The sequence below is a fragment of the Pleurodeles waltl genome, chromosome 2_1 (assembly GCF_031143425.1).
Source record: "Pleurodeles waltl isolate 20211129_DDA chromosome 2_1, aPleWal1.hap1.20221129, whole genome shotgun sequence".
Lineage (NCBI taxonomy): Eukaryota > Metazoa > Chordata > Amphibia > Caudata > Salamandridae > Pleurodeles > Pleurodeles waltl.
In genome coordinates this window covers 81,626,161-81,770,339 of record NC_090438.1, presented here as the reverse complement: position 1 = coordinate 81,770,339, position 144,179 = coordinate 81,626,161, and positions in this window count along the sequence as shown.

Below are 144,179 nucleotides of genomic sequence, written 5' to 3'. Positions count from 1 at the left end.
GCATGTCAACCGCCTCAAACCTCACTTTGAGCGAACTGAACTGTCCATGCTCCTTGCGACAGATGATGGGGTAGAGGAGGAGAGTGAGCCTCTTCCTGACCTCCTGTCTGCAGGAGAGAAAGATGGGTCAGTGGAGGGAGTGATCCTCTCCCACTCCCTGACTGAAGAGCAGCAAGGTGACTGTCGCCACGTGTTGGGACAGTTTTTCTCACTGTTTTCCCTGATCCCAGGAGTCACACACTTGTGCACACATGATGTGGACACTGGGGACAGTACACCTATTAAACAGAAGGTTTACAGGGTCACTGTCAGGGTCAGGGCATGCATTAAGGATGAGGTAACCAAAATGCTTACCGTAGGGGTTATTGAGCTCTCCAGCGGTCCTTGGGCCAGCCCAGTGGTATTGGTCCCAAAGGCTGCTGCACCGGGTGCCACGCCAGAACTCAGGTTCTGTGTGGACTACCGGGGACTCAATGCGGTCAGCAAGACTGACGCACACCCCATCCCCTGAGCTGATGAGCTCATTGACCGGTTGGGAGCTGCTAAGTACCTCAGTACATTTGATTTAACATCTGAGTACTGGCAGATTGCCTTAACTGAGGGGGGCAAGGAAAGGTCAGCATTCTCTACACCAGATGGACACTTTCAATTTAAAGTGATGCCATTTGGGATGAAGAATGCCCCTGCCACCTTTCAGAGGTTGGTCAACCAGGTGTTGGCAGGACTGGATGAGTTCAGTGCCGCCTACCTGGATGATATTACTGTGTTTAGTTGCACATGGGAGGAACACCCGCAACACCTCTGGAGAGTGTTAGAGGCCCTGCAGAAGGCAGGACTTACTATTAAGGCAAGCAAGTGCCAAATAGGGCAGGGTTCTGTGGTGTACTTAGGACACCAGGTGGGGAGTGGCCAGGTAGCACCCCTACAGCCTAAGATTGACACGATTCTGGCTTGGGAGCCTACCAAGACCCAGACTGAAGTGAGAGCCTTTTTAGGTCTCACAGGATATTACAGGAGGTTTGTTAAGGGATATGGTACCATTGTTACCCCCTTAACTGAGTTGACTTCTAAGAAGCAACCCAAGAAAGTGATCTGGACAGAGGCTTGCCAGAACGCTTTTGATGCCCTAAAGGCTGCTATGTGCACAGCACCTGTGCTGAAGGCACCTGACTACTCCAAGGAGTTTGTTGTGCAAACAGACACCTCAGAGCATGGTATTGGAGCAGTACTCTCACAGCTTAATGAAGAGGGCCTAGATCAACCCGTAGCCTTCATTAGCAGGAGGTTACTACCCAGGGAACGTAGGTGGAGTGCCATAGAACGTGAAGCGTTTGCTGTGGTTTGGGCACTGAAGAAGCTAAGACCCTACTTGTTTGGGACTCACTTCCGAGTTCAGACCGACCACAAGCCCCTCAGATGGTTAATGCAGATGAGGGGTGAGAATCCAAAACTGTTGAGATGGTCCATTTCCCTACAGGGGTTGGACTTTACAGTGGAACACCTGCTGGTACAGAGCACGCCAATTCTTATGGTCTGTCCAGGTTCTTCCACCTTAGTGATGTGAACTCCCATGAGGTTGGGTAGTTGCTCCCCACTTTCAGCTGGGGGGGACAAGTGTTAGACTTTTCATCCTTGGCGTGGTCTCCCTTAACTTTTTGCCTCTGTTCCCCAGGTTGTTGATGTGTGCTGGACTCTGATTTTGCTGTTTTTGTTACTCTGGGCACTTTACCACTGCTAACCAGTGCTAAAGTGCAAGTGCTCCTTGACAAAATGTGTATGTGATTGGTTTATCCATGATTGGCATATTTGATTTACTAGTAAGTCCCTAGTAAAGTGCACTAGAGGTGCCAGGGCCTGTAAATCAAATGCTACCAGTGGGCCTGCAGCACTGGTTGTGCCACCCACATAAGTAGCTCTGTAGTCTTGACTCAGACCTGCCATTGCAGTGTCTGTGTGTGCCGTTTTACCTGTAAATTCGACTTGGCAAGTGTACCCACTTGCCAGGCCTAAACCTTCCCTTTTCTTACATGTCAGACACCCCTAAGGTAGGCCCTAGGTAGCCCCAAGGGCAGGGTGCAGTGTATGGTTAAGGTAGGGCATATAGTAATGTGTTTTATATGTCCTGAGAGTGAAATATTGCTAAATTCGTTTTTCACTGTTGCAAGGCCTGTCCCTCTCATAGGTTAACATGGGGGCTACCTTTAAATCTGATTAAGGTGTAGATTCCCTTTGGGAGCGGATGGACATGTGGAGTTTGGGGTCTCTAAGCTCACAATTTAAAAATACATCTTTTAGTAAAGTTGATTTTGAGATTGTGCGTTTGAAAATGTCACTTTTAGAAAGTGAGCATTTTCTTGCTTATACCATTTCTGTGACTCTGCCTGTTTGTGGATTCCCTGTCTGGGTCAGTTTGACAGTTGTGCTGGTTGCACCTCACACTAGACAGTGACACAGAGGGAGCTGGGGTGTAGCCCGCATATCCTGATGAGCCATCTGTGCTAGGAGGGAGGGGAGGAGTGGTCACTCGCACCTGAAAGGGCTATGCCTGCCCTCACACAATGCAGTCTCCAACCCCCTGGTGAGTGTCTGGGGCCTGGCCTGGGCAAGGCAGGATTTCACATTCCAAAGAGACTTTACTTTGAAGTAGGCCTACTTCAAAGCAGAAACTGGGTATAAGAAGGGCACCCAAAACCACAGACTTAAATACTTCTGGAACCAAGAGGAACCTCTGCCTGGAGAAGAGCTGAATAACTGAGGAAGAAGTGCTGCCCTGCCTGTGATTGTGCTTTGTGGAGCTTTCCTGCAGTGCTGCTTCTGCCAGAGTAAGAGGGCAAAGACTGGGCTTTGTGTGCCTTCAATCTTGTGAATAAATCTTCAAGGGCTTGATTTAGAGCTTGCCTCCTGTTGTTTGAAGTCTCAGGGACAGCAAAGACTTCTCTCTGCCAGCACCTGGAGTCTCTGGAGAGACTCCTGCTCTGACAAGTGGTGCCCTATCCAGTCCCTGGGTCCTTGAAAGGAAAGCTGATGGAAATCCAAGGAAATCGACTTCGGACGACTTCGGACCGACGCCGCTGCTGAATCCGGTGACACCGCCTGCATCCGACGGCGTGACATTCGGTGGAACGCGACGCTCTTCGCAGGCCCGACGCCGCTGCAGCATCGCTGAAGTCCGCGCCTCCGTGAAAGTCACTGCACCACGTCGTGACCAACGCCACTCGAAGTGCGCGGATTCAACGTTTCGCACAGACGCCGCGATCCCCGACTTCGCGCATCGGCTTGTTTTCACTCTTCACCAAAGGTACTGTACTTGGGGGTCTACGCGACTCCGTGTCCGGCGCCGCTGGTGTCGGCTTGTTGGGAACGATTCCGTCACGACGCAAAGAATTTTTGTTTCTAAGCGCTATTTTTGAGTTTAATCTTTAAAAATTCATAACTTGACTTGTGTATGTTGGATTTTTGTTGTTTTGGTCTTGTGTTGTTTAGATAAATATTTCCTATTCTTCTAAACTGGTGTTGTGTCATTTTGTAGTGTTTGCATTAAGTTACTGTGTGTGTTGGTACAAATACTTTACACCTCGCACTCTTAAGTTAAACCTACTGCTCTGCCAAGCTACCAACGGGGTAAGCAGGGGTGTCATGACCACACAAACTTGCCAAGTCAAATCAAAGAAGTGCATGAGAAAAGCAAAGAGATATCCTCAGTGGAGACAGCAAAGCCCAAACTGGAAGAAGGTTTGCAGAGTAATCTTGCGCTTATTTCAAAGGAAGAATCAAGAAGAGAAGATCCAAGATGGCCGCTGTAAGTCCTGAAGGTTAGTTACAGTTCTAGTCTTGCAATCGGTTGGTTGCTAGGTTACGAGCTCTCCAGCTGGAAGCCTTGCACTTCAACTGAGGTCTGACAGGAATCAGCTGTGTGGAGAGAGAGCGCGCTTCAGAACAGAAACTCGTGTGAGGTAAAATTACATTTGAAGATTATATTACAGAAAACAGATAAATATTGTCAAGGTTTATTCGAAGAGTTTGATAGTAGACCGTTCCCGTGGAAGTTGGCAAGGCTACAGAGTTAATGTATGAATTAACCTTATGTTTACAAGGTTCTTGTTTAAGATATTAAAGTCAAAGAAAAAACGAACTTTAAAAGAGCAAGTATCTACAAATGTCAAGGTTATAAACAAAGGCCAAGTTTAAAGGAGAAATGAACTGTTAACAAATAAGCATTTACAAATTCAATGGTAATAAACCAAAATAGAGTTTAAAAGAGAAACAAACTTAAATAAACAAGCAATTACAACTACAAGTTATCAACAGATGTCGAAGTAAGGAAGGAGAAACTAACTGTAATAAACAAGCATTTACAAATACAAGTTATCAACAAATGTCGAAGTAAGAAAGGAGAAACAAACTTTAATAAACAAGCATTTACAAATACAAGTATTGACAGAAGTCACAATAAGACAGGAGAAATTAAATAACATCAGCTGATTTGAAGAACGCATTATCACCAACTATATATATATATATAGCAACATAAAACCAATTTCTAACAAAGGTTGAGAAGTTCTTCCAGAATCAGTAATAAGCATTTTTTAAGAAGAGCTATCATTTATAGGGAGAAGCAAGGCTACAGAGATCTCAGGGTGAGTGAAGAAATAATAGAATTAAAGAGAATTAAGTGTTGAGAGTAGAAAGTGAAAAACTGATGTTGTATGTCCCTAGTAATTGCGACTGTGACTCTTGCAGGTGCTGTATCCAATCTTAGATGTGAAGAGGCAGACTGAGTACTGGCGTTCATCATCTCTGTGGCAGTCTCTCTACCATCCCATTCCCCTTTCCCCCTCCGGGGTACTCAGCACGAAGGATTAATATTCGTTGTGAGTAGCTCGGGTCGGGACTGAGGAGTTATCTTCTGCTTCTGAGGAAATCGAATTGAAGTATCCTGACAAGGGGTTAGCTGAGGGTGATTCTCTTTTACCCTGACTAGAGTGAGGGTCCTTGCTTGAACAGGGGGTAACCTGACTGTCAACCAAAGACCCCATTTCTAACAATGTGCAAATAATTCAGGCTGTGTTTTTATAATAGTTGTTTCACCACCTTCCTTCTATCTTTTTGGAATCCTTCAAATTGCAAATGAGTGATTCAATATCACTGTCAATGGAGGAGAGGTCACTGTTTCAGTCAATTCATGTAAAACGCTAGAGGGACAAACATCACCTGAAAATCCAGAATAAGTAGACTTAATTATTTGTAAGGTAATATAGTCCTGAACAGCTTGGACTAATATCAACTATGTGAATTTCTGGCTTATCTTAAATCGGGTACAATGAATCGGCCTAATTGAGTGGAATTATACTAATACTGTTGTATAGTGACTCAATCCTACCAATTATGTAGACCAGTAATTTCTCACAAGATGTTTGGGAGAGGGTAAGAAAATGTCTAAAGACTGAGAATTAGAGAGAGCTTGTACAATGTTAAACAAAGTTTGAGTTTCATAGATGCATCTTGGATCAGAATGTCATAATATGCCACTTAGCTTAGCCAAAGCAGCATTTATACTTATGGAATTATAGATCAGTGGTTCATATAAGTTTGCTGTCCGGTCATTTACACCTGCCTTAGCATTCATTTTTTTAGCTCCAAAAGCAGCGGAATACCATGGTTGAGAAAGGAATTTAGCTCAAGCCCACTAACTGAGGGGACTGTGTCCTCAAAAGAAGACCACAGTTTTCAGGGTCAGCTGAGATAGGCTGTCTTTGAATTTGCAGCTGTTTCAGTAATCTTATGGTAGCCGCAAAAGAAAAAAAATCTAGAGTGAACCTTAGTGGTTTAGAAAGGTCAATCAGCAAAATATTAAATTGCTCAAAAGGAATGGTACTGTTACAGAATAGGGAAATTAAAAATAAGGTAAATGTCAAGACCTGGCCGCTGAATAGCTCGGTTAACAATTTGATTGAACAGTAGATTGGACATAAATCTGAAAAAGCTTGTGAAGAACTGGTTTGAGAATCATGCCACAAGTTATAATCTTCAAAGAAAATCACCTCAAGGATGACAGGAAGAAATGAGCTATCTATTTTCACCAATTTGTCAACAAAAAAAAATAGAATTGACAAGTCAGTGGTCCTCTAAATAGCCAGAAGATAAATTGAGAAGGAGGCTGAAGAACTATTTTGCATCTAATGGCAACTTCCAAAAATGTATTAATTACAAACAAGTTATCAATAAAAATCTTTTTAAAAATCTGTAATAAAAATCAGAGACAGCCTAACTCCATATGAACTTTCCTTTCCCTATGGATAATCCCATAGCCTGCAGGAGTAGCGTTCAGCATATCCAATGCTTACAACTCATTCATCAATAATCTCAAAATTAGTACCATTAAAAAGTAGGTTGAATACTACTTCGTATTTGGAAAGAGACCAAATATTTCACGAAGTAGTATTCATACTGACTTGGCAATACATGATGTGGTCAGAGGGGTCTTTAAGTTCAGACTGACCTAGGACCAGGATAACAGCACCACCAATAACCTCAGTGCAAACCTTATCCTAAACGTGCAACAGAACTGGCGAAGGGCTATCCTGAAAGCCATTAGTTCCCTAACATTGCATTGAATATGGCAACGATTCCCAACAGAACCCCCAGACTCAATGCAGAATTTTTCTACTCATTCTACAAGTGGAGGAGAAGAAGAAGGGTTTTGCGAGTACTGTCTTTCCGGTGAAGAAGACGAGCAAGCATTGCAGACTGTAATACATTTGTAAGACGTCGGTCACTATGTAGTTTACCACTATTTGAAGATGGAGGATATACACTTGCTGAGAAACATTTTTGAGAAAGGGGATGGATTATTAAAGTTATACTTAAAGGATGCTTATGTTGGGGTCCTCTTAGCAGAGGAGAGTTAGCTATCATTCCAGTTTTGTTGGACAGGTCAAGTCTACCTGTTTTAGAGCCTACCTTTCAGCTGGCTGCAATCTCTTGGTGTTTCATCAAGGTATTAAATCCAGTAGTGAGTTTCTTGTGAGTAAGAGGGGTGTGAATGATAATGTATTTGGATGATTTCAGGGTCGGGAGGCATTGGAGACCCAGTTAAGCATGGCAATTAATTGGTTAGAAGATTTGGGAATCATGGCGCACATAGAAAAGTTTATTCTGTTTCATAAAAACTTTCAGAGATTTGGGATTTTCAGGTGGATATAGAGGAGACAGTTCTATGGCTACCAGCTCAGAAGACGATAAAGATCAATTTAGAGCTAAAATATGGGTTGAAGAAAAAGATACTGTACTTAAGGACTTTAGCTTGAATATTTGAACTTCCCTCATCCTCAATTCAAGTGTTTTCTCCAGGTCTTTTCCATTACGGTGTTATGCAACTCATGAAAGTGACAAACTTGTGCAAGGGTTTACAGTATGGCAAAAAAGTAACTCTGACATAGAATGCAGAGGCAGAGCTGTGTTGGTGGTTTCAAAACCTGAATACATGAAATGGGCAATTTGTGGTGTGAACTCAAATTTGTGTTGGAGTCAGAAGCCTCTTCAGTGTGTGGATTAGTGTGCATAATATAGAAACAAGGGTTCAGTGGTCAAGGTGGAGAGAGTGCTATACATATATTGCATGATGGTGAAGCCTGTATATTTCCAGTTCTGTGGAATCAGATGGCATTTTGGAGTTTTCATTATTTAGAAGAATAGAGTAGTTGGAGACTGGAACAGGAGGTGCTTGTGGAACTTTGTAAGTTGTAGGGTTCATTGGAGGTAGACCTGTTTGAGCTATGGATTACCTATCAGTTGAAAAATTATTTATTTCTGCTGCAGGACAGATCTGGGGCTCAGGACGTGGACGTTTTTGCACAATTTAAAAGGTATTTCCTCCATTGGCTATTACATAGAGGATTCTGTTACATACGAGGAGGCAGAAATGTCCAATTATCCTTGCCACAGCCCTTGTGGCAATCCATTGGGGTATCCATTAGTTCTGCAATTGAAAGTAACAGAATTGTGGTTGATTTCAGCTTACCAAAGAATGCAGGTAGGACCAGTGCAAGAGGATCATCAATTGGTGGAGTAGAGTGCCTTGAACCTTCTTGCCTGGAGGATATCAGGATTTCTGGAGAATTCAATGGCCCTTTGGAGGAGTCTTCAGTTAAAGAGTCTTGGCTACCAGGTACTAAGAAGAGGTATTAGGGAGTGTGAAGATTTTGGAAATGTTGGTGCATGGAGAGGGACTTGAATAACTTGGAAGCATCTGCGGTGATGCTGGCAAATTTCTTATACTATATAGGAAAGGCTTGTGTTATAGGGAAAATAATTCAAATAGATCAGCAGTCACAGATGGGTGGAAAGAAGATCAATTGATAAAATTGTTCTAGTTTGCAGAATGACAAAAGGCAATTAGTTATGCAGTCAGTCTGTTGTAAAGAACGGTTTTGTTTGGGATCTCAGATTAGGCCTTGTTTTGTTTGAAAGGTGGCCTCAAAAGGTTTCATTAAGGCTGGGTCAGCTGGGTTTTAAGTTGGTGACTTTGTTATATCTGTTACTTTTTTGGTGGGTTTTTGGATTTCTGTGCTTTATACATAGATTGTGGGTTCTTTTGGATGAGCTAAGTGTATATTTGTTGAGTTTTGCAGTTCATTCAACATGGAGAACTATGCCCAGTAAATAATATCAGGTTGAAAAACAATTAAAAGACATTTTGAGACAGACTGGCAGACTAGTCAAATGCCTATGTGCCTGCAAAGTTCTGCTTAAACCAGTTGAGCATTCAGCATGTGCTATTTTGAAAGGCATCACATATTTACAATGGTAGCCTTTGGTTTTGCCATAACATTAAGATACTCCAAGGAATGTGGGAGAATCCAAGTTCTCCTAACACTCTACTTGGGTAATCTACATTTTCCTGGCAGTTGGTTAATTGAGGTTTTGATGAAAATGTTGATCTGTGGTCAGAGACAGATACCATAGTCTTATGTGACTACAATACTTTGCACTGTTTGTGCAGTGATAGCAGGGTGCCAGTTTACCTGACCTACTCCTCTGTGGAAATCCTGTGTTCTAGAGAGTAATAAATGAATATATATTCCCAGTGTTCAACATCAGTTGGTTTCTAGCAATCCAGTCATGGTCATCAAAGAGTCAGGATGTGAGTGCAGTGAAACTAGAATTTGAATGGGGTTGTCCTATCCACAGGACCTTAATATAATCCCCATAACTGTAATATGAGTGGCTATATAATTTAGTAAGACAGGGAAGAGGTTTAAGGCAAACAGAATAGGAATAACTGTGATGTTCTGAGGTATAATACTAATGGCTGGACAAATACATGAGGTGAAAGGTTGAGTCTTGATAAGCGAGGTGTGGTTTACAAAGAAATAGAAACTCAAATGCAAAGCCCTGTCCTGATTCCATTGTCTTGGTTCCACTGCCTTGAATGAATATGGACCCCCCTACCTCAACCACCTCATCACCTTCTACTCCCCCACCAGACCTCTCCACTCCGCTCAAAAAGCAAAAGCCAGCATACCCGACATATGGAAGACCTCAGCTGTTGTAAGATCTTTCGCCTACCTCGCGGCAAAGAGCTGGAACATCCTGCCCCTGCACCTCAGGCAGTCACCATCTCTACCTCAATTCAGGAAGGACCTTAAAACCTGGCTCTTCAACAGAAGCTCAGAGGACAAAACCCCTCAGCGCCTTGAGACCTTTAGAGGTGAGTAGTTGCACTTTATAAACCTGATTTCATTTGATTTTGGAATACTGTTAATACTGTTAATGCAATGAAGTTGCAGAAAAAGTCAGGAAATTCAGGGTTGGGTGGGGGAAGTTGAAAGTTTAGGAGGTGAGGTTTGCCATTTTGTCCTATTAGACCTGGAGGGACATTTTATATGCTTATGGAATTCATTCATGGGTAATGTGTCCACACTGTAAACAAGCCAGCACTCAGAAACCAACAGTAAATTTTGTGATCAGTGGGAAGACCATGTATATTGTAATGGTTGTCAAACATATACTTTGCAAACAAATCTTTACAGTCCACCTTTTATTAGTTCATTCCAGTTTATATCTGTTACAAATATCTTCAAGAGAACATAATGAAGTTTCAGTCGTCTAAAAAGTGTAGTCCACGGTGGATGGAGTCACACAGAAGTATCCATTTGCATTCCAACATGCAAAGTGTCTGTGGAAAATGTCTACCTCTATAGGTAATTTACTCCAGGTCAATGACTTTCAGACTAATGTCATTCTCAGTATGGTTCAAGGCTTGAACATGAGTCCATAGGAGCTGAGGGAACATAGGCTCTGATTCAACTCCTTTGTTTGCCAATCTGTACCTTTATGTTTTTTAGCAGTTTGTCCTAATTAGTGTCACAGGCATAGTAAATAGCCTGAATCACATTGGTAGAGTTGCTAGTAGTAAAATGGCTGTGTGTGTTTGTCTGTAAACACAAAAGAGGTCCAGGGGAGATTTATAGACCTGCAGGTTTTGAATTATAATCACAATCACACAGAAAAACACCTGGGTCTGAAAGAGATAAACAAAGGATGTAACCTAACTGAGGAGATATTCCTTTTTAACCCCTTGGGTGCATTGTACGAGCTGGTCTCGCCCTCAGCCACGGTCACATTGTGCCGAGGATGAGACCAGCTCTTCCTGCACCTGGCTCATGGGGGGAGCGCTTCTCCTTCCATTCCCGAACCCCTCCACCCCACCAGTGACGTCTGATGACATCAGTGCGCAAATCGCGGGCTGACCTCATCAGAGGTCACCTCTCATCGTGCTGGAAGCATGCTTCCAGCGCGATACGGAAGAGAAATACTAAGCATTTCTCTTCCGACTGGAAGGTGGGTGCAGGCAGAGGCATGAAAGGAAAGGCCTTTCCTTTCCTCTCATATCTCTGTCAGCATTTCTGCAGCCCAATCGTGAAGCAATAAGGCTGCAGAAATGCCCACTAGGCACCAGGGAATTTGTTTTTATGTTTGTTATTGTGTTTTTATACATAAGGGAAGCGGCCCCTTTGACAAGGGCTGCTCTCCAGGGGGGCAATTAATTATTAGGCCTTTTCTGCCCCCCCCGGGGGCAGATCGGCCTATTTGAATTAAGCCAATCTGCCCCCCTGGGGGGGGCAGAAGCCACTAGACACCAGGGATAATTTATTTTCATTTTTTTAGACGTGGGGAGCGACCCCTTAGGCAGGGTTCACTGCCCTGTGGGCAAATTGTATTTAGGCCATTTCTGCCCCCTTTGGGGGCAGATCTGCCTATTTTTCTTAGGCCAATCTGCACCGAAGGGGGCAGAAACCACTAGACACCAGGGATTTCTTATTTGGACGTCAATTTCATGCAAGAGGAGCGACCCTTTAGGCAAGGGTCGCTCCCCCGAGGGGACTAATTTATTTTAGGCCATTTCTGCACCCCTTAGGGGCAGATCAGCCTATTTCTATTAGGCCAATCTGCTCCCAACGGGGGCAGAAATCACTAGACAGCAGGGATTATTTTTTACACCAATATCACGCAATGGGAGCAACCCCTTAGGCATGGGTTACTCCCCATGGAGGGGCAAATGTATTTTAGGCCATTTCTGCCCCCCGGGGGGTAGGGCAGCCTATGTTTTAAGGGCAGAAACTACTTAGGCACCAGGAATTGGTGTGTGTGTGGTTTGTTTGGGGGGCAGCCCCTTGGCAACGGTTGCTCCCAATGGGGGCACATTTCTGCTGGCCATTTCTTCCCCCCTTGGGGGCAGATCGGCCTACTTATGGAGGGCCCATGGGGGCAGAAAGTCCAGCAAAGACCAGGGAAGAATTGTTAGTATTTTTAAAAAGAGGGTCGGGGTATGGCCATACCCCCACCCCAAATAAATGGGGACACAGTTCTTCTGCCCAATGGTAGGCAGATGGGCCAATTACCCCATGCACTCCCTGGGGGGCAGAAAACCTACTAGATGCCAGGGAATTAAAAAAAAAATAATAGTGGGGTGGTGGCTACCAACCAGTATGGGCATGGTTATACCCCCACCACAACTGAAGGGGGTAACAGTCTTTCAGCTCTCCCCCGCACACTAAAACATCTTATCTCACTGCAAGTAGGAGGACATTTGATTTTTTGGGGTTTTGGTGTTACCTTTGGGCCATGAGAACTTGTCTAAGTCTCAAAATCGTCCCACTTGGAATGGTGAGGGCTGCACTTTTTGGACTATGAGACGCTGCCATGTAGAAAAATCTATTAGACCTAGACACATCTGAAAACTAAACATCTGGGTGAGTCCAGTGGGGTGTGTTTCACACGCACCCCACGCTATTTTCTTACCCACAATGCCCTGCAAACCTCCAACTTTGCTGGAAATCACATATTCTACAGGAATCCACAAAATTCCTAACACCCAGCATTGTCGCATTTATACCAATAAAAATTCTATCCCACTTGTCAGCCTAAAAATGTTTTTTTTCAAACTGCCCTTTTGGACTTGTTTTGGTTCCCCCTCATTTTCGACATGCTTTTGGCTCTTTCCTGTCACAGGCACTTGGCCCACCTGCACAAGTGAGGTATCATTTTTACCGGGAGAGTCAGGGAAATGTTGGGTGGTAGGAAATTTGCACCGGTGCGGTGATCCCACACAGAAATGTGGGAAAATTTAATTTTTTAGCTACACTTGAGGTTTGCTGAGGATTCTGGGTAAGAAAACAATGGGGGATCCATGCAAGTCACACCTCCCTGGACTCTCTCGGGTGTCTAGTTTTTAGAAATGTTTAGGTTTGGCAGGTTTCCCTTATGGCTGTGTAATGACATTAAGTATGTTTGACCACTGACTTTGTGTTTCACCACTGTGCATATTAGTTGTTCAGTGTTCACCAGTACCACATTACATTCTGTATTCAGTTTAACTGCCTATTGGCTTTATCGTGGCATTAGACATTGCAGTTTAGACATTGCAGATGAGCTGTGTTTTTCCACATGGTAAACCAAGCTATGTTTTTCTGATTTTGCTCTCACCGAACCCTAGCATAATAAGGAAGCGCATATTTCGTGTTTTTCCCTAGTGCAGCCTTAGGAGAGACAGCCTTGAAGGCCTGGCCAACCTTCGACGCCTGTTTCTTCCAACTCTGACCTACAGTAGTCAGCATGTTTTGACTATAGGGGGAAGGCATAAAAGGTGTCCCTGGGCAGCAGCGAGGGGAATTTTCCGAGACTTCAGTCAGGAGCGGACGTCAGCTGCCTGACCTGTCCCGTATGGGTGGAAAATCTCTTTCTTGCAGTTGAACAGGAGTCATCAACTTGCGGGCATGAGAAAGATGTTGAGCAGTGATAGGCTCTACAGTGATGAATTTGGACTTTTATTCTTTGCTTTGAAGTTATGCTTTAATATAATCACATATATTTGCTGTGTACATTGCAATTGAGAATCACTTTGATATATTTTCCTTTCATTGTTGTGACTATTTTTAAACGTGTGCCTCCAACCTACTAATCTCCTCTCTCAGGAACCTCGTGGTGAAGTAATAATTAATGTCTTCTTTAAACTAAGAAGTGCAATCCAGAGATTGTTTTCAGCTCGGTCATTAGTGAAAGCAAAACATTTTGTCGGCAGTCTGGGAGTGGAATTGGAGATTGGAAGTGCACAATTTAAAAGTGTAATTGTGTTTTTTTTGTTGTTTAGAGAATAAAAGGAAGCACGGCAGACCATATTTGAAAATGCACGTGAAGTTAAACTGCCTTATGGTGCTGTGAGAAACATGTTTTCTTGTTTATCAGGACTTTCTAAGTTTTGGGATGAGTGCTTTGATAAAGCAAAAGTGTTTTCATATTTAGAAAATGTGCTTTTTGAATTAAATGATGTCCCTTATGTTCTTGACAGAACGGTTTGGATACTTTTGTCTGCTTACAGAAAAAATGCATGAGAGATTAGAACATGAAAATAAGAATTTACATGAGCAAATTAGCCAGAACAGATTATTGCAAGATAAAACTGAAATCTACAAAGTTGTTGCAGGTGAATCTGGCTTTCCACATTCCAGTAATGAGGAGGTTAAAAAAGGTGAGGGTCAGTGTGAGCCTCATAAGCAGAGCGTAGATCTCCGTGCGCAGAGCAGCCCACAGTTTGTGGCAGGAGTTGAAGTGCATTCTTCAAAAGATTACACTGAGCAAGAAGTTGACGATGTTACACCACTTTTGCAAAGTACGATGTGTAAAATTAATTCAGACAAGGCAGAGGTACTGTCGCAAAATGTGCAGTTTCTGGGAATTCAGTGGAATCCAGAAAATAGACAGATGTTGTCACAGGTAAAATACAAGATTTTAGAGGTTCTTATTATTTACACTAAGCAAGAGACACCGAGTTTCATGAGATTTTTGATTTTTTGGAAACAGTATAGCCCTCATCTGAGTAAAATCTTAACACTTTGGTACAAAGTAACTAGGAAAAAACATGAGTTTGAATGGAGTGAGAAGCAGCTGCGTGCTTTTGATTTGGCGAATTAAATAATTCAACAGACTTTAGATTTGTGCGCAGTGCAAGAGGGAAACACTGATGTAAGCTTGAGTATGTGGCAGAAACAGGGGAGTACAAGGGTGCCCCTGGGGCTTTGGATTAGAAAACTAACCAGCTTTTGATTTGTATTGGGCTCTAGTGAACACTGAGCAAATGACATTAAATTATAATGTAATTCAGAAATCTGAAATATCAGTCATGCAGTGGGCGATGAGTTCACCTAAATCTCACAGTATGGGACAGGCACAAGAGGCTAGTATCACACTTTGGATCTGGTACATACAAATCAGGGCTCAAGTAGGACCTGCAGGCACTGCAGACCTACATGAACAGGTGTCACAAGCCCCTTTACAGGATGAGGAGAGAGTGCAGGGAGTACTACAGGTAAAAGAGTTGCCGGTGAAATTGAGTGCACCATTTGAATTATTGTCCCCTGAGCATAGAAAGCGTGTTTGTTTGACTAATGATTCATTGAAATACGTTAGTACTAAAAGACAATGGAAAGCAGTGTTACACAATCCAGTTACTGAAAAGTTGTTGTCTACCACAGGAGAAGGAAAAAGTAACCAATAATCAGAGTTGTACAATGTGTGTCAGGCTTTAAAGCAAGAGTTGCCTGGGACTTGTCACATTTACACTGATTCTTGGTCTGCTGCCAATGGGTTAGCCGTTTGGTTTTCCACATGGCTTGTATATGACTGGTTCATTAATTCAAAGGAGATGTGGAGCAAAGAGTTGTGGCAGGAAATTTGGGAAATGTTAAATCAGAGCATAGTCATAGATGCTCATTGTCCCATTGACTCATTAGAACGCTGGTTCAATTCCCTTGCAGATGTTAAAGAGAAAAGTTCAAAGGCAGAAGTGTCAACCCAGACTTCTGTCTTGGTGGGGATGACTAAGTGGGCGCACCAGAAATGTGGACTTCTGGGAGAAAAAGCGATTTACAGGTGGGCAGAGATTAGAGAAATGCACATTCTCTTAGATTTGATAAAAGATGTGATTTTGCAATGTCCTATTTGTCAGCACACACAACAGAGATCTGTCCCACAAACAGTCAAAGATCAGTTGGGGAGAGGAAAGTTACCAGGACAGATATGGCAAATTGATCAGGTTTTAGGGGGAGTGATTGCTGCAGATTACCAAAGTGAAATCAAAGTTATTCTGATAACTAGAAGAGAATCTGATTTATTCATACAGATTGGAGACAGAGTTGCTCAACTTGTCATAAGTGCAGTGAATGGAAGTTCAGTAAGGAAGGAGTCTGCCCCAGCTCTTCTGACAGTGCAAGGAAAGGGAAGCTGTGGTGCAGCAGATAAAATCTCAGTGCTTGAATCCCCAAATGACCCTCCAGAGCCTGCAGAAATCATAACAAAGGGCCCCAATAATGTCCTGCTGATTATAAAACAAGGAAAAGAGAAATGAGGGCACACTTCAGATGACAAATGATATTTGCAAGAAAAGTCATACTTTTTTCTTTTGCAAATCTTACTACGACTCGCCACTGACCATAAGTGTGCTGTGTGGTCTCCCTTCGGGTGTTTGCGTGTGGGGTCGGGGAGGGACCGCACCCCCAACCTGAACCTGATTGATTAAAGTACAAAACCTATGGATCCATTTTGCGCAACTGGTGCCTTCGGTTCAAGTTCTACATGGGATCAATATAAAGTGTGTCAACTTGTTTGATTATATTCTTCCACTGGAACTAACTCATGGCTTATTATTGGATGACTGCTGCCAGTCTCACTAAGCAACATTGCCAGTTAGCTGTCTGTTTTTCGTGTGGAAACCTGACTTTCTCTTACATTCCAGCAAACCTTGCAGGTGGACCCTGTATCTTTACATGAGTAGAACTCATACTACATCAACCTGCTAGTTTAGAGACACTATTCAATCAGTTATTATCCCAATCAGAGTATATAAGCTTCAGTCTTTTCATTGTAGGTGTATCTGATGTGAAAGGTTATGAGATCAATACGTTAATCCACTTCAATTGCTTTACAGTGATTGCTTTTATCATTCAAACCTGATATGCTTATAATGTTTTAGTTTTTTAGTTTTTTCTTTTAAATGAGAGAAAAGTAAACAAAAGTCATTGATCAGAGAATGGAGATGTATTGACATTAAGTATGTTTGACCATTGACTTTGTGTTTCACCACTGTGCATATTAGTTGTTCAATGTTCGCCAGTAGCACATTACATTCTGTATTCAGTTTAGCTGCCTATTGGCTTAATCGTTGCATTAGACATTGCAGTTGAGACATTGCATATAAGCTGTGTTTTTCCACATGGTAAACCAAGCTGTGTTTTTCGTATTTTGCTCTCACCGAACCCTAGCATGATAAGAACGTACATATTTTGTGGTTTTCTCTAGTGCAGCCTTGGGAGAGACAGCCTTGAATGCCTGGCCAACCTGCAACGCTTGTTTCTTCCAACTCTGACCTACAGTAGCCAGCATGTTTTGACTATTAAGGGGAAGGGATAAAAGGTGTCCATGGGCAGCAGCAAGGGAAATTTTCAGAGACTTCAGTCAGGAGCTAACGTCAGCTGCCTGACCTGTCCCAAATGGGTAGAAAATCTCTTTCTTGCAGTTGATCAGGAGTCATCAACTTGTGGGCATGAGAAAGATGATGAGCAGTGATTGGCCCTATGGTGATGAATTTTGACTTTTATTCTTTGCTTTGAAGTTATGCTGTAATATAATCACATATATTTGCTGTGTACATTGCAATTGAGAATCACTTTGACATATTTTCCTTTCATTGCTGTGACTATTTTTAAACGTGTGCCTACAACCTACTAATCTCCTCTCTCAGGAACCTCGTGGTGAAGTAATAATAAATGTCTTCTTTAAACTAAGAAGTGCATTCCAGATATTGTTTTCAGCTCGGTCATTAGTGAAAGCAAAACAGGCTGCTAAGCCCAGGACCAAAAAAGCATGTGCCCCTCCCCCCAAAACAGGTACTTTTGTACTTGATAATAGTATTTTGGGGCATTTCCTTTCACGGGCACTAGGCCTACCCACACAAGTGAGGTACCATTTTTATCAGGAGACTTGGGAGTATGCTGCGTGGAAGGAAATTTGTGGCTCCTCTCAGATTCCAGAACTTTCTGACACCGAAATATGTGGAAAAAGTGTTTTTAGCCAAATTGTGAGGTCTGCAAAGGATTCTGGGTAACATAACCTGGTGAGAGCCCCAAATGTCACCCCATCTTGGATTCACCTAGGTTTCTAGTTTTCAAAAATTCACAGGTTAGGTAGGTTTTCCTAGGTGCCGGCTGAGCTAGAGGCCAAAATCCACAGCTTGGCACTTTGCAAAAATCAGGTCAGTTTTCTTTAAGAAAATGTGATGTGTCCACGTAGTGTATTAGGGCATTTCCTGTTGCGGGCACTAGGTCTACCCACACAAGTGAGGTACCATTTGTATCGGGAGACTTGGGGGAATGCTGGGTGGAAGGAAATATGTGGCTCCTCTTAGATTCCAGAACTTTCTGTCACCGAAATATGAGCATAAAATGTTTTTTTTTCACAGATTTTGAGGTTTGCAACTGATTCTAGGTAAAATAACCTGGTGAGAGCCCCACAAGTCACCCCATCTTGGATTCCCCTAGGTTTCTAGTTTTCAAAAAGGCACAAGTTTGGTAGATTTCTCTAGGTGGCGGCTGAGCTAGATATCAAAATCCACAGCTAGGCACTTTCCAAAAAACACGTCCGGTCTCAATGTAAAAATATGATGTTTCCATGTTGCGTTTCCTGTCGCGGGCATGAGGCCTACCCATGCAAGTGAGGTACCATTTTTATCGGTAGACTGGGGGGAATACAGAATAACAGAACAAGTGTTATTGCTTCTTGTGTTTCTCTACATTTTTTACTTCCAAATGTAAGACAGTGTGTAAAAGAAATGTCTATTTGAGAAATGCTCTGGAATTCACATGCTAGTATGGGCACCCCGGAATTCAGAGATGTGCAAATAACCGCTGCTTCTCAACACCTTATCTGGTGCCCATTTTGGAAATACAGAGGTTTTTTTGATACCTATTTTTCACTCTTTATAATTCACCAAATGAATTGTTGCATACCAGGTATACAATGAAAACCTATTGCAAGGTGCAGCTCCTTTATTGGCTCTGGGTACCTTGAGTCCAACAAACGTAGTGGTATATTACTTTTGAAAATCTGACAGCACAGGAAAACGTTACAGAGTAAAATGTGGAGAAAAATGGCTTTTTACCTAAATTTCAATATTTTTTTTAATTTCAGCTGTTATTTTCTGTAAGAAAACTTTATAGGATCTACAAAAATGACCCCTTGGGGAATTCTGAATTTTGTCTACCTTTCAGAAATGTTGAGCTTTCTGGGATCCAGCATTGGTTTTACATCCATTTCTGTCACTAACTGGAAGGAGGCTAAAAGCTGAAAAAATTGTAAAAATGGGGCTTGTCCCAGTAAAATGCCTACATTGTGTTGAAAAATGTGGTTTTCTGATTCAAGTCAGCCTGTTCCTGAAAGCCGGGAAGATGGTGACTTTAGCACCACCAATGCTTTGTTGATGCCATTTCCAGGGAAAAAGCCGCTAGCCTTCTTCTGCAGCCCTTTTTTCCCATTTCTTTTTTTAAAATGTGCTATATTTTGCCTAATTTCTTGTTCTCCTCCAGAGGAACTCACAAACTCTGGGTACTTCTAGAATCCCTAGGATGTCGGGAAAAAAGGATGTAATATTTGACTTGGGTAGCTTCTGTGGACAAAAAGTTATGAGGGCCTAAGCGCGAACTGCCCCAATAGCCAAAACAAGGGCTGGCACCTGAGGGGGGAAAAGGCCTGGCAGCAAAGGGGTTAAGGATGAATTCCCCCGCCCATCAGAAGTGGCATGCTTAATCATTGGGAATCTCATTACACCATGACAGCTGGTCACAGTGTGGGCTGCAACTCTCTCACTGAGAAGGAGGAGCTCTTCGGAGGTTTTCAGAGATTAATAGAAACTCTTTGGTTAGCTGGAGGGTGGTGAGTTATGTAGAGCATTAAAATGTGAATGGTGGTTAAAAGGGTCTCTGGGACACGTGAACAACTTTATCCATGCATGCCTGGGACAGGGTTGAAAAAAAAAAGGCACTGAAGAGGTTGATTAATCCTGCTTAAGTGTGTCACTAGAGTTTCTGACTTTTTAACCCTCAGAATAGGAGTATTGACATTCATCAGGACCTGTAAGAAATGGTGCCAACAGTATGCAAATTAGAGGTGAGTATTGAACAACTAGGGGCCTGATTTATACTTTTTTAGTGCCGCATTTATGTAATTTTATGACACAAAAGTGGCGCAAACGTACAAAATATAATTGAATTGTGTACGTTTGCGCCACTTTTGCGTAAAAAAAAATGACACAAATGCAGCACTAAAAAAGTATAAATCAGGCCCCTAGTGTGCAAATTCAAGAAATGTTGCATTTAAACAAAATTCACCCAGGGTGTTCAATACCATGATACAATTTTTGCATAATGAGTCAGACATGACATTCATACATGATAACTAGCTTACCTGCAATTGTCGGGTGCTGTGCTTAAGCTTGAGGGACCCTGGCATGGGGCTCAGGGTGTACTCTGTCCTATATGAAAAATGTAGGAGAGAGTGAAAGGCATTGCTCTTCGGTACTGAAATACTCAAAGGGTTTTGTCGGAAGAGACATGGGCGGTCATTACAACATTGGCGGTAAAAGCGCTTACCGCCGCGCAGAAGACCGCCAACACACTGCAGCGGAATTCCGCCACAGCTATTATGACCCACATTTCGGAATCCACCAAAATTCAGACACCCACACAAGTCCGCCACACCAAAGGTCAGTGATAAACTGGTGAAAACAAAACCGACACCGCCACGCCAACAGAAATATGCCCACACTATCACGCACACGAATCCACGCGGCGGTCTTTCAACCGCGGTATTCCATTGGCGGTACACATCGCCGCGCTCAAAATACACACACATTTCCAAAAAACAGCCACATTGGACAATTCCAAATACACACACCTGATACACATACACACACCACTCCCACACACCCATTACAATATAAAACACACACCTACATCACCCACAAACCCCCACAACCAGAATCACCAAGAAAAGGCCAGAGAGAGACACCACCATCAACAAACTAGCATCCACAGGCACACAACACCATCACCCACACAACTTCCACGCACCTCACACAACACACCACTACATATCACCACACACTCCACCCCACACATCACCTACACTACCCCATGGCACAGCAAAGACACCCCAGGTTCTCGGAGGAGGAGCTCAGGTTCATGGTGGAGGAAATCATCCGGGTAGAGCCACAACTATTCGGAGCACAGGTGCAGCACACCTCAATTGCAAGGAAGATGGAGCTATGGCGAAGAATAGTGGACAGGGTCAACGCAGTGGGACAGCACCCAAGAAATCGGGAGGACATCAGGAAGAGGTGGAATGACCTATGGGGGAAGGTGCGTTCCGTGGTCTCAAGACACCACCTGGCGGTTCAGCGGACTGGCGGCGGACCCCCACCTCCTACCCCACAACTAACAACATGGGAGGAGCACGTCTTGCCGATTCTGCATCCTGAGGGACCCGCAGGAGTAGGTGGAGGAATGGACTCTGGTAAGTCAAAGCTTTACTATTACATCCCCACCCTACCTGCATGCTATCACATACCCCCACCCTCACCCCCAGCACCCCAACTCCTCACATATGTCCCAACATCACAAACCACCCATCCCAAAACCAAGCCCTGCATGCAACAACAAAGCATGGACTCCCATCACCAAAGCATGCCCACTGCACATACCCATACAGCCCCCTAAACCATCATCACACAAGGTCCCACACAGGAATGCTAGCACTGGGGTACATGGTCACCCACCCATTGCACACCATTACACACACAGATTTAATAAACATCCTTTTATACCCCTGCAGGACCCCTACCCAACGTCACCGGACAGGAGGGTCCACACATGTCCACACCACCAACAGAAGAGACCCACAGTGATGACAGCATCTCTGTCCAGCTGGATCTAGATGACCAGCCCGGACCATCGGGGACCTCGAGACAGTCGGTTCCCCTCACGCAGGCACAGGCCATCACAGACCTTCCCACCTCTGGAAACACCAGCGCAGCACCCACCCAGCGGGCCCATACCTCCGTCCCCAGGACACGTCAATCAGCAGTGTGTCCACCAGTACAGGGAACCCAGGATAACCCACCACCTCAACAACAGGGACCTGGGGGCAGTGGTAGTCGGCACACGGTCCAGGGGACAGAGGCCCAGGAACACAGGGGAACTGGGAGGGCTGCTGTGCGACAGGGGGAGGACAGGCCAAGGGAACCCACTCTCCTCGAGGCCCTCTCCTCCATCATGGGAGCCTACCACCACTCCCAGAAGACGATGGCAATGGTACTGGCCAAGTTTCAGGAGACCCAGCGCATGCAGGAGGAACAGTAAATGGGCTTCAGGGAGGAACTCAGAACCATCAGCTCCATCCTGGGCACCATCGTAGGGGTGCTGAAGGAAGTACTCAACACCAGGAGGGACACTGTGGCACTACAAGGGGCCCCTGACAATAGCATGGACGATGAACTGCCCACCACCTCCGCCGGCGCTAGTGGACAGGACGCCCCGCCACAGGACCACCACACCAGCACCCCACCCCATGCAGAGACAGAACACAATGCCAAGACCCCTGCCAAGAAATGAGACCACCCTGATTGTCATCCTACTGTCCCACTTTGTCACCCTGTCCATACTTAAACTGCCCCAGCTCCACTTCCTATGCCCATATGGGCAATGCACCTGTGAGACTAGTAGACTGGACTCTGCCATGGACACTCCTCCACCATCACCCCTCACCATTTCACTACCCCCTCCAATATTGAGCACTTAAATAAACACACCTAAAGCACAAAACGATCTGGAGTCTGTCAGTGATTTCGAAATAGTGTATCAGCAATTACAGAGACAAAATGCTTTTTAAATAGTAATGTCAACATACCTATGTCACACAGCTCTAGTCCATGAGGAATCTAAGCAGATGTCACACAGTGGGACCGACCCACATCTGTGAAATCGTAAGGGAAAGTGACAGCTCAGTGACCATACACTGGGTGAAAATGACAGTCAGTAGAGAGGTAGTAGTGTTAAAGTACATGTAGTAGGCAGGTTTGTATTCTTACCTGCGTCTCACTGGAAATATTGCAGGATCACTGAGTCCCTGTTGTGCATGTCTTCTTCCTCTGCTTCCTCCTCTTCACTGTCCACAGGCTCCACAGCTGCCACAACACCGCCATCTGGACCATCCTCCTGCAGAAAAGGCACCTGTCATCACAAAGCCAAGTTGTGAAGCATACAGCAGGCCACGCTGATCTGGCCCACCTTCTTTGGTGAGTAGAATAGGGATCCACCTGTCATATGGAGGCACCTGAACCTGGCCTTCAGGATCCCGAAGGTCCGCTCGATCACCCTCCTAGTTCGCCCATGGGCCTCATTGTAGCGTTCCTCTGCCCTTGTCCTGGGATTCCTCACTGGGGTCAGTAGCCAAGACAGGTTGGGGTAACCAGAGTCACCTGCAAATGGCGAGGGACAACTGTTTGACACACACTAACCTGTAGGGATAACCCCAGACCCATACAACTATTCCCAATGACTTGCTTCCAGCTGCTCACCTAATAGCCACATACGGTGCCTCTGGAGTTGACCCATCACATAAGGGATGCTGCTATTCTGCAGGATGTAGGCGTCATGCACTGAGCCAGGGAACATGGCATTCACATGGGAGATGTACTGGTCTGCCAAACATACCATCTGTACATTCATCGAATGATAACTCTTCCGGTTTCTGTACACCTGTTCACTCCTGTGGGGAGGAACAAAGCCACATGTGTCCCATCCACGGCACCTATGATGTTGGGGATATGTCCCAGGGCATAGAAGTCACCCTTCACTGTAGGCAAATCCTCCACCGGAGGGAAAACAATGTAGCTCTGCATGTGTTTCAGAAGGGCAGACAACACTCTGGACAATACGTTGGAAAACATGGGCTGGGACATCCCTGATACCATGGCCACAGTTGTTTGAAATGAGCCACTTGCAAGGAAATGGAGCACTGACAGCACCTGCACTTGAGGGGGGATTCCTGTGGGATGGCAGATTGCTGACATCAGGTCTGGCTCCAACTGGGTACACAGTTCCTGGATTGTGGCACGGTCAAGCCTGTAGGTGATAATCAAATGTCGCTCCTCCATTGTCGACAGGTCCACCAACGGTCGATACACCGGAGGATGCCGCCATTTCCTCACATGTCCCAGCGGACGGTGCCTATGAAGGACAACAGCGAGCACAGAGTCAACCAACTCAGAGGTACGTACCCACAGTTTACACAGAACACCATTCATACACAAAAGGTGGCCTGTATGTGTGTTGAGTCTAGGCCTAGGTCTCTGTGACGCAGTTGAAAATGAAGCCATGTGGGCCCCAGAAATGGCGGCTGCCTGACCTCTAATGTCGGACAATGGGATGTGAGCTAACTGCGCTGGCGTTGTACACTGTCGCGGTAGGTGGTCGAAGACCGCGGCGCAATGCTGCATTGGTTAACATTGGACCCTATGGGTCCCAGGAGCCAATGACGATGTACGCCGGCGGTGACGGTACGCACCGCCGCAGACGTGACCGCCATTTTCTATCTGTTCAATCACTCAATACCTGATCTTCGACAGGAGAGGACCTACACTGCAAGTGCTGCTGTGTCCTTGATCTGGAAGAGACAATGGCTCGAGTGTCTGGGGAAAGGGCCCCTGCCTTCACATCGGAGGAGTTGGAGAAACTCGTTGATGGGGTCCTCCCCCCGTACAAGCTACTCTACGGACCTCCAGACAAACAGGTAAGTACACAGGGAGCATGTTGTATGGGCTATGCCTGTGTGGAGAGGGCTGGATGTAAGAAGGAAGGGGGCAGAGTGCTGCGTGCATGAAAGACGGTGAATGCATGTGCCACATGGCAAGGGTAGGGATTGGGGCCAATCACTTTGACGGTGCAGTTGGTAATGACTGCTCTTTTTCCCCTGTACATTTCATGTAGGTCAGCGCCCACCAGAAGAAAGATATTTGGCGTGCCATCGCCAAGGACATCCGGACCCTGGGGCTTTACCACAGACGGAGCACCCACTGCTGTAAAAGATGGGAGGACATTCGCCGCTGGAGCAAAAAGACAGCGGAGGCTCAGCTGGTGATGGCCTCCCAACGTGGGAGGGGTGCCCGTCACACCATGACCCCCCTGATGTTCAGGATCCTGGCGGTGGCCTACCCGGAGATGGATGGGCGCTTGAGGGCATCACAGCAGACACAAGGGGGTGAGTACACTCTCATTCAGCTGACTTTGCGTGCATTACGAGGTGTCTGGGTGGGGAATGTGGGCTGTGGGTTTCCCTAGGCCAGGGCGAGTTCCGTAAGCAAGGCCCCTCCATAAGGCAGGCCATGTGGCACCCCACCCCACCTCTGTAGAGTGCCATGTACAGCTATTCATGCCCCTGTGTCATCTACGTGTGCAGATGTTGTCCATAGCCTTGTAGGCCATTTCCCAGGAATTGAACAGTGGAGCCCAAGAGCGCGGCATAGTGCAGGGGGCTTCTGTGTCTGTTGTGTCCGCCAATGGTAGCGGTAATGCATGCACTCAACATGTCTTTCTTCTGTCCCCCCCCCTTTTTGTGGTCTCCCTTTTCTTGTGTGCATTAGCATAATCAGGCGGATGAGCAGTGGCACCGGAGCACGAGGGAGCTGTATTGCACATGGCCCTGGAGGGCGACATTACGGAGTCTGAATTCACCAGTGGGACGGAGGGCGAGGGGAGCTCCACGGCGGGGACAGGAGCTGACACCAGCGACACGGACTCGTCCTTTGATGGGAGCTCCCTTGTGGTGGCGGCAACATCTGTGCCCCCGCATCTACAGGTACAGCCACCACCCCCCCACCAGCACCGCCCTCCCAGCAGCCCCTCAGCCTTTTCCCCGTGCCCGCTCACCGAGGAGGGTGGGCATCACCTTTGCCCCAGGCACCTCAGGCCCTGCCCCAGTCAACCCTGCTGCCCTCAGTGAGGAGGCCACTGACCTCCTCAGGTCCCTCAATGTTGGGCAGTCTACCATTTGGAATGCCATCCAGGGTGTAGAGAGGCAGTTGCAACAACCCAATGCATTCCTGGAGGGCATTCATTCTGGTCAGGCGGCCCTTCACCAAGCTTTTCAGACTCTGGCCTCAGCACTGATGGCAGCCATTGTCCCCGTCTCTAGCCTCCCCCTCCAACTTCCTCCACCCCGACCCAATCCCCTGTACCTCTGCCTATCCCAAGCACACCATCAGACCAGCCTGCACACACGTCAACACACAAGGGAAGCTCAGGCAAACATAAGCACCACACATCCCACAGGCACTCACGCAAGCAACACACACATGCAGACACACCAACATCCACTGCCTCCACTGTGTCCCCCTCCTCCTCGTCTCCCTCCTCCCTCCCAGTCTCGTCTACACTCACACCTGCATGCACTACCTCTACAGCCACTACGTCCCTCTCCAGCACACCCACCACCACACCCCCCTCACGTGTAGCCACCACCCCCACTACCATTCACACGTCCCCTGTGTCCTCTCCCAGTGTGTCTGTGACGCCCCCTCCCAAGATACACAAACGTAGGCACACACCCACCCAACAGCCATCCACCTCACGACCGCCGCCAGCGCATGCACCTTCACCCAAAGTCACCAAACGTACACCTCCTACAGCCACCACCTCTTTCTCCACTCCCAAACCCCCTCCAGCTACCCGTCACAGTGTGTCCAAAAAACTTTTCCTGTCCACCCTTGACCTCTTTCCCACACCTCCCCCACCCCGTCCATCTCATAGGTCCCGAAGTAGCACCTCAGCCACAACATCTCCGGGACCAGTGGTGCCTGTAGTCACCGGAATGTGGAGTGCACCGGCCACCAGGACAGATAGTGTGGCACGGAGCCACAGCACAAACAGTCCCCCACCTGTGAAGCATCAGAAGTTGGTCAGTGCCCGGTGGGAGAGGGGGAAGACTCCAGCCACCAAAGCCGCTCCCAGGGGTTCCGGTGGGAGTGTGGAGTCAGCTGTGACACCTTCCAAGGTGGGGAAGGGCCACAAGAAAGTAGGCAAGTCTGGGAATAGCAGCACGGCAGAGAAGACCACCATCATCCCCGCTGCCCAGGAGGCCACCGCCAGCCCCAGCCCAGCTGCCCAGGAGGCCACCGCCAGCCCAGCTGCCCAGGAAGCCACCGCCAGCCCCAGCCCAGCTGCCCAGGAGGCCACCGCCTGCCCCAGCCCTGCTGCCCAGGAGGCCACCGCCAGCCCCAGCTGCCCAGGAGGCTACCGCCAGCACCAGCCCATCTGGACCATGAAGGACCACCAGCAAAAGGCCCGTTGGGCCAAGAAGGACCGCCAGCAGCTGAGACCCTGCAATGTAGACCGCCATCTGAAGCACCGCTGAACAGGGCACCGCCACCTGAAGCACTGCTGAACAGGGCACCGCCATCTCAAGCACCGCTGCACAAGGCACAGCCATCTGAAGCACCGCTAGCCCATGAGCGGCAGGGGCACTGACGCAACTGGGTCCGTCACGGGGTGAATGATGCACTCTGGGCACCAGTCCCCCTCCAGAACCAGTGGAGAGATCCATCCACTACCTCTGTCCTTAACAGGATGAAGCACTCTGGGCACCAGTCCCCCTCCAGAACCAGTGGAGAGATCCATCCACTGCCTCTGTCCTTAACAGGATGAACCACTCTGGGCACCAGTCCCCCTCCAGAACCAGTGGAGACTGTCATCCACTTGAGAGACTGTGGCTTTGCACTCCCCAGGATTGAACAGTGGGCAACCCACCCACTGTAGAGACTTGAGACTGTGGCTTTGTACTCCCCAGGATTGAACAGTGGGCAACCCACCCACTGTATAGACTTGAGAGACTGTGGCTTTGCTCTCCCCTGGATTGAACAGTGGGCAACCCACCCACTGTTGAGACTTGTGAGACTGTGGCTTTGCACTACCCAGGATGGAACAGTGGGCAACCCACCCACTGTATAGACTTGAGAGACTGTGGCTTTGCACTCCCCAGGATTGAACAGTGGGCAACCCACCCACTGTAGAGACTTGATAGACTGTGGCTTTGCACTCCCCAGGATTGAACAGTGGGCAACCCACCCACTGTAGAGACTTGAGAGACTGTGGCTTTGCACTCTCCAGGATTGAACAGTGGGCAACCCACCCACTGTAGGGACTTGAGAGACTGTGGCTTTGCACTCCCCAGGATTGAACAGTGGGCATGTGGCCCCCTCGTGGATTTGGTGTCATGCACTCAACCGGCTGAGGTGCCCCCCTTTTCCCTCCCAATGAGGTGCCTGTTTTCTTGCTCTCTGATGCCCCTGCTGTGTTCTCTCCGTCATGGTTGGGGATCTTGTGTGGGCCTCGCCCATACCGTGTGGTCCCAGTGTTCCACAGACTTTCTTTGTGCAGTACCTGGACTACTATGCCTGATATTTGTTTTGTACCTTGTGTATATATATATTTCTGCCTAATTGTTTTTAACATATTCCGATGGTTAGACTCATTTTCTTTGGTCTTTGCATTCTTCCGGGGGGGGGGGGGTTGGGGGGTGTAACTGTGATGTATTGATGTGCATTAGTGTGTGTGTTGTGGTGGGTGAGGGTGGGGGTGTTGCGTGTGTGTGTCCCTGTTTTTTGGCTCCCCCCTCCCCTGTGTTGTAGGTGTTGTACTCACCCTGGTCTTCGCCGCCGGCCTTCGTGCTCCTGGTAGAGGAGCAGAAAGACTATCGCAGGGAGAATTTGGAGTTCCGGTTCCATGGTGTCCTCGTTCCTCGTGGAGTGTGTAGAGGTGAGTGTTTTCCCTATAAAATTCCTGTTTCCGCCGTGTTTTTATCCGCGGTGAATCTGCCCCGGAAAAGATGGCGGATTGGTAGGTTGTGATACAGTGGGGCGGTACATTGTCTCCCGCCTGTCTGTTGACGGTGACCGCTGCGCTGTTTGTTTGTACCACCGTGTCGGTCTGAGTGTTAAAGTGGCTGTCTTTGTTGCCGGTTTCCGCCACTGTCGTAATTGCAATTTTTTATTTACCGCCGGCCTGTTGGCGGTCTTACCGCCACTTTAACACCGTCCGCCAGGGTTGTAATGACCACCATGGTTCGCAAATAGTGAAGTTGAAAAGTATCTGTCAATGACAGGCGTGGTTTTATGATCATGGCACATGTACTTGCCAAAGGTGTCCAAAGTTAGTGGCCTGTGAGTACATCCTCAAAGGAGCAATCTGTTGCACCCTTCAGAGTCAGAAGCCTGCTACTAATGAGAAGTTCAAGAACCTGTCTAAGACTCTAGAGTCTGCTGTAATTCGCGTATATGTTCAGGAAACAGAGCTTCAAAAGGACTATTTAAACAAATTTACACAGGACCATAGATTCTAAGAAGTGGTGAAAAGTATAAGGAAGTGTAGGGGTTAAGGGCCCAAGAGAATATGACCAGTGCTTTAAATGGGCAGGTACTGTCTGGTACTGAATACCTGCACTTCTTTAATATGACAGAGACAGTACCTGCACTTCTCAGCACTAGTTCAATACATTTAATAGGAGAGTACTGGCACTTCTTGGAAGCAAGCAGGTTCTATGGAGAGTGAGTACCTGCACTTCTGAATTTCCATTCAAAGCACTGAATAAAACCACACCTGCCACCTCACAGGTCTATATGGACATGTTTGTACAATAAAACAATTCAAAACCAAAGCAAACATTTATGGATTCAAAATTAGGTGGACAGCTCGCTAGTCAATATGCACGCTGATTCAAACAGGATCACCTCATTACCATTTAGGGGAGCTCATCGTTATCTTAGCATTGCATGCTTGTGGACGTGGGACCAAATGTACCACTGAGCCTTGCATGTTGTCAGCTCAATGAGCGCTGTGTATGAATATTACTCAACACCATAGATCCATAACCACAGGACCGCCAAAAGTGGTAAATTAATCATTAAGTGGACTCAAAATGGAATTAAAACATAGTAAAGAAAAAAAAATCATGGGAAATGTGCAGCTATCAGCCATCCATAATTGGTGCATCGAATGCTTTCTCGTAATGGGGACTGCTGCACTGGAGATGTACTGAGTTCAAGCTAAAGCCATACGACTTGTACACTGATTCGGGACACAGTCATGAGGTGCAATGAGTTCAAACTAAAATTCAGCAGCGGCTGCTGCAAATCTAAAGGGGAATGGCGGGAGGGGTGAAATAGAAACAATAATAATAATTTTTTTTTAAAGTATATTTCCAAAGCCAGCTGACTCGCTCCTGTTCCTTCTTGATGATGTTGGTGTTCCAGCAGACCCTGGGACACCATCACAGGCTTCCCATGCAATCCTGGCACTGCTCTCATGCTAAACTTAGCATGAGAGCAGTGCCATGATTGGTCCGATTGACTTGGTCTGCCGCTCAGACAGTGCATGGGAGTCTGTGCAGTTTCTCCAAACTATCTGTGTCACACAGATGGGTTGGAGAAACCTAAGTGCACATGTGTGTTTGGCCGGCCTAAGACAGCCTGCCAAACTCACATGTGCACTAAAGTGCATTCCATCTCACCTCACTTCTCCCTGCTCCCATGGCTCAGCCCACTGTTAGTAAACTATTGTTATATTTTTCAGCTGCTGCCTTAGCCAGGGGGGCGATGCTCCTTTGCCATTGCGAAGGAGCCGCCCTTGCCAAAACAGTGGTAATTGTACATGGGTGCTGAAAATGACTGGCAAAATGCTGCTCCATGGTGGAGGCCCCTATAAATTGTCTGATTGTTCTTACCACAAGTGAAGAGATTGGTTTTGTGTATGAATTGTATATTGTAGCAAGCATTAGCAAAGCCAATGCTTCGTATGGAATGCCATATGGTAAGGTATAAGCATTTATATAGTGTTTACAATCGCTAGAGTGCTAATGGTATAGAGTGGAGAATGCCCTGGTCAAGATGTTACTATATCCAGATACAGAAGCATTTTAAGACCACACAGAGGCTGTTAAAATGTGCCTTATAAATGCGCTGTATGTAACCTAAGTTGTAGGTAGACAGAAAAGTCCAATAGGTTACAGCTTTTATTGCAGTGATGCTTCAGGTTATGTGTTACTTTGGGTGCAATGGTTACAAAATAATCAAAACACCACTCCTGACTGCTTGTTTAGTAGTAAAATAAAATCTGTGTTTAGTGGGTTTCCTAGAGCTTCTGGTCCCTGTGCCACTGCACCTGCTGCACCATTGAAATTGTGCCTTCTGGTGTCGGCAAGGAAACTGCACTTGTGACTCCTTGTTTAGAAGTAACATGTAGCAAAAATCTGTGCTCGGTGGGTTTCCAAGAGCTTTTGGCCCCTGTGCTACTGCACCTGCTGAACGATTAAAATGGTGGGTTCTTGTGCCTGCAAGGTATCTGCGCTTGTGACCACTTGCCTAGTAGTAACATCTTACAATAATCATCTGTTTGCTGGGATTCCTAGAGCTTTTGGTCCGTGTTCTACTGGACCTGCTGCACCATCCAAATCATGGTCATAGTGCCTGCAAGGTAACATAAGGAAATTGTTTATATCTAGTAATGTATGTGTTCTGAAAAAGGCACCTGTTAGACCTGACAGCCTTAGGGTAGTCACCCCTAACTTTTTGCATGCCTCCCTCCAATTTTTGGACACTGTTTTTGCTGGCTTCTAGACTCTGCACACTTTACCACTGCTAACCAGTGCTAAAGTGCATATGCTCTCTCCCTTAAAACATGGTAACCTTGAATCCTACCTGATTGGACTATTAATCTACTTATAAGTCCCTAGTAATGTGCACTCTATGTGCATAGGGCCGGTAGATTAAATGCTACTAGTGGGCCTGCAGCACTGGTTGTGCCACCCACTTAAGTAGCCCCTTTTCCTTGTCTCAGGCCTGCCATTGCAAGGCCTGTGTGTGCAGTTTCACTGTCACCTCGACTTGGCATTTAAAAGTACTTGCCAAGCCTAAACCTCCCCTTTCTCCACATATACGTCACCTCTAAGGTTGCCCTAGGTAACCCCTAGAGCAGGGTGCTGTGTGGGTGAAAGGCAGGACATGTACCTGTGTAGTTTACATGTCCTGGTAGTGTAAAACTCCTAAATTCGTTTTTGCACTACTGTGAGGCCTGCTCCCTTCATAGGCTAACATTGGGGCTGCCCTCATACAGTATTGAAGTGGTAGCTGCTGATCTGAAAGGAGTAGGGTGGTCATATTTAGTATGGCCAGAATGGTAATATAAAATCCTGCTGACTGGTGAAGTTGGATTTAATATTACTATTCTAGAAATGCCACTTTTAGAAAGTGAGCATTTCTTTGCACTTAAATCTTTCTGTGCCTTACAATCCACGTCTGGCTGGGCTTAGTTGACAGCTCCTTGTGCATTCACTCAGACACACCCCAAACACAGGGTACTCAGCCTCACTTGCATACATCTGCATTTTGAATGGGTCTTCCTGGGCTGGGAGGGTGGAGGGCCTGCTCTCACACAAAGGACTGCCACACACCCTACTGGGACTCTGGCAGACAGGATTGAACTGAAAGGGGACCTGGTGCACTTCTGAGCCACTCTTTGAAGTCTCTCCCCACTTCAAAGGCACATTTGGGTATAAAACAGGGCCTCTGCCCTACCTCATCAGACACTTGCTGGAGAAGAAACCTGAACCAGAAACTACATCCTGCCAAGAAAAACTGCCTGGCTGCTCAAAGGACTCACCTGTCTGCTTTCTACAAAGGACTGCTGCCTTGCTGTTGGCCTGCTGCCTTGCTGAACTCTTGTCTGGCTGTGAAAGTGCTCTCCAAGGGCTTGGATAGAGCTTGCCTCCTGTTCCCTGAAGTCTCAGGACCAAAAAGACTTCTCTTTTTCACTTGGACGCTCCGTGCGCCGAAAATTTCGACGCACAGCTTGTTCCGCAGCGAGAAAAACGCCACACACCGACGCTGATCGACGCGACGCCTTCCGGACGACCGGAACTTCGACGCACGGCTTTGCAAGGACAACGCCGTCCGACCTCTAGAGGAGAAATCGACGCGACGCCTGCCGTGAGATCGTAATTTCGACGCACAGCCCCCCAGAACGACGCGCAGCCGGAAAACAAGCAGGAAAATCCACGCACAGACCCGGGACATCTGGTAATCCCCGCGATCCACAGAAAGAGACTGTCCGCGTGCCGGAAAACGACGCACGACTTCCCCGCGTGAAAAATAACGACGCAAGTCCGTGTGTGCTGGGGAGAAATCGACGCACACACCCTTTTTCCACGCCTCTCTTCTTCTGTGGCCCTCTGAGGAGATTTTCCGCTCCAAACCAGGTACTTTGTTTGCTTTTTAAAGACTTAAGACATTCTTATATCACTTTCCAGTGATATCTCTACAAATTCACATTGCAACTTTATTCTTTTTGACCTACAATTATCCTGATAAATATTATATTTTTTTCTAAACACTGTGTGGTGTATTTCTGTGGTGCTATATGGTGGTATTGTATGATTTATTGCACAATTACTTTACACATTGCCTTCTAAGTTAAGCCTGACTGCTCGTGCCAAGCTACCAGAGGGTGGGCACAGGATAATCTTGGATTGTGTGTGACTTACCCTAACTAGAGTGAGGGCTTTTGCTTGGACAGGGGGTAACCTGACTGCCAACCAAAAACCCTATTTCTAACAGCACCTTTGTAGACAAAATACATAATTATTTTGTAGGTAAACAAACAGAAAACCTTTCATAGAAAGTGCCTTTAAACTTATCCAACTCTCCAAAGCGAGTTGCCAAAGATATCATAAGTATATGCCTTACACATCTAAGTGAAAACCAAGTATTGTTAAATTGTGTTACAATATGGCTATCTCTTTTCTGTGAAAAGATCTTATCCTCTGACAGTGAATGTGCCATAAACAGTGTAAATTGCCCAAGATCACCATACGTTAAGCTGATGCTGAGACTTAAATGCTGTTTTGTACTTTGTTCCTAAGCAGGCAAGCGGATTCCAATAAAAAGAATTTTGCAAAAAATGTGCAAATGTTTTGTGTAGATGTAGAAAAATATATCTTTTGGAACGGCTATGTCTAAAATATTATTAAACAAGCATTTGCAATGCAATAGGTCTCACATTTGCTTTAGTTAGAGCTACTGGTTTTGTAAATTAATACCTAGACATTTCTTGCCACATAAATTGGTCAACCCTGCCTCATAATTTGGCCTTTTCCTGCCACATAATTCCAGTGGACCTGTATATAATTAAAGCAATTCCATTTACCTTCTTCATCTATCTGCAGCAAAAAATGGAAATGTTGCCATTTTGCATCCTAATATAAATCTGCCATGCTTATTCAAATAGAATACCACTTTCACCATCCCACTATCAGAGTTGCTAGGCTGGCTAACACAACCCACCCCAAAAAAAAGACACAAAACACCCACTGAGGAGTAACAAGAAAATAAACCAAAAGGATTGCCCAGACATATCAAGAATGTTCAAACAGTCAGAGTGTAACAAGGATGTTAAGTTGGCCTGACTCATGGTCATAATTGCAATAAGGAGAGATGGATAAAACGTATACAATTATCATATAAACCCAATAAAAACCTTTGGCACCTTTGGCATTAGACTGCAATTATAAATTAAGCACTGCAAGATAAAGGGGTTAAAAGTGATTGCACATTAATAATACCTGAGATGGCTTTAGAATAATGGTGCCTCGGTATTCACATTGAACTGCAACAGCTGCGTGTTGGAAAAGAAAGCTTTAGGCACCTGCACATGATTATTTACAAATTAAGCTCTGAGTGAGCTAAAGGCATTAAAAGTGGCTTATATACTTATAGTATAAAGTACTTATATAAAAATGTCAGATATGGCTTTAGAATAATGGTGCTTTATTATCCACATTGAACTGCAACAGACTTGCATTATAAAGAAAAGCTTTAGCCACCGGCATGTGATTATTTACAAATTAAGCACTGCAAGAGTAAGCTAAAGGGGTTAAAAGTGGCTGTACATATGTTAAAAATGCCTGAGATAGCTTTAGAATTATAGTGGCTCAGTATTCAAATTGAACAACAACAGCCACGCATTGGAAAGGAAAGCTTTAGGCACCGCCACTTGATTATTTACAAATTAAGAACTGCTTTAAAGAGGTTACAAGTGGTTGTACATATATTAAAAATGCATGACATGGCTTTAGAATAACTCTAAATTGTATTTAGGCCCAAGGGGGGGTAGATGAGCCTATTTTTGTTAGGCCAATCTGTCTCTAAGGGGTGCAGAAATCACTAGACACCAGGGATTGGTGTGTGTGTATGTTTTTTGTTTGGGGGGGCTGCCCCTTGGGCAAGGATCGCTCCCCATGGGGGCACATTACTGTTGGCCATATCTGCCTCCCTTGGGGGTAAATCGGCCTATTTTTGGAAGGCCCATTTGCCCCCAAGGGGGACAGAAAGACCACCAAAGACCAGAGAAGATGTTTTTTCAAAATAAGAGGGTAGGGGTATGGCCATACCCCCATCCCAAATAAATGGCGCTAAAGTTGTCCTGCCAACCAGTGGGCAGATGGGGCAATTACCCCCGATCCACACCCGAGGGCAGAAAGTCTACTAGATGGCAAGGAATTTAAAAAAAAAAAAAATAGTGGGGTGGTGGCTACCAATCAGTATGGGCCTGGTTATGCCCCCACCCCAACTGAAGGGTGTAACAGTCTTTCAGCTCTCCCCCGCACTCTAAACCATCTTATCCCATGGCAAGTAAGAAGACATTTGATTATTTTGGTTTTACATTTGGCCCATGAGAGCTTCGTAACTCAAAATTGTTCCACTTGGAATGGTGAGGGCTGCACTTATTTGACTTTGGGACGCTGCCATGTAGAAAAATCCACAAGACCCAGACACATCTAAAAACTAAACATCTGGTTGCTTCAAGGGTGGTGTGCTTCACATGCACCCTGTACACTTTTCTTACCCACAATGCTCTGCAAACCTCCAACTTTGCTGGAAATCACACATTTTCCCATATTTTTGTGATAGAATCTTCTGGAATCTGCAGGAACCCACAAAAATCCTACCACCCAACATTGTCCCATCTACACAGATAAAAATTCTCCTGCACTTGTCAGCCTAAAAATGTTTTTTTTCAAACTGCCCTTTTGGACCTGCTTTGGTTCCCCCTCAATTTCAACATGTTTTTGGCTCATCCCTGTCACAGGCACTTGGCCCACCTACACAAGTGAGGTATCATTTTTACTGGGAGACTGAGGGGAACGTTAGGTGGTAGGAATTTTGCCCCGGTGCAGTGATCCCACACAGAAATACGGGAAAAAAGTGATTTTTTAGCCAAATTTGAGGTTTGCTGAGGATTCTGGGTAAGAAATCATTGGGGGATCCACACAAGTCACACCTCCCTGGACTCCCTCAGGTTTCTAGTTTTCAGAAATGTCTGGGTTTGGTAGGTTTCCCTAGATGGCTGCTGATCCCAGGACCAAAAACGCAGGTTTGCCCCCCTCCCCAAAAACAGGTAGTTTTGTATTAGATAATTTTTATGTGTCAAGATAGTGTTTTGGGGCATTTCCTGTCACGGGCACTAGGCCTACCCACACAAGTGAGGTATCATTTTTATCAGGAGACTTGGGGGAACGCTGGGTGGAAGGAAATGTGTGGCTCCTCTCAGATTCCAGAACTTTCTGTCACCAAAATGTGGGGACAAAGTGGATCATTACAACCCTGGCGGACGGTGTTAAAGAGGCGGTAAGACCGCCAACAGGCTGGCGGTCTTTGTTTTAGTATTATGACCATGGCGGTTACCGCCATGGTCATCCGCCGCTTCCCCGTTCCGCCCGCCAGGGCGGAGACGACCGCTGGGCTAGAGACCTGGGTCGGTATTGTGACCCGGCTTACCGCCGTGGATTTCCAGCGGTAGGAACCGCCATGAAATCCATGACAGTAAGCACTATCAGTGCCAGAGAATTCCTGGCACTGATAGGGGTCTCCCCCACCCCAACTCCCTCCCCTACACCCCCCAACACCCCTGCCACCCCCCAAAGGTGGCAAGGCGCCCCTCCCCACCCCAACCCCTGACATTACCTTACATATACACACCCGACACACCCGACACGCACGCAGGCACCACCAACACACATACAAGCACACACACCGACATACATGCCAACATCCACACACACAGTCAGACACGCACACCCACATTCAAACATACATGCACACATCCATACAGACATACATACAGACAGACATGCACACATTTCCAAAACACGCAACACCCCCGCAAGCATACACGCACTCACACCCCCCCTAAATACACAGACGCACACTCCCATGCACCCACACAACACACAACACCCCCCCACCCTCCCAGACCCCTCCCCTAACGGACGATCGACTTACCTGTTCTGTCGATCCTCCGGGAGGGGACGGGAGCCTTGGGGGCAGCTCCGCCAACACCACACCGCCAACAGAACACGCCGCGCAGAATCACAGGACGTGATTAGCTCGGCGGTGTTCTGTTGACGTGGCGGTGGAGGTGGAGCAACCTCCACTTCCCCGCCGCCCGCAAGTATGGCTGTTGGCGGCTCTCCATCGGAAAAACGACGGAGGGCAGCCAACGGTTATAATATGCCGAGCGGCAAACCGCCACTACTGGCGGTCTTCCGCACGGCGGTCCCTCAGCGGTCTTCTTAAAAGACCGCCGAGGTTGTAATGACCACCAAAGTGTTTTTTAGCTATATTTTGAGGTTTGCAAAGGATTCTAGGTGATAGAACCTGGTGAGAGCCCCACAAGTCACCCCATCTTGGATTCCCCTAGGTGTCTAGTTTTCTAAAATGGCACAGGTTTGGTAGGTTTCCCTAGGTGCCGGCTGAGCTAGAGGCCAAAATCAACAGGTAGGCACTTTGCAAAAAACACCTCTGTTTTCTTTGAGAAAATGTGATGTGTCTATGTTGTGTTTTGGGGCATTTCCTGTTGCGGGCACTAGGCCTACCCACACAAGCGAGGTATCATTTTTATCAGGAGACTTGGGGAAACGCTGGGTGGAAGGAAATTTGTGGCTCCTCTCAGATTCCAGAACTTTCTGTCACCGAAATAAGAGGAAAAAGTCTTTTTTTGGCCAACTTTTGAGGTTTTCAAAGGATTCTGGGTAACAGAACCTGGTCTTCCCGTTTGCGAGTGGGTTACCATCCACTTCAAGTGGATGGTAACTGCGACTCCATTTGCGACCGCATACGGAGTTGCATACCACTGCGACTCGCAAATAGGAAGGGAACACCCCTTTCTATTTGCGACTCTGAAATGCATTTTGCGAGTCGGTTCCGACTCGCAAAATGCATTTCTGCATAGCAAACACACGTTTGCGACTCGCAAACTGTTTGCTACATCTGGCCCCTTATCTTTTGCCAACTGTATTGGAAATACAAAGGTTTTCTTGATACCTATTGTTCACTCTTTATATTTCAGCAAATGCAAGGTGCAGCTCATTTATTGGCTCTGGGTACCTAGGGTTCTTGATGAACCTACAAGCCTTATACATCCCGCAACCAGAAGAGTCCAGCAGACGTAACAGTATATTGCTTTCAAAAATCTGACATCGCAGGAAAAAGTTACAGAGTAAAACATTGAGAAAAATTGTTGGTTTTTTACCTCAATTTCAATATTTTTTTATTCAGCTGTTATTTTTTTGTAGGAAACCCTTGTAGGATCTACACAAATGACCCCTTGCTGAATTCAGAATTTTAGTCTACTTTTCAGAAATGTTTAGCCTTCTGGGATCCAGCATTGGTTTCATACCTATTTCTGTCACTAAGTGGAAGGAGGCTGCAAGCACAAAAAATAGTAAAAATGAGGTATGTCCCAGTAAAATGCCAAAATTGTGTTGAAAAATGGGGTTTTCTTATTCAAGTCTGCCTGTTCCTGAAAGCAGGGAAGATGGTGATTGTAGCACCGCAAACCCTTTGTTGATGCCATTTATAGGGAAAAAAACACGAGCCTTCTTCTACAGCCCTTTTTCCCTATTTTTAAAAAAAAACTAATTTTCGCTGTATTTTGGCTAATTTCTTGGTCTCCTTCAGGGGAACCCACAAAGTCTGGGTACCTCTAGAATCCCTAGGAAGTTGGAAAAAAAGGACGCAAATTTAGTGTGGGTAGCTTATGTGGACAAAAAGTTATGCGGGCCTAAGCTTGAACTGCCCCAAATAGCCAAAAAAAGGCTTGGCACCTGAGGGGGAAAAGGTCTGGCAGCGAAGGGTTTAAAGGGCTTATAAGTGGCTGTACATATATTAAAAATGCCCAAAATGACTTTAAAATAATGGTGCCTCAGTATTCACACTAAACTGCAAAAGCCACGCATTGTAGAGGAAAGGAAAACTTTAGGGTCCGGCACGTGATTATTTACATATTAAGCACTCCACTAAAGGGCTTAAAAGTGGCTGTACATTTACTAAAAATGTCTGAGATGCCTTTAAAATAATGGTGCCTTAGTATTCACATTGAACTGCAACAGCCGCACCATGCAAAGTAAAGCTTTAGGCACCTTCACGTGATTATTTACAAATTAAGCACTGCGTTAAAGGGGTTGAAAGTGACTGTACAGTGACTGTACATATTTTAAAAATGCAGAGATGGTTTTAGAATAACATTGCATCAGTATTCACATTGAACTGTAGCAACCATGAGTTGCAAAGGAAAGCTTTAGGCACCAGCATTTGTTTGTTTACAAACTATGCACTGAGAGCTAAAGGGGTTAAAAGTGGCTGTACATATATTAAAAATGCCCATATTGGCTTTAGAATAAAGGTGCCTCAGTATTCAGATTGAACTGCAGCAGCCACGCTTTGCAAAGGAAAGCTTTAGGCACTGGTACATGATTGTTTACAAATTAAGCACTCCGCTAAAGGGCTTAACCCCTTAGCTGCTGGGCCTTTTCCCCCCCAGTGCTGAGCCCTTTTTTGGCTATTTGGGGTAGTTCGCGCTTAGGGCTTCATAACTTTTTGTCCACATAAGCTAACCACGCCAAATTTGCGTCCTTTTTTTCCAACATCCTAGGGATTCTAATGGTACCCAGAGTTTGTGGTTTACCCTGGAGGAGACCAAGAAAATAGCCAAAATACAGTGAAAATTTAGTTTTTTCCAAAAAAATGGGAAAAAAGGGCCGCCGAAGAAGGCTTGTGGTTTTTTCCCTGAAAATGCCATCAACAAAGGGTTTCTGGTGCTGACATCACTATCTTCCCACCTTTCAGGAACGGGCAGACTTGAATCAGAAAACCACATTTTCCAACACAAATTTGGCATTTTACTGGGACATACCCCATTTTTACTATTTTTGGTGCTTTCAACCTCCTTCCAGTTAGTGACAGGAATGGGTGTGAAACCAATGCTGGATCCCGGAAAGCTAAACATTTCTGAAAACTAGACAAAATTCTGAATTCAGCAAGGGGTCATTTGTGTAGATCCTACAAGGTTTTCCTACAGAAAATAACAGCTGAAATAAAAAAATATTGAAATTGAGCTGAAAACCACAGCCATTTTTCTTTATGTTTTACTCTGTAACTTTTTCCTGCGATGTCAGATTTCTGAAAGCAATATACCGTTTTGTCTGCTGGACTCTTCTGGTTGCGGGAATATAAAGGGCTTATAGGTTCATCAAGAACCCTAGGTACCCAGAGCCAATAAATGAGGTGCACCCTGCAGTTGGTTTTCATTCTATACTGGGTATACAGCAATTCATTTGCTGAAATATGAGGAGTGAAAAAGAGGTATCAAGAAAACCTTTGCATTTCCAAAATGGGATCAAGATAAGGTTTTGAGGAGCAGTGGTTATTTGCACATCTTTGAATTCCGAGGTGCCCATACTAGCATGTGAATTGCAGGGCATTTCTCAAATAGACGTCTTTTTTACACACTCTCTTATATTTGGAAGGAAAAAATGTAGAGAAAGATAAGGGGCAATAGCACTTGTTTTGCTATTCTATGTTCCCCCAAGTCTCCCGATAAAAATGATACCTCACTTGTGTGGGTAGGCCTAGCGCCCGCGACAGGAAATGCCCCAAAACACAACGTGGACACATCCCATTTTTTCACAAAATACAGAGCTGTTTTTTTGCAAAGTGCCTACCTGTAGATTATGGCCTCTAGCTCAGCCGGCACATAGGGAAACCTACCAAACCTGTACATTTTTGAAAACTAGAGACCTAGGGGAATCCAAGATGGGGTGACTCGCGGGGCTCTGACCAGGTTCTGTTACCCAGAATCTTTTGCAAACCTCAAAAAGTGGCTAAAAAAACAAGTTTTCCTCACATTTCGGTGACAGAAAGTTCTGGAATCTGAGAGGAGCCTCAAATTTCCTTCCACCCAGCGTCCCCCCAAGTCTCCCGATAAAAATGATACCTCACTTGTGTGGGTAGGCCTAGCGCCCGCGACAGGAAATGCCCCAAAACACAACGTGGACACATCACAGAAAACAGAGCTGTTTTTTGCAAAGTGCCTACCTGTAGATTTTGGCCTCTAGTTCAGCCGGCACCTAGGGAAACCTACCAAACCTGTACATTTTTGAAAACTAGAGACCTAGGGGAATCCAAGATGGGGTGACTCGCGGGGCTCTGACCAGGTTCTGTTACCCAGAATCCTTTGCAAACCTCAAAAAGTGGCTAAAAAAACAAGTTTTCCTCACATTTCGGTGACAGAAAGTTCTGGAATCTGAGAGGAGCCTCAAATTTCCTTCCACCCAGCGTCCCCCCAAGTCTCCCGATAAAAATGATACCTCACTTGTGTGGGTAGGCCTAGCGCCCGCGACAGGAAATGCCCCAAAACACAACGTGGACACATCACAGAAAACAGAGCTGTTTTTTGCAAAGTGCCTACCTGTAGATTTTGGCCTCTAGCTCAGCCGGCACCTAGGGAAACCTACCAAACCTGTACATTTTTGAAAACTAGAGACCTAGGGGAATCCAAGATGGGGTGACTCGCGGGGCTCTGACCAGGTTCTGTTACCCAGAATCCTTTGCAAACCTCAAAAAGTGGCTAAAAAAACAAGTTTTCCTCACATTTCGGTGACAGAAAGTTCTGGAATCGGAGAGGAGCCTCAAATTTCCTTCCACCCAGCGTCCCCCCAAGTCTCCCGATAAAAATGATACCTCACTTGTGTGGGTAGGCCTAGCGCCCGCGACAGGAAATGCCCCAAAACACAACGTGGACACATCACAGAAAACAGAGCTGTTTTTTGCAAAGTGCCTACCTGTAGATTTTGGCCTCTAGCTCAGCCGGCACCTAGGGAAACCTACCAAACCTGTACATTTTTGAAAACTAGAGACCTAGGGGAATCCAAGGTGGGGTGACTCGCGGGGCTCTGACCAGGTTCTGTTACCCAGAATCCTTTGCAAACCTCAAAAAGTGGCTAAAAAAACAAGTTTTCCTCACATTTCGGTGACAGAAAGTTCTGGAATCTGAGAGGAGCCTCAAATTTCCTTCCACCCAGCGTCCCCCCAAGTCTCCCGATAAAAATGATACCTCACTTGTGTGGGTAGGCCTAGCGCCCGCGACAGGAAATGCCCCAAAACACAACGTGGACACATCACAGAAAACAGAGCTGTTTTTTGCAAAGTGCCTACCTGTAGATTTTGGCCTCTAGCTCAGCCGGCACCTAGGGAAACCTACCAAACCTGTACATTTTTGAAAACTAGAGACCTAGGGGAATCCAAGATGGGGTGACTCGCGGGGCTCTGACCAGGTTCTGTTACCCAGAATCCTTTGCAAACCTCAAAAAGTGGCTAAAAAAACAAGTTTTCCTCACATTTCGGTGACAGAAAGTTCTGGAATCTGAGAGGAGCCTCAAATTTCCTTCCACCCAGCGTCCCCCCAAGTCTCCCGATAAAAATGATACCTCACTTGTGTGGGTAGGCCTAGCGCCCGCGACAGGAAATGCCCCAAAACACAACGTGGACACATCACAGAAAACAGAGCTGTTTTTTGCAAAGTGCCTACCTGTAGATTTTGGCCTCTAGCTCAGCCGGCACCTAGGGAAACCTACCAAACCTGTACATTTATGAAAACTAGAGACCTAGGGGAATCCAAGATGGGGTGACTCGCGGGGCTCGGACCAGGTTCTGTTACCCAGAATCCTTTGCAAACCTCAAAAAGTGGCTAAAAAAACAAGTTTTCCTCACATTTCGGTGACAGAAAGTTCTGGAATCTGAGAGGAGCCTCAAATTTCCTTCCACCCAGCGTCCCCCCAAGTCTCCCGATAAAAATGATACCTCACTTGTGTGGGTAGGCCTAGCGCCCGCGACAGGAAATGCCCCAAAACACAACGTGGACACATCACAGAAAACAGAGCTGTTTTTTGCAAAGTGCCTACCTGTAGATTTTGGCCTCTAGCTCAGCCGGCACCTAGGGAAACCTACCAAACCTGTGCATTTCTGAAAACTAGAGACCTAGGGGAATCCAAGGAGGGGTGACTTGTGGGGCTCGGACCAGGTTCTGTTACCCAGAATCCTTTGCAAACCTCAAAAAGTGGCTAAAAAAACAAGTTTTCCTCACATTTCGGTGACAGAAAGTTCTGGAATCGTGGAGGAGCCACAAATTTCCTTCCACCCAGCGTTCCCCCACGCCTCCCGATAAAAATGATACCTCACTTGTGTGGTTAGGCCTGGTGCCTGCGACAGGAATAGATCACACAACGGTCAATGTTGGTCCTTACGTGAGACAGCTGTTGACCATGGGGTGATCCATTCCTGACACAGACACTAGGTGTAGGCACTCAAGTGGGGTAGTGTTTTTATCAGGACAGGTGAGGAGTCACTGGGTGGTAGGAATATTGTGGATCCCAGCATATTCCTGTAGTTTGTGTGACAGAAATGCGAGAAAAATTTAGTTTTTTTTCAACATTTCAGCTTTGCAGGGTATTCTGGGTAAGAAAACTTTGGGGAAGCCACACAAGTCACACCTCTGTGGACTCCCCCGAATGTCTAGTTTCCAGAAATGTTTGGGTTTAGTGTGTTTCTCTATATGGCCGCCGAATCCAGGACCAAAAACACAGGTGCCTGCCTTACAAAACCAGTTTGTTTTGCCATGGATAATTTTGATGTCTCCACAATATGATTTGGGTGGTGGAATTTGGGGCTGAACTAAATTGGGGAGCTCCCAAGAGAGCACTATCTCTCTGCTTGCCGCCGCATTCACCTGCTCTCTGGGTTGGCCTAACCCACTATTACCCAGTTGCACAAACAGCTTGCGAAGGGACAGCAGGACTGTCCTCATCACCTCCCTCATAATGTCATGGAAGCGGAGTTATCGAATGGGACTCCTTTGACTGAAAAATCACTCCCAGAGTCTGCGCCATTGTCCTATCCCTCAGATGCTGTCTCAGTATCTGATGTCTCAGTCTCTGATCCTATGTCAGAGCGGTCCTCTATAACCCGAGTGTAGGCAGCAGTCATCCATCAAGATGCCATCTCTGCTATTGGCTAAACTGTTGCTCTAAAACACTAGCCTACGTAGACAGTCACAAAATCGATGGTGTGTGAGATACGTGCAACAGTAGAGGCCACCTTACCTGCGCTTCTTCCCTCAATCAGCACGTACTTTCAAGACACTCAAAAAACACCTTGTCACATACCATTCGTCACAGTCTTTAGCACCTCCTGCGCCCAGTCCAACAATCATTATTGGTGCTCCCACTCCCTCCTCCTCGGATTCCCTCATTACCACCCAGCAAAAGTGCCCTTCATCTCTCCATAGACTTTGCTAATGTACTCAGCTATTTACATAAAATACAGATTTGCTCTTTGCAGTAGGCATATAAACCTTCTGCGCTTCTTTATGGCACTAAAACTGCCACTAGACAAGTCGGACCCTTTTCCCCCCAGGGAAACCACACACATATTGACAAAAGTGATATATATATGACAGCCAATCACCTGAAACTCAACTCAAGCAAAACCGAAATAATCCTCTTTGGCCCACACAAAAACACCTGGGACCCCTCATGGTGGCCCACCACGCTAGGCCCTGCACCCACCCCCGCCAACCACGCACGCAACCTCAGCATCATCCTAGACTCCTCCCTCTCGATGACCCAACAAATCAACGCTCTCACCTCCTCATGCTTCAACACACTCCGTATACTGAAAAACATTCAAATGGATCCCCACAGAGACCAGAAAAACTGTCACTCACGCACACATCAGCAGCAGGCTTGATTACGGAAACGCCCTCTACGCCGGCACCACTCTAAAACTCAAGCGCAAACTACACGCATCTAGAACTCAGCAGCACGACTCATCCTCGACCTCCGCCGACACGAACACATCTCTCCACACCTCAAATCCCTCCACTGGCTCCCCATTGACAAAAGGATCACCTTCAAGATCCTCATCCTCGCACACAAATCACTCCACAACACAGGCCCTGCCTACCTCAACGAGAGTCACCTTCCACACCCCCACACGAAACGTCCGCTCAGCTGACCTCTCTCTCGCCTCTGTCCCCCGCATCAAACACACCACCACCGGGGGCAGATCCTTCTCCTACCTTGCACCCAAAACCTGGAACGCCCTCACAACCCACCTTCGCAAGACCCAAAACCTACTTCTTTTCAGGAAGGGCCTCAAAACCTGGCTTTTCGAACAGTGAACCTCCCAGTCCCTTTCCCTCCCCCCGCCCCCCCCAAGCGCCTTGAGACCCTCACAGGTGAGTAGCACACTTTATAAATCTCTTTGGTATATATAGATCTACCTCTATATATATATATATATATATCTATGTACATAGATATATCTATAGATATATCCATGTACATAGATATATCTATCTACATAGATATATAAATATAGATCTATATATAGATCTATTTTTTTTAGTTGTTGTATGGTTTCCTTGGGGGCCAAAATGGCCCCCAGGGAAACCCTACAACATCTAAAAAAAAAATTGCCCCCACAGGGGGTCACCCTGCCCACGGGCGACCCCCTGTCATTTTTTTTTTTTAATTATTTAAAAAAAAAAAAAAAAAAATACCCTGGGGGGGGGGGGGGGGGGGGGCGCGATCGCGCCCCCCCCCCCCCCAGGGGGCACCTACCTTTTTTTTTTTTATTAATTATGCCCCCGGGGGGGGGCGGCCCGTTTTCCGAGGGGGCCGCCCCCCCAAAGTGAAATCCCTGGCGTCTAGTGGTGTTTCCTGGCCCCCGATCGCAGCTGTGCTGCGATCGGGGGCCAGGAAACACTTTGAGACGGCCTCGTAAGAAAGGGGAGAGTCTCCCCTTTCTTACGAGGCCTTTTCAAAGTGTTTCCTGGCCCCAAGGGGAGACACTCCCCTTTCTTACGAGGCCTTCCCGAACGTGAGAAAGGCCGTTTTCCCCATCAAAGCAGGAAGCGGCTGCAAGGCTGCTTCCTGCTTTGATGGGGAAAACACCTTTGCAACGTCCGGCGCGCTGACGTCACAAAGGGGCGGGTGGGGGGGGGCGGGGGGAGACACGGAAGCTTCCGTGTCTCCCGGGGGGGGTTTAAAAAAAATAATAAATCCTCGGGTGCGACGCACCCGAGGATTTATTGATACCCTTCCTGGTGTCGGCCACTGGTCGTGACCCGCACCAGGGAGGGTGTGTGGGCGTCGGCCAGTGGCCGACGCCCGCACCTAAGCGGTTAAAAGTGGCCTGAGATGGCTTTAGAATAATGGTGCCTAAGTATTCACATTGAACTGCAGCAGCCACATGTTGCAAAGGAAAGCTTTAGGCACCGGCACATGATTGTTTACGAATTAAGCACTGTGAGCTAAAGGGGTTAAAAGTGGTTGTACATATATATTAAAAATGGCCAAGATGGCTTTAGAATAAGTGTGCCTCAGTATTCACATTGAAAAGCAAAAGCTGCACCTAGTAAAGGAAAGGAAAGCTTTAGGCACTGGCACATGATTATTTACAAACTGAGCACTCCGTTGAAGAGGTTAAAAATGGCTGTACATATATATTTAAAATGCCTGAGATGGCTTTAGAATAATGGTGCCTCAGTATTCACATTGCACTGCAACAGCTGCGTGTTGCAAAAGAAAGCTTTATGCACCTTCATGTGATTATTTTCAAATTAAGCAGTGTTCTAAAGGGGTTAAAAGTGTCCCGAGACGGCTTTAGAATAATGGTGCCTAAGTATTAACATTTAACTGCAACAGCCTCATGTTGCAAAGGAAAGCATTAGGCACCGACATGTGATTGTTTACGAATTAAGCACTCCGGGCTAAAGGGGTTAAAAGTGGTTCTACATGCATTAAAAATGCCCAATACGGCTTTAGAATAATGGTGCCTCAGTATTCACATTGAACTGCAAAAGCTGCACATTGTAAAGGAAAGGAAAGCTTTAGGCACCTGCACATGATTATTTACAAATGAGGCACTCCGCTAAAGAGGTTAAAAGTGGCTGTACATATATATTTAAAATGTCCGAGATGGCTTTAGAATAATGGTTCCTCAGTATTCACATTGAACTGCAACAGCAGCGCAGTACAAAGGAAAGCTTTAGGCACCGGCATGTGGTTATTTACAAATTAAGCTCTACTGTCACATATTATGGACACTGAGCTCAGTATTCACACTAAACTGCAAAAGCCACGCATTGTAGAGGAAAGGAAAACTTATGTACTTATGAACTTAGCACAGCTGCGATCGGGGGCCAGAAACAGTTTGAGAAGGCCTCGTAAGAAAGGGGAGAGTCTCCCCTTTCATACGAGGCCTTTTCAAAGTGTTTCCTGGCCCCCCGATCGCAGCTGTGCTGCGATCGGGGGGCCAGGAAACCTGAAAGTGTTTCCTGGCCCCCGATCGCAGCACAGCTGCGACCGGGGGGGCCAGGAAACACTTTCAGGAAGGCCTCGTAAGAAAGGGGAGACACTCCCCTTTCTTACGAGGCCTTCCCGAACGTGAGAAAGGCCGTTTTCCCCATCAAAGCAGGAAGCGGCCGCAAGGCTGCTTCCTGCTTTGATGGGGAAAACACCTTTGCAACGTCAGCGCGCCGCGAGGCGCGCTGACGTCACAAAGGGGCGGGTGGGGGGGCGGGGGGAGACACGGAAGCTTCCGTGTCTCCCGGGGGGGGTTTAAAAAAAATAATAAATCCTCGGGTGCGATGCACCCGAGGATTTATTGTTACCCTTCCTGGTGTCGGCCACTGGTCGTGACCCGCACCAGGGAGGGTGTGTGGGCGTCGGCCAGTGGCCGACGCCCGCACCTAAGCGGTTAAAAGTGGCCTGAGATGGCTTTAGAATAATGGTGCCTAAGTATTCACATTGAACTGCAGCAGCCACATGTTGCAAAGGAAAGCTTTAGGCACCGGCACATGATTGTTTACGAATTAAGCACTGTGAGCTAAAGGGGTTAAAAGTGGTTGTACATATATATTAAAAATGGCCAAGATGGCTTTAGAATAAGGGTGCCTCAGTATTCACATTGAAAAGCAAAAGCTGCACCTAGTAAAGGAAAGGAAAGCTTTAGGCACTGGCACATGATTATTTACAAACTGAGCACTCCGTTGAAGAGGTTAAAAATGGCTGTACATATATATTTAAAATGCCTGAGATGGCTTTAGAATAATGGTGCCTCAGTATTCACATTGCACTGCAACAGCTGCGTGTTGCAAAAGAAAGCTTTATGCACCTTCATGTGATTATTTTCAAATTAAGCAGTGTTCTAAAGGGGTTAAAAGTGTCCCGAGACGGCTTTAGAATAATGGTGCCTAAGTATTAACATTTAACTGCAACAGCCTCATGTTGCAAAGGAAAGCATTAGGCACCGACATGTGATTGTTTACGAATTAAGCACTCCGGGCTAAAGGGGTTAAAAGTGGTTCTACATGCATTAAAAATGCCCAATACGGCTTTAGAATAATGGTGCCTCAGTATTCACATTGAACTGCAAAAGCTGCACATTGTAAAGGAAAGGAAAGCTTTAGGCACCTGCACATGATTATTTACAAATGAGGCACTCCGCTAAAGAGGTTAAAAGTGGCTGTACATATATATTTAAAATGTCCGAGATGGCTTTAGAATAATGGTTCCTCAGTATTCACATTGAACTGCAACAGCAGCGCAGTACAAAGGAAAGCTTTAGGCACCGGCATGTGGTTATTTACAAATTAAGCTCTACTGTCACATATTATGGACACTGAGTAAGATTAAAAAAATAGCAAATCCTACGAGTAATAGTAATAATTTGAATTATAATAAAAATATAATCAATTAACCCAGGTGAACTCCTTTAAACTAGAACTGAATTAATTAGACTTATTTTACATAAATGTGTTAATTCAAAGATCACTATTAAAACAAGCTATACCATATCAATATCATAAGATTAGTCACCAACTGGAAGACTAATCATGCTGCCACAAAATGCCAGCCCAACAGGTCATAAAGTGTTATAATGTAGCAGCACTTTCTTGCGCATACAAAACCAATCTCAAAAGAAAACACTGCTACATTATAGTGATTTATTACAGTTCCTACAATATAGCATTATATATGTTGTTTGATGCCATGTTCCATGCAAATGTATTTTTAAAAGCAATCTTTTAAGTGTTTATCTGCCTATTTTGTCACCACGCAGCTCCAATTACCGTATAAACACACAAAAGTTTGTTGTTTAAAATGTATTTAATTACCACAGCGACATGTAGCGCTTTATTACTCGTGCTACCACCTGGACAAAACCAGTGTTTATATTCAGCAACGTGAGTGCAAAACATGGACAATCTAAAAAAATGCTACATTATAGCACTTTATTACAGTTGCTATATGTTATATTATGATTTTATAGTGTTCAACTGTGATAAAGCGCTATGATTTAGAAGCATTTTCTTTTGATATTGTCTTTGGAAAATGTACTAGTCTACTGTGTGCACTTATGTTGTTGGAGGAACAGTGGTTTTATTCCAGGTGGTAGCACAAGTGAAAAGCTCATAAAGCACTATAATGTAGCAGAGCTTTCTTTTGTGTACAAAGAAAATCACAAAAGAAAGTGCTGCTACACTATAGCGCTTTATTACAGTTGCTACATTATAACATTATATTTAGTTTGATGTCTAGTTCCGCATAGCATGTCTTTTTAAAAGCAACCTTTTGTGTTTGTCACTACACGACTCCGTTTACCATACAAACACACAAAAAGTTGGTTTTTAAAATACATTTACACACAACTGTGACATAAACAAACAACTGTGACAAACAAAAAAAACAAACACTACCTAAAAAAAATTAAAAACAACAACAAACACGATCGAAGACTACGAGCAATCATCTGCTTTTAGAAATGCATTTTTATTCATCGGTGACAGGAACAACAAAAAACAGGAATAAACAATGGAAGTACAGCGGTCTGCTTGCAAATAGCTCCAATGCTGCTGAGCGTGATCATGCTGTGTAGGGTATAATAAGAAAAAGTAATCCAGAAACCATGTTGAAAACATGGAGCTGCGTATGTTTTCAGTAGTTGCCCGGTGCTCGTGAGGACGGCAAAACACCGGAAAAGGCATGACGTTTGCATGCCTTTTGCAAATTAAATCAAGAAGATTTTAAAAAGCAAGCCCCCAAACGAATGGAATTGATGGGTGTGGTTAAAAGCCCACATAGATACCAATACGTTGGAAAAGCAGCGCTTGCTCGCTCTAATGCTCAACCTAAAAAGGGGCACAACCTGTCTCCGTGGAAAAATGCTGCATTCCTCTTTCCTATAAAGGCTGTCATATTGAAGTCAGCAGAAAGCATGACACAATAACCAGGCTCCCTGGAAAACACAGCTTGACATTTGAACTCAGTCTTTGAATGCCCAGCAAACATGACAGATAAGAACAAGATTAAAGACCTGATTCTAGAAATAACGCAGCACTCCCAAAAGGTCCATAGTGACAAAGTCAGGCAACTGAGATTGGTTGTAGCATGATCTGTTTATTGTTCGTGTGGACATCAACGTGGCAAGATGAACATGTTTCACAATCACAGCCAGCATGTGTTTCATCATGTTTGTGACTTTTTCAAGGCTAGCCAAGTAAGAGACGTAAATATTACCACAACAGCATCGGGCTAATAAGTAAAGGTTAATGTGAAACCAGGTCACTGCTTCATGTAGCAAGAGTAAGTGGTAGTTCATAGAAAAATAGCAACCATGATAAGTCCGAGCCTCAAGTTTGTCATAAGGTGATTACGCGTTGGGCAGTAAAGCATACAATATTGTACAGCACCGCAGATCCTCTTATTTGGACTGTTCCTGATTGAAACTACAAATGTTAAGCACTTTGGATTGACTCTGGGAAGTGCATCCCTTAAACCACTACTGCCCACTTTCTTTTGTGAAGGTTAAAGACCTGTTGACAGAAAAAGATTTAGTGGAATTGTTCGGTGAACACAGCTTTCTCATTGGGCGGGGGGAACTGAACCCAGAGAGCCTAAAACAAATACAGCCAGCAAATTGGATGGAAGAAAACATGCATTACAAATTACAAAGTCAATAGCAAGCAATGGGCAGAATGCATTCCTTGGTCAACTTTCGGAAAATCCCCAAGATGTCTTTAGTAAACCAGAGAGCTCCTCTTTCTGGTAGGTTGCGATGTAAAAAGTGTTAATTTCAGATGGCCCCTATTTAAATGAAGAGCCTAGCAGCTGCTGGAGCAGGATTTATTGAGCTTAAAAATGCTGGGGCCTTGTCTGGTTTCCCCATTTGAAAGCCGATGTATGAGGTTGAGATGCCATGTCACCAGTACTTAGAATGTTTTGATTGTTTTCATCATTTTGTTGGGTGCTGGGGAAAAGGTTATTCTACCAGTCATTTCACTTTTGGGGTGGGTAATGCTGTGCATTGATATTACAAGTGTTTCACAGATATCTTAAGAAGGCATCTAGAGTATCCTCTCTTTTCTTATTTTTAACGAAGTATACCTGGCTCCTTAAGGGATGTGTCTCTACTTAGAGAGGGTAACTGTGTCACTAAGTATATATCAATATTCCTGATATCACTATAGGAGGCGGTCCTTGACTGCTATCAATGACTTACAACTTACAAGACTTGGTTCAGGAAATGTTTACCATGGCATTGTATCAAAATGTACATAGTGCTTAAATGAACAGCAAGGTAAAATTTAAGAGGCTTTGGGTTACCACACGATGGAGAAGGTATTCTAGAAGTGAGCTACATTGACTCATGAGAGTACCCATGTGTATTAGGGAAATCGTTGTGGGAGATGTTCAGGATGGCAAGACTTGATGTGTGAAATTGATGTTTAGACTGATTTCTATCTCTTCAAATGTTTCCCTGTACTCATTATAATTGTCCCTTTTGTTTACCATAAATGGGCCACTTCTTTTCCTACCTAATATATTTGAACTTATATGGAATGGCCAGGCATAGGACACTTTTGGTAGCATCTTGGGCAGGAGTATCACACAGTTTATCATGTTAAAAACTCAAAAGCATATCTCTGGATGTTTAAGTACAGAGTCTGTACAATGCAGTTATCATTTATAATCCAGTAAAGAAATACTAAACTGGAAGAGTATGTTTAAACAAACTAAAGCTGGGAATAATTCAATCTGAATTTTCTGTTACTACAATGGAAACTATTTGTAACATTTTCATCTTGTCTGCCTCTCACCTGCTTGAATATTGTGATATTGTGAGCTTCTCCAACTCTCTGTTTGTCTGTCTCATTTCTTTCTGAAAACAGAGCAGAGTGTTAATGTTTCTCCTTGTTTCTTCCACAGGGCCAAGGACAGATTTCTAACTAGAAAAGTTAATAAATCTGTACTATTTAAAGTGACTGTTGGTTGTGCTGATTTGTTTGGGAGCAGAATTCCTCAAGGAAGTAAGGGTAGATATAGTCCTAGCTGTCCTTCTGTATATCTTTCAGCACCTTTTTGTTAGTTTTGATCCTATTGAAACAGACTTTTCTTATTTTTCTAGGGCAGATTGTGCATCAGTCGAAATGTTACATTAGTCATTTCTTGTAATTCTTTGTATTGTGTTCCAAGGCTTTATCTATGTGTAGGAGCATCAAGTAACTTCAAAAGGTCATTGATTTGTAGCTGAAACACTTTCTTAATTTTGGGCTGTTTATAAGAACCATCTGAACATTTTGTTACTGTATGCCTATTGATATTATTCCTTTTTATGGTTTTCCACCGTCATTTTTGCATGCAAACCAATCTGGATTTGCTTCTCCTTGCATTTTCAGGCTTTTTAAGAGCAATTGAGATTTATATTTATTTGAGCCGAATGCGTTTGTTCAAGAAGTAATGTGCCAGTAAATATTTTAGTAATGTACTCCTCAGAGTATATAAATGCTTTTTTGTTGCACCTACTAGTAAATGAGAAAATTATTCAATTACCAGTCTTTATTTAGTATAGGTTGCAACTATCGTCAATAGGCAAACTGGATATCAACAGCATTATATAACATGAGCAGCCCAAAATGGACCTACTAAAAAAGCTCTAGGCAAACATCATGCCAACAGCAAAGGCTCTTGGAGGTGTTGTTTTTTATGAGAGAAGTAAAACATTTATGAATAATCCCATCATGAAGCAAGAAAGCTACTTCATAATTGAAAAGTGGGTCACTGCACCACTATGTATAGATCTGTAGGTCCCAAATATACACACCCTGCACTTGTTTTTATCAGTCATTGTGTGATCAATTGAGGACTGTTAGACCTGGGAGCTCTTGGCGTGGCTTCCCTGTAAGTTTTGCTTTTCACCTCCTGTTTTTGGACCCTGTGCGGTAATTAATTTTTGCTGGTTTTGATACTCTGGGCACTTTACCACGGCTAACCAGTGTTAAAGTGCAAGTGCTCTCTATTTAAAAGATATTGGTAATTGGTTTTTCATGATTGGCACATTTGATTTACTGGTAAGTCCCTAGTAAAGTGCATTATGGGTGGCCAGGGTCTGTAAATCAAATGCTATGAGTGGGCCTGCAGCAGTGATTGTGCCACTCACATTAGTAGCCCTGCAAACATGTCTCAGACCTGCCACTACAGCATCTGTATGTGAAGTTTTGCACTGCCAATTCAACTTGCCGGCCCCAGTCCTTCCCTTTTACTACATGCAAGTCACATCTAAGGTAGGCCCAAAGCAGTCCTATGGGCAGGGTGCAGTGTATTTAAAAGGTAGGTCATGTACTGTTGTGAATTACATGTTCTGATAGTGAAATACAGCCAAATTCATTTTTTACTAAAGCAAGGCCTATCTATCCCATAGGTTATCATGGGGATTGCCTTTAAATATCTTTTAAGTGCAGTTTCCCATTGGGAGCAGATGGAGATATGGGGGGTCATTACAACCTCGGCGGTCTTTTTACAAGACCGCCGAGGGACCGCCGTGCTGAAGACCGCCAGTGGTGGCGGTTTTCCGCTCGGCGTATTATGACTGTTGGCAGCTCTACTTTGTTTTTCCGACGGAGAGCCGCCAACAGCCATAGTGACGGGCGGCGGGGAAGTGGAGGTTGCTCCACCTCCACCGCCACGCCAACAGAACACCGCCCAGCGAATCACGTCCTGTGATTCTGCGCGGCGGTGTTCTGTTGGCGGTGTGGTGTCGGCGGAGCTGCCCCCATGGCTCCCGTCCCCTCCTGGAGGATCGACGGAACAGGTAAGTCGATCGGCCGTTAGGGGAGGGGGGAGGGGGAGTGTTGTGTGTTGTGTGCGTGCATGGGGGTGTGCGTGGGTGTATGTAGAGGGGGTGTGTGATTGGGTGTATGTTTGCGGGGGTGTTGCGTGTTTTGGGAATGAGTGCGTGTATGTCTGTAGGTATGTCTGTATGGATGTGCGCGTTTATGTTTGAATGTGGGTGTGCGTGTCTGACTCTGTGTGTGAATGTTGGCATGTGTGTCGGTGTGTGTGCGTGTATATGTGTTGGTGATGCCTGCGTGTGTGTCAGGTGTGTATGTGTAAGGTAATGTCGGGGGTAGGGGTGGGGAGGGGGTCCTGCCACCCTTGGGGGGTGGCAGGAGTGGTGGGGGTGTAGGAGAGGGAGTCGGGGTGGGGGTGAGGGGTGGGGGACACCCCTATCAGTGCCAGGGAAGGAATTCCCTGGCACTGATAGTGCTTACCGCCATGGATTTCATGGTGGTTCCTACCGCTGGAAATCCATGGCGGTAAGCCGGGTCACAATACCAGTGGCGGTATTGTCACGGCCGCCGTGCTGGAGACCCAGGTCTCCAGCCCAGCAGTCGTCTCCGCCCCGGCGAGCGGAATGGAGAAGCGGCGGATGACCATGGCGGTAACCCCCATGGTCATAATTAAAAAAAAAAGACCGCCAGCCTGTTGGCGGTCTTACCGCTGCTTTAACACCGTCCGCCAGGGTTGTAATGACCCCCATGGAGTTTTGGGTCGTTGAACTCACAATTTAAAAATGCATCTTTTGGTAAAGTTGGTTTTTTGATTGTCTGTTTGAAAATGCCACTTTTAAAAAGTAGACATTTCTTGCTTAACCATTCTGTGCCTCTGTCTGCCTGTGGAATCCGTCTGGTCTGACTGACAGCTGGGCTGTTTGTGAATTCCCTCTAGACAGTGACACAAAGGGAGCTGAGGGTTGTCCTGCATATCCTGATGAGTCCCCCTGAGATAGAGTGGGAGTAAGGAGTTGTCACCTGCACCTGAAGGGGAGCTGCCTGTCCTCACACAATGCAGTCTCTAACCCCCTGGTGTGTGTCTGGGGCCAGGCCTGGGCAAGGCAGGATCTTGAGAAAAGAGTATAAGTAGTAGACTCTAAACCCCAGACTTTCAGATTACTTCTGGATCAACAGGAACCTCTGTCAAGAAGAAGAGCTTGATGCTTGAGGAGAACCGGCTGCTCTGCCTGTTGCTTTGCAGTGCTGACCTGCTGCTGCTGCTTCTGCCTTACGAGGGAAAGGACTGGACTTTGCTTTCTGAAATCCTGCTTCTGAAGTTTCTCCAAGGACTTGGACTGAGCGTGCCTCCCATTAAGAAGTCTCAGGGACAGCAAAGACTTCATCTACCAGCCTCTAGGTTTATTTGTTGTGGACCCTAACACGCCAGGTTGTGCCTATTCCAGTTTCTGGGCCCTTGGGAGTAAAAGCTAGCCTAAAAACAAGATGAACCAGGTGCACCAACTCTGGACGACTCTAGGACTGACCCCGCCTCCTGACTCCCAAAGCTGTGGTCCCCGCTGACATCCCATGACTTTGTGAGTCCCGAGTGCAGTGTTACTGACGTTCGTGACACCCAACTCCACTGCAGTGCCTGCAGCTCCATGGCGTGACAGTGACCCAAAAAGGTAATTTCAACGTGTCTGTGGTTGAGGGAGGCTGGTCCAGCATTGTGTAGGGCCTTGTAGGCATGGGTCAGGAGCTTGAAGATGATTCTCTTGTCAATAGGCAGCCAGTGTAGGTCTCTTAGAAGGGTGGAGGTGTGGCTGTGTCATGGGGCGTTCTTGATGAGATGTGTGTAAGCGTCTGGATGCATTGTAGTCTTTTCTGGGTCTCGTCGGTGGTTCTGGCATAGAGTGATTGCCGTAGTCGAGGCGGCTGCTGATAAGGTCCTGGGTGACTGTCCTTCTAGCTTCGGTAGGGATGCATTTGTAGATTTTTCGAAGCATGCGCAGGGTGAGGAAGCCTCCCAGTGAGACGGCACTCACCTGTCAGTCCATTGAGAGCGATAAGTCTAAGATGACGCCGAGGTTGTGGGCGTGGTCGGTGGGGGCGTTCCCGAGCAGTGTGGGCCACTAGGAATCGTTCCAGGCAGAGGGTGTGGAGCTGAGGATGAGGACTACTGTTTTGTCAGTTTGAGGCAACTGTCTTTCATCCAGGCAGCAACTGCTTTCATTCCTTCGTGGAAATTGTTCTTGGAGGTGGTCAGGTTGTTGGTGAGGGAGACTATCAGTTGGGAGTAGTCGGCATAGGAGACGATGTGATGTTGAGTGCATGGCTTATGACGATGGTGGCCAGTGGGGTCATGTAGAGGTTGAAGAGGGTGGGACTCAGCGAAGATCCTTGGGGGATGCCGCAGCTGATCTTGGTGGCTTCTGAGAGAACGGGGAGGAGTCGGACCTTCTGTGTTCTGCTGGTGAGGAATGAGGAGAGCCATTGCAGTGCTGAGTCTCGGATGCTGGTGTTGTGGAGACGGGTGCCTAGCGTGTCGTGTGAGATTGTGTCGAAGGTGGCAGGAAGGTGCAGGAGGATGAGGGCATCGGTCTTGTCTCGGTCGAGTAGGGTGCGGATGTCGTCTGTGGCGGCGAGGAGGGCTGTCTCGGGCTGTGGTTGCTTCTGAATCCTGACTGAGAGGGGTCCAGGATGTTGTTGGATTCCTGGAAGGCGGTGAGTTGTTTGTTGACTGCCTTCTCAATGACTTTGGCCAGAAAGGGGAGCAGGGAGATGGCTTGGTATTTCTTGAGGTCTGTCAGGTCAGCGGTGGGTTTCTTCAGTAGAGGGTTGATCTCAGTGTGTTTCCAACTCTCTGGGAAGGTGGCAGTTTCGAAGGAGCAGTTGATGGTATGCCATAGTTTGGGTGCAATGATGTCGCTGGTTTTGTTGAAGATGTGGTGAGGGCAAGGGTCGGTGGGTGCTCCTAAGTGGATGGTTGCCATGATGTTGTGGGTCTCATTGTCAGTGATGTTGTTCCAGCGGAGGAGGGCGGGGTCATGATGACGCTTCGGTCAGCGGGTTGGTGGTGAGCGGAGTGGGTGGGCCCCGGGTGGTGAAGCTGTCATAAATGTCTGCGATCTTGCGGTGGAAGTAGTTGGCAAGGTTTTCTCTGAGTTCTTGCGACAGGGGAAATGTTGGTGGAGTTGGGGTTGGTGAACTCTTTGATGATGGTGAAAAGTTCCTTGCTGTTGTGGGCATGTTTTTTTGATGTGTTGTTGCAGGGTGAGTTTTTTGGAGGTCCTAATGAGCTGGTGGTGGTGTTTGATGGTGTTTTAGAAGGTTTTGTGATTTGCAGGGGACTTGTCGGGGCACTATTTCCTCTCTAGATGTCTGCAGACCTGCTTTGATTCTTTGTGTGCTGGGGTGAACCAGTTTGCTTTCTTGGCTGTGCCTCTGTAGTGGGGTATTTTGAGAGGGGCGAGGGTGTTGGCTCAGTAGGTGATCCATTTGTGGAGGTTGTATGCGGCAGTGTTGATGTCATTGTCGGCTTGTGGGGGTGTTGCGTTGAGGCTGGCGGTGAGCTGGGCTTCCGTGACCTTGTTCCAATTTCTGCGGGGACATTGGGGAGTGTGGTGGCGACCTATGGGTTCGTTGAAGTGGAAGTGAATGCAGCGTGGTCGGTCCATTGCAGTTCGGTGGTGTGGCTGACGGAGACGTGGTTGCTGGTGGAGAAGATGGAGTCCAGTGTGTGACTGGCCGAGTGAGTGGGTGCGGTGACGAGTTGCTTGAGTCCGAGGTTGGAGAGGTTTTCGATCAGGGTGGTGGAGTTGTTGTTGTTTGGGTTTTCCAAGTGGAAGTTGAGGTCCCTCAGTAGGATGTAGCCCTTGGATGTGAGAGCGTGGGTGGTGGCTAGGTCAGCGAGTGGGGAGCGGGGCCCGGAGGCCTGTACATGAGGGTGCCCCGTGGAGTAGTATTAATGTTGGTTCCAATATGGAAGTGGAGGAGTTCCATGTTGGTTGTGGACTCTTCTGTGCTGGTGGAGAGGCGTAGGGGCTCTTTGTGGACAATGGCGATGCCTTCCCTGGGGCGGTCTGTGCAGTCTTTGCGGATGATCCTGTTGCCATCTAGCATGGTGATGGCGATGTCTGGAGCCGAGAAGGGGTTAAGCCATGTTTCTGTGAGGAAGGTGACGTCCGGGGATGTGGTGTCGATGAGGTTCCAGAGTTCAATGTCGTGCCGGTGGATGGAGTGCGTGTTGATCAGGATAAATCTGAGGCTGTGATCTGCTTTGTGGGTACTCGTGGGTGGGCATGAGTGATGGAGGCTGGTGAATTTGCAGTGGTGACAGGTGAAGGGTCCATTGGTGTGACTTGGAAATGCCTGCTTACAGTTGCTGTCTTGTCCTGGGTTGAGTGCGATGAGTGCTGCCGATGTGTAGTGGTCGTGGGTGAGAGGTCCAGGGGTCCTGACGCTGGTTGTGGTTGGGATGGGCGCAGACAGGCTTGCCTTAGGTGCGACTTTGGTGCACCAGTGGCACAGCCACAAAGCAGCCGCCATTAAATAGGGAAGGGGGAGGAGAGGACAGCTGGGAGGTGGGAGAGGGAAACTATGTGAAAAAAGGGGGCGGGCAATGGGGGCAGCAGCGGCGAGGAGAATGAGAGAGAGGAGGGGGTGGCCGCAGGGCAGCAGCGGCGGGGAGAGTGAGAGAGAGGAGAGAGAGAGATGTGAGAATGAGAGGAGTGAGTAGGAAAGTACAGAAAGTGAAAGGCACAGAAACAGCACACTAAATGAAAAAGGAGGCGAAAAGGGAAAGAGGCAAAGAAAGAGGGAAGCACAGAAAGCAAAAGGCAAAAAACAGCACACTAAGAGAAAAGGGAGGAGAAAACGGAAAGAGGCAAAGAAAGAGGAAAGCGCAGAAACTGAGAGGCACAAAAACAGCACACTGAAAGAAAAAGGAGGGGAAAAGAGGCAGAGGGCAGCCCAGCAGAAGAGCAGAGCTCTCCCACTAGGCACCAGGGATCAGGCACAGGCAGAAACCTGTGGGTGTAGGAGTGCCTCGAACTTCTGACTGAGGTCAGAGTTCAAGGCAGGACGGGCTTCCGCTTACTGGTGGAGCTATGTGGAGGCAGAGCAGTTCACTGACCTGGTCCTTAGAAGATCCTAATTCCCTCCCAGGCCCAGCCCTGTAAAAATTGGAAACCACTCTATCTTCCTGATGTGGTAACATGTTTGTCCCTAATGGGAGCAGAGGTGAATGACTGTGAGCCTTCCACCATGAAAAGGCCTTTTCCACAATGGAGCCTCCCTAGCATCTTAATGTAAAATATGTTCCTGATTACTCCACTCCCAAATGACACATCCCAGATACGTTCTCAATGATGTTGTCCCTTTTCTGTCTTCCTGCCATTTAATGCAGGGCTATTGTTTCCTGCAAAATGACCTTTTTACACGTTCATTATGTTAATTAACAACAGTGATGAAAAGGGAAACCAGTTTATTTCTGCTAGACTTCCAGGCAGCACAGCAGATGATTTTTAAGATTATCCTTCCAACATAGATACCAAATATCTAGGTATCCAATTTGAGTTTTAATAAAATAAAAAATACTTTCATACAGATTTTCAGTATTTTCGTTGCCAAAATTATGAAAATAATTTCATATGAAATGGCATTTGATCAAACAGCAAAAGGTGCTTTTTGGTAGCAGTTTACTACAGGAACATAATTTTCTTTGCTATCTAACATGTACCACTTTTATACATTAAGCATCCAACCCTGTGAGGTACAGTGTATGCTTAGACATGGCTTATCTAAGGAATATATGGCTGAATGGCAGATCAGTTTTCTTCTACACGTGGAACTTAAAGGTTTGTAACTACCGCCAGCCTGGCTACAATGGTGAACCTGAAACCGCACATTTCGGTCATACAGTGAATTTTGTGAATGTACACTGCAGCCTGTCATGGGACATTTACCTTCCACACCACACTTCCTGAACCTACCAACTGTGGGCCCAATTCACAGAGGTAAAGTTAGACAAAAATTCTAAGTTGGATGAAAGGTCTAAATTTACTGCTTTGCAGGATTTACAAAGGTAAAGTTAGACCAAAAGTCTACCTTTATCAGTAGTAACTTAATCGGTATTCACAAGGGTAAAGTTAGATCAAAAGTCTAACCTTACTTCTTTTTGGTATTCCCAAAGGTAAAGTTAGACAAAAAGTCTACCTTTGCTAGTAGTAACAACTTTGTGAATGGCGAAAAGTAGTAAAGGTAAACTTTCGGTCTAACTTTACCTTTGTGTATACAGAAAGATAGTAATGTTAGAATTCTGGTCTAAGTTAAACTTTTTGTCTAACTTTAACTCTGTGAATACAGAAAAGTAGTAAAGTTAGACTTTTGGTCCAACTTTACCTGTGTGAATCGAGCCCCCTGTTCTTACTAGGCCTCAGCAGAGTTTGCAGAGTTCTGTGTACTCCGTGAAGTGAACAAAAAACTCGACTACGCTAGGCGGTTGATTTCCAGTGCTGGGTGTTCGTCTTGCACTGTAAAACACGCAGCACAAGAGGGCGCTGCTTCTTTTCTGCGGCTCGAGTAGATTTTCTACTCAAGCGCAGCTTCCTCAACATGAACAGAAAGTTTCTCAACATGTCCAGTAGAGACCATTTACGTTAAGAAATCTTGCCAAGAGGTGGTCTGGAGAAAGATCTTCCTCGCTTGCACTCACAATGTTGGCAAGCGGTAGCAAGGAAAAAAACTCTGCTCCGCTCTGTGGAGTTTTTCGAAACTCCGCGCTCTAAGCAGAGCACAGAATGGGAAAAACTCTGAAAACTCTGCAAAAGGAATGGAGTTTACCACTCATCTTCTTACTGCAAAGTTAAATATGCCAGTTGGGTGCAATACATGTTTCCCTTTTCAAGGGACCAGCTGCATCCAGATCAAGAAAATGTGATAAATATATGGGGAGCTGCAGCGAAAGGCGAAATTGTTCCAACCCCTTGAAGCAGTTATCTTTCTTCAGGAGCATTCAGGCATTCTTCGGGCGCAGTAATCTACATCCCAGTCAGTGGTCCCTAGTCATATTGATGACAGAAATGCACTACAGGTTAGAGTCCTCTTGTACCATCAGCAGCCACTGAAAACATCATTTTATTCAGCAGTTCTCCTTATTATTGCAGCCGGAGGATTTCTCAAATTGAGTATTAGTGAAGTGGCCTACCTCCAGCTGCATGCTAATTGCCCTTTCAGGCAATTCTGGGATGCCAGGCAGAGTCTCTCACCCGCTCCCTGCACCCTGGCACACGTTGCAATATAAGTGTAGAGGAAGGAGGATATCCAGATTTCCTGGAGATGGTAGGCACTGAAAAAAGGTGTAAAATGTGGGGCAGATGAAAGAGGCTTGTTGCTGTTTTTGTGAGTGGAAATAGACGCGGGTGCTGAGAAGCAGTTTCTGAAATCCACGTGAGTTATTAATAGATAGGTGTAAGTATTCCAGTGCCGTTGTGAGTCACTGCATGCCACTACCGATAGGAACATCATGACTTTGCATCGATGTTCAGCCTTTGTAGGTGTGTTACATTTCTGTAGCGCGCAAGTGTTAATGTCTACAAGCATTTAAATATTGATAGGTCCATTGAAAATATGTGACATGCAACTGTTTTTTCAAGTACAGTCACAGTTATATGTTCCCATACTTGCACCCTAAAGAGCAAGGTTTCTGTGATACAGGCCCAGTCAGGATCCTGCAGTGTTTGTTGGTATTCACAGAAGAGCCGGCATGCTTGAGAAGATCCTGATGCGAGAGGAGCGAACAGTTTGTTTTCTAAAACCGCTCCAAAGCTCCCTGGTGCTAGATCTGTGATATAGCACGACATAAAACAAAAGTATAAAATAAAAATATAGAGTCCAATTCTGAAAGCGTTTTAGTGAGTACGTCTGGCTTAATCCTCGAAATATGAATAACTCACAGATGCATAACTTACTATCACTTCTCAGAACTAATTTTGTTAAGTTATGCGTGAGTAAATTCAACCAATCAATCAATCAATCATAGTATTTATAAAGCGCGCTATGTACCCGTCAGGGTTTCGAGGCGCTGGGGGGGGGGGGGGGGGGGAGCGCTGCTGATTTAGCGGTCGAAGAGCCAGGTCTTGAGGAGCCTTCTGAATGCGAGGAGGTCCTGGGTCTGGCGAAGAGATGTGGGGAGAGAGTTCCAGGTCTTGGCGGCGAGGAAGGAGAAGGATCTGCCGCCGGATGTCTTGCGCTGGATTCGGGGTACGATGGCGAGGGCGAGGTTGGCGGATCGGAGTTGACGTGTTGGAGTGTAGAAGTTAAGTCTGGTGTTGAGGTAGGAGGGTCCGGTGTTGTGAAGTGCCTTGTGAGCGTGGGTCAGGAGTTTAAAGGTGATCCTCTTGTCTACCGGGAGCCAGTGGAGTTCCTTTAGGTGAGGGGAGATGTGACTTTGGCGGGGTATGTCGAGGATCAGTCGGGCGGAGGCATTTTGGATACGTTGGAGTCGTTTGATGTCTTTGGTTGGGATGCCTGTGTAGAGTGCGTTGCCGTAGTCAAGTCTGCTGCTGACGAGGGCCTGGGTCACCGTCTTTCTGGTTTCTGTTGGAATCCACTTGAAGATTCTGCGGAGCATTCGAAGGGTGTTGAAACAGGAGGAGGAGACGGCGCTGACCTGTTTGGACATGGTGAGGGCGGAGTCCAGGATGAAGCCGAGGTTTCTTGCGTGGCTGGCAGGGGTGGGCGGGGGTCCGAGGACGGAGGGCCACCATGAGTCGTTCCAGGCCGAGGGAGTGCGCCCGAGGATGAGGACTTCCGTCTTGTCGGAGTTGAGTTTCAGGCGACTGTTGTTCATCCAATCGGCGATGGATTTTAGTCCCTCGTGGAGGTTTGTTTTGGCGGTGAGCGGGTCTTTGGTCAGGGAGAGGACGAGCTGGGTGTCGTCGGCGTAGGAGATGATGCTGAGATGATGTTGGCGGGCCAGTTTTGTTAAGTTATGCGTGAGTAAATTCAACAACACCGAAGTGCGCAATACACAAAGACCAGATGTGGCCTGGATCACAGGTGGGGAACGTGTGCATTACGTAAATCTTGGCAACTCACAAAAGGAAAAATTGGGAATATGGTAACACAACTATTGGAAATATACATTTTTGATGAGAGTTATAGTGCAGAATGTAATCAATGAGCAAATGTAGAGGAAAACACGAATTTCCAATATGTGTAATTTCTACACACAGTGTAATTCAGGTTTAAGGATGCCCCACACCAAGACCCAGAACCACTTGGTCCCAGGTAGTGGAAATGACAAAGCAGCACAGGCATGAAAGATACAACAGACTGCATGAGAACGTGGTGATAGAAGTGCCAAAAAGCCTAGGAGGAGACTGATGATTGAGAAGGGACGCACATCAAGAATTGTAATACAATCAATGCAACAGAGATGGAAGGTTTAAGAGCAGCATGAACCACTGTGGAAAAAGTGTCAGGAATGAGACTCAGGGCAGCTCTCCAGATTAGATGGAGAACGGCAATGAGAGGCATTGTATAAAGCGAAGGATCATTTTGAATTGCAATTCTAAACCAAGTCTTATGAGATTCTAGGCGCTATACGAGCCATGTATGTGCTAATTACCACGACGTAGCACATTTTATCTACATTTTCAGATGGCCAGTCAGTTGCTTTGCACTTCTCACCCCTAATAAGTTACCTTCTGAGATTGGCATGACAGTCCTTGGTCAGTCATATGGTAGATGCAGGATATCTTATGCTCTCCGATGACGTCATGTCATTGGGCTACAAATAGCTTTCATGACGAAAGCCACTGACATAAATGCAACTGGTATTATCTGTAAAACGTTTCTCTTTATTGAAATATGACCACACATGGCCACAATTGATTCAAATATTGATAGCACCAGTTCATAATACCCATTGGATCATTTAGACCCAAGAAGGGGCAACACTAGTCCAGCAGAGTGGAATCTGTGATGAATATGTGACAAAGTTATCTAACACAGCAGGAGACATGTACATGTAAAAGAAATTATTGGAGTCATTGTAGGTACAAAACAATAGAAATTAATGGTCCTAGTCGACCAGGCCTCATGTCAAGCTTTTGGTTTAAATAAATGTTCACAAATGGATTTAGCTTAATAAGAGAATTCATGTTTGTTCATTGTGTGCACAGAGTTGACCAAAGCATAATTGTAGCACTGCAATATGGAAATGTTGACTTTGCGATGCTACAAATGTATCTTTAACGCATGAGAAGGAAGTTTTCCCAGGACAAGAAAAATACCTCACTGATGAGTTGTATGTGTAACAGAAACTTTACCGGAGGGAGCTGGTGAGGGCAGCGGGAGAAGAGGAGCCAATCACTGACGTGTGAAAAACTGCTCAACTATATCATAGATTTGTACTTTAACATTTGTTGGGTCTTATGTGATCGTACAATTTTTTGACCAATGAGGGTTTGTGAAGTTTTTCGTATGGTTTTAATTTATTCCATCTGCATTGCCCTAGAGGAGAAAGATCGTTCCAGCCCTATTTCAGAATTCTTCTATCCAATCCATTAACCTTATTTTTATTATCTTCTGACTTTCATTAAATATTAAAGTTATTGATTCTAATTCCCTAGTTGATGCCCATGTTTTGGCTTAGTTAGCTTAAAGCCCAACCGTGGCTAAGCCATCCCCTTCCAAATAGTCCATGACAAATGAAGACTGAGACGGATGTCCTGTTCGCCAAAGACTTCACTGAGTGCTGATCCATTAAGAAGAGGTGTAACAACCTGCTAATGTCATTGTTGCAGATTTTGATTTGTCTTTAGGTACCAACCGCTAATTTTTGTTGAGAAACCTAGATAGATGTTTTTCCAAATGATCTTTGCATATTTTCTTTTGCATGAAGCCCAAACATGCTACTCAAATTAGAGCGTTAGTTAGAAGTGTCAACTAACAGATGTTATTAACAAAGGATTGATTTGGTTCTACTGCATAACCTAAATGTATACTGTTTCAATAATTCAGCTGTTCTTGTTATTAAGTTGCACCCTGATTCTTGAATTCCTTATGATTAATGCTTTAATTAGATTTCGATTCGTTCGATGCTTTGGTCAACCTGTGGTGTTTGTATATGTTTATCACTTGGTTTTGAGATTGATATACATAATTTTAGTACTGTTTATATAGGGAAATAGACGTTTGAACTTATTAAACTGCTGTGGTTATTCATGGCCACATGGGTCATGGTGAGTAAAGTTACTGACTCCGAAGGTGTTAATTGATATTGTGTGGAAATTGTGTTGTTCTGTTTTGAGCGCAGGTTCTCATCGTGGCAAATCATCCTTGACAAAGTCCAAAGGTCCATGGAACCTCTAACGCTCCCTTATAAGTAATGATGAAAGTAACAAATGAGGTGAGTCGCGGTCACAGTTTTCCATCAGAAGTCCACAAATAAGTGAGAAATGGCTCACGACTGGTGCAGCTTGTTTTATAATAGAAGAAAACAGAATTAAACGAGTTGAAGAACATAAAATGTTTCCGTTTACGGTACGTGGAGCATGAATCCGCTGAGCATGAATCCGCTGGCCCTAGCTCTTCCCCCAAGACTTTCAGTGAATATTTTCTAGTTGATGATCGTAAATGCCAGGGAAGTTGTCCACAATGTCCACAGCATTGAAATGAGCGGTTACAGTTCTATACTTCTCTACTTTTTGGAGCTTTAGGATATATTTGAATGAAAAATGTAAACTTTTTTATAAGCTACAGCAAATGTATTTATTATTATTACTAAATGTATATTATGTGTGGGACAGTTAACATTGATGGTGCTGGATTCCGCCGACTACACCTTAGCAAAGCACATTGCCGCCAGCCATGGAAGTTCCATTATAACATCTCCCCTAACACATTTTAGTTTCCAAAGAAATATTTAAAAGAGTATTGTTTCACATTTCAACTAATGTTTGAGCTGTAGTGCTGCTTGCTTCATAGCACTGTATTGCCTGTAAAATGACATTCGAAGCAAAAGCAGATGAAGAGCTGTCACTATTGGGTCATTCATTTATTCTACAATTATTCAGAGAAATACACCTCACCAATCTCTTTCATAAAAATTGCAAGGAATTGCAGGTGAAATGATTGACAGCATTTCGTCTGGGGTTTCATGAGAAACCCAATTAAATCTTGTTCATCCAAAGCCATGGGTTCAGCTGGGGTGAATCCAATTGAGCAGCACGTGACAGCAGTCACATTAGATTAACATGCCTATCATCATTTCCCTCTCCAGGAAATCCTTTTGCTAACAGCAAAGGATGACAGCAGCCTCGCTCGAGGGCTTCCAGCATCCTGTGTCTGCTTCACGTGGCCCCTGAACAAGAAGGTGCTGTACTCGCATCTTGGTGCAGACATAGGGGGTCATACCGACCCCGGCGGGCGGTGGGCGCTGCCCGCCGGGCGGAAACCTCCAAAAGACCGCACCGCGGTCAAATGACCGCGGGGGTCATTACAACTTTCCCGCTGGGCCGGCGGGCGATCTCCAAAAGATCGCCCGCCGGCCCAGCGGGAAAGCCCCTGCAAAGAGGAAGCCGGCTCCAAATGGAGCCGGCGGATTTGCAGGGGTGCAGCAGGTGCAGTGGCACCCGTCGCGATTTTCAGTGTCTGCAAAGCAGACACTGAAAATCTTTGTGGGGCCCTGTTAGGGGGCCCCTGCACTGCCCATGCCAGTGGCATGGGCAGTGCAGGGGCCCCCAGGGGCCCCACGACACCCGTTCCCGCCAGCCTCTTCCGCCAGGAACAGGCTGGCAGGAAGGGGGTCGGAATCCCCATGGCGGCGCTGCAAGCAGCGCTGCCATGGAGGATTCCCTGGGCCAGGGGAAAACCGGCTTTACTGCCGCTGTCAGAATGGCCCGGGAAGCACCGCCAGCCTGTTGGCGGTGCTTCCTCTGCCCTCCACCCTGGCGGTTTGAAACCGCTAGGGTCGGAATGAGGGCCATAATTCCTTGATGAAGATCTGAGTTGTAATGATCACATATTCTCCTCATAGCTGTTTGTAAATGATCAGAGCTTTTTTTTTAAACGTGGGAAATGTAACCATTTATCCAGATTTTTTGGGACCAACAGAATGGCAGATTTCACAGAATAGTTTTTGCACAGTTAACGTATTTCAACAGATTATACTTGTTTCATCGGTAAATAGCAGTTATACAGTGGCCAAGGCATCCTTTGAACACTGCTAAAAACTCTTATGGCACTTTGATACAGGTCAGAACCTTGCTGATTGCCTTGTCACGTGGAAAAATAGGTCTTCTAAACTGGATTTGAAATAGTTTCTCCCTGACACTTCATGCCACTACCTGAATCTCAAATACCAAGCAAGTTCGTATAAAGCAAACTTGAGATGTTTGACTTCCTTGCTTAATATTTCGACCATCATGATGCTCAAATTAAAATGCCATGCAAAGATGGACTCTGCCTTCAGTCACATGCACCGTAGATGACGTAACCCTGATGCACGCTAACCTGGCTGTGATGCTATCAGAGGGGTGCTGTGTCTACATCTGACGCTCACACTGAAAGCAGCATTAGTGCAGGGATAAAGAGGGTTCCGTGACAACTTCAGGAGGGCATGCACATGGTCTGATGTCTGTTCGGAGCAGCAACGTGCAGGGGGCGAAGGCACTTTTATATTTTTAGTTCGCCAAAGCAGCTGGACCCAAAACAAAGGACAAATTTAAGAGGACATCATCCGTCCTTTTTCTCAAATATCGTTCTGGTTGGGAGCTATCAGAAGCCTGACACCCATCGCCAATGCATGGGGGGGAGCACAACACAAGTACTTAAGAGCAATATTGGAAGCAGGTTTTTGACTTTGTTCAACTCCTGTATATAAGCGATATGCATGCACTGTAAGAATGTCAGATGTGTCGCTTTGTCGGAGTGGTTACCAAAATGGCAATTTAACTTGTACGTATTGTTTTTTTTTCTTAAAAAACCTATAACACATTTACACTTCCTAACTGGCACTTATTATTTTTTTTTTTAACTCTTTAATACCGCTCCACTTCCCAAAGAAGAGTGTCAGTGCACTTGAGATCACTTTCACAGACAATACATTGACCATGAATCAAACATGTGAAAATCAGTGTACAGCATGTCTTATATAAGGCAATTATGGTTACCAGGGGTAGGAGTCACATATTGTCTTTACTGGTAGGCAGTACACTTTAAGAGTGCATGTTTGGGAGAAACACAAAGTCAGGATTTAAAACATAATGCAGTGCTTGGGGTTGTCTGTCGCAATAAGACTTTGGCCCTCATTATGACTTCGGTGGTCTTTTCGTAAGACCGCCGATGTCGCGGGTACCGAAACATCACCCTATTATGACTGATTTTGGAATTCTGACCAAAATCGGGCAGAATTCTGACATAAGTCGTGCAGAGGCAGTTCTACCGCCGGCAGCGCCATGCTAAAAACAGACTGAACACCTTATTACAACCCGTAAAGTCCTGATGGTGGGGTGCTGCCAGCGATGGAAGCGTTGGGACCCGTCCCCTCCCGGACAACCTCCTTGACAGATGAGGTAAGTGGATCATCAGACAGGGGTGGGCGTGTTTGTGTGCGTGTGTGAATGTGTGTGGGAGTGCGATTGAGCGGATGGAAGGAGTGAGAGAGTGTATGCGTGTGCATGTGTATGTAAGTGGACGAGGAGGGAGGTGAATATTTGTGTTAGTGAAAGTGGAGAGCAAGTGAGTGCGTGTATGTGGTGCAGGGGGGAGGGGTGTGTGAATGTATGTATGCGCTGGGGAGAGGGGAGGGGTGTGTTAATGTATTTATGCCCTGGGGGGGAGAGGGGAGGGGTGTGTGAATGTATGTATGCACTGGGGGGAATGAATCAGTGTGTGAGTGCGGTATTTGTATGTATGTTAGTGTGAATGGGGATGTATGACACGAGTGCGTGGGTGAGTGGGGGTGTTTGTGTGTGTGAGTATGTGGGTGCATGTGTGCGGGTTTGTGAACATGTGTGCTGGAGTATCCCAGTGGCAGGAGCGCAGATTTCTGTTGCCGGGATACAAGACTGCCAGCTTTTTCTGGCAGTGTGACCGCAGAAAAATGCTGGCGGTCTTCTGCGTCGTAATACTGCTAGCGGTATTACGGCATCCGCAGGGACAGAGGTGCTCACCTCCAGCCCAGCAGACCGCAGAAAAGCGTCAGGACAGGCGGAATATCTGTGGATTGGCTTAGGCCAAACTGCCGAACTTGTAATTTGGCGGTCTTCACCGCTGGCCCGTCTGCGGTGAGACTGCCACTGCAGGTCTGGCAGTCTTAAGACCGCCAGACTCATAATGAGGTCCTTTATTACACCAAAAGGACCATTTTTTAGTAGTCTTATAACAACAACAAAGTGAGAAAAATTACAGTTGTAAACTCATGCTTGCAGTTTGCAGACTGCTACTTGTGCTATATGCGAAGGTTTGCAATTTATGAATTGGAAGCAACAAAAGTATCTCTGTGTCAAAAGCACTGACCCATTTACCAAACTTCATAAGATAAAACTCTGTGATCTGTATATTATACAATGTGCTTCACAGGAGACACATAAACACTCTTTGCTACTATATGAGTCAAAACTGTGATTTTACAAAACACACATCTCTCCTGCAACTGCATTAGCAACCAGAGTTATCTTACCATCATTATTATCCCCTGTCATTTGCTGGGCACACAAAGATCTCTGCAGCAGTTGCCTTAACCCCATAAGATATTTTAAAATGCAGCCTTTGTGACCAATTGTGCAAGAACGGGCTTACTCTCACATATACTCTTGTTGCTAATTTCACTGTGGGAAAGTTTAATTTAAAAAAATGAAGACGTTGAGTGTCAGACTCCTCTTTTCATGACTCCACCCGATATATATATCTTCACTCTGGGCATACAGGCATTGGCCCATTGTTATTACCTTATTGGGGTTCTAAACTAAACATGTTTTTTACACATGTACCCTAAGCTGAGAAATGGACCATGTTTCCTGGTCACAGAACTGTTCCACAGTACTTGCTTGTACCTTTGTAGAATCTTATTTTCCTTTCCTACAGGCAGTACAAGACATATTCTGTGTCTTGTAATTATGTGGCCTGGTTTGGAGGGGTGTCTGTGTGTAGTGTGTAGTGTGTGTGTGATCCAAAGGCTCTCCGTACACTCATCAACCAGGCCCTTGCAGGCCAAAATGTTTTAGGTTATTTATTGTACCCCAATACGTTAAATATGTGTTTGTAATTTTGAATACATTTGTGAAGACTCAGGAGCATCACCTAGTGGCAGTCACCAGTAGGTAGTTATAGTTAGGACCATGTTTCCATAGTAAAAGCGTTTTTTGACTTGCCTTTGGGGCAGGGAAAAAGGAGGGGGGCATAAACATGCGTTTCCCATGTTAATTCACATAGGAATTTGGAGCACGGATACAGCCCAAACTGCTGGACAAAATTACACTAAATTTGACAGAAAGCTAGATATTGTTCTGCAGATTGCGCTTTTGGTTATTAGGTGTAAATCCATTTTTGAGATATTGAAGGGATCCTCCCAGATGAATGCACAAATGAGAAGAGCTCATGCACAGAGCTACAGAGTTCCAATTGGCACCCAACACTTCAGACCAGGAAGTGTTGGCAGCTACCTTGGGACTCGGCTTCAGACAAGTCCCAGAAAAAAAGTGAGAAAAGAAGAAAGGACAACTTGCCCCATAGGCTTTGGTGCTGGGGTCCCGGAGGGTCGCAGCCAGGACAAAATAGCACTTTTGTTTTTAATTTTTTTTAGTTGATTTGTGATGACGAAAAAAAAAACAAGCACAGGCTCCTGCACTTGTTTTTATGTAGCCCCAGGGTGTGCCAGATCCCAGGGCATGTTCAAATAAAGGAGGGGGGAAAAAGGGGCCCCCTCCTGGGGCCTTTTAATGCCCCAGGGACCGCCACCTCCTTGAGGCTTTGATCAAATACAATGTGGGTGGCCTCTGTAGCCCCATGGAAGTTGCTGGTTTACATGGGGGGGGGGCGTTCGGGCTCTCTCGATGAGCCATGGGTGGTCCTGAGGAACACCACCCTCCAGGGCCAGCTCCTGCTATGTCCCAGGGTACCCACCCCAAGGGCATAGCAGTGTGCTCTCATTTGGTAGAAGCTTTGACAACGCCATCATGTCAAACCAAACACTTCACTTTCTGCAAGTGAGAAGTGTCAAATAGCTCTCCCTTACAGAAATTGAAGTTTTCATCTATTTCCCTGCATGCAAATATGCATGCAGGGGAAATAAATAAAAACATTGCTCCCACAAGCAGGGAGTTGCTATTTATAGCAACTCCCTGCTTGTGGCAGCATTGCCGGCTCCCGTAGGACATGGAGAGCCAGCTACGACAGCGGGCCGTGAGGCTGCCTCCAACCCCCACTGTCCTGTCACTCTCTCTCTCTCTTCCATCCGATAATGGGATGAGAGAGAAAGAGAAAGAGAAAGAGAAAGAGAGATAGAGAGACAGGTTGAATATTATAGCTAAGCCTGGAGAGTGCAACATAAGAAGTCACCTCTGGCCTAGTGGGTAATGTCTTAGACATGCACACTAAAGATGAAGGCTTCTAGTCTAGATGAGTCTGTGATAATTTCCTGGTTATGTTTCTTTTCAACTATAAATATTTACGTTACATATTGAAAGGTGATCTCACTATTTTTAAGTGACAAAGAATGTTTCTTTTCAATTTGCCCGGAAATGTCTCATTCTGAATATATAATTCATCAAAGCCTAACTCTCTCTCTCTCTCTCAATCTCTCTCTAACTTTCCCTCTCTCTCTCTCTGTCTCTCAGTGTTGGTTGTTTAGGGGGGTTGGCTGCAGAGTTTGGCCACAGGCAACTGCCGCCCCACACGGCTGAAGGCCATGTGCGTGGTGGTTGGATTAACATGTAATAATGAAAATTATGGTACGTAAAACAAAAACCTAGAAATTCTCTGAAAAAAACAAAATTGGTATTTAAAAGTGACTGTACCCTAGAAGAATTTAGCACCACATGTTTTTTTAAAAAAAGAGCTGTCAGTCTGCTTAGCTTGTCAAAATTTACATTTGAAGTACCAATATGAGGCCAGATGTCTGCTACATTTATCTCTTGCATGGGGGTAAAAACACGTTCCCAACACAAGTCACAATTTAGAAGACCGAAGGCAATTACGGCTTGCATCCCACAGTAGCATTTTTCATTCTGCATCACATAAATCCCATTTGAGAGCACCTGGAACGCAGGAGAAATAAAAGGGACAGGAGCACCCTTCAGATAACAGGATAAATTTGCAGCTGAAACATTACATGCTCTGTGCAGGGACAGCGGTTTGAAAATCATTGAATGGCTTACACAAGTCTCACATTTGCTTCTATTAAGAAAGACCTCTTTCATGCCACTGAAACATTTGTTTATAAAGGGTAGCTTCCACACTTCATGGATGTAACTATCTCCTAGCTTCTCAGATCTGCTAACAGGAATGTGCTTCAAGCATGAGGTGAATTGAAGCGTTAAAATGGGCAGAATAATAACCGTGTGTATCAACCAAACTGCAGATGGTATTTCCACCAACTTTTTGATATTCAGCATAATATCAGTTGCTTCTTTCTTAGCCACTATCTGTTGTTTTCATGTCAAGTAAAATGCGGGAAATAGGTCCCTTGAGCTGACATGTTGCCAGGGCATGCAACAGAAACAACCAGAAACACCGCCAGAAACAGGATGGCGGGAACGGGTGTCGTTGGGCCCCTGGTGGCCCCTGCAGTGCCCATGGCACTGGCATGGGCACTGCGGGGGCCCCCTAACAGGGCCCCATTGAGATTTTCAGTGTCTGCTTGGCAGACACTGAAAATCACGACGGGTGCAACTGCACCCGTCGCACACCAGCAACTCCGCCGGCTCCATTCGGAGCCGGCTTCCTCGTTGCTGGTGCTTTCCCGCAGGGCGGGCGGGTGGCCTTTTGGCGGTCGCCCGCCAGCCCAGCTGGAAAGTCAGAATGACCGCCGCGGTCTTTTGACCGCGGTACGGTCTTCTGGCGGTTCCCGCCAGGCCGGCGGCTTCCGCCGCCGGCGGGGGTCAGAATGACCCCCTAAGTGTTCATTCCATTATCTACAATGGCTAAAGTTTTCTGGAAGTTTCCCTTATCTGTCTGCCTCAACCTGGTAGTGTCTTCCATGTGGGAAAGTTTCAGCATTTCATTATATATTGCATAAAAGAAGCGCTTTGTGTGCGATTTTCTGGGGCCTACCAGAAAGTCTTGTAAGTCTGTGTTTTCAACGGGAGACTAAAGTGTTCTTTAATGATTGTTGTTGTGGAAGATTTCAAACATTGTTGACATAGTTTGCCCACGCTATATGTGGTGAGGATGTCAGAGTGTTGTTCTGAGATGTAACGAGGATCAGGTCACCTCACTCTAAAACCCCTGCGGAGTTTACAAAACATGCATGACAACCATTTGTATCCACTGGCCACAACAACCACCTTTTGGGACCTGAAAATTAAATGTTCCATTTTGGACCCACCAGTTGAGCTGTTCTTCAGAGACATTTAAAATCTTTTCAATTTCTCAAATTTAGCTGGTGATGGAATACTGGGTGCACTGACTACCTTAATCTTTGTCAAGCAGAAACAACTTTTTGCTGAATAGTTTCATTTAAAAATCTAATTTTCAACGGAATAAGGCATGCTCAAAACTAAAATTCCCCTCCCTATATTTGCAAATCTTTAGTTCCCCACACACTTTTTAAGTCAATGGACTTTAACCAATGGTCATAGCCTTCTATAGCCAACTGGGAAACAAAGGAATCAGAATACATTAATTTGGTATCTGTTAACAGAATGTTCTGCAATTTCATTGGTGCCAATTTAAAATGATAGGCATCTGGAATTTTGACATCATGCCCAGTAAAATATGCAAACTTCTCAACATCCACACTGGCAGAGTTGGGCAATGTTCTCATTGTTTATAATGATAAACAGTTCTTGAGGTGCTGGCTTTATGTATAAAATTATGTTGGTAATGATGGTAACAGAACATTTACCCATAATTTGTGGTTGTTTGGTAAATATCTTCAAAACAGTATAATATTTAAGCTCAGAAAGCATAGAATATACTGTTTTTACATCCCAATCAGCAGAAACAACCCTAGGTGTTATTATACAATTAATAGAAACTTTGAATACATATGGAATCTCAATCATTTCCGTCAGTACGAATATATCAAATGATACTTCATCTCATACAATCCCATTAGGAATTGGAATAGCTGAAATGTTCACTTGCGGTGAGACTCTTAGGACCTCATGTAAGAATAGATAAGGCTTCAAAACCTCATCCACCAATTTAACAGCAGAACGTTTATGAAGATAATGGACATCTATCAGCAAAAAGAAAACAATGACAAAACCAATCCTAAGAAGGAAGGCAAACAAAGTTAACAGAATCCACAGATAATTCAGTGGATGAATTAGATAGCTAGTTTTGAGCCAAGTGAACAGCTTACGTGCTCTTGATACATGTGCTGCAGAAGACGCTGAAGAGTTTTAAAATGAGTTGTGGATGTTGGCAAAATATCCAGAAGCAATTTGTGCAGACACTAGAGCCGATGTCGGAAAAGGAGAACTGGCAGATGTATCCCTTTGTGGTTCATAGTAAACAATTCCATCTGTTTGTGTAGAATTTGAATAAAATAGCTCAGACCTTTGGGCATGTCTAGTCGTAGATGTAGTGGCAGGTACTAATGAAAGTTCATTTTCCACCCTCCCCAAGCTCAGGGAAGGTTAATAACTGTTGCTTGAAATTTGTAAAGTTACATCCCGATTGGCAGGGAGAGGGGTTCAGGAACTACCCAGGAGTCCTTGTTGTCTACTGTGCAGGAATTGCTGACATTCCTGCAAGTCAGTGACACTTTCATTCATGTCAAAAAGTGTGTCTACCGCCACTTTACCAGAGTCATCAAGATCGAGGGCAATCATAGTTATGCCGAACAATACCTCATATGTAGTACACCCTCCCAATGACCAACTGGGTGGATTATTAGGTGCTCCCTGGACTCCATACAGGTGGTAAAGCAACTGCGGCCCATACCTAGTACTCTTGCTGTTGAGGACTGCTTTAAGGCTCTGCTCCACAAATGTGTTTCCCTTGGGATGGTAGGCGTTGAGATATGGAGTTGGACACCTATTGTCATCATTGTGTCCCTGAATGCCCTGGAGGCAAAGGCAGGGCCGTGGTCTAAATGGAATGACGTAACTGCATATGTTCCGATGAAGACTTGCAGATTTTTAGTAACAGTTCGAGTATCAGCTGATCATTGTTGCCATACCCATAGAAATCTGGAGCAATAATCAACAGCTGGAAGCACAGTGGCAATTCATGGAAAACAGCTGTAGCACACTACATACAACACTAAATAAAGGATGGGGCAGGAGTTGTCTCCTGGAAACCAGGAGCCAACCCCAGTACACTTGTACACAGGTGAAGACTGATAGTACACTTACCAGACACAGTAACCGAAGAGGAAACAGAGGAACAAACAGAGGCAAGCAGGAAAAGGCCTGGAGAACAGGGAACAGTCTCAGACTGAAGCAAAGCAGGGACAGGTCTGGAAAACAAGGAGAAGACACGGGCTGAAGCAAGCAGAACAGGACCGGGAAACAGATCAGGCTCTGACTGAAGCAAACAGGAATAGGACTGGGAAACAGAGAGCAGGCTCTGACTGGAACAAGCAAGAACAGGACTGGAACACAGGGAGCTGGAACAAGCAGGAACGGGACTAGGAAACAAAAAGCAGGTTCACGCTGAAGCAAAGCATGAAAATCCAACAAGAGGTCTGGACACAAAGGAAACAAACTCCAATGCATGACGAAGATCTTCAGGAAGTGGCAACTTATAAGCAGTTCCAGGCAGCAGCCAGCCCAGGGAGGAGTCACATGGCTGGGCTACACAAGAGTGATTACAGGTGTGTGCAGTTCCAGTCTCTCACAAGTCCTGGAGAAGAGAATCCAGTACAAAGGAACAACCAGGCTTTTCCCATAGGAAACAATGGATAGCAGAATCCAGGTTTTCCTGACTACCACGCAGTGCATTATGGGATCTGAAGTCCGTGGAAGCAAATGTAGTTTCTACAATAGCATACCATATTAACACAGAAGCAAACATGTCCGAAAAGGACTCTGGATGAGTATTTATGGTGAATCCCAGGCTGCAGATAGTCTGTTTACAGTGCCCCTTAGATATGGGACATCAGAGTCGTAACACTTTTAGCACCAGTAATGCAGATATTTATTAAAGGGCTGGGCAAAATAGTACAAATCACATGCAATAAGTGTTAGAAGTTCAAGATCCATATGCTCCAGTTCCAATATTAGAGCCTTAAGCTCTGCAAGTTGTGCAGTGCAATCCCCTAGGGTCTGCATTTATGTGTTCTGAGTGGAGGAATTTACCATCTTTCATGAAACTGCTCGCAGCTGGGCAAGCAGTGAAGTATTGTTGTTTAGTACCTACTGCTGGTTGCGCTGAACCATCAGTGTAGGTGATCATTTGGTATTAATCAAGAGGCAAAATGTTTGTAGGTGATGGGTAGTCTAGTTCATATTGAAAGAAATTTTGGGGTCTATAGTTTTGGATCAAAAACATAATCAACATCAGTGGCGATGCCTTTTGGATTCAATGTGGATGTAATGCTTTTGAGTCCTGGATTTTGTAACAACCTTTAAGGCTGGTATTGAGGTCATGACGATAATGTGTTCTCCCTGAGCCAGAGGTCTCTCTTTTATGACAGCCATCTGAACAGCAGTCTGAATTTTTTCAGTGGAAGCGAAGCATTGTTCAGCTGTGACACACAAATGTGATTTGCATGCTATTGGAAGAGTATAATCTTCATTGAATGTTACATAGGAGAACCCGATGGCACCGGCAATTACTCTGATGACCAAGGTGGTCATTACAACCCTGGCGGACGGTGTAAAAGGTGCGGTAATACCGCAAACAGGCCGACGGACAAAAAAAGGGAATTATGACCCTGGCGGAAACCGCCAACAAAGACAGCCACTTTAACACACCGCCTGCCACGGCGGTACAGACAAGCAGCGCAGCGGTTACCGCCAACAGACAGGCGGAAGACAATGTACCGCCCACACTATTACAACCCGCCAATCCACCACCTTTTCCGGGGCGGATTCCCCGTGGATAAAAACACGGCGGAAACAGTTTCTGCAATGGGAAAACGCTCACCTGAACACATCCCACGAGGAACGAGGACTCCATGGACCCGGAACTCCAAATACTCCCTGCCCTTGTCTTTCTGATCCTTTACGACCAACAGCTACGTAGGCGCAGAAGATACCAGTGAGTACTGCATCTACGACACAGGGGAGGGGGGAGGCAAAAGTTAGGGGGACACCCACCAAACACCCCCACCCTCGCATATTACAACATACACACCAATGCAGTCACAAAAATCACATTAACAACCCACAATCCCCCCGGAAGAATGTAAAGACAATGCAAATTTCGGCCAAATATTGTAATGTGCCAATATACATGTCATACAAAAATATACAGATATATATCTCTAAATCACTCTTATTTACACATACAATCCGAGAAGTAGTGCAGGTATGTACACAACAATGTCCGTGCACCAACAGTCCAAAAAAGCATGGGCGAGGCCCACAATAGATACCTGACCAAAATCCGAGAGAACACTGCCGAGCCATCAGATAGAAACACTACAGGCACCTCAGGGGTAAGGGAAGGAGGGGCACCCCAGCCACATGAATGCGGAGCCAGATCCACAACGGGGCTCCATGCCCATTGATGTATCCTGGGGAGTGCAAAGCCACAGTCTCACAAGTGTTTACAGTGGGTGGTTTGCCCACTGTGCCATCCTGGGGAGTGCAAAGCCACAGTCTCACAAGTCTTTACAGTGGGTGGTTTGCCCACTGTTCAATCCTGGGGAGTGCAAAGCCACAGTCTCTCAAGTCTTTACAGTGGGGGGCTTTCCCACTGTTCAATCCTGGGGAGTGCAAAGCCACAGTCTCTCAAGTCTTTACAGTGGGTGGCTTGCCCACTGTTCAATCCTGGGGAGTGCAAAGCCACAGTCTCTCAAGTCTTTACAGTGGGTGGCTTGCCCACTGTTCAATCCTGGGGAGCGCAAAGCCACAGTCTCTCAAGTCCTTACAGTGGATGGCTTGCCCACTGTGCCATCCTGGGGAGTGCAAAGCCACAGTCGCTCAAGTAGATGCAGGTCTCCACTGGTTCTGGAGGGGGACTGGTGCCCAGACTGGATGAGTCTCCCTGTGTAAGTTCCTGTCCTATCACTGTCCCAGCTGCACATGGGATAAGGATGCCTGATGTGGTGGTCCATTCATTCCCACACGGTGCATGCCCTGTTCAGCGGTGCTTTGCCACGGCGGTTCAGGACTGTTCAGCGGTGCTTTGCCATGGCGGTTCAGGACTGTTAAACAGTGCTTTGCCATGGCGGTCTTTGCCCTGTTCAGCGGTGCTTTGCCATGGCGGTCTTTGCCCTGTTCAGCGGTGCTTTGCCATGGCGGTTCTGGACTGTTCAACGGTGCTTTGCCATGGCGGTCTTTGCCCTGTTCAGCGGTGCTTTGACATGGCGGTCTTTGCCCTGTTCAGCGGTGCTTTGACATGGCGGTTCTGATACTGACATTGATGTGTGGCATGACGATCTCCACACTGGACCTTGGTGTGTGGCATGACGATCTCCATACTGGACATTGGTGTGTGGCATGACGATCTCCACATTGGACATTGGTGTGTGGCATGACAATCTCCATACTGGACATTGGTGTGTGGCATGACGATCTCCACACTGGACATTGGTGTGTGGCATGACGATCTCCACACTGGACATTGGTGTGTGGCATGACGATCTCCACACTGGACATTGGTGTGTGGCATGACGTTCCATCATTGGCCAGCGGGGCTGTGGCATCCTGTCCCCTCCTGGGCTGTGTCTCCGGCGGTGGTTTCTGGACCAGTAATGATACTTGTGCCCTCCTGGGCTGTGACTCCGGCGGTGGTCTCCTGACCAGTAACGATACTTCTGCCCTCCTGGGCTGTGACTCCGGCGGTGGTCTCCTGACCAGTAACAATACTTGTGCCCTCCTGGGCTGTGACTCCGGCGGTGGTTTCTGGACCAGTAGCGATACTTGTGCCCTCCTGGGCTGTGACTCCGGCTGTGGTTTCTGGACCAGTAACGATACTTGAGCCCTCCTGGGCTGTGACTCCGGCGGTGGTTTCTGGACCAGTAACAATACTTGTGCCCTCCTGGGCTGTGACTCCGGCGGTGGTTTCTGGACCAGTAACGATACTTGTGCCCTCCTGGGCTGTGACTCCAGAGGTGGTTTCTGGACCAGTAACAATACTTGTGCCCTCCTGGGCTGTGACTCCGGCGGTGGTCTCCTGACCAGTAACGATACTTGTGCCCTCCTGGGTTGTGACTCCGGCAGTGGTCTCCTGACCAGTAACGATACTTGGGCCCTCCTGGGCTGTGACTCTGGCGGTGGTCTCCTGACCAGTAACGATACTTGGGCCCTCCTGGGCTGTGACTCCGGCAGTGGTCCCTGGACCAGTGACGACGGTGCGGGCGGTTGTGTCTGGACCGCCGGAAATGATGGCGCACTTCTCTGCCGTGACACTCACAACAGGCTGGGGAGACTTCCTCTGGACCTTCCCCACCTTTTTTGGAGTTACAGCTGACTCACCAATCGCCTTTGATCCCATTTAACTTGTTGTCCCACCAGGAATCTTGACACGGTCCCGTCGTCCACTCTCCAATTTCAGAGCCTTTACAGGGGGTGGGATGCCAGTGCCTTGGCTCCGGGTCCTACTGCCTGCCCTGGTGGACGGTGCACTCTAAAAACCTGGAACACGCACCACTGGTACTGGAGGCTTTTTGGCTGAGGCGCTGCGACGGAACTGATGAATTGGAGGGTGGGGGCAAAAAGGTCAATTTGACATAGGGACAGTTTCTGACGGACACTGGGATGGGTAGCTGGAGGGGGTCTGGGAGTGGAGGAAGACGAAGAGGAGGTGGTTGTAGGAGGTGTCACTTTAGGAGTTTTGGCTGCAGGTGCAGGTACTGGAGGCTGTCGTGAGGTGGATGGATGTTGGGTGAGTGATTGCCGGCGTTTGGGTACTTTGGGAGGGGGCGTCACAGACACACTGGGAGAGGACACAGGGGACGTGTAAATGGCAGTGGAGGTGGTGAGTGCAGGCTTGTGGTGCTGGGTGTCCTGGTGCGAGTCCTAGTGCCTGTAGATGTGGTGTATGCAGGTGTGTGTGTAGATGAGACTGGGAGGGAGGAGGGAGAAGAGGAGGAGGGGGACACAGTGGAGACAGTGGATGTTGCTGTGTCTGTATGGGTTTGATGCTTGTGTGAGTGCCTGTGGTGTGTGTGGTGCCTATGTTTGCTTGAGCTACTTGTGTGTGTTGACTTGTGTGCATGCTAGTCTGTAGGTGTGCTTGGGATGGGCTGGGGTACAGGGGATTGGGTCTGGGTGGAGGAAGTTGGAGGGGGGAGGCTAGACACAGGCACAATGGCTGCCATCAGTGCTGAGGCCAGAGATTGCAGGGTTCGCTGAAGGGCAGCCTGACCAGAATAAATGCCCTCCAGGAATGCATTACCATGTTGCAACTGTCGTTCTACACCCTGGATGGCATTCACAATGGTAGACTACCCAACAGTGAGTGACCTGAGGAGGTCAATGGCCTCCTCACTGAGGGCAGCAGGGGTGACTGGGGCAGGGCCTGAGGTACCTGGGGCGAAGGTGATGCCCACCCTCCTGGGTGAGCGGGCACGGGGCGTATGCTGAGGGGCTGCTGGGAGGGCGGTGCTGGTAGGGGAGGTGGCGGCTGTACCTGTAGAAGTGGGGCGCACAGATGGTGCAGCCAAAACAGGGGAGCTCCCATCGGTGGACGAGTCCGTGTCGCTGGTTGGTGAGCGGGTGGCCGACGTGAAGCTCCCCTCGCCCTCCGTCCCACTGGTGCATTCAGAGTCATGGCCATGTGGGATGCAACTCCCTCGTGCTCCGGTGCCACTGTACCTCCGCCTGATGATGCTGATGTACAAAAGGACAGGGAGAGCAGGAAAAAGGGGGGGGGAGAAAGAAGAAAGAGAGTTTTAGTGCATGGCATAACGCTACCGTTGGCGGACAAGACAGACGCAGCAGCCCCATGCATCATGCTGTGCTCCTGGCCTCTGCACATGCAATTTCTGGGATATGGCCTACATGGCAATGGTGGACATCTGCGCACATGGATGCCACAGGGGCAACTATACCTCAACTTGGCACTCTGCTGAGGTGGGGTAGAGTGCCACATGGCCTACATTACGGAGGGGCCTTGCCTACCGAAATCGCCCTGGCCCAGGGACACCCACAGCCCACCTCCCCCACCCAGACCCCTCCAGTGCATGCAAAGTCCACAGAATGAGGTTGTACTCACCCCCTTGTGTCTGCTGTGATGTCCTTAAGTGCCCATCCAACTCCGGGTAGGCCACCGCCAGGATCCGGAACATCAGGGGGGTCATGGTGCGACGGGCACCCCTCCCACGTTGGGAGGCCATCCCCAGCTGAGTCTCCGCCGTCTTCTTGCTGCAGCGGCGAATGTCCTCCCATCTCTTCCGGCAGTGGATGCCCCGTCTCTGGTGGGCCCCCAGGGTCCGGACCTCCTTGGCGATGGCACGCCAAATGTCCCTCTTCTGGTGGGCGCTGACCTACATGACATGCACAAGGGAAGAGGAACAGTCATTACCAACTGCACCGTCAATGTGAGTGGCCCCCTCCCTACTCTGACCATGTGGCCTATTTATTCCCATGCTTTACTGTAGTATGAACTCTGGCCCCTTCCCTCTTCCACCCAGCCCTCTCCACCCAGGCCTAGTCCATACAACGTGCTCCCTCTGTACAAACCTGTTGGTCTGGAGGACCGTAGAGCAGCATGTACTGGGGGAGGACCCCATCCACAAGTTTCTCCAACTCCTGTGCAGTGAAGGCAGGGGCCCTTTCCCCAGACGCAGCAGCCATCGTCGCTTCCAGACCGAGGTCACAGCAGCACTAGCAGTGTAGGTCCTCTCCTGTCGAAGGTCAGGTATCTAGTGATTCAACAGATAGAAAATGGCGGTGACGTCCGCGGCGGGGTGCATCATCACTGCTGGTGCACCTGTTCATTGGCTCCTGGGATCCATAGGGTCCAATGTTAATCAATGCAGCATTGCGCCGCGGTCTACGACCGCCTACCGCGATGGTGTGAAACGCCAGCGCAGTTACCCCACAATGCCATTGTCCCAGTTTAGAGGTCAGGCAGCTGCCATTTCAGGGGCCCACATGGCTTCATTTACTACTGCGTCACACATAGCTAGGCCTATACTCAACACACATACAGGAAGGGTTTATTGTCTGGTGTAGTCTTGTGTGTAACTGTGGGTACATACCTGGAGGAATAGTGACTGTTTCTTCGCTGTTGTCCTTCTTAGGCACCGTCAGCTGGGACATATGAGAAGATGGCGGAATCCTCCGGTGTACCGACCGCTGGTGGACCTGTTGACAATGGAAAAGAGACATTTAATCGTCACCTACAGGTTTGACTGTGCCACAATCCAGGAACTATGTACCCAGTTGGGCCAGACCTGATGTCACCAATCCGCCATCCGACTGAAATCCCCCCTGACGTGCAGGTGCTGTCAGTCCTCCATTTCCTTGCAAGTGGGTCTTTTCAGACAACTGTGGCCATGGCATCAGGGTTGTCCCAGCCTATGTTTTTCAACGTCTTGTCCAGAGTGTTGTTTGCCCTGCTGAAACACATAAGGAGATACATCATTTTCCCTCTAGTGGAGGATTTGCCTACAGTCAAAGGTGACTTCTATGCCCTTGGACATATCCCCAACGTCATAGGTGCCATTGATGGGACCCATGTAGCTCTGGTCCCCCCCGCAGGAGTGAAAAGGTGTACAGGAACAGGAAGAGTTATCATGCGATGAATGTCCAGATGGTCTGTTTGGCAGACCAGTACATCTCGCAGGTAAATGCAATGTTCCCTGGCTCTGTGCATGACGCCTACATCCTGCGCAGTAGCAGCATCCCTGATATGATGGGTCAACTCCAGAGGCACCGTGTATGGCGATTGGGTGACTCTGGTCACCCCAACCTTTCCTGGCTATTGACCCCAGTGAGGAATCCCAGGACCAGGACAGAGGAACGCTACAATGACTAGGCGGACTAGGCGGACTAGGAGGGTAATCGAGCGGACCTTCGGCCTTCTTAAGGCAAGGTTCAGGTGCCTCCATATGACAGGTGGATCCCTATTCTACTCACCGAAGAAGGTGTGCAACATCATCATCGCCTGCTCCATAATTTGGCATTGCGACGCCAGGTGCCCTTTCTGCAGGAGGATGATCCAGATGACGGTGTTGTAGCAGCTGTGGAGCCTGTGGAGCCTGTGGACAGTGATGAGGATGAAGCTGAGGAAGAAGAAAACGTCAACAGGGAGTCAGTCATACAGCAATATTTCCAGTGAAACACAGGTGAGTACATTTTCAGGTTTAACATTACATTAACTTTCACACGTCTACCTCTATCCTGTACCGACATTTCACTCACTATTTGGTAACTGAGTTGTCCCCTTCCATTTCAGTTTTACAAATGTGGTAAACTACGTGTCAACTGCTTGCATCCTTGAAGGGCTTGTGATGTGTGACATTGGTATGTTAGCCTTCCAATGGGTAACCCATTATGACACTGTAATTGATAATACAAAGTTCCAAATCATAAACTGACTCCAGTTTTTTTTAGTGTTTCAAGGGTGTTTATTTAAGTGCTAAAAAATGATGGGGGGTTGTAAAATGGGGATGGGTGATGGTGGAGGAATGTCCATGGCAGAGTCCAGTCTATTAGTTTCACAGGTACATTGCACATCTGGCCATTGGAAGTGGAGCTGGGGCAGTTCTGATTTGGACCGGGTAACAAAGTGGGAGAGTGGGGGGACAATCTGGGTGGTCTTATTTCCTGGCGGGGATCTTGCCATCTTGCTCTGTCCTGTTCCTGGGTCTCAGGGACCGCTTGCGTGGTTGTTGTCCGTCTGCAGGGGATGGGGTGCTGGTGTGGTGGTCCTGTGGCGGGGCGTCCTGTCCACTAGCGCCGGCAGAGGTGGTGGGCAGTTCTTCATCATGGCTAGTGTCAGGGGCCCCTTGGAGTGCCACGGTGTCCCTCAAGGTCTTTTGAATGTCCGTCAGCACCCCTACGATGGTGCCCAGGGCGGAGGCGATGGTCCTGAGCTCCTCCCTGAACCCCAAATACTGCTCCTCCTGCAGATGCAGGGTCTCCTGCAACTTGTCCAGGACCGTTGCCATCGTATCCTGGGAGTGGTGGTATGCTCCCATGAAGGAGGAATGGGCCTCGTGGAGAGTAGGTTCCCCTGGCCTGTCCTCCCTCTGTCGCACAGCAGCCCTCCCAGTTCCTGTGCCTCCGTCCCCTGGACCGTGTGCCCACTACCACTGCCCCCAGGTCCCTGTTGTTGTTGGGGTGGTGGGTTACCGTGGGTGCCCTGTAGTGGTGGACACACCGCTGATTGACCTGTCCTGGGTAGGGAGGTTTGTGCCCGTTGGGTGGGAGTTGTGCTGGTGTTACCAGAGGGTGGAAGTTTGGTGTTGGGCTGTGGCTGGACGAGGGGAACCGACTGTCCTGAGGCCCACGATGGTCCGGGCTGGTCATCAAGATCCAGTAGGGCAGAGCTGCTCTCGTCACTGTGGGCCTCTTCTGGGGGTGGAGTGGTGTTGTCTGGACCCTCTGGTGTGGTGACGTTCCTTTGGGTTCCTGCGGGGGTATAAGTACATGATTATTGCATGTGTGTGTTTCATGGTGTGCAATGGCTGGGTGTGCGTGAACCCCAGTGCAGGCATTCCTGTGTGGGGGCTTGTGTGCTGATGGTTGGGTATGTGCAGTGGGCATGCTTTAGTGATGGATGTCCATGCTTAGTTGTGTCATGCAGGTCTTGGGGTTGGGATGGGTGGTTGGTGTCATGGGTAGATTAGTGAGGAGTTCGGGTGATATGGGAGGGTGTGAGGGTGGGGGTGTGTGATAGCATGCAGGTAGGGTGGGGGATGTGATAGTTAAGATTTGACTTACCAGTGTCCGTTCATCCAACGACTCCTCCGAGGCCCTCAGGATGAAAGATGGTCAAGACTTGCTCCTCCCATGTTGTTATTTGTGGGGGAGGAGGTGGGGGCCGCCGCCAGTCAGCTGCACCGCGATGCGATGTGGTGCCTGGAGACCGTGGAACGCACCTTCCCCCGTAGGTCGTTCCACCTCTTCCTGATGTCCTCCCTATTTCTTGGGTGCTGTCCCACTGCGTTCACCCTGTCCACTATTCTTTGCCATAGCTCCATCTTCCTGGCTATTGATGTGTGCTGTACCTGTGAGACAAATAGCTGTGGCTCTACCCGGAGGATTTCCTCCACCATGACCCTGAGCTCCTCCTCGGAGAAGCGGGGGTGTCTTTGGCGTGCCATGGGGTGGTGTGGGTGATGTGTGGGGTGGTGTATGTGGTGATGAGTGTGGTGAGTGTAGTGGTATGTGGTGTTTTGTGCTTGGATGTTGTGTGGGTGATGGTGTTGTGTGCCTCTGTGTGATGGGGTTGTCTATTCTGTGCTCTCTCTCTCGCCTTCTCTCAGAATTTCAGGTTATAGGGGTTTGTGGGTGATGTGGGTGTGTGTTTTATATTGTATTGGATGTGTGGGAGTTGTGTGTGTATGTGTCTCAGGTGTGTGTATTTGTAATTGTCCAATGTGGCGGTGTATTGTAAATGTGTGTGTATTTTGAGTGCGGCGGTGTGTACCGCCAATAGAATACTGCGGTTGTAAGACCGCCGCGTGGATTCATGGGTCGTAATGGCATGGGCGTGTTTCTGTTGGCATGGAGGTGGAGGATTTGTTTCCGCTAGTTTATCGCTGACCTTTGGTGTGGCGGTATTGTGTGGGTGTCTGAATTTCGGCAGATTCCGTGATGTGTGTCATAATAGCTGTGGCGGTCTACCGTGGCCGCGGCGGTGAATTGGCGGTCTTCTGCACGGCGGTAAGCGCCTTTTACCGCCAATGTTGTAATGAGGGCCCACGTTTGTTTCGTTAACACGTGTGTGTAATATTTGGCTTCAAGGATGGTCTGCTGTAGTGCTCTAAGAATACCTGTATGTTCAACTGTTCAATATTTACTTGAAAAATCTGGATGCATTAAATTATAAAGTGGTTTTAAGCATTGTGCATAATCTGGAATGTATGTTCTGCCAAAATTGAAAAAGCCCAACAATGATTATAGCTTTTTGATAGTATTTTGTGGTTGTAACTGTGTGCACTTTTCTGGAAAGTGCAGTGGCAGGCTCTTCCTTTCATCTAACTCGTAGAAACTGGAAACTGAGCAATTTTTGTTTTCTTGAAATTTGTAGCCTATTTCGCAAATCCCAGAACAATGACTCACTTGTCTTAGGTGTGTGAGCAGGTCGTCATCTGTTAGGTAGATATCATCTAATTAGGAGAGTGTCTTGGATTCAATATTGTGTGATATTGATGTTACACTTGCTGAGAACAGTCCAGGACTGTTCTTATACCCTTGTGGGAGACGACAAATTTTTATTTGTGAGCCGAGGGCGCTGAAGATGCTTGGATTCCCTCTTTTAAGGAGCCAGATTTTGGCAGAAAAAAACATTGGAAATATCTAAGGTAACTGTTAATCACTGCTATGCTGTGCACACTTTTTAAAGCAAATGTGCATTTGTGACTGTTTAGATGTCTGTTCTAAGACTATCCTATATGAAGGTACCAGCATAGCTACAGGGAACAAAGGCTGTTCATTGGTGATACACAGGGTTCTAAAACACCCTAGTACTCAAGATGTGTGAGTATTTCTCTCACTGGTGTTTTAACCTCATGTTTAATGGGATGTTGTGGTTGGGACTGTGGTGTGGGTCTAATTGGTATTATATGGTAGGGGAGTCTTTATTCCATCCTATATGTTCGCAATACAGCACCGGGGCTTGTGCCAATGCCCAATTTATGGCATAAGCCTTTCTGAATTATTCAGGAACAAGGACCGAGAAAGATGGCAAACTCAACAAAACAACATGTTCTCCTAGTGGGAGATTATGGAAAAATGTTGGTGGCCAATAATTTTCTGTCAAGAGGACATCATAACTCAATGTTAATCTTTCCCAAAATATTAAATTAATTGTGCGCTCTCCGTCTCTCTTTATTTATATTTTCACTTTGTCAACTCTGTCTGGGGGGAAGACGCACATGTCTGCAGTTTTGACTTCTAAACTAAAAAGTCATCAGTTGCTGTCACATCCAGAAGCTTTTGAAGATTCCGGCAAACTATTGTGACCTCTGCCATGCTGTCTAGTGGTGTCACTGCTCACTTCCTGTTCTTCAATAAAGTTCTCATTATGTGTGCCATTTTTATCTGAAATGGCTGCCACTTTATTTTTGCTTTTCTTCTTGCTTTTTTGTTGGGGAACTTTCTCTTCCTTTTTATGGAAACTTCAGATGAGCATTGTGAATCTTTTCTCGGTTTCACTTACTCATTTCATTGTTCTGAATGCCCTTCTCTCTCACTGCATTTGCCCCGTGAGTCCTGAAAGGAAAACAATTTGCGTGAATCAGTATATTAATATCTATCAGGAGTTTTTAAAGTGTTCCTATTTCTAATATTATATTGTTTCTCAGAGGTCTCCAAATGCAGATATCCTCCTCTTTGTTTAACACTGTCTTTATTATGTTGTTTTTGTCTGTCCCATCAGTTTTTAGACTCCTTTGTTGATTGCTTTGCAGAATCTTTATTGGATTTACTTTGTAGTTGCGGTTTACTTGGTCCGGCTCCCAGACTATCCTGACCTATACTAAAATAGGTTTCTGCGATAACCTTAAGCAGCTCTCGTTCTTGATCCTGTGCAGAACATCCCAGAGCGTCTGGTGTACTGCCAATGGTACTGTTTCCCCTTCAAGATCACTCAATATTATGAGGATACTGTAGCGAAATTGCCCATTAATTGCATTCCCAAGTCAAGGGCCGGGGCAGCACCATATTCATCTTGTATGTGCTTTAACAATTCCAGAATATTTGGAAGTGTTGGTGTACCATGTGCTGTAGTGTAGATTATAGCAGGCACTGCACCCCAAATGACAAGCACATTGTGAGAATTCTATGTTTATCTTGGGGTCCCATATAGGGAAGCACTGCCTCCAAAGCGTTTATTTTTTGTGCTAGTTAAAACAGAATTTCTTCACATTTGGTGGGTACCTCACCCAAAACTGAAGGCACAGTAGCAGGGTTTATGGTCACTATGGCCACAAGTGGTTGCTCTGGGGCAGCCATTCCTGGGGCAGTGTTTAAAATGTGTATTACAAATTGGATTATTGTATTAGGGTGTACTGTATAGGTACCCAATTTTGGCCATGTAAGACCATCAATACTTAGAAGACCTAATCTAACATTCTGTGGAACATGTGGTAGGATGCCATCAAGCCAAATCTGGTGTTCTTGATAAGATAGTGGTATTTTTAAATACGTGTATGGACTATATTGTGCGGGCGATTTTGCTAGAGTGTAGTGGTGAAATGTGTTTGTATTCCTGTCTGCTGCTAGAAAAGTGATCCAAGAATAAATAAATTCTGTTTTGTATGCTGCGTGAGCCACACCAATGAATGTAACTTCTCCTCCCTCATCTGTGAGGCCATTATTTGTGAAATGTGTTGTGAGGGGGAGTCTTTTGTTTGCTACAATTATGACACATTGAGGGTCTGTCATATTTAAGTTAGAAACACCAGTTGGAGAAATCCTTTTTTAAGGGTTCAAGCTTGAACAACCTACAGTGTCTAATAGGTGCAACCTATCTAGCTGAGAAGGATATTCTCTAATACCACAGACATCCCTATAGAAGGCAATTAGGGTGCCTTTAGCACATAATGAGATGGAGATACTTGGGAGATCCATAAAGCTAACGCCTAACCAACGCTGGTGGCACCATGTCGTAGGACTCTTGTTGTAGGAATGAGACTGCTGGATTTTGGGGGGCAGCATCATTGTGCGTGGGGGACGGAGTCTGATCACACACCAGATGATAGCTGTTGGCCTAACCATTTTGGCTAGCTAGCAGCACCTCACCAGAACCCAAAAGTAAAGGTGATGTGTTGCAGCCTATTGTATGATACTATAACACTCGTGAGAGAAGTAGTGGTGGGGCAGATCTGACCCATCTCTCTCAGTTAAACACGTCTCATACATGTAATGACAAATAGAAGCAGGATTAGGTTCAATTCATTTTATTGAAGCAACTGCATTCTATGTAGAAAGGCATGAATTGAGATAATTAGGATAATGAAACACAAAACTAATATAGTCCCACCATACTTTCACAATAGTGAATCTAAAATCGCTACCAGCACTACTAAGATATTACCTGAGAGAAATTTCAGTGTTAGCCCTAATCTACCCAACTAGGCCATGAAAGGAAACTCAATCCCTATACCTGTGCTTTAGATAGAGAAGAGGTCTGTTGGTCTGCTGGTAGTCCTCCCACATGGATGAAGAGAAGGCGCAGAGTTTCAGTAGAAACTGCAACGACAACGTGCAGCATAAGATAGCAGGCCTGGCTGGAATATCCCCTCTAAGGTGATAGGGGCAGTGTGGTGTTTTATAAGAAAACATCTGATGTTCTAAGAACTACCCTGACGTGACAACATGTATATTCCTGTGTAAGGTAGACATTGTACTCTTTGTACCAGCAATACTCGGTACATTATTGTGTGCATCATTGCAGGGTGAAAATGTCATGCAAAGAAATGAATAACAAAAGTTGCATGGAAGGGCACCTCGTAGAAATAATAAAACATCTTCACTAAAATAAAGCTCTGCTAAAATAATAAGAGGAACAACAATGAAATGTAACTAGGTGAAGGGGCACAGAGAGCAGGCCCAGAGCTAAAATATTGTGCCTAAATAAGTGCTAAAATAACCTCACAACACTGCATGGTTGATTTTTTGCTTCTGACACCCCTTCCCCCTGCCCTCCATGGTCCATTGTACCCCCAAAGCTCCTCCCGCCTGCCCAGCATGGTTAACTTGCTGCTTCTGCACCCTCCTCCCTGCCTTCAACTATCCAAGTCTGTGACCCTCACAGCTGCCTCTCCACAGTTTTCTAATGAACAACTAGATTGCTAACATTCTATATTTATTCCAAAAATGTGGCATTCCCGACGTCATTTTAATGTATTCAAACTGTAATACCTAAAGCATTTATTTTAGAAATTATAAGGATGAGACTGTCTTATCCCCAAAGAAATTATGGTTAGTGCTCTAAAAACTAAAATGAGAGGCCCACAAACACTCCCTCACTTGGCTCTCGCAGAAGAAGATGATATCCATCAAAGGAAAACTGCAGTCCATCTACACGAATAGAGCAGAAATTGCAATGCTACGACTCAAGAAAACCTACTATGAAAAGGGGAACAAAATAAGTACGTTGTTTGCATACAGATATGCCTCAAACAAGCTAGGGAATATATAGCCCAAATACGAGATAAGGCAGAGGAACACTACTCAGAAGAAGAAAAGGCACGGGCCTTTACAGACTTTTACACCAGACTGTATAAGTCGGACCGACCAGAAATCCTAACACAAGGCACATACTTCCAACAATTGCACTTTCTGCAGGTACCACAAGAAACCAATGACACCTTGATAGATCTCCTTACTACAGACGAATTGTAGGTGGCCATTGACTCTCTTCCTCTACACAAAGCACCCGGTCTGGATGGGTTTAATGCCCATTTTTACAAAACCTTTGGCGCTGAGTTAACACCGCACCTCACTGAATTGTTAAACCAAGTTAGAACAAAACATGCATTGTCCACCATGATGGGAGAAGCCCTAATAACACTTATCCCCAAATCTGGAAAAGACCCTCAGTCCTGTGCATCTTATAGACCTATTGCCCTACTAAATCTAGACGCAAAGCTATATTCTAAATTCCTGGCCAAAAGGCTTGAAAATGTGATGCCAGACCTGATACATCCCGATCAACTGGGATTCATTAAAGGTCGCCAAACGCGTGATAACTTAAGACGAGTAATCTATCTGATGGAAAAGGCGACAAAGAAAAAGATCACTGCTGTGTTGCTGGTGCTGGACGCCAAAAAGGTCTTTGACCGAGTGGAACGGTCTTTCTTGGTGGCTACTTTAAGGCAATTCGGGTTCAGTGATCAGTTCATAGCAATTGTGATAAGCAACTATTCCTGCCCCCACTCATGAATCTTGGTAAAGGGGGTGGCATCCACCTTCTTTGATCTGACAAGGGGAACAAGTCAGGGTTCCCTTCTCTCCGCACTGCTGTTTGCGCTCAGTGTTGAACCCCTAGTGGCTAGAATGTGGGCACAACCGAGAATAAGGGACTCCAGTTTGGTCTTGACCAGCACAAAATCTCATTGTTTGTGGATGACATTTTACTCTTTGTCACTGAACCCTGAACGACCCTACCGGAAATCCAGGAGGAACTTGCTCTATATGAGCAAGTTGCAGGATTTAAAATGAATAAGGGGAAATAATATCTGCTCAATCTGACAATCCCCACATCCGACCTTCCGAAACACTATTTGTAGGGGCTAAAAAGGAGATCACTTAGTGGAGCATTAAACTTATCCCCAAAGTTACCGACCTGTTTAAAGCCAATTTCCCACCCCTCCGCAAAAGCATGCGAACAGACTTTAAGAGATGGTCGCCTCTTTGTCTTACTTGGCTGGGACGTATCAATACCATCAAGATGACAGTACTCCCCCATATTTTATATTTGTTATAAACCCTGCCTATCAACATCCCCAAAGACTTCTTTACAGAGGCCCATACAATGACTGCCCAATTCATACGGCAGGGAAACAAGGCTAGATATTCTAATGAACTGCTCACAAGGTCAAAGGAGAAAGAAGGCTTGGCACTCCCAGATCTTCTACTTTACTACAAAGCGGCCCAACTCTGCATCATTGACGAATGGTCACTCTGCGAATCGGAAAAACTGTGGCTGCACATGGACATGGCAGTGGTGGGGCGGACTATATGGGACAAACTGTGGAAATCTAGAGCGGAGCGACCAAAGAACGCTTACCGCAGTGCCCCTACAGCCGCCACACTTAAAGTATGGGACACAGTAACAAGGGCCTACGAGGTGACGACTTTTCCCTCACCGTACACCCCCATCCACCTTAATGTAGCCTTCACCCCAGGATTGACACAAGGGACTTTTGCTAGATGGAAGGCAGAGGGGGGTGCCTGCGTATCGTGGACTTGTACCATGGTGGAAACATACTCACGTTTGAGAACTGCTGCAGGGATTTTCAGCTACCCCCATCTGAACACTTCCACTACACTCAATTGAAACATTGAGTTACACAGCCTCACATGCGACTGGTGGCTACCAGGGACCTCCTCCCGATTTAAAAATGTGTACAACAATGAGGGGTAGTAAGGGGAAGTATTTCTATGCTGTACAAGCTACTGACATCGGACCATCGCACTTACGCTCCTCACTATAATACATTTTGGGAGCCGGTATTGGTTTTAACAATAGAGGACGTACAATGAAGCGTACTTTTCCGCAATATCACCAAATACAATCGCTATATGGGGGCAAGAGAAGCACACTATAAACTGCTTTATAATTGGAACCTCTACCCACAAAAACGTAAAAAACATATATCTCCACGCGTCCAATAACTGCTCAAAAGGCTATTGGCATGTGGGGAGACTTCAGACATATCTGGTGGGACTGCCCAACTATTCCTCCCTACTGGGAGGAGATCCTGTCACAAATCAAGAAAATTCTGGGTTACCCCATCCCAACATCACCGGCACACATTTTGGCTGGTATATGAACCCCAGCCATGAAATACCAAACAGTGGGAGACCGCTCCATTATATGGTTAGCACTAGGAACTGCTAAAACAGCTTTAGTGTCATATTGGAAGAAATCAGAACCACCCCCTATAGCACTGTGGCACACTAGAATATGGCACAGCCTCTCCATGGAATGCCTAACAGACAAATTGGCAAATTCAAGAAGAAGCTTTGACTATATATGGGACCCCCTGGTGCAGTTCCTCTTCAGAGGCCTGGCACTTGCAGTCTGTAGTCCAGGTCTCTGGGCATTATGGGGGTTATTCTAACTTTGGAGGAGTGTTAATCCGTCCCAAAAGTGTAGGTAAAGTGACGGATATACCACCAGCCGTATTACGAGTTCCATAGGATATAATGGACTCGTAATACGGCTGGTGGTAAATCCGTCACTTTTCCGTCACTTTTGGGACGGATTAACACCTCCTCCAAAGTTAGAATAACCCCCTATATCTCTTCCACTTGTAGGGGGGAGCGACCTTGGGGAAGATAGGTATGGTGGTGCAGGATACTCCTAAGGGGAGGCAGATCAACTAACTGCTCTGACTGTGCTTCCCCGGGTACATTGGCTGCGCTGAGTTAGATAGGACACAGTATTGTTGTTATGTTTTTCTTTTCTTGTTTACACTAGTTATTTGGTACTTATGTCAACATGCTACAATATGGTTTGATTAAGAGGGGTACCCCTATCACTTTTTGATATGATGCCACTGTAAGCCAATTTCTGTTGCAGAAGTAATCACACGGCAGGATATGTCAATCCATATGCTATTTTGAAATGTGTTCTGAAATGTACCATAAAAACACCAATAAAGACGGTTAAACAAAAAAAACTAAAATGAGGACATTTTCTGAGTTTTCACATAGCAACAAAGCACTTTTAAATTATTTGCTTTCTTTATGTTTTTTTCCACTTGATCGCTTGATTATGTTTTAAACTTAGAGGAGAAGATATGGAGTTACGGCCAGAGTTGCAGACTCTGTAACTGGGGAACCAGGTTTGAGTTTCGGCGTCAGCTCAACATCATGGGCAAATCACTTAGGGGGTTATTACAACTTTGGAGGAGGTGTTAATCCGTCCCAAATGTGACTGAGATACCACCAGCCATATTACGAGTTCCATAGGATATAATGGACTCGTAATACGGCTGGTGGTATATCCGTCACTTTACCGACACTTTTGGGACGGATTAACACCTCCTCCAAAGTTGTAATAACCCCCTTAATCTCCCCATGCCTAAAACCAAAGTGAATGTGTCTTTGTGTAATGTAATCGATGCTCATGGAAACCACTCCAGCACATTCGGGTCAAGTCTGCCCTATAAAAGAGCAAAACAACAATAAAGAGTGTTTTGCACAGTTCTTTCATCGGCCTATACTTGGGCTATATTTGTTTGATATTTGTGCTATATTTGATCTCTTTTTCTCTGGTGGCCATCTTGAGAGACCTATTTGTTATGAAGCTCCCTAGTTTTGTCATTTACTGCAGTATGCTCATTACAAAATGCTTTCAGTTCTCCACTTTAATTCCATCAGATGACGTTCAGATACGCCACACTTTTGGCATAATTTCAGAATGTTTGCACTCTGGTTGCTTATTAGGACATTGTAGTAGAGCTACTGATTACCAGGGTGAGAACTGGCAGTCTGCTGCTGGTGTTGAAAGTGCACATTTCAGTCTGAATAACCATAATTTCTATGTCAAAACGAACCCCTTCATTTTGTTCCTTCCTAAATAAAATGTTTTAAGCTTTAGCACTTAATGTTAATCAAGATGTCTTCAGGTGTGCCACACTTTTGTCATAAGTAAGACTGTTAGTGCTCTAGTTGTTCCTTAGAACACTTTGGGAGGATGCTGTAGAACACAGGGGAATTAGCTAGCGTGAAGGAAAGTTTCAATTCTATTAAGGACACGAAGGTGAGGATTATGCAGTCCTTTCTTGACTTTTATTAATTACAGCAAGTTCAAATACAAAAACATCACAAAACCTCAAATCCCATGATGCTGTGAGCGTAGTCATGGAAACCACACACCAATCATCACAGTATCCGAATGTCTATATAAATGTCTGACGGGATCAGTGCTTTCTCTTCTTCATTGTAGGAAGTTAAGTTCAAGCAGCTTCAATCCATTTTGGAATCACCCACTAAAATGTAAGGAATATGTCAGTGTTCTTATCTCCCAGTGAATGAAGCCTTTAACAAAAAACACAATAGTTTGTTCAACCTTGTTATATAACCATGCTTACTATTAAAACAAAGTTCAAGAAAATTAAATGCAACATCATCATGTCTGTAATGACGTAATTAAATAATTAATGGTAAAAATATGAATACTTCACATTATACCTGTAACACATTGAGGTCTCATACACCGATATACACTGCACCTCGCCTCCCCCTGGAATATAGGGAGGAAATACTGTCCAAGGAGAGGAAGGGATAAACCTCCCCCCTCTGTGTCCTTAATAGAATTGAAACTTTCCTTCATGCTAGCTTCTTATTCTGTGTCAGGACCAGAGGCGAGTATTATGCAGGTTCAAAGATTACTTACCACCAAAGACCTGGCCTCATGTATAGGTTTAAAATATAAAAAAATTTAAGTGGACTCTAAAGATCAATCTGCTGCATTCATGATATTCTCCAATCTACTACCTACTTGTATGGCTTTAGAAGCCATCGTCCCTCTGGTAGAATAAACTCCAAAGAGATTGGTATCTATAGATTTGTCATAAGCCATCGTACCCACCTGGCAAAAGTCGGAGAAGAGACTGCCCTAAGCTGTTTCTTAATAGTGATTGTTAGACTTCGCATCATTGGCATGGTCTCCCCTAACTTTTTGCCTCTACTTCCCAGGTTGTTTCTGTGTGCTGGACTCTATTTTGCTGTTTTGTTTGCTCTGGACAATTTACCAGTGCTGACCAGTGCTAAAGTGTAAGTGTTCCCTGTATACATTTTAGTTGTATATTGGCTTATCCATGATTGGCATATTTGATTTACTATCAACTACGTCTCTAGTGAAGTGCACTAGAGGTGCCCAGGGTCTGTAGATTAAATGCTACTAGTAGGCCTGCAGCACTGGTTGTGCCACCCACATTAGTAGCCCTGTAAACATGGCTCAGATCCGCCAGTGTAGTGTAGGTGAGTCCAGTTTTAAATTGCTACTTTGACTTGGCAAGTGTACCCACTTAAGTCATAAACACATACAAAGTACACTGTTCCTGAGGAACACAAAGGTCTAGGGAACCTGGATGTTCAGGAGCAAAGCCCTCATGCATCACATTGGATGACAGGCATCATCATCGGGAGTTGCTCCACGTCAGAGGTACCACACTTTTTGGGATCCTCCATGTCTATTTTGAAAGCCGTTGGGTATTACACTCAATTTCTGCTTTCCTTTTGTATTTTTAATCTTGGTCGTCACTTCTCCTTTCTGATTAAAATTATGATGGAGTTTGGAAGTGATTAACCAATTCTAACTTATTTCCTTTTTTTTGCTCTCCTGTTCTTGGTCTGGTGGTTAGCTCCTTTCCACTAGCCTCTAAACTAACTATCACGGCTGACAGCTCCCTTCTTGGGAGCATGTCAGGCATTGCAGTGCCGGCCTGACGTGGAGCAACTCCCGATGATGATGCCTGTCATCCAATGTGATGCATGAGGGCTTTGCTCCTGAACATCCAGGTTTCCTAGACCTTTGTGTTCCTCAGCAACAGTGTACTTTGTATCTGTTTATGACTTAGATGGGAGAACGTACACTGGACCTTTAAACTCCCGGTCCCTCCCCCTCCTGTTGATTTTGTGAAGTGTACCCACTTGCCAGGCTTAAACCTTCCCTTTTTATATATGTATGGCACCCCTAAGCCCTAGGTAGCCCCATGGGCAGGGTGCAGTGTATGTTAAAGGTGGGACATGCACGTATGTGTTTTACATGTCCTGACCGTGAAAGACTGCTAAATTCATTTTTCACTATTGCAAGGCCTATCTCTCTCATAGGTTAACATAGGGGCTGCCTTTAAAAAGGACAGATTCCAATTGGGAGCAGATAGACATGTGGAGTTTGGGGTCTCTGAAGGCACAATTTAAAAATACATCTTTTAGTGAAATTGTTTTTTATATTGTGTTATTGAAAAGGCCACTTTTAGAAAGTAGGCATTTTCTTGCTGACACTATTCTGTGACTCTGCTTGCTTGTGGATTCCCTGTCTGGGTCAGTTTGACAGTTGGGCTGTTTGCACCTCTACCCTAGACAGTGACACAAAGGGAGCTTGGGTAGCCTGCATATCCTGATGTGCCATCTGGGCTGAGGGGAGGAGTGATCTCTTACACCTGAAAGGGCTGTGCCTGCTTCACACAGTGCAGTCTCCAACCCACTGGTGTGTGTCTGGGGCCTGGCCTCGGCAAGGCAGGATCTTGAAAACAAAAGAGACTACTCTTTGAAGTAGGCCTACTTCAAATGCAGAAAGGGATATAAGAAGAGCACCCAAAACTCCTGAAAATCAGATTACTTTTGGAACCAAGAGGAACCTCCTCCGAGGAGAAGAGCTGGAGAAGTTGGAGGAGGAGTACTGCTCCTTTGCCTGTGAGTGTGCTTTGCTGGGTTGGCTTGCAGTATCTGATTCTGCCTAAGAGAAGATAAAGACTGGCTTTTGTGTGATTTCCCAGTAGTGAAGAATCTCCAAGGGCTTGAACTGAGCTTGCCTCCTGTTGTTGAAGTCTCAGGGACATCAAAAACTTCTCTCTGCCAGCACTTGGGCTTTCCGCTGAGAGTTCTGCCACCAAATGGTGTCCTAACCTGTTTTTGGGCCCTTGAAAGGTGCGGCTGGTGGAAAAGGACAAAAATCCATGCAAAGACCGCCGTGCAAGGACACTTTTGATGCACCACCTGCCTCGCGGCTGATAAAAGGCAAACTGCCAGGCTCGCGACTAAAATTGATGTTCCACCTGCATCGCAGCTGGGAGATCGACACAACGTGGATGGAGAGATGATGTTTAACACTCACAGTGGCTGCTGTTAGTGACGCAAGCTCCCACGCAGCGTGGTTTCTTGACACTGTGCGACTGGATTTCAATGCAACATCTCTTGGGTCGGAAAATCAACGCGGGATAGAAGAATGACGCACGCCAACCCGATTGGAGGAATGAACGACACATGTTATCGCTTGCAGCTGAGAAAACAACACATTGCTGGCCTTTTCTGATGCACGCTTGCCCATGCGGCTTTAGCTTTGATGCTATCCAGGTACTTTTGTACACTAACAACGTTCTCACTGTTTTATAAAGGATTTAAGACTCTTTTGCTTTTTAGATTCATAACTTGACTCGTGTGTGTTGGATGTTTGTAGTTTTGGTCTTGTTTTGTTCAAATAAATATTACCTATTTTTCTAAAGCTTTGTTGTGTCATTTTGTAGTCTTTTCAGTGAGTTACTGTGTGATTTGGTACAAATACTTCACACATTACTTCTGAAGTTAAGCCTGCCTGCTCGTGCCAAGCTACCAAGGGGGTGAGCGGGGGTTAACTGAGGGTTATTCTGCTTTACCCTGACTAGAGTGACTTGCTTGCACAGGGGGTAACCTGCCTGCCAACCAAAGACCCCATTTCTAACAGTAATCGTCAATTGTCTCTCTCCCGGAGGTGTCAATTCCTCCATCATTTCCTCATACGCTTTAAGACATCTTACAACACACAATTTAGGGTGAGAATCAAAGCTAGGATACGATACTGACCTAGTATGCGTCTTGGTCTGCCTAGACACTGTAAAAGTAACCCCATCCAAGGTGAAGACTGTTGCTGAAACGTCAAAGGCTTGAACATCCAAGACCCTTTTGCATTATATAAGACACAGCAACATGGCCAGTTTTGCTGAGATCTCCCTCCTAGATAGGAATTGGTTGTCTTGCCAAGTTGAAATAAAGTTAAGTAACTTATTGACATCCCCTAATCCCAAATACCTGGGTTCTGGAGTTCTAGATAATCTGACTCCTTTCAACAATTTATTCATCCAGGGATGCTCCCCTATCGGGAAGTTGTAAATGGGTAGATGTCCTGCCGAACTGGCCGATCTGAAGGAATTGATTGTGGTCTGTGCAGTTCTGCCAGGAAGCTGGCTATGAGAGTGATGTGCACCCCCACGGGATCCACTTTTCTCTCCTAACACCAACGGGACCAATGTTCCAAGCTGATTTATATCTCTTAGCCATGCCCGGAGCCCAAGATTGTCTGATGAGGAAGTTAGCCTCTTCTGGAAGCTTGACGTCTTGCCAGCGTCCCCAGAAATCCTCCACGTCATAAGGCTGAGATGTCCCTGCGTCACCAATGGATATGAGTTTCCAGCTGGATCCCGCAAGATTTATATGGAAGTTGTCAACTGTAAATGTGCTATCCAGGAAACCTCCAGATGAGTAGAGAACTATGTTTGTGATTTCCAAATTGGGGTTATCAGTACCAGCAAGGCTTTATGTCTCCAGGCCTGAGCAGCCACCCTGGGAATAAGGAGGAAAGGAGGGAAAATGTATTTCTGATCCATCGTCCAGTCCGGTAGAAAAGCATCCACTGCTTCTGCTCCCGGGTCTGAGATCTGCAAGCAGATGTGGCAAAAATCCTTGGCCATCTCTGCTAACTCTGGATTGGGTACCCCGAAGTCCGTTGATATATTGGACCGCCGAAGTGTTGTCCATTCTCAACAGGATGCAACAGGATACTTTGTCCCTTGCTGGGGATCGAATCGCAAATGAGCCTGCAAGGAGCTCTAAGCAATTGATGTGAAGATTTAACTCCTCCTGTGTCCATTGACCCCCCCATGGAGATCTGCCCACAACAGGCTCCTTGGCCAAGTCTGCTGGCATCAGACTCTATCACCATGTCTGGAAGGTAACCAGAGATCGCTCTCCCTTTCCATGCTTCCATATGGTCCATCCACCATTGTATCTCCGATCTGGCCCCCAGTGATTGTTCCACCAGTTCCGAGTAGGTGAGGCCCTTCCTGAGATGTGATGCCTTCAGTCCATGTAGCGCTCTGTAATGCAGCGGGCCCGGGAATATAGCCTGTATCAAACAGACAACAGACCTACAATTCTTGCTACCTACCTGAGGGAGATCCTTTCCCTCCTGATGACCTTTGAAAGTTCCTTTTGATCTTGGAGATCTTGTAAACCAGGTGTTTTAGAGTAGCTGTTACGGTATTCATGAAGAAGCCCAGAAAGACTGTGGCTTGGGAAGGAGTCAACATTGACTTGTTCCTGTTGATTACAAACCTGAGATCGTGAAGTAAAGCAATAGTCGTGTTCAAATGTTTCAGCGATTGCGTGCATGATTGGTCTATCAGGAGAATATAATTTATGTAAATTATCAACCTGATGCCCTGAGTCCTTAGGAACTCCACTACTGGTTTCAGCAACTTCATGAAATACCATGGTGCTGACGACAGGCCAAATAGTAGACACTGGAATTCGTACACCTGATCGTGCCACTGGAAATGCAGGAAACGCCAGTGTGGCGGAAAGATCGAGACTGTCAGATATGCGTCCTTAAGATCCAGATGAACCAACCAGTCGCCTTGGAGCAAGAGGTCTCTGATGAGACAGATACTCTCCATCTTGAAGTGACGATAGACTAGGCACTCATTGAACTCTCTGAGATTTACAACCAGATGGAAGCCCTTGTCCTTCTTTTCTACAAGGAACAGGTTGCTTAAGAAACCCCTTGGGTACAAATTGGTCCAGATAATGGCCCCCTTTGATAGGAGCTGCCAGATCTCTGTCCCAATCATTTGAGAACTTTGTAGGTTTAATCGTATTGGGTGTGGTTTTACCTGCTGAATCTGAGTACCATAGAATTCTATGTGAATTCCCCATCACCCATGGATAATCTGTCCCCAATTTTTGGCAAACAGTTTCAATCTCCCTCCCTGATTACGAGGGGAAAAAGGGATAATACTTACCAATGGGTCCTCCCGGGGCATTTGTGACCCCTCTAGCGGTCCCAAAGGATCTGCCTCTGGTGCCACCTCAGTATGGAAAGAAGGCTCCTTGCCTTCTGCGGCAGGCTTGAGCTTTGGAGGGGCCGGCTGGGAAGGACAGGCCAGAGGAACAAACCCTGCCTCTTCTGGCCCCATAGAAAACCTTCCCCTGGAAAACATTTTTCATGGAAGACTGTGTTTTATCGATCACTGAAAAGTTTGCTACAAACTTCCCGAGTTCCTTTATGAAAGGGTCACTGAAAAGATTGCCTTGTGCAATTTTGCCCGCTTCTGAACTGAATAGTTCCCCAAGATTGGGGTTGATTTTTATGAGGAGGGAACAAAGTCTCTCTGCTGAGATGGCACAGTTAGTGTTCCCAAGAAGGTAAACTGCCCGTTGTACTCAGCCCGTGACTACATCTGTTGGTAAGGGCGAGCCAGACTGTCTGGACGCTTCCGCCAGTTAGATGATTTTTGTCAAAGGGCCCAGGACGTCCAGGAGTTTGTCCTTGCAAGCTCTCCAGGAGCGATCGATCCCCTTCTTGGGATCACGCATGTATTGAGAGAAAAATGCACAGAGTTTAGGGTCAGTGGACGGGGTGGCGGCCACCTAATCCTCCGGAGCAGGTCTAGGACACTCTGTGTGAAAGTGGGCTCTCACCTCCTTGTCCAAGGGGTTTCTGATAGTCTTGGCCGCATATGCTACCACCTTGGGGTCTAGGACCGACTTCGAAGACTTTGGGTGATAGATGTTGTTGGACCCGGCTTTTTGACAGGGTCATCCCCAAACTTTTTGCCTCCTTCCTCCTATTTTGTCTGACCTGTTGTTGTTGGCTTTGGAACTCTGGGCACTTTACCACTGCTAACCAGTGCTAAAGTGCATATGCTCTCTGTGTAAATTGTACTGTTGATTGGTTTATCCATAATAGGCTATTTGATTTACTTGTAAGACCCTAGTAGAGGGCACTATGGGGGTTATTCTAACTTTGGAGGAGTGTTAATCCGTCCCAAAAGTGACGGTAAAGTGACGGATATACCACCAGCCGTATTACGAGTTCCATAGGATATAATGGACTCGTAATACGGCTGGTGGTAAATCCGTCACTTTTCCGTCACTTTTGGGACGGATTAACACCTCCTCCAAAGTTAGAATAACCCCCTATATGTGCCTAGGGCCTGTAGATTAAATGCTACTAGTGGGCCTGCAGCACTGGTTGTGCCACCCACTTAGGTAGCCCCTTCACCTTGTCTCAGGCCTGCCATTGCAAGGCCTGTGTGTGCAGTTTCACTGCCACTTCGACTTGTCATTTAAAAGTACTTGCCAAACCTAAAACTCCCCTTTTTCTACATATAACGCACCCCTAATGTGTGCCCTAGGTAACCCCTAGAGCAGGGTGCTGTGTGGGTAAAAGGCAGGACATGTACCTGTGTAGTTTATATGTCCTGGTAGTGTAAAACTCCAAGATTTGTTTTTACACTACTGTGAGGCCTGCTCCCTTCATAGGCTAACATTGGGGCTGCCCTCATACATTGTTGAAGTGGCAGCTGCTGATCTGAAAGGAGCAGGAAGGTCATATTTAGTATGGCCAGAATGGTAATACAAAATCCTGCTGACTGGTGAAGTCAGATTTAATATTACTATTCTAGAAATGCCACTTTTAGAAAGTGAGCATTTCTTTGCACTTAAATCTTTCTGTGCCTTACAATCCACGTCTGGCTAGGTTTAGTTGACAGCTCCTTGTGCATTCACTCAGACACACCCCAAACACAGGGTACTCAGCCCCACTTGCATACATCTGCCTTTCGAATGGGTCTTCCTGGGCTGGGAGGGTGGAGGACCTGCCCTCACACAAAGGACAGCCACACCCCCTACTGGGACCCTGGCAGACAGGATTGAACTGAAAGGGGACCTGGTGCACTTCTTAGCCACTCTTTGAAGTCACCCCCACTTCAAAGGCACAATTTAGTATAAAACAGGGCCTCTGCCCTACCACCTGAGACACTTGCTGGAGAAGAAACCTGAACCAGAACCTGCATCCTGCCAAGAAGAACTGCCTAGCTGCTCAAATGACTCACCTGTCTGCTTTCTACAAAGGACTGCTGCTTTGCTGTTGTCCTGCTGCCTTGCTGAACTCTTGTCTGGCTGCAAAAGTGCTCTCCAAGGGCTTGGATAGAGCTTGCCTCCTGTTCCCTGAAGTCTCAGGACCAAAAAGACTTCTCTTTTTCATTTGGACTCCTCGTGCGCCGAAAACTTCGGCGCACAGCTTATTCCTCTGTGAAAAATTCACTGCACGCCGATCCAGAAAGACGCCACTCGGCACGAGGCCTGCGGTGCGACCGGAACTTCGACGCACGGCCTCGCATGGACAATGTCACCCGACTTCCAGAGGGTAAATTGACGCGACGCCTGCCGTGAGAAAGAAAATTACACGCACAGCCTCCCGGGAAGACGCGCAGCCGGATAACAAGCCGAGGAATCCACGCACAGACCCTGGGACATCTGGTAATCCCGCGATCCATAAAAGGAGACGGTCCGCGTGCCGGAAAATGACGCACGTCTTCCCCGTGTGAAAAATAACGACGCAAGTCCGCGTGTGAAGGGGCGTAACTGATGCACACACCATTTTTCCACGCATCTCCTCTTCTGCGGCCCTCTGCGGAGATTTTCCACTTTAAACCAGGTACTTTGTGCTTGAAAGAGACTTTGTTTACTTTTTAAAGACTTAAGACACTTTATAACACTTCTCAGTGCTATGTTTACAAATTCATATTGCATCTTTGATCTTTTTTGACCTGCAAATACCCAGATAAATATTATATATTTTTCTAAACACCGTGTGGTGTATTTTTGTGGTGCTATATTGTGTTATTGTATGATTTATTGCACAAACGCTTTGCACATTGCCTTCTAAGTTAAGCCTGACTGCTCGTGCCAAGCTACCAGAGGGTGGGCACAGGATCATTTGGATTGTGTGTGACTTACCCTGACTAGAGTGAGGGTTCTTGCTTGGACAGAGGGTAACCTGACTGCCAACCAAAAACCCCATTTCTAACAGATGTCATTGGGATCAAACATCTCTGTTTCTTCTGACTCCCCCTCCTCGTAGCCTGAGGTGGTCACACTTGACCGCCAAGGTCTGCCCGAATCGCGCCCCCCATCTGATGAGCCCTCTTCATTGGAGTCACCCCACCCCATATAGGCAATCCCAGGTCAGGATCAACATCCAGGGCAGAGGGAGTGCCACCCTCCCTGGGTGTTACATCCTGCCGGCAGGGTGCGTTTTTAAGTGTTTGCGTACTCTTGCGGCAGACTTCGCACAATTTGTCCAGGCCTTCCAGGTACCCTGCGTCATGCTTGAGTGGCTTGGAGGAAGAAGAGCTAGTCGAGGCACTGGTCCCAGGCCCCAAATTCCCCAAAGTGTTTGTGGTGTTTGGCACCTGATCCATCATTCTGTCCATCTTATCCTGCAGGGGCGCCAGCGCCTTAGCAATTTCCTGCGATAGGTGCTTATCTAACCCTGCAGGTAAGTGGCATTGGGGAGGCCATTCCTCCTCCATTGCCAGACTGGGGCTGTAAGCGTGGTCCTCGAAGGACTACATATAGGTCTCAATGCAAAAATGAAACACCTAGCCATATAATTGATGTGAGGTGAAAGTCTTGATTTCACTTATAACTATTGGTGAATGTATAGATTTCACTCTAAATTATTCCAACATTTGGGGTGGAAGCACCTAATCTACGCCCTGCTAAAATTACAGTGGGCAGCTCCCTTGGTGGTGCTCCATGGCTCCTTGCCTCGAGTCTACGTGCTCAAATTGGTCCCCAATAGGGCGTGTATGACTGTCAGTCAGCCAGTGGAACTGGCCGTGGCCCTCAGACGTGTGTAATGCAGGCCTCGCCTGTGCAAACTGCCACAGCAGTGTCAGCAAGAGTTGGGGTGGGGAGTAACACACAATCCAAACCCCAGAGGGCATGGGTTGACTTGCTCCCTCATGCGCCCTGATGTTTGTCAGATGTGCTAGTAAGGCACAGAGGAACACAACACCGAGTGTCTGACAGGGCGTGAGTGCTTTGTAAACGAGCACCACCTAGCAGACCCGTAAGTTAACCAATGGTGCCCTCGGGCCACATCCTGCTGTGTGCCGCTGTAAAGGGAAAAGAAGTTAAACACACTGATAAGCCACAGCGCTAAGCACAATATACACAATGCAATCCCCCGGCAACTCAATACGCAAATAAATACGTTAAGGAGATGCAGGACTTAACTGACTAGTCGGCAGTGAAGAAAGAGGAAGGACTGATCGCATCAGACATTTACATAGATATTCAGATGGTGTGGTGATTGGTGTATGGTTTCCATGACTACCCTCACAGCATCATGGGATTTGAAGTTTTGTGATGTTTTTTTATTTGAAATTTGAACTTGCTGTAATTAATAAAAGTGAAGAAAGGACTGCATAATCCTGACATAGAATCAACTGACAGGCTGCTCCTATTGGAAGTTCATTTTTTACTGAGAATGTCAGATTCATTCTCTTATGGCTGAGAGAGACAGTGTGAATTTACAGAAAATATGCTCTCATTTTAGCTATGGGAAAATCACAAGAAAACAGTTTTCTCTCAAACATGATTCATGAAATCCCAGGGGAAGGCTTTTTCACAGGGTGAAATCACCTTAGAACATACCACAATTCCTAAAATTAGTATGGTACCCATCAAAAATGATTTGTATTGTGACTAAAATAGGTTTATCGCCCTTTATATGTTCTTCTTTTTGTGACCCTTGAAACCTGTCATTCGCTACAATTCATTTCAATGGAGCCAATGCCTTAAAGTCCCATAAGTGCAGCCACAGATGTTGGCCATGTTGTAGCCAGACAAAAAAGAGGGGGGGTGCAGTTACCCATATGTCGTTTGGTGTCTGGGTGTGCTCATCCAGTCCACTTATCAATTTTTTTAATTCATTTTCAGGACACAGGGACCAAGTGCCTGAGTCTTGTAATGCCTGTGAAAACATATTATTCAGGATGTCATAAACCAATCAGGATTGGCTAGTCTCCTTTAAATTGGCCACTGAGAGCATATCTGAAAACCAGCTGCCAGATATGTATATTTCTTTTTCCTATAATATCTCAAAAACTGCTGAACTGATTTACAGCAAATAACAAAAAGCACTATATGTACACCAGGATCTAACTCCTGCCACACTTGGTGTAATTCCATTCAGTGACTGGGCTGTAGTCATACCTAAGGACCCAATGGGAAAATGCATGGCAAAAATGTGTTTTAGGACCCCCTTTTTCTTGGCCCCTGCTTGAAGGATCACCCCAAAACATTCAAGACATCACCTGAAGTGAGTGAAAAACTGGTTTTCAACATTTCATGAACATTTATCAAATGGCGCCAAAGTTATTGGCAAAATAAAAAAATGCTTTTCCTACTATGGAAACTAGGCCCTAACTATAACTGCTTACTGGCTATATATATATATATATATATATATATATATATACACATTTTTTTCACTTAGGAAACTGAAGGTTTCAGGGACGTTATAGTTAGGCTCACATTTTAAACATAAAAAACTATAAATATTCACCTGTTATAGTTAGAGATATCTCAAGTAATTATAACTCATGCCCTAATGTAACAATAACTTGGCCCTTACCGTTCTTTTTACCAAACACCTTCCTAGGCTGACTACTTGAACTCATTATATAGAGAGACCAATGCAATAACAATCTCTCTCTCTCTCTTCCATCCTTCTATGGGATGGAAGAGAGAGTGACAGGACTGCGGGGGAGCCTCACGTGGTCTTAGCCGGCTCCCCGAGTCCTGCAGGAGCAGGCTTTGCTCCCACAAGTTTAAATTGAGGGGGAACCAAAGCGGGTCCAAAAGGTCAGTATGAAAAAATTTTAGGCTGATAGGTGGAGCAGAATTTTTATCGGTATAGATGAGACAATGCTGGGTGGTAGGAATTATGTGGATTCCTGCAGATTCTGGAAGGTTCCATCACAAAACTGTGGAAAAATGTGTGATTTCCAGCAAAGTTGGAGGTTTGCAGGGCATTGTGGGTAAGAAAATGGTGCGGGTGCATGTGAAGCACACCACCCTGGACGCACTCAGATGCTTCGTTTTCAGATATGTCTAGGTCTTGTGGATTTTTCTACATGGCAGCGTCCCAAAGTCCAAAAAGTGCAGCCCTCACCATTCCAAGTGGGACGAATTTGAGAGTTAGCCAAGCTCTCATGGCCCAAATTTAAAACCAAAACCCAAAATAATCAAATGTCCTCTTGCTTGTCATGGGATAAGATGTTTTAGTGTGCGGGGAGAGCTGAAAGACTGTTACCCCCTTCAGTTGGAGTGGGGGCATAACCAGGCTCATACTGGTTGGTAGCCCCACCACACTATTTTTTTTTATTCCCTGATATCTAGTAGACACGTGGGCAGAACAACTTTGGCCCCATCTATTTGGGGTGGAGGTATGGCCATACCCCCACCCTCTTATTTGGAAAAAAACCTTTTCCTGGTCTCTGGTGGGCTTTCTGCCCCAAGCCTTCCAAAAATAGGCTGATGTATGCCACCAAGGGGAGCAGATATGGCCAACAGTAATGTGCCCCGATGGGAAAGACCCTTGCCCAAGGGGCTGTCCCCCCAAACAAAACACACAGATAAACACACACCAATCCCTGGTGCCTAAGTGGGTTCTGGCACTGCCGGGGGCAGATCGTCCCAATAGAAATAGGCCAATCTGCCCCAAGGGGAACATTAATGGCCTAAAAAAAATGTAGTATGTATTTGAGTCTGCTTTCTTGTTGATCCATTTGCTGTTGTTTGCAGTATCTGACTTTGTATTCAGTGCTGTTGTCCCCCAAGAGAAGTTTATATATTGAGTGTATGGCTATGTGGGTGTAAATGCAATGTTAGTGTCATAGTAAGTAATTCATCTTGTGTTGTCCAATGTGAGCATGTATGGTGTTAGACTTGCCCCCCTTATATGGTTTATGTATTCATCTGATGTGTGTCAGCTTGAGTTTTGTTTGTGCAGACATTGAGTGTGTTCAGTTGTGCTACCCCTGTTTGCAATGGACTGTGCTTGTGTCCATTTAGGTGTGTGTATCGTGCAGCTACTTTATGTAGATGTATGTCCCATACAGTTGTAGTTGTATATGCTTTGTTGACTTGCACTTCCACACTGTGCAGATGGACATCTCATTTGGGTCTCGTACCGTTTGTGGCTGTGACACATGTAGGGCCATTTCCTTTGCACATGTTGTTTGAGGGACCTGTGCAAAGTGATATGTATCCCCGTGCAGCCTCCTTCCTTGATTGTTCCTGATTGCCCTATCCTTATTGTTCAGGTATTGTTAGCATTTTGCTCTTTGTCTATTTGTCTCTCTGTCTATTGTGCATGCATTGTCCTTCCATTGTGCTGTGATGTGTGTTTCTATTGCAGGGCTTTTTGTTAGTAGTGTTGTTCATGTTCCATGCAACATCAATACATATGTGTGTTGCATGTGACAACAGTCGCTGGCCAGAGTGGAATGTGAGTGTGTGAGTTGTATTGGTATATGTGATGTTTGTGTGTTGTTGGTGATGTGTGAGTCAATCATGTGTATACTTCACTGTCCTTGTGTCTCAGATGTGTGGGTGGGTGTTTTGTGCAGTGTTGCAGTGCAGTGGGAATGGGTTGCCCAAAGAGGGTGTATTGTGACTATGGATGTATCTGTCTTAATGTATGTTTCGGACTGTGTACAGGATGTAATGCATACTTAATGCCCATGGAGTGCCCCCCCATTATGATGTAGACGACGACGCTACAGTGTGTGTTTAAGGTTGTAGGTGTGTGTATTTACAGTCAATGGCACCCACGGCAGCGTTGATTTGGTTAACTTTCGACTATCATCAGCAGCGGCAGGACTTGTGTGATGGGCTCTATGGAGGCTCTGGATGGGTAAGGCAGCCTGCAGGTGATTGTCTCCCTGTATACTGTGCCTTTCCACCTTCTGAGATGTGGTGGTTGGCCTGCCACAATCACATTGGGGGTGTGCAACTTCATAATGTGTCTGACGAAAACACTGTTTCCACCAGTCTGTTTGTGCTGTCTCGTGACTGTGGCGGTCTGTGCTGCCTGGCGGTGCCCACGGGACAGCAGCTGCCTTTGGTCCACAGGCCCACATGACTCATAATACAGCAGTGCTTGGACTGCCAAACTTGTAATGAGACCCTTAATTTAGAAGTACATTTTTACTCATTCTAATATTTTGAATAACATTAAAATATTTTTTGGGAAGTTCAAATAAAAATAAAAAATCTAATTCCCACCTAAAATAAAAATGTTTTTTTATTATGCTTTAATAATTATTGTATATAAAATGAATAAAAGCGGTTTAATCATATTTTATTAAAAATCATTTTACATTATTTATACATTAAATTACAATTACTAAAATATTTTAGAATAAATAATAAATACGATCTATTTTTGGATTTTTTAACACGGAACTATGTTTATGTTTTTAACTATTTTAAACAATTTAATTTAATTAAAAAATATTTCTTGTAGGTTTTTTTAAAGTACTTATCTCTATTATTTTTTATGGTGGGGTGTTGCAGTACTAGTATTTTGCGAGACGTGGTGCTCGATATGCTACTGTTTCTTCTAGGCAGTAGTAACTTAAACTTGTATTTTTGGCTCAACTCCTCTGTTTTAGCTGGCTGGCTCTATTTCAGATGGCTGGCACTCTTCCTTGATTTATTTTCTCTGATTTTTTGGTCTGCTCTCCAATAATCCTTGGTTTGGTGATAAATGAGGAACATTCTTGGATGTGGTTCCACAGTGGCATAGCAAAAGCCCCTGCAGTGCCGGGGGCCCTCAATCACCAAGGGGCCCTCAGCACGGTACCCTGACCTGAGAGCTACTGAGTCCAGAAGGGGGGCCCCTGCATGTACTTCGCAGGGAGGAGGGCTGAAGTTTCGTTACACCACTGTGTCACCAGTGGAAATCTTGGGGAAAAACATCTTCCCAGCATGTGCATTCTCTGCCTTTTCTGGCATGGATACCTCTTCAAACATTCTCCAACCAACTGACTTTTACATTGATTTTTTTGTATTACATTTCTAGTTGTTTACTAAAACTCTGTAGCCAAGCCGCACATTTCCAGGCCAGGCTACAATGAAACCTGTGTTTCCTTCACTCACAGTGACCAGTTGGGGTGGCAAAACTGCCTGGTGGCAGTCAGCATTTGATGACGCGCAACTGTCCTCATCCTAGGTCAGCCAGAAATCCACTAGGCCCTACCCAGATGAACTACTTGATCATGTTACAATTTTGGACAGTCTTCTGTGAATGTTCTCGACAGAGAATGGTGGGATGTTCTTAGTGATGCATCTGCATGCTCCACAGAAGTAGGTGAAGCGACTAGTTTCTCTCCGTGCTCTTTCAGCGACCAGGAGTAGGATTGGAGATGGACATATGACTGCTGATGCCTCGCTGGAACATCCACTGCCGGGTGTTGGTGGGAATGTGCCAGTAAGCTGCCATGATCAGCAGGAGAGATTAGCCTTATTTAAGAAAGCAAATCGGGGATTTCCATCCATGCACATATAAAAAGGGGCAACTAAGGAGAGGTGCTGACAGGGAGAGGATGGATTTAATTAAACCTAAACATGACAGCTCAGTTTAATATATTGATAAAGCTGAGCAGAAGGGGGTACAGGAGAAGTCTGTGCTGCAGGATATGCTGAGTTTGACATTCTATGTCATCTCTGCCTCATGGAGGACATCACTTCTTCTATGTTTCTACCTGAGAGACAGAACTGGGATAGGGTCTCCTTCATGGCTGGCATCTCCTCACCAACCATCAAATGGTTCAGACCGCTAAACACTCCGGCCAGTCTGTCAGTGGGAGCAAGATGTGGTTACATACATCGGGGTGTGTTTGACTTCAGAACCATGTCACCACCGTCATTGTAGACACTGAGGTTACAGTTACCTTGGCAACTGGATCTGCAATCCCAATTTATCGTCCAGCAGAGGGAAACACGTTGTGAAATCAGACACGCATGCAGGAAAAGATAATAATTCCAATGTAATATGAGCCAATTCCCAAGCTACTGAAAGGTCGAATAGTACGAATTTTAAAACAAAGTCTTAGGCCCAGATTTAAGAGGGCCTAGTGCCATTTCAACACCACATTATCATATTTTTTTTATACTAATGTGGAAATGCAGCACAATATTTACAAAGTGGCACAATGCCTGCATTGCACCACTTTGTAACCCCTTGTGCCACATTATGCCTGCGCCAGGCATAATGTATGTAGGGGGGGCGTTCTGGTGTTAGGGGTGCCAAAACAATGGCGCAAAAAAACTTACAGATTTCTTTGCTTCATTTTTATCAGCATTTTTAACGCCTGCTAAGAGCAGACATTTAAGGGAGGCTCCTGTTGTTTTCAATGGGACTCTGGGTGCTTTGCGCAGGATTAGCGTAAAAAATTATGATGCTAGTACCCCTGACTACCGCCATGGTGCGCCGTATTTTAAATATTTTAAATACGTCACACACATGGTGGCATTAGGGGGATGCTGAGGGGCTTGAGAAAAGCAACACTTTTCATAAATCTGCCCCATAATTTGGTAAAGACGGCCAAATAGTAGAGACGGCCTACCACGAGACCTGAGGTTAAAGATGTATTAACCACAGTATTTGATTGTATCTTCATACAATCTTTTTTTCCTTTCCTACAGGCAACATGAAACATATTCGGGGTTTTGTAATCACCGGCTCTGTGTGTGCAAGCATAAGGCCGGTAATGCTGTAATATAAATACAGGCAGGAAAGTTCAGCCTGTTCAACATTAGTACACTCTAGTCAACAATCCCAAGTCCTTAATATTAGTTTATTTTAAATTAAAATCATCAATTGCTATCAAGCCACATCTTCCATGAAAAATCAAACAGTTTGATTGTGGTTGACTTTTAAGCACTCCTAATGTAATCTGCGGCAGATTAAATGTATCAGGGTAATGACACTGACACTGTTCTCAAAAGAGCACTTTAAACCCCTTAAAAAATTTCCGCCTATTCGAGCTGGAAAGATCATTATTTCTACTACAGTATTTAAAGGTCTCAGGCGTGCAGCAGCTAAGATCTCAGTTACATCTCTTGTTAAATGTTAATTGACAGCTAAACCTGACTTCAATGAATTTTTTCTTCGGTCACAATGTAGCTCCCCTTATTTGTAGGATGAAAGGTTGGATGATCAATCCATGCCCATTTTCTTTCTTGCTTATTCCTTCCCATGTTATTATCTCCCTATTAAATAATCTAAGACGTCCAATGAACAGAAGATTAGACTTCCCTTTGGAAGTGTTATTTTTTTATAATAATTTGATTTGTTGAAGTCTTTTCTTTCTTTAATTAAAATATATCAAACACTTCTCGCTCATGTGTTATCTTTCATCGGCATACTCTGGCACAGTGATGCCTTGCATATGGTGAGTCTAAGAGAATGTTCCCTTGTTATTTGCTGGCCAAACAGATGTCTGTACTTTCCGGTCCAATTATTTGTTTTCCACCCATCCTAGTATGTCGAAGAAATCTTTCCCTGAAGACCACAATGAGAAAACAACAATTTTGTCACAAAAAACTTTAAAAAATGTTTTAGGGGTGGGATAGCCTGTGTCTGCTGTGTGATCCTATCGTCTAAATTTGCTGTGTTTTATTTGCATGAGTACTGAATCCATTAGTTACTCATAATGGCATTACTCCTAGATCTATTCCCTTGCTTCCTTCTTAACCAACGAGGCCACTTTTCCTCTCCTAGACCCCTTCCTTCCCACATATAAAACACCCCCACCCTTTCCCCCTCCTGTACGTAAATAAGCCAACCAGAAACTCAGTTGTGCTGAACTGGAAGGGCAGGAGGGAGCTATAAGAAAGAGAGGGAGTAGGACTAGGAGTAATGCCATTATCGGTTAAAATAGACACATTACTTCCCGTCCCTCCCTATGCTTCCTTATTAACCAATGTAACATAGCAAGTAAAAACAGAAACAGACAACTGAGTTGCAACATCCGCAACTCTAAGCAAGCATCCAGAGCAGACACAGAAACACCTTATACCCATATAGAGGACAAATCCTTGTGACCCACAAAGTTACCCAAATGTTCCAACAAACACAAGTGATGGGAGTATACAAGGTCGTTGCCCTACAATCCCCACAACAGAAGCCCCAAGCAATGCAGCTACCAGAGCCGCTATACCATGCCATGACCACCCCGGGAACTCCTGAGGAGGAACCCAACTCATGTCATATGCCAACAAGACCAGAGACCGGATCCAGATACACAAATTAGAAAATGAAAGCTGCCCCCTTCCTTAGCAGGACCAAAATTCACAAAGAGTCCACTGTCCGGAAACAACCCAATAACCTCCAATAACCACATCAATGCCTGCCACCCAGTCTGCCGTGCCATCACTGCCAATAGGGCAGAACGTTCAGATCCCACATGAACCGCCAAAACCATCATAGCAAAGTCGGTCACCAAAGGTCGGGCAGAATAGGCAGAGAAAGACTAGCCCCAATGCCAAAAAGAATCCACCTTCTGATCTGAGGTAACAGCAGGGGGACAGTCCACCAGAGTGACAGTAGCCAGGAACAAACCCAGCCAAACAGAATGAGGAAGGGCATCCACCCCTTCCAACAAAAAAAGGATGTGGAGAAACTGGTGCTGTAAATGGTCAGGCATAGCCTGGCTGATGAAGGGTGATACCCTGAAACCGGTCCCAGGATGCTTGTTTCTGGTCGAGGGAGGACCTGGCTTGGCAGTTCGGGCTGGACTGTTCCCATGTGCAACAGGGTCAAGACTCATTTACATATGGCTGGGTCCAAACAGGGGTGGCATGGTGAGCAAAAGAATGATATATTAAACCCAGATCTGTGACTAGGAGTGAGTGTTTGCATTGTTCAGCACTCCGTCCATCATCCTTTTGTGTTGCTAAAGTTGCCTTAAGTGGGAAGGGTATGCCCAGACGTGGGTCCCTTGCTCACTGTGCCACTGGATTCAAGCTAGCCTGGCTGATGAAGGGTAATACCCTGAAACCGGTCTCAGGATGCTTGTTTCAGGTCCAGGGAGGACCTGGCTTGGCAGTTCGGGCTGGACTGTTCCCATGAGGAACAGGGTCAAGAATGATTTGCATATGGCTGGGTCGAAACTGTGGCAGCATGGTGAGCAAAAGAACAATGGATTAAACCCAGATCTGTGACTGGGGGTGAGTGTTTGCATTGTTCAGCACTGCATCCATCATCTTTTTGTGTTGCTAAAGTTACCCTAAGTGGGAAGGGTATGCCCAGACGTGGGTCCCTTGCTCACTGTGCCACTGGATTCAAGCTAGCCTGGCTGATGAAGGGTGATACTCTAAAACCAGTCCCAGGATGCTTGTTTCTGGTCCAGGAAGGACCTGGTTTGGCAGATCGGGCTGGGCTGTTCCCATGTGCAACAGGGTCAAGCCTGATTTGCATATGGCTGGGTCCAAACTGGGGTGGCATGGTGAGCAAAAGAACGATGGATTAAACCCAGATCTGTGAATGGGGGTGAGTGTTTGCGTTGTTCAGCACTCCGTCCATCATCTTTTTGTGCTGTTAAAGTTGCCCTAAGCGGTAAGGCTATGCCCAGACGAGGGTCCCTTGCTCACTGTGCCACTGGATTCAAGCTAGCCTGTCTGATGAAGGGTGATACCCTGAAACCAGTCCCAGGATGCTTGTTTCTGGTCCAGGGAGGATCTGACTTAGCAGTTTGGACTGGACTGTTCCCATGAAGAACAGGGTCAAGACTGATTTGCAAATAGCTGGGTCAAAACTGGGGTGGCATAGTGAGCAAAAGAAAGATGAATTCAACCCATATCTGTGACTGAGGGTGAGTGTTTGCATTGTTCAGCACTCCGTCTATCATCTTTTTGTGTTGCTAAAGTTATCCTAAGAGGGAAGGGTATGCCCAGACGTGGATCCCTTGCTCACTGTGCCACTGGATTCAAGCTAGCCTGGCTGATGAAGGGTGATACCCTGAAACTGGTCCCAGGATGCTTGTTTCAGGTCCAGAAAGGACCTGGCTTGGCAGTTCAGGCTGGACTGTTTCCATGAGGAACAGGGTCAAGACTGATATCTTATGGCTGGGTACAAACTGGGATGGCATGGTGAGCAAAAGAATGATGGATTAAACCCAGATCTGTGACTGGGGGTGAGTGTTTGCATTGTTCAGCACTCTGTCCATCATCCTTTTGTGTTGCCGTAAGTGGGAAGGCTATGCTCTGACGTGGGTCGCTTACTCACTGTGCTACTGGATTCAAGCTAGCCTGGCTGATGAAGCGTGATACCCTGAAACCGGTCCCAGGATGCTTGTTTCCAGTCCAGGAAGGACCTGGCTTGGCAGTTTGGGCTGGACTGTTCCCATGAGGAACAGGGTCAAGACTGATTTGCTTATGGCTGGGTCCAAACTGGGGTGGCATGTTGAGCAGAAGAATGATGGATTAAATCCAGATCTGTGACTGGGGGTGAGTGTTTGCTTTGTTCAGCACTCCGTCCATCATCCTTTTGTGTTGCTAATGGCAGGTAATGGCTAGCACTGAGTTCTGCACTGCTCCAATTGAAAAGGAGAGCACCCGCACATCACAGCACGACTGCAGCACAGTGAAAGGGAGAGTACAGGCATTACCAAGGAGCAAACAGGTACTTTGAGTTATTGAGCACCAGCACTACAGCAATTCTACCCAAAGCACTGTGAGAAATCATGGGACCAAGCCTGAACGACCGCCAAACCATACCCGGAAGACCATGTCTGCAACCGGATCATTGAAGAGCATGGCAAAACGATATGGAAACAAGGTAGAGTCCAGCCACAAGGACTAAAAAAAAGGAAAGCACCCAGGTGCTCCCACACAGGATTCACCAAAAAATGGGGACAAGGAAGTTAGCTGGTCCAGTGTACGCCCTCCCTATTCATAACACAATAATCAAAAAAGTACACTGTTCCAAAAACAAATATGTAGATTCCAAAGGTGTCTAACATGGTATTACATCGGAAGCAAGGGCGCTCAGGTCTCATCATCAGGCTTGCTCCACACTAGACTGGTACTGCAATGTCTGATGGGACCCTCAATGGGGTCACTAAGCCAAACTTCTGTACAGAACAGGCAAAACAGTGGAGAGAAAGAAAAGTGAAAATAAAAGTTGAGCAACATTTGATAGCCATCTTCAGTGGTTGGGAAGCACTGAAAACCTCTAGAACACATTTAATTGCCATCTTGTTAAGCTAGGATTCGCTTGTTACAAAACAAGCCCGACTTGTCTTAAAAAGCATGCTTCTTTTCATGGATGGTGGCCATCTTTATTATATGGGAAATGTCACATACAAGTCATTACAAACAAAGCATGGTGGCAAAGTTCGACATGCAGTCTAGCTTAGTGGTTTTACAACACAAAGGCCCTCATTATGAACTTGTCCTACCACCTTGCTGAAGGTGAACAAAAGACTGCCAGTGGCGGTGAACTGCACACCACCGAAAAATGATGCCAACAAGATAAACCTCTGAAAATTCTGCAACCTCCACCCACCACCAGGGTCATACAGACAAATCCTCTACCCACCAAATAATGATGCACAAATCAGCTTGGCAGACAGTGAATGCCGAGCGGCCATTGGTGGTATGGACTGCCACGGCCCGCCATGGGACCCAGCAACAACAAATGCACACATTGGCAAGTGTGAAACCCACACACCTGAAACACATCCATAACACTATAAAACACACTCCACAATTCTTTGCAATGCCAATAGCACGACAGATATCGACAACACAACACGCATACACTAACTCAACATCACACAAGTCACACACACAAATACACCACCAAAACCAATACATACTTCAAACACCCTCACAAGCCACACACCCAACCACACAACAGCACCCTCACCAATACACCTGCAACACACCAACCACAACACACACTATGGCACCCCTTAAGCACCCCCACTTCACAGACAGAGAGCTAAGGACCATGGTAGACGAAATACTCAGGGTCGAGCGATAACTATTCGGGGCACAGGTGCAGCAGACACCCATGGCCAGGAACATGGAGCTATGGCAGAGGATAGTCAACAAGGTCTTCATTTCAGTTGATCCAAATGGGCTACCACCGTTTGAAAACACTAACCTGTAAACGGAAGAACCCACCACTGAATGTGTGGTGTCATCAAGACAAGGAACGACACAGGACAACCCTACGACACAGAGCTACAGATGGTTGGCAGTTTATTGTTTAGTATTCATTGTTGCCCAGTTACAGAAAAGGAACAATTGGCAATAGTCATTTGTTTAGGAATTTAATTATGGAGTATATATATTTGTAATATTAGTCTTCTTAATTTGTGAATTAGTTGCACAGTAACAACACAAATTACTTCTGCGCAAGTCCATACGAGTTGGCGCTGGCGGATGCAAAGAACCCTGAATGATGGGAACTGAATTGATTTCCAGAACACATAGAAATACTTGCCCTATTTGGTACTCCTAAAGACAAGACCAGTAACTTCGCTAATTAATGACTGAGAAAGACCCATTGTTTGCATAGCATTACATAGATTTTTGATTTTTTTTTTTTAAAGTTCAAAGTAAATAGTATAGCTGGTTATTGTGTTAGTTTGAATCAAAACTAGCAACTTTACCAGTCTGCATCAAGGTGATACATTTGTGGTTGTCACAGCTCTCCTCGGTCCCATGCTTAAAACTTAATTTTGGAAATGGTAAAATTAGCCAGCTTTCTGCTGAAAACGCACACGGAAATATTGCGTCAGCAGAGGAGCTTCCCCGATTCTGGGACCTTATAATGTTGATAACTGATACATATGTGATCCCGATTGTAAAATGCCGCCATCTCCTCACATGTCCCAGCGGACGGTGCCTATGAAGGACAAGAGCGAGCACAGAGTCAAACAACTCAGAGATACGTACCCACAGTTTACACAGAACACCCAACATATACAAAAGATGGCCTGTATGTGTGCTGAGACTAGGCCTAGGTATGTGTGACGCAGTTGAAAATGAGGCCATGTGGGCCCCGGAAATGGCGGCTGCCTGACCTCTAAAGTGGGACAATGGGATGTGAGGTAACTGCTCTGGCGTTGTACACCGCCGCGGTAGGCAGACGAAGACCGCGGCGCAATGCTGCATTGGTTAACATTAGACCCTATGGGTCCCAGGAGCCAATGACGATGTACGCCGGCGGTGACGGTACGCACCGCCGGGGACGTGACCGCCGCAGACGTGACCGCCATTTTCCATCTGTTCAATCACTCGATACCTGATCTTCGACAGGAGAGGACCTACACTGCAAGTGCTGCTGTGACCTCGATCTGGAAGAGACAATGGCTCATGCGTCTGGGGAAAGGGCCCCTGCCTTCACATCTGAGGAGTTGGAGAAGCTCGTGGATGGGGTCCTCCCCCAGTACACGCTGCTCTACGGTCCTCCAGACAAACAGGTAAGCACACAGGGAGCATGTTATATGGGCTATGCCTGTGCTGCATGCATGAAAGACGGTGAGTGCATGTGCCACATGGTAAGGGTAGGGATGGGGGACACTCACTTTGACGGTGCAGTTGGTAATGACGTCTCTTCTTCCCCTGTACATTTCATGTAGGTCAGCACCCACCAGAAGAAAGATATTTGGCGTGCCATCGCCAAGGATGTCCAGACCCTGGGGTTCTACCACAGACGGAGCACCCACTGCCAGAAAAGATGGGAGGACATTCGCCGCTGGAGCAAGAAGACGGCGGAGGCTCAGCTGGGGATGGCCTCCCAACGTGGGAGGGGTAAATTGAGAGCACATAGGAAGCAAGTCATAGGATATGGGCGCTCACAGTGAGTCAATATAATAGCATTAACATTCCAATTTTAACATGGTGCTCCTGGCAAGAGGATCTTCCTAACTCCTCTAATGTTTCCAGGGAAACTCACAATGACAAAACACAGCTGTCAGGGCACCCATGAATCTATAATTCCAAGTAAGTAATATATCAATATGTAATGTATAATGGCATTAATACCATGGAGAGTTTCAAGCTCAATTTATTGTTCAACAAAAAAGTTCATCATAGTAACCACAGAATTGTCCTTTGACATCCATGTTCATGTAGTAAACACAGTATTGAAGTCAGTATCCATGTAGCACATACAGCCACAGCCAACACGTGTTTCGTCCTATGAGAACAGTACTCTCACGGACTTCATCAGGGCTGAAATAAAGGGAGGGGTGCCCGTCGAACCATGACCCCCCTGATGTTCAGGATCCTGGCGGTGGCCTACCCGGAGTCGGATGGGTGCTTGAGGGCATCACAGCAAGCAGGCAAAAGGGGGTGAGTACACTCTCATTCTACTGACTTTGCGCGCAGTGGAGTTGTCTGGGTGGGGGAGGAGGTCTGTGGTTTTCCCTAGGCCAGGGCGAGTTCCGTAGGCTAGGCCCGCCCGTAAGGCATGGCCCTGTGGCCCCCCCACCCCACCTCTGTAGAGTGCCAAGTACAGCTATGCATGCCCCTGTGTCATCTATGTGTGCAGATGTCGTCCATAGCCATGTAGGCCATTTCCCAGGAATTGCACTGTGGAGCTCAAGAGTGCGGCGTAGTGCAGGGGGCCTCTGTGTCTTTCTTGTCCGCCAACGGTAGCGGTAATCCATGCACTCAACATGTCTTTCTTCTGTCTCCCCCCTCTTTTTGTTCTCTTCCTGTTCTTGTGTGCATTAGCATCATCAGGCGGAGGAGCAGTCGCATCGGAGCACGAGGGAGCTGCATCCCACATGGCCCTGGAGGGCGAGACTATGGATTCGGAATTCACCAGTGGGACGGAGGGTGAGGGGAGCTCCACGGCGGGGATAGGAGCTGACACCAGCGACACAGACTCGTCCTCTGATGGGAGCTCCCTTGTGGTGGTGGCAACATCTGTGCCCCCCGCATCTACAGGTACAGCCGCCACCCCCCCTACCAGAACCGCCCTCCCAGCCACCCCTCAGGCTTCGCCCGTGCCCGCTCACCCGGGAGGGTGGGCATCACCTTCGCCCCAGGCACCTCAGGCCCTGCCCCAGTCACCTATGCTGCCCTCAGTGAGGAGGCCATTGACCTCCTCAGGTCACTCACTGTTGGGCAGTCTACCATTTTGAATGCCATCCAGGGTGTAGAAAGGCAGTTGCAACAAACTAATGCATTTCTGGAGGTCATTCATTCTGGTCAGGTGGCCCTTCACCAAGCTTTTCAGACTCTGGCCTCAGCACTGATGGCAGCCATTGTCCCCGTCTCTAGCCTCCCCCCTCCAACTTCCTTCACCCAGACCCAAACCCCTGTACCTCTGCCTATCCGAAGCACACCATCAGACCAGCCTGCACACACCTCACCACACAAGGGAAGCTCAGGCAAACATAAGCACCACACATCCCACAGGCACTCACGCAAGCAACACACACATGCAGACACACCAACATCCACTGCCTCCACTGTGTCCCCCTCCTCGTCGACTCCCTCCTCCATCCCAGTCTCGTCTACACTCACACCTGCATGCACTACCTCTACAGCCACTACGTCCCTCACCAGCACACCCACCAGCACACCCTGCTCATGTGCAGTCACCACCCCCACGTCCCCTCTGTCCTCTCCCAGTGTGTCTGTGACGCCCCTCCCAAGATACACAAACGCAGGCACACACCCACCCAACAGCCATCCACCTCACGACAGCCTCCAGCGCATGCACCTGCACCCAAAGTCACCAAACGTACACCTCCTACTACCACCACCTCTTCCTCCACTCCCAAAGCCCCTCCAGCTACCCGTCCCAGTGTGTCCAAAAGAATTTTCCTTTCCAGCCTTGACCTTTTTCCCACACCTCCCCCACCACGTCCATCTCATAGGTCTCGAAGTAGCACCTCAGCCACAACATCTCCGGGACCAGTGGTGCCTGTAGTGACGGGTATGTGGAGTGCACCGGCCACCAGGATAGCCAGTGTGGCACGGAGCCACAGCACAGCCAGTTCCCCCTGTGAAGCATCAGAAATTGGCCAGTGCCCGGCGGGAGAGGGGGAAGACTCCAGCCACTAAAGCCGCTCACAGGGGTCCCGGTGGGAGTGTGGAGTCAGCTGCTACACCTCCCAAGGTGGGAAAGGGCCACAAGAAACCCAGCAAGTCTGGGAAGAGCTGCACGGTGGAGAAGACCGCCATCATCCCCGCTGCGCAGGAGGCCACCGCCAGCCCCAGCCCAGCTGCCCAGGAGGGCCCCGCCAGCCCCAGCCCAGCTGCCCAGGAGGTCCCCAGGAGGCCACCGCCAGCACTAGCCCCGCTGGGCCATGAAGGACCACCAGCACAAGCCCAGCTGGGCCATGAAGGACCACCAGCACAAGCACCGCTGGACCATGAAGGACCGCCAACTCAAGCACCGCTGGGCTGGGCACCGCCAACTCAAGCACCGCTGAACAGGGCACTGCCAACTCAAGCACCGCTGGGCCGGGCACGGCCAACTCAAGCACCGCTGAACTGGGCACTGCCAACAAAAGCACTGCTGAACAGGGCACCGCCAAATCAAGCACCGCTAGCCCATGAGCGGCAGAGGCACTGACGCTACTGGGTCCATCACGGGGTGAGTGATGCACTCTGGGCACCAGTCCCCCTCCAGAACCAGTGGAGAAATCCATCCACTACCTCTGTCCTTCACAGGATGAAGCACTCTGGGCACCAGTCCCCCTCCAGAACCAGTGGAGACTGTTATCCACTTGAGAGACTGTGGGTTTGCACTCCCCAGGATATAGCAGTGGCCAACCCAACTACTGTAGAGACTTGAGAGACTGTGGCTTTGCACTCCCCAGGATTGAATGGTGGGCAATCCACCCAATGGAGAGACTTGTGAGACTGTGGCTTTGCACTCCCCAGGATTGAACAGTGGGCAACCCACCCACTGTAGAGACTTGAGAGACTGTGGCTTTGCACTCCCCAGGATGCAGCAGTGGGCATCCCACCCACTGTATAGACTTGAGAGACTGTGGCTTTGCACTCCCCAGGATTGAACAGTGGGCAACCCACCCACTGTAGAGACTTGAGAGACTTTGGCTTTGCACTCCCCAGGATGCAGCAGTGGGCAACCCACCCACTGTAGGGACTTGAGAGACTGTGGCTTTGCACTCCCCAGGATTGAACAGTGGGCATGGAGCCCCCTCGTGGATCTGGCGTTGTGCACTTATCCAGCTGATGTTCCCCCCCTTCACTTCCCCCTGAGGTGCCTGTTGTATTTCTATCTGATGCCCCTGCAGTGTTCTCTCTGTTTTGATCGGGTATCTTGTGTGGGCCTCGTCCATGCATTTTGGGCCCAGTGGTCCACGGACTATAAATGGTGCAATACCTGGACTTGTATTATTGGTGTATATATTTGTTTATAGTGTATATATATTTTTGAGTAATGGATTTTAATAGATTACAATGGTTACACTCATTTCCTTTTGTCTTTGCATTCTTCTGGGGGGTGTAACTGTAATGTATCAACATGTATAAGTGTGTGTGTTGTAGTGGGTGAGGGTGGGGGTGGGGGTATTGCATGTGTGTGTCCCTGTTTTTTGCCTCCCCCCTCCCCTGTGTCGTAGGTGCAGTACTCACTGTGGTCTTCGCCGCTGGCGTTCGTGCTCCTGGTAGAGGAGCAGGAATACTTTTGCAGGTAGAATTTGGAGTTCCGGTTCCATGGTGTCCTCGTTCCTCGTGGGGAGTGTAGAGGTGAGCGTTTTCCCTTTGAAATCCTGTTTCCGCCGTGTTTTTATCCGTGGTGAATCCGCCCCAGAAAAGGTGGCGGATTGGCCTGTTATAATAGTGTGGGCGGTACATTGTCTCCCGCCTGTCTGTTGGCGGTGAACACCGCGCTGTTTGTTTGTACTGCTGTGGAGGTCGGAGTGTTAAAGTGGCTGTCTTTGTTGGCGGGTTCCGCCATGGTCGTAATTGCAATTTTTTTACCGTCGGACTGTTGGCGGTCTTACCGCCGCTTTAACACAATCCGCCAGGGTTGTAATGACCACCATAATGTCATACTGGGAGATTAACTTAATCCACTGAGGGCCGTAGAGTTTATTCCCCAGACCCACACAGTTCCATGAAAGGAAACTTAGTTCCCTGGATGTGCATGCGGGGATACCCTGCTGAGCAGCGCAACCATCTGGCTTAACCCCAGCCGGAGCCTCCATGAGCAAAGTGATAGTTTGTCAATCTGATTCACCAAGAGCAGGCATGTGGTGAACCTATTTCAGGTGGATATTGTGGGAGCGAGCACAGCCCTAACCTCTGCTCCGACGGGGTGGTGGGCTTATAGAAAAATCCTAAGGGCAGAATCCTAATGCCGGGTCCCATCATAGAAGGTTGCCTGGCAGTGAAAATCAACCTTCCCGCCATATCCAAGGTTCTACAATTAATCACCACACAGTCACCCTAAATGGACCTATTTTTAGGACCAATCTACTCAACTATTGGGGGTGAATAGTAGTGTTTTGGCTCAGCCAGTGACAGACCTTGTTCTGCAGGTTTTCAGTTGACTCACCGTGGGGAAACTCAAGAAGGGGGGACACTAGGTAATACTGGCACATTTGGGCCGCAGATTCAGACGGGCAGTTTTCTGGTTGCAAATCGAGCAACCTTACCCCCGTTATTTATAGGGACCCCTCTATGGATTGCCCCTGAATCACCATTTCCCCCCCAACTTCACGAAACAAGGGGCCCCTGAGAGAGGACAGCCTGCCTCCCTAAACTCTAGGGGCCAGATGTATCAAGCTTTTTTGCATTCGTAAACGGTGTGAATTGTAAAAATCGCCCGTTTGCGAATGCAAAAATGGTCCCTGTGATGTATGAAAGGCATTTGCAGTATGAAAATACGGAATCACAAAAATTGCGAATTTTAGCGAAAATGACATGGTTTTGCATGTCGCAATCAGCGAATCGCAAATAGCGACATGAAATACTGAATCGCTATTTGCGAGACGCAAACTGCAACACAGTTTAGCTAATCACAGATAGCGATCCGCAAAATCATGGCGCAATTTGCGAAACACTGATTGTGACACACAACACCATGTTGCAATGGGATGCATCAAAAAGTCGCAAATTGCGAAAATTCGCAGAATAGTCTTGTGCACATGCAATTTACCACAAATCGAAATCAGGTGGTAACCAGGTGCAACCTATATAAAGAGGCCCAGAATGCCTCAGCCGCTCTTCCACAATGGCTGCACTCTACGTGATAGCGAGGAGGATGAGGATCTTGGCAGGTTTGAGGAGAGGGAGGAGGAGACAGGAGCGCATTTTCAGAGTGCGCATAACCCTTTTTGACCAGACAGAGGAGGAAATGTATGAGAAGCACAGGTTAAGCTCAGCCATGATACTTGACCTGATAGCTGATCTACAACCCATACTGCAGCACACCACACACAGGACCAATAGCACAACCACCTATGTGCAGGTATTATGCTCTCTGCACCTATTAACCTCAGGGAGCTATCAAGGGGTCATAGCAGCAGCAGGAGGGGTCTCACAGAGTGCTCATTCACGATTCTTCAAAGCATTTCTAAATGTCATGTTGAGCAAAATACAAGAGCATATAAGATTCCCCAACACCCCACAGGTATTACAACAAACGAAAATCTATTTTTATCAGATTGCACAATTCCCTCATGTCATAGGTACCATCGATGGGACTCATGTAGCTATCTGTCCACCATTGGCCACCGAGTATGTTTATGGGAACCGTAAAAACCATCATACCATGAACATACAGGTGATTAGCAATGCCTCTAACATCATCACCAATCTTGTGGCCAGATACCCAGATAGCACACATGACTCCTACATCTTTCGCCACAGCGGGATTCATACAAGACTGGTAGCTGGAGAGTTTGGTGAAGGATACCTACTGGGTAAAGTAATAGATGACTATGTTGCATTGAAGTAATAGTGACGTCATATTCCGACAGTACTCATTTTACCCTCTGTTCATTCCAGGAGACAGTGCCTACGCAGTGCGCACCTACATACTGACGCCCTATGTGAACCCTGCAATGCCTGCACACAGGAGGTACAATGCTGCACACAGGGCAACCCACAGTGTGGTGGAGCGGACCTTTGTTCTCCTGAAGAGCCGCTTCAGGTGCATCCATAAGAGTGGAGGGGCACTACAGTACAGCCCAGAGATGGCATGTAAAATAGTGGCCGCATGTGCAATGTTGCACAACATAGCAACAAGAAGGGGCATACCAGTTGAACCAATGGAGCCGGACTCAGATGAAGATGGTGATCCCTTACCACCCCATCACCCAGGAGACAGGACCAGTGCAGCAGAGGGCAGGCAAAGACGTGCTGACATCACGTGCAACTATTTCTAATGTAAGTAATGACAACACCACTGCAATTTTATATCTTTCTGCAGTTAGCAACTTTATTACCTTGACTTAAGGTAATGTATGTGTCAATAGGACATAGCCATGAACCATAGGCTACCATGTGCAAATAACAGTGTCACACTATTAGCATCATAGTATAACTGTACATGTTACAGTAGTCCCCTGTAGGCCTTAACATTACTTCCTACGTCCACGCACTCTACTTGAGTGCTCAGTAGCCTCACTGGCACCTCTTGTAGCGGGTTCACTGACAGTACTGTGATGTCGAGGATCCATGACAGGGGCTGAAAGACTGCTGAGGCTAGAGAACTCCTCACTATCTCCACCACCCAGTTCGCTGTTTGTAGCACTGCGTGCTGTCTGCATTACATCCAGGACATTGGTTATTTGCACCAAGCCCTGTGCAACATCCCGATTGCAGTGTGCTATCTCCACCTGTATGCCCACAGCATGTTGTGACATCATGGCAGTTGAGCTAGCAAGCCGAATGACTGATCTGCAGAACCCATCAAACCTTCTCATGAATTGGTGATGGCGCCTACGGTGGGCTGACACGCTCCTGCTAAATCTCAGTGCAGAGGTCCCTAATGGCATTTGTCAAGTCCTTTGTGTTTTCGGCTGCTGTTTGCTGTCCCTCATGCAGTGACTCCAAATGCTTGTTCATTGTGCCCATGTTCTGATTGAATGACACCAACTTCCTGTGCATTGACCTCATGTGTTTGCATTGCAGGCAATGCACTTTCAGCATGGAAGCTTCAAGTCCACCAAAGATTGATGGGCCCTCTCTTTGCTCAGTGCACTGTCTGCCTGCATTGTGGTGCCTCCTGAGGGGAGTTGACTGACACTGGGGCAGGGACTATTGTGTTCCTGTGGATATATCCTCTGGGGGTGGTGTGGGGAGTTCATCTGGCATCTCATCTGAGTCCAGGTTGTATTCTGGGAGAGGTAACACCCTTGCCCTGCGTCTGGTTGGTGCAATACTGAGAGACTCATTTGTGTTGGAGTCGGACTGTGGCTGTGTTTCAACATCCCCCACATTTCCACTTTCTGCTGCAGCAGGGCCTGGGACATCTGCAACGACAATGTGCATCATGTCATTAACGTATGTCTCACAATAAGTAGCACAATAGTACATTTTCTGCTCTGACATCGTATCACTGTGACGTGTGTGTATTGTTTCTCTATGTGGCTTAAAACCAAGTTATTTTGAATGTGGTTTATTGACCTTCAGATTGTGGCCTATTACTCCCATAAGGCATTGTTATGTTGTATGTAAGATGCGGCATGGACTACTTATCATGCTGCATCAAGCTAATAGCTATTTTTAAGAGGCATTTATACATGAACATATGGGGATACGCATCATTACTTCCCTTACCTTTGCTGGTGCTGGGTGTCCCTGAGGTGTCAATGTCAGTGACACCACTGACGGCTTCTAGAAGCAGTGTGGTCTCCACCATGTCTTCCATTGGTGTGGACGGTGTCTGGGTGGGTGGTCCTCCTCCGGTGCTCCTTGCCTCCTTTAGCCCTGTGGCTACCCTGTCTTTGGCACGGGAACGCAGGTCATACCATCTCTTGCGACTTTCCTCCACAGAGCGCTGCGCAACATCCACTGCACAGATTTTGTCTGGATTTCTAACCAGTTTCCTTTTCTCACTTTCTGGGACCTTTAGTGAGTTCTTCCCAAAGAGTTTGTCATGGTTCCTGTCAACCTCCTCAGTGAGCACCTCCAATTCCTGCTCACTGAATTTGAGCTTGCGCTTGCTGTCTCCCTTCTCCTTCACCTTCCCATCAGTGGCCATGTTGCACTTTGGTCCTGGTTGGATCACAAGGCTGGCTCCCTGGTGCTGGGCTGTGTCTCCCTGCCTGCTCTTGTGGGTGTGGCTCCTGCAAACAGCATGGGCTGACTCACTTCCTGTTTGTGATGTTATCAGGCTGTTCCGGGTTGCCGTTTTCCCAATTTGCGATTTTCAGATACGGAATCGCGAATGATTTGCGATTCGGTATTTGCTAATAGCAAATTGCGTTTGCAAATTTTAAGAAATCGCAAATACCGACTCGCAATTTTGATACATCCCATTTTGCATTTCTAAAATAGTGATTTCTTAGAATTTTCTATTTAAGAAAGGCAAACCGGGAGCTTGATACATCTGGCCCTAGATTACTAACGGCTTCTCCCTGCAGGCCACTATCTTCACATCTTCTTTCCTCTAGCACCGTGGACCCATGAGTGGTCAGCGCGGGATCTGGCCTATTCAAAGTGGAGATCAATGTCTCCAATTTAGATAACCTTTCTAGAACTGGAGCCAGACACTGCTCGATAATGTTTTTAACTTTATCCAGTACAAGATCCCACTCCTGGCTACCATCCGGGGCCCCCACCTTGCTGCTCATAAAACCTCTTCACTCTGGCTGCTTGGGCTGTCGCTTCCCTTTAACTGGCGGAGCACTCTTTTTGGTTATAGGTGGGGTCTGTACTAAAGAGTCCACCAAGTACATTCTCCCAGCTACTACCTCTCTTGGGTGGGAGTCATCTAGGGGTCCCAAGGGCAAAATATCCGAGGGCCCTATGGAGTACTGGAGGGAACGTGGGACCGTGGAAGGACCCTCAAGTGGCCTGCCACTCTGGCCCTCCAGCGGTTCCAAAGATAACCTCCTTTCAGCTAAGTTAATTTATTTTGCAATCAAGCGCATAGCCCTGGTTAGGAAGGAGTCAATTGTAGATCCCTTTTGAGGTTTTGGGGCTGCTACCTTACTCTCCTGCAATTTACGTCTTCCCATATTGCGGCCCTGGGCTCTAAAAGCCTCGATACACCTCTATAAAAATAAGAATGAGCTTATGGAGCGGGCAGGCCCACCTATTAGCTTATACCTTACATCAAAACAAACATGATAAAATAAGGCGGGAGCCAAAAGCAAGAGGGCAGGACCAGCCCAGCCTCCTTTGGGCTCCGACGGGCATGGATGGGCCCAGCCCTTGGCCCAGACTTTGCCCGGGCATGCCTCGCGCAATTCCCGTGCAGTGGTGTGCCCCCTCATGCTTTATAGCACTTGTTGGAAATGGCAAGTGGGAGCAGTTGATGTCGAAAATGGCCGCATCCTGGGGCCACAAAGCAGTCTGGGGTATGCAGTCCCTTGTAGCAAAGTTTAGCGCGTCCCATGCAGCGGTGTTCCCCCTCAGGCTTTAAGGCGCTCGTTAGAAATGACAAATGGGACCAGGTGATGTTGAAAATGGCCGGCTCCTTGGATCACAAAGCAGTCTGGGTTATGTAGTCCCTTGTAGCAGAGTTTAGCGCTTTAATTTCCTAAATAAGCATACATAACAATAAATTTGTTCTGTCACATTAATAAGCAACCAAATTTACATGGCACATAGAGCCCGGCAGAATGAGATAATTATACCTATTGTGCAGGGTGCTCTTGCTTAGGTCTGAAACAATTAATTCCCCAGTGCATAGGAAGATGGGAAATAACAACACAAGGACGCAAGTAGTGAAAGGAAGATGCCGGGGTATGTCATATCTTGTTACAAGATGTATGTGCACCTCTTGAAACTCTAAGCAAAGCCTTATGTTTCTCACTAATAATAGCTTTAACATTTTAAAAAGCCTTAGTGCCTGAGTCAACTTTGCTCAGCTTGGGCTGAGTGGCTAAGACTTCTGCATGCCAGAGTTTGGTGCTTGCAGCATGAGTGTTGCAAAATATGGACCTTGCATCATGGTCTGTCAATGTTTGGAACTTTGACTGCTTCTCAAGCCTTTGCTTCACAATTAATGTGCAAAGCATCTGTTGGATTGGACTTCATCACCTGTTGGTGATGTCTCCAGTGTGGACTTAGACATGAAATGGTAAAATACTATTATTCCCACTGCCAGAATAAAGGCTGACTTATGGGCTGGTCCAAAATGTGAGTCACAATCCCAACAAAGCAATAAAGACTTCTAAAACAAACACTTCTCTAAGTATTTTTTTGTTCTATTGATATTATTTTTGCAGAAGCTCTAGAACTCATTAAAGCAATCTCTAATCCAGACTTTGATTAGACCTAAAGGGGCAAATGCTGTTCTGACAAATATGTGAGGGATACCTTAAGCAAAAGGCATACTGTGATCTGCTGCGGACAGCTGAATATTGACAACTATCAGGTAAAAGTGACTCTACGGCTCTTTAATCGGTACAGAATCATGGGACTCTGGCCATAAATAGTATGGAAAAGTAAGGTCCTTTTTTTCATTGAATAATCAGTTAGCAGCTTAGATCCCCACATTTAAAAAAATGGTTACATCTTATTTTTTTAACACATCATATTTACCCTACTGTACCCTTAGAATTACTACTGTGAAACTAGCTAGATGCCCTTACCGCAAGAAAAGCCCACTATGGGGAACAACATTGAGCACAGAGGGTATTAAACTAGAAATGTTATAACTACTATGTCGTTTGTGCACTGGTGTTGCATTCTGACTATGAGCCATGATATAATACCATGGTAACTGGAACATTAAGAGCAGAGAGCAGAGAACTGTTAAGGCAGGTGTTGAATCTATGATGTATGTTGGTGGAAGAAAAAAGATTTGAAGAGAATCCTGTCTCCTAGATTAATCTTAACATTGGTGACATGCTACTTGAGAAAAGCAGGTCATCCACCAACAGTCCTCAAGAATCGTGACAGAACCCAATGTGTTGTTCCTTTGTGGAAAGTGACAGATTTCTTTGAAATACACAAATGTGAAGTATTGACCACCATACTCTTCTGGGTTTATGTCAACTGGTAAGCAACATGTTGTTCTCACTTCCATGTTTTTCCCAGTTCTTATCACCCACAAAGAGGAATAGGGAACCCGACCCATCCAAGAATGTTCATCATCTCAGTCATCCTGATCTGACCCCCATAAACCTCTCCATCCACCTGTTTGACATCCCTCAGAAGAAAGTATCACTTGCAAAATAGTTTGTTGGCTGATCGCAGGCATTTCTGTCACCTCATTTATTTTAGTGTTTTTTCACATACGAGCAAAGTGCCCTCATTTCCCACAACTCTGTTAAACAGAACAGGGTTATTCGATATATGAGTGGAACTGCCACACTTAAAACATTTAAACTTGGAATCCTTCCCTTGATTACATTTCTTTAACTGGCTCTTCAACGTAGCTTTCTGGTTAGCTCCCTAATTGCCTTAATTTATGTCCTTCATTACAGTGGCATTGGTAACTCTTTCCACAGAGTGCGGAACAGTGCCTTGCATTTATTTCTCTGACCCTACCAAACGTGTGTTCCAAGCCTTCAACAATATCCACTGCTTCCCTCAATCATGTATTTCTAGCTAAACGTTTTTCTTGTACTCTAGTGTCATTAGTGCAATGTATCAATTGATTCCTTATGAGCGAAACAGTTGTCATGAAATTCACGTGTACATCAAAGTGCCCAAAAGTTGGAGCCTGAACGATTCTTTCCTTGATCCTTTCAAAACCCCGCTAACATTCATCTCTCTACTCAAATGTAGTACCTTTTCTCATATATTTTCTAAAAGGTTCGACCATTTCTGTAAAACTCTTCACATACTTTGAACAATATTCTACAAGTCCGAGGAATGACTTCAATTACTCCTTGTTAGATGATCTTGTCACCTTCTCTATTGCTGTTGCTATACTTTTCTTTAATTTTATCACTTTATCAGTTAATAAATTTCCCAAATACGTCAACTTCTTCCTTTTCACCTGACAGTTTTCTTTTTTTTATCATCAGTTCATGTTTCTCCAATCGTTTTATTATTTCCTCGAACAGCTAGTCATGCTCACTTTCAGTTTTCTCTACAAGCAGTAGATCATCTTGGTAACATATTATTTGATCCATGTCCCCAAAAATGTTCTTCATTATCCTTTTAAAGTTTGCTGAGGCTGAAGCCAGCCGAAAGGGCATCCTTTTGTGGGTAGAGATTCCGCATTCAACTAAGGGGAGGTTTGTGGTCGTACAGGAAGAAACCACTATGGGGGTCGTTATGGTGCCGCCCGCCAAACTCATTCCTCCCACTTCACCGCCAGTGCGGTGAAGCCCCCACCGGCCCTATTATGATTTTCCTGCTGGGCCTTTACATTGATGCCAGCTCCTAATGGAGCTGGCACCAATGTGGAGGTGCAGCGGGTGCACCAATGCATGACGGGGCTGAGCATGGGGGCCCCTGCACTGCCCATGCCAAGTGCATGGGCAGTGCAGGAGCCCCCAGGGGTCCCCGAGTCACCCATCCACTGTGGCGTCTCCGCCAGGGTCATAATATGGCAGGCATTCCGCCACTACTGCGGCAGACTGCCAGCTATCCGTGAGTCTGGTGGTCCCTGGACAGCCAGACTCATAATGAGGGCCTATGTCTTGATGACTAAGGGGGTAATTATGAGTCTGGCGGTCATTAGACCTCTCAACTCGTGGATGGCAGTCGGACTGCCGCCAAAGCAGGGTCTGAGTGCCACATTACAACCCTGGTGGTCAGACCACCAGGGAACCACCAGCTCTGGAGGTGCTGGTGGTCCTAATCCACCAGGGTAGTGCAGACGACCCCGCTTCTCCACAAGCAGTTTCATTGTGGTTCCACCGCCATTAAAATACTGGTGGAGAACAGGTGAAGGGGGGACCAGGGGGACCCATGCACTTGGCATGGGCAGTTCAGGGGGAACCCTGGTCAGCAGCATCACAATGTTCACTGTCTGCTTTGCAGAAAGTGAACATTGCGAGGGTTCTGGTGCACCCTGCAGGCTACAACATTGCTCCAGCTCGATTACAAGCCAGAGACAATGCTGTAGCCTGTTTCCTGCTAGGCTGCCAGTGAAAACTTGGGTTTCCACCCGCTGACCTAGCTGGAAACTCATATTCACTCCGGCGGGGAGGTCGCCACATTGGCGGAGGCCAACCTGTTGGGAGTTTGGTGGACGGAGTTTTCCATCCACGAAACTCAAAATCGGGCTCTATTTGTTAAAGTGAAAGGCTTGTTGCTCTTTTAGGTCTGGGATAAGAAGTGTCTATATTTGATGAGTACTCTTGATATTCTGGCCTGACTAAAATACTATAAATCAATGATTCTTTTATTTTTACAACACTGTTAATGTTTTTTAACTGTATTTTCGTGCTGTGGCCTATGGTTTACACATGTATATTTATTTACTAACTGTTTAGTCAAATGCCTGATGGAAGGGAGATGTGTTATAACGTCCATACCATTGACTCACTGATGTTCCATTCTGACCAATATCCATGAGATTGTACCATGGTTAAAACTATGGAACACTACGGGGAGAGAGGGGAGAGCTATAAAGACGGCTGCTGAAGTTGTGCTGTATGTTGGTGAAAGAAATAAAGATTTGAAGACATTCCTGTCTCCTGAATTAATCTAAACATAATGCTTAGTGTCTCTAAATTAGAGACAACACTTGAATTCTTTTAGGAGCAAAGTTTAGGCATATGTTTGTGACCATCTGGGCGTGTAATGCAGATGGAGACCTCCATTATCTCTTTTGCAACCTTCCGGAAATTTTTGGGGTTTTTATGCAATTTAGGCCTTGTTCTATGTTTTGGTGATTTACCAGGAGGTAATATCACTCAGAAGGAATCCATTACCACACCTTGCAGTTTTAACCCAGTCACTTTAACCATAACCCCATCGTCAGAGTTTTCCAGCATGGAATAAGCATCAAAGTGCAGAATCAGAGTGATCGGCACCCAATACCACAATATTGCCTCATTCCACCGATTTTCCTAGTGCATTATGGATGGAGGAGAATTCAAGTTGTCTATAATTAATCCACCACGTGGAATATTGAGATCAGACATGAAGAGTGCGTGCAAAGAAGTGGAACTACATCGTAGCCTGGAGAGGTGTGAATCCATTCTGTGATCTAGCAAATAATCACAAATCAAACACATTCACCCAAAATACTAGGGAGCAGACACTTGCAAACTTCTAAAAGTTGTGAGAATTAATGCAGTGGACTGGCTTGGTTTGCAATATAGGCTCAGATTTACAAAACTCTTGCATTGCCATTGCATCATGCAAGTTAGCCAAAGGCAACGGAATGGCTGCAGTGAGATTTACTAAGCCACGTATAAGCCATCTTGCATGGCTCCGCGTGGCTTAGTAAATCTGGAGTAATGCAATACAGCGCAAGTCACTGCCTTGCGATGTTCTGCCATGGGAAGGTGTTCCATGAATGGCATGTGGGTGTTCCCATGTATCCAAACATGGTTTTTATCACATTCCAAGATTTATTAAGACAAGTAAAACTATGAATGTGTCAAAGTGGTATATCCCAGGTGAGAATAATATGTTTACTTCTCAATATTTCATCTTTCTATCTGTACTACATTCTGCAGCACACATTGAAAGAAGAAAATCACTCTGAGGAGTGTATCTGTGTAGGAAAATCTTCCCTCTTCCACAAAAACAATGCAGGCTGTAACGCAGGCACCCTTGCATAATGGTAACTGGGTGCCTACACTGACACTAGGCAGCACTCATGCTATCTCCCTGTAACGCAGTGCAGCAAAGCAAGTTGTCTTGCTGTGATGCACGACCTTTTAGTAAATCTTGGCTCCAGTGTGATGGTATTCAACGACTTTTATCTACTACAAATAGAGTTCAGCTGTCCAGCCAGTGGCCTTTCATTATCTCTCCAAGACTGCTGTGGATATATTTGTAACCTTTATCAGACATCCTGTTTGGATCTCAGATAAATGAAACATTTACCAAAAGCTCCACCTCATCTTCACTTTTCCGTTTTCCATTTGCAGGTTCAGCTTGTGGGTGGCCTTCCCTTCCTCTCTAATTAAATGGCAAGGAAATACAAAAATTCTAATCGATCTCAGGACCTTTTCCATTACTAAAATAAATCATCCTAGCAGCTATTCAGAAATATCAAGATTTAAAGGTACTGAATAACTCATCATTTATAAAATCAGTTACATACTTACACTCATGCATCCATTCACCCACCCATGGCCTTTTGTTAGATTCACCCACTCACCCATCCAGTATGGAACACAAATACACATACAACAAGAATATAAAAGATGTAATACCAGAATAAAATTTCTCTGACTCTAACAAAAGTGTGTTCCGTGCCTTCAACAATATCCAGTGCTTCCCTCAATGATGTGTTTATAGCTAAAAGTTTTTCTTGTACTCTAGTGTCATTAGTGCAATGTATCTATTGATCCCTTATGAGCGAAACAGTTGTCATGAAATTCACGTGTACATCAAAGTGCCCAAAAGTGGGAGCCTGAGCGATTCTTTCCTTGAACCTTTCAAAAGCCCGCTAACATTCATCTCTCTACTCAAATGTAGTACCTTTTCTCATCAATTTTCTAAAAGGTTCTACCATTTCTGTAAAACTCTTCACATACTTTGAACAATATTCTACAATTCCGAGGAATGACTTAAATTCCTCCATGTTAGATGATCTTGGCACCTTCTCTATTGCTGTTGCTATACGTTTCTTTAATTTTATCCCTTTGTCAGTTATTAAATTTCCCAAATACTTCAACTTCTTCCTTTTCACCTGAAAGTTTTCCTTCTTTATCGTCAGATCATGTTTCTCCAATCGTTTTATTATTTCCTCGAACAGCTGGTCATGCTCACTTTCAGTTTTCTCCACAAGGAGTAGATCATCTTAGAAACATATTATTTGATCCATGGAGCCAAAAATGTTCTTCATTATCCTTTGAAAAACTGCTGAGGCTGAAGCCAGCCCAAAGGGCATCCTTTTGTGGGTAGAGATTCTGCATTCAACCAAGGGGAGGTTTGTGGTAGTACAGGAAGAAACCACTATCGGGGTCATTATGGTGCCACCCGCCAAACTCATTCCTCCCAATTCACCACCAGTGTGGTGAAGCCCCCACCGGCCCTATTATGATTTTCCTGCTGGGCCTTTACATTGATGCCAGCTCCTAATGGAGCTGGCACCAATGTGGCAGTGCAGCGGGTGCACCAATGCATGACGGGGCTGAGCATGGGGGCCCCTGCACTGCCCATGCCAAGTGCATGGGCAGTGCAGGAGCCCCCAGGGGTCCCCGAGTCACCCATTCTGCCAGCCTTTCCCTGACAGACTAAACCACGAAGAAAAGGATGGTAGAATGGGACTCATAATCCCCAGGGCAGCACTGCTTGCAGCGCTGCCCTGTCGTATTTGAAACGCTGAGACCGCCAGACTGCCTGGTGGCGGCAACCTGGCGGTGGCGGCGTTTCCACTGTGGCATCTCTGCCAGGGTCATAATATGGCAGGCATACCGCCACTACTGCGGCAGACTGCCAGCTATCCGTGAGCCTGGTGGTCCCTGGACAGCCAGACTCATAATGAGGGCCTATGTCTTGATGACTAAGGGGGTAATTATGAGTCTGGCGGTCATTAGACCTCTCAACTCATGGATGGCAGTCGGACTGCCGCCAAAGCAGGGTCTGAGTGCCACATTACAACCCTGGTGGTCAGGCCACCAGGGAACCACCAGCTCTGGAGGGGCTGGTGGTCCTAATCCACCAGGGCAGTGCAGACGACCCCCCTTCTCCACAAGCAGTTTCATCGTGGTTCCACCGCCATGAAAATACTGGTGGAGAACAGGTGAAGCTCCACCTCATCTTCACCTTTCCGTTTTCCATTTGCAGGTTCAGCTTGTGGGTGGCCTTCCCTTCCTTTCTAATTAAACGGCAACGAAATACAAAAATTCGAATCGATCTCAGGACCTTTTCCATTACTAAAATAAATCAACCTAGCAGCTATTCAGAAATATCAAGATTTAAAGGTACTGAATAACTCATCATATATAAAATCAGTTACATACTTGCACTCATGCATCCATTCACTCACCCACGGCCTTTTGTTAGATTCACCCACTCACCCATCCAGTATCGAACGCAAATACAAATACAACAAGAATATAAAAGATATGATACCAGAATAAAAGTACAAAATAGAAAAAAATGCAACATAAAGGTGGCGGCCATGTGCTAAAAATATTTTAAAAAAATAGGAGCTGATGATTGCTGATGCTAGTGCATCCATGGGTTGCCACTTATATTTTTTAAAAAGAAATAATGAATAATTCTTGTGATGACTGCATCTGATGAGATGCGACTGGACCGACACTGAAGGAGCTACTTTTGCAAATATGCACCTTACAGGAAAGGGCAGAACACTTTGGGGCATATTTATAAAAAAGTGGTGCTGCGCTATGCCAAAATTGGCAGCACCGTGTTGCATCATGTCAATAACCCAGGGATGCACCATAGTTACAAAAATATGGTGCACCCCCGTGTTTCCGATAGCGCAGTCGTGCAAGGGTGGCTGCGTTGCAGCGAATGATTGTTTATGTGCAGGATGGTGTCCCTTCACACATAGAAATAGAAAATCATCATTATTTAATGATTGTTTACGTGCAGGAAGGGACACTTTCCTGCGCATAAATAATCATTAATAGCCTTTTGAGCTTTCTACGTGTGCTGCAGTATGTAGCACACATAGAAGAAGCAAAAATGAGGAGAAATAAACGTATTGCTTCTCATTATGCCATGCTAACACCACCCCTGGGGTGGCGTGAGTTTTTGGCATTGCCTTACATTTCCTTGTAAATCAGGGCAGTGTCAAAAAGCAACACCCATTGCACATCCCTCTGCCACAGAAAACTGCATTGGGGGCCATATTTACAAGGTGGCGTTAAGCCACAAAAGTGGTAAATATGGTGCAGGGCACAGCATAACCGGAGCTTGTAAATATGCCCCTTTCTCTCCCAATGAAGATACCAATAGCTGGAGTTGGCTTTGCCCCATACCATACCTTGTGGCAAGCTGAAGGCAAATGTGAATGACAACATTATGACATATTCATACTGGTGGACTGAGCCCTTTCTGTAGGTCCCTTGCCAACATTTTGCCTTCACCCTCTTGTTTTCTGAACCCGTTTTTGTTTGTGTTTAGGACTCTGCATACTTTACCACTGCTAACGAGTGCTAACATGCTTGTGCTTGTGCTCTCTCTTTTAAACATGGTAATATTGGGTAACACCTATTTGGCACATTTAATTTACTTAGAAGTTCCTAGTCAAAGTAGTAATACATATACCTAGGGCCTAGGGCCTAGGTGTATTAAATGCTACTAGTCTTCCTACAGCTCTGTTTGTGCTACCCACTTACATAGACTTTTAAACATGCTTCAGGCCTGCCATTGCAGCCTGTGTGTCCAGTTTCAACTGTCAATTTGTCCAGGCAAAATAAACCCTTTGCCAGGCCTACACCTTCCCTTTCAATTCTTATAGGTCACCTCTAGGGTAGGCCCTTAATAGCTCAGGGGTAGGGTGCTGTGTTTAAAACGTTGAACAATGTAATTTTAATGTGTACATGCCTATGTAGTGAAAAATGATTTAATGCATTTGTTTTTCACTACTGCAAGTCCTTTCTCTCCCATAGGTTAACATCAGATTAACTTATTACATTTAACAAGTGATAGCTTTCAATCGAGAGCAGGTGGGAATATTGAATTTGGTATCTAATGAACTATAATTTAAAGCTCTCTTTAATGCTAAAGTTGGATTTTAACTTTTTATTCTGAAAACACAACTTTTAGAAAGTGGTAGTTGTCTTGTCCCAACTCTTAGACCTGGCATCCGTGGTGCAGTTTTCCGCTTACCTTTTGCCTTCAAACGTCCTGTTTTGTTGACTTTGTTTTTGTTGGCCTTGGGAGTTTGCACTCTTTGCCACTGTTAACCAGTGCTAACGTGCTCATGGTTTCTCTCTAAAACATGGTAGAACTGGTTTCTACTAAATTGGCATAGCTGACCTACTTGCAAGTCCCTAGTAAAATGGTACTACCTGTGCCCAAGACCTATAAATTAAGTGCTACCAGTGGGCCTGCAGCAGTGATTGTGCCACCCACTCAAGTAGCCCTATAAACATGTTGCAGGTCTGCCAGTGTAGCTTTTGTGTATAGTTTTAGACTGCCATTTCATCCTTGCAAAAAACAAACATTTTTTAGGCCCAAATGTTGCTTTTTGAATACATATAGGTCATACTCATGGTAGGCCCTGGACAGCCCAGTCGGCATGGTGCAGTGTGCTAAAAAAGTGAACAATGTATTTAGGTTTTAAATGCCCTGATAGTAAAAAGTCCTCAAATTAGTTTTCCACTACTGCAAGGCCTATCTCTCCCATAGGATAACATTGGATTTACCTTACTACATTTAATAGGCTGTTACTTCCAAATGGGAACAGGTGAATGGTTCATGTTTGGTGACTTTGGAACTGTAGTGAAAAATCCACTCTTATGGTAAAGTCCGATTTCAAATTACAACTTTTTTAATTTCCACTTTTAGCAAGTTGGCATTTCACTACTTTAGCCATTTAGGGGCACAGGTACAAAGATTATGTTTTGTGACTGGCAAATTGCGAGCCTTAGAGACTCGCAATATATGAGTTGCAAAACTTGATGTACAGCAGTGTCAATGACACTGTTTGCGATTCGCAGTGGGGTCGCAAATGACCTACCTCATGAATATTTATGAGGTAGGTCGCAATTTGCGACCCCAATGGGAATGACTGTACTCACAGGGATGGTGGCCTGCTGGGTTCAGCAAACCACATGTCTGTGACTGCTTTTAATTAAAGCAGTTTTTTTTTTTATGCCTGCCCATTTTCCTTAAAGGAAAACGGAATGCATTTCGAAAACAAAAATGAAAAGTTTTCCTTTAATTTTTTTCAGAGCAGGCAGTGGTCTGTGGGACCACAGCCTGCTCTGAAAAAATGTTTTCGTGTGCATTTACAGAGGGAAAGTTGCGAATGGGTTAGCACCAATTGGAGACTGGTGCTAACTGCTAACAATCATATATCGAACTGCGACTCGCAATTAGGAAGGGAACGCCCCTTACTATTTGCGAGTCGCAAACCCTTTTCACGATTCGGTAAATAGATTACTGAATCGCAAAAATGGGTCCATAACTACCAAAATGCTTTTTTCTCCTTGCAAACGGCCCTATTCTGCGAATCGGGCCGTTTGCAACGAGAAAAAAGGTTCGTACATGTGGCCCTAAGTCCCTGCAGCCTGTCACAAGACTGGATGTAGCTGACAGTTCAGTTGTGTGTATTCCTCCTAAAATGACCACACACAATTTAGAGCTTACATGTGCCTGGATGGTCACTGGTGGGATAGAAGGGCAAAGTTGGGCACAGCCCTACTTATACTAGAGTAGGATGTGTTCTGTCTGCACACAAGAGGCTGCATACCCCCTGTAGACAGTCTGGAGCAAGAGCAGGTGAAGCAGGAAAGTTGTGTACTTCAAAGGGAAACCTCTAGAAGTTTCTCCCACTTCAACTCTTCAGTAAATTTCTGGACCCATGGAGACTCTCCCATGACGATGGACTGCCAGTCTTTTGGAATGCTGCAATGCTGGATTACTGCCTTGCTTGGTTGCTGGCTTGCTGTAGTGCTGCCCTGTTGCCCTGCTGCCCTCCTGCCTGAGGCAGAGGGATTAGGACTTGCACCTGAACCCAGGACTCCCAGAGTGACCCCAAGGGCTAGTCTGATGGCCTCCTGTTCAGAGCCACAGGAACATACCAGCTTTCCAAACACCTGGACCAGCACTCAGATGCAGCTGGAGCCAGTCTCTTGATCCCCAACTGATGCCGCTCAGGTCCTGGACCCTTGATTTGGCCTCAGTAGATCAGAATTGATGTTTTTGGAACTGTTGGGTCCAAAACGTTGTCATTCGCACTGCCCACCAACAGGAAGAACCACAAACCTGGCTCTTCACGCTACAGCATCGACTGCTAGCAAGGCGCACTGCCACAAACCTTTGGCCTGACCGTTTGCAATGACAACAGCATCTTTGTGATACAGCAAGCATTGTCTGTTAAGTCAGGCCTGCTTTTCACACTACATCAATGCTACATCGACGACTGTCCATGACATTCCCTGTGCCTCATGACCCCCTCCACTGGAAACTGGACTCATTACGTTGGACTGAGAAGGTAGCTTTTCAGCTGGACTAACCTGGCCCCTGCTCCATCACAGTCACCATGAACTTGTGACTTTCTTCCAGTCTCACACAACCAAATAGTGAGTGGAGCTTTGGACTTTTTGGCACTGTTTTCACTTAAATCTTTAAAATTACATATCTCTGGTTCTACTGATTGGATTTATGCTATTTTGGCATTGGTTTATTTATTAATTTACTCTCTATATTTTCTAAATTGGTGTTGGACTTTCCTTATGTTGTGTTTTTACTTCATTGCTGTTTGAAGTGATGAATACATTCTGCACATCTTGCCTATAATTTAAGCCTGACTGCTCTGTGCCGAGCTACCAGAAGGCTGAGCAGAGGCTAGATTGAGGTTTGCTTCTGTCTCACCGTGACATGATTTGTGGCTTCTGCTTGAGTAAGGTCTCACCACTCACAACTAGTAACCCCATTTCTCATACCAACCATTTTGGGTCTGCTGCCTGTATCCTGGGACACATAAGTAGGTGTAGCTTGCAGATGGTCTTTGTGCATTGCACCCAGACTGTGAAGCAAACTGAAGATAAGTGTTAACAGGATGGGTCCTCTCTGACTTGATGAGGGGGAGGTGCCATCAACTACCACAACTGTATACCACAAAGGCTTTGCCTAAGCACACTCATAGAGAGTTTGACACTAGTCTATTGTCACTCCTGACAACCTGGGGACAGGGCAGGGAAGCAGAAAATTCCAAACACTGCTGGGGGTGGAAACCTCAACAACTTTCTCCTACTTCAAAGTGGGCATCAGGTATAAATATTGTATCTTCAGACCCAGCTCCTCAGTACACATTTGTGCCTGTGGAAGACTCAGAAGGACTGTTACTCTGTTACCTCTGCTCCTCAGTGAAGAATAGGACAAGCATCTAAACCCAGCACCACCAGACTACTCTTAGGGCAAGTTGGCTGGTCTTCTGATCAAACTTCAGGGACAGAAGGCTCCAAACATCTTGAACCCAGCAACCGGACTCTGTGAATCCTACCCTCCCAATGGTGCTACCTTATCCCTGGACCATTGGAAGTGGGCCTGAAGGTGCTCTGTTAGCCAAGCTGTGGTTCAAGCAGCTCCAATGCAGCATGATGGATCACCTCACAAAACCTCGCATTGGAGCTGCTCCTTTCTGCATCCCGGATACAGGATTTGGCATCACAGCCCACAGCCTCATTGGAACCTCAGCTGCATGATGCATCCTCACATTACAAGCCCCTCGTCAATGGCACACTTGATGATAAAGCAGGACTTCGCATTGCAAGCGCTGCAACTTCAGAAACAGCCACTGTATGACACATCTTCTATGCAGGACTTTGCATTTCAAGTCTCTCGTCCATCGCATCCTCAACGACGATGCAGGACCTCACATTGCAGCCTTGCAGCTTCCTGGAACCGCTGCTGCATGATGCATCTCCACACCCGGACCTTGTATCACTTCTGCTGCGCAATGCATCCTCGATGAAGGATCTGGCAACAATCTGCAACCAGTATTTAAGGTACTCTTGTTCGGCAGGCTTCACTGTTTCCCTATCTCTGTCCTGCACTCCATTACATTCCACATGAACTTGTGACATTGTCCCAGTGTGGCTCAACCAAATAACCACAGTTGGAGTTTTTTGTTTCTAGAACCTATTTTCACTTAAAGCTTTAAAATTGCATATCTTTGTTCTACTGATTTTTTACATTTTCTCTACTTTTTTAAATTGGTGTGGGATTTTTCTTATGTTGTATTTTTACTTTATTACTGTTTGAAGTGCAGCATAAATACTTAACACATTGCCTCTAAGTTAAGCCCAACTTTTTTTGCACGAAGCTACCAGAGGGTTAAGCACATGTTAATTTGGATTTGCTTGTGTTTCACCCTGGCTGAGATTGTGGTTCCTGCTTGAGTAGTGCTTCGCTCTCCTCAACCAGTAGCCCAGTTTCCAACGCATATGTATATATTAGACGGGCATGTTAGAATGGCATTGTGCATAGTGTATCAGTATTTAAGAGTTCTAAGCTCACCCTACTCTGCTCTCACAGAGTCCCCCGCCCTGTCTCACAGATCCTCCCTCCTCAGTCACTCTGCTCTGCTCTTACTGAAATAAACCTACTCTGCCCTCAGACTCTTGCTTCTGAGCTTGCTTCATCTTAGTTACCCTGCTCTGCTTCCGCAGAGCCCCCTGCCCTGTCTCACAAATTTCTCCCTCCACTCTGGTATGCCAATATCAGCTTCGCCAAGTCCCACGCATCAGCGGTTAGATTAAAACATTTTGTAGAGCTGGTGTCTGCATCAATGCACTAAAATGCCATATTTACACATTTATAGTTCACTGGCACTATCCCACGAGGTGCCTTAACAAGGCTGCAGTGGTGCATGTAAGCAGGCAGCGCACACTGCTGGTAGCACTGTATTGTTTAGAGAAAAGCCTGCTGTATCACAAAACACTGGTATCTCTGTTGTTTAACCCCTTGGGTGCCCTGGACGAGCTGGTCGTAAGAGATTGGTAAAAGCATTTCTCCTCCGATCACGTGGAGGGGACGAGAGAGGCATCAAAGGAAAGGAAAGGCCTTTGATGTCTCTCAAAGTATTTCTGCTGCCCGATCGCAATGCGATCGGGCAGCAGTAATGCCCACTAGACACCAGGGAGTTTTTTTAATTATTATTATATGCATAAGGGGAGCGCCCCCTTGGCCAAGGGCCGCTCCCCAGGGGGGGGAATTATTTTACAGCCATTTCTGCCCCCCCCGGGTGCAGATCGCCCTTTTCTAATTAGACACCAGGGATTAATACTTTTTTTCTTTTATGTTTTTTAGATGTGGGAAGTGAACCCCTTAGGCAAGGGTCATTCCCCTGGGGACAAATTTATTTTATGCCATTTCTGCCCTTGGGGGCAGATCGGCCTATTTCTTTTAGGCTGATCTGCCCCCGGGGGGGGAGGCAGAAACCACTTAGGCATCAGGGATTGGTGTGTGTGTTTTGTTTGGGGTCAGCACCTGGGCAAGGGTCACTCCCCATGGGAGCACATTATTGGGGGCAGATCGGCCTATGTTTGAAATCCCACCAAAGACCAGGGAAGATTTTTTTTTTTTAAAAGGGGGGGTATGACCATACCCCCACCCAAATAAATGGGGCCAAATATGTTCTGCCCCGGGGGGGCAGAAAGCCTACTAGATGCCAGTGAATAAAAAAAAAAATAGTGGAGTGGTGGCTACCAAACAGTATGGGCATGGTTATGCCCCCACCCCAACTGCAGGGGGAAACAGTCTTTCAGCTCTCCCCTGCACACTAAAACATGTTATCCCGTAGCAAGCAAGAGGACATTTGATTATTTGGGGTTTTGGTTTTACATTTGGGCCATGAGAGCTTGTCTAACTCTCACAATTGTCCCACTTGGAATGGTGAGGGCTGCACTTTTTGGACTTTGGGACGCTGCCATGTAGAAAAATCCACAAGACCTAGACGCATCTGAAAACTAAATATCTGGGTGAGTCCATGGTGGTGCATTTCACATGTACTCCACATGCCCTGCAAACCTCTAACTTTGCTGGAAATCACACATTTTTCCCCCATTTTTGTGATGGAACTTTCCGGAATCTGCAGGAATCCACAAAATTTCTACCACCC